General features: G+C 43.2%; 4 protein-coding genes and 2 long non-coding RNA genes across 11 annotated transcripts in view; 5 read left to right on the top strand and 1 right to left on the bottom strand.

The window, feature by feature from the left end:
- LOC127335409 (uncharacterized) overlaps positions 1-2,660 on the bottom strand; it is a 3,858-nt gene extending 1,198 nt beyond the window's left edge. The window contains exons 1-10 of the mRNA XM_051362069.1: positions 2,443-2,660; positions 2,027-2,341; positions 1,781-1,933; positions 1,583-1,669; positions 1,405-1,451; positions 1,236-1,277; positions 1,021-1,083; positions 421-501; positions 153-194; positions 1-15 (exon numbers count right to left, since the gene is read on the bottom strand). The exon at positions 1-15 is cut by the window's left edge and continues 51 nt beyond it. Of these exons, the coding sequence (XP_051218029.1) occupies positions 1-15; positions 153-194; positions 421-501; positions 1,021-1,083; positions 1,236-1,277; positions 1,405-1,451; positions 1,583-1,669; positions 1,781-1,933; positions 2,027-2,341; positions 2,443-2,618 (1,021 nt within the window). The 5' untranslated portion in view covers positions 2,619-2,660. The remainder of the gene's footprint in view (positions 16-152; positions 195-420; positions 502-1,020; positions 1,084-1,235; positions 1,278-1,404; positions 1,452-1,582; positions 1,670-1,780; positions 1,934-2,026; positions 2,342-2,442) is intronic.
- Positions 2,661-54,829: 52,169 nt separating this feature from the next.
- Positions 54,830-60,754, top strand: LOC127335406 (uncharacterized). Of its 5 annotated transcripts, none has more exons than XR_007872733.2 (5): positions 54,830-55,231; positions 55,736-55,959; positions 56,175-56,506; positions 57,445-57,738; positions 58,668-60,754. It is a non-coding gene; the product is annotated as an uncharacterized lncRNA (long non-coding RNA). The 5 variants fall into 5 exon arrangements; XR_007872731.2 differs by having other exon boundaries at positions 54,830-55,959; positions 58,668-58,777; positions 60,111-60,754; XR_007872732.2 differs by having other exon boundaries at positions 54,830-55,959; positions 58,668-60,295; positions 60,442-60,754.
- Positions 60,755-61,469: 715 nt separating this feature from the next.
- On the top strand, positions 61,470-65,022 carry LOC127335405 (6,7-dimethyl-8-ribityllumazine synthase, chloroplastic). Its single transcript, XM_051362067.2, has 8 exons — positions 61,470-61,671; positions 61,756-61,880; positions 62,060-62,155; positions 62,836-62,931; positions 63,516-63,594; positions 64,021-64,067; positions 64,548-64,607; positions 64,689-65,022. The coding sequence occupies exons 1-8, from the start codon at positions 61,542-61,544 to the stop codon at positions 64,725-64,727; spliced, it is 672 nt and encodes a 223-aa protein (XP_051218027.1). The 5' UTR covers positions 61,470-61,541; the 3' UTR covers positions 64,728-65,022.
- Positions 65,023-65,700: 678 nt separating this feature from the next.
- LOC127335404 (ubiquitin-like-conjugating enzyme ATG10) lies at positions 65,701-117,247 on the top strand. 2 transcript variants are annotated; one of them, XM_051362064.2, is made up of 6 exons: positions 65,701-66,171; positions 67,062-67,097; positions 115,832-115,888; positions 116,399-116,498; positions 116,581-116,678; positions 116,814-117,247. In XM_051362064.2, exons 1-6 carry the CDS (start codon positions 66,016-66,018, stop codon positions 116,997-116,999), a joined length of 633 nt encoding a protein of 210 aa, XP_051218024.1. In that variant the 5' UTR covers positions 65,701-66,015; the 3' UTR covers positions 117,000-117,247. The 2 variants fall into 2 exon arrangements, with proteins under 2 accessions (XP_051218024.1, XP_051218025.1); XM_051362065.2 differs by lacking the exons at positions 65,701-66,171; positions 67,062-67,097 and adding exons at positions 115,056-115,540; positions 115,675-115,710.
- A 1,478-nt stretch (positions 117,248-118,725) lies between these two features.
- LOC127330540 (uncharacterized) lies at positions 118,726-120,362 on the top strand. The gene is made up of 2 exons (XR_011751089.1): positions 118,726-118,995; positions 119,092-120,362. It is a non-coding gene; the product is annotated as an uncharacterized lncRNA (long non-coding RNA).
- A 6,862-nt stretch (positions 120,363-127,224) lies between these two features.
- Positions 127,225-128,975, top strand: LOC127335403 (desmethyl-deoxy-podophyllotoxin synthase-like). Its single transcript, XM_051362063.1, has one exon. It carries the CDS (start codon positions 127,225-127,227, stop codon positions 128,743-128,745), a length of 1,521 nt encoding a protein of 506 aa, XP_051218023.1. The 3' UTR covers positions 128,746-128,975.
- The last annotated feature ends 15,204 nt before the right edge of the window (positions 128,976-144,179 follow it).

Here is a 144,179-nt window from a genome sequence, read left to right as displayed (position 1 = left end):
CTTCCAGACGATCCTCTGCGTATACATAAGCTCATTACTTGCTAAAGTGAAATGCCACCAATTATTAGTCAACAAGTTCGGCATCATGGTGCATGCATGAATGAACTGGAAACTACATAAATGAAAGACTGCATGGTTCGAGTCTAGTTTACCAGTAAGATACAGTAACCATTCCTTTGCCTCTCTTAATAGAACTGCCATTGCAAAAAAAAGAGATTGCGTCGATTCAAAGAAAGAGTATATATTATTGACAACAATATATACAGGATTACAGGACAGGGAGAGTAAATATCAAATATAAGCACTTGACTTGGACATATGGTGATCTCTAACTAGAATGACATCATGGATTATGTGAGTGGATAAGGGTCAACAGTCAACACTGGTTCAGAGACAATTGAAGGTGTACAACTAATTTACCAAGATCAGTCAATAGTCTAGTGCGAGATTTTCCACCCAGCCTTGGGACGGTACAAGAAGTAGTCTGCGGGCCAGGAGCGCCTGCAATGAGTTCAGAAGTGAGAAATGCCAGCAAGTAGGAAGAAATGTGCAAAGAACAACATCAAACATGATGAGGCTGGTGTACTGTACATCTATGCAGTTGTGAATTAATCTGCACATCAAGCATGTATGTAAACTGCCAAGTAACTACGAGACATGTTCAGATATAGATGGGACAACTTTCTGTAAAGAAGGGCAAACAAAAGGCAGAGTCGCCAAACAATAGTGGGCACAGTAGAATGCAGTGTGATAATGTATTAAAAGAAGCAATAAGAAAAACAAGATGGTAAAAGCCAAAAAAAAAAAGTTCTTTAACATAATGCAACGCATGATGGAAGTATCAATATTGATTTGAGTTAGTTCATTCTAATTTTGTAGGGAAATAAGCAACAGTGCTAAAAGTGTGGCTTGAAAAATAATTATGCATGATTAGCCCACAAGTATTTCAAAAACAATTTACTGCCAATAGAGATCTTTTGAAATGGGACCAAGGCTGAAGGTTTAGTGGATGAAACTTACCTTGGGTACATGCTGATCGAACTGGATCCCTTAGACGAGGCTTACCGGCTTCCACACTTTTATCTGAAGATCATGTAAGTTAATCAATTGCCATTATGAAGATCCTAATCTACAAGAAGTTGAGCACATACAATTGCTGACATATATATGAATGAAGTACTGAAAAGTAAAATTAACAAATAGAGCTAGAGCAGGATAGGAGAGTAGTTGTATACCAACGAGGTCCACCAACCATTCCTTGGCTCTAACTAAGGCTTCTGGCATCGAGATACAAGGGAGGGAAAAAATAGTCATGTTAGTTCACAAGCAGAGTACAATACATAATAGTTACTGGGCAGAAAAGGGCAGTCAAGTCATGAGATGTTTGTGACGATGATATGGTACCACGAGTAAACCCATGAGAGTGATCACTTGAAGGCGAAGAAGGCAGCCTGCAGAAACAAAGCAAGGAACATATATCTACTTGATTAGTGTGAGTACCATCAAGTCCCAGGAAGAGAGAAAAAAAACAGAACTGCAGAGCATTTCAGGTTGTGCCAAGAAAAGTGTATGATGTACATACATCTTCTTCTTCTGAAGATAAATCCCTGCAACCACAGACGCCGGGACCTGGCCGCCCTGTTTCTTGGCGTGGCGCCTCGGACGGAAACTAGAAGAAGAAGAAGATGAAAATGCAGCGTATATCAGACTGACAGTCAGTCACTCGCTAGCTACTAAGGAATCAAGCCAATAGGTCCGGAGGGATTAGCTAATAGCATGCCTAGCATGTCCAAATCCGAGGGGAAGTACGTTCTGAGGATTCGTTGACCCGTGGCACGGGCGCATATAGTCTTTAAGCTCTGGAGTCCGATAAACCAATTCATGTATAACCAAGGACGCCTCGCGCCTCACACTGACCAGGTCGACGGAATCCCTGCTTTTATACCGGCCAACAACACAGTATATGTAAGAAGTTTGAGGCTCAATGACAGAAACAATATCGATGAGTTGATTGGGATGATGATACCTGGGTGTCTTGGACTCGATTAGGGAGGAGAAGATGGCGCGGAGCTTGGTGAGGGCTGGGTTGCTTGTCACGAAGCGGTCCGAGCACATAGTGACGGCCGCGACCACGGAGAGGGACTCCCTTGCCCCGGCGACGATGTCATCGATGGCCTTGTGCACGCGGAGGAAATGAAGGAGCGCGCGGCCGTGGACGCCGAGCGGACGGTCGGACGGCAGGAAGCGAGAGAGGTACTCGACGGCGTCGCTCCACTGGCCGTGGGACACCAGATGTTGCAGATGCATCACGTTCATGAGTACGGCCGTCTCACCCACGAATCTGCATGCATGCATGTCCGAATCAGGCAAGTCAGCCGCAACTATGCAGGCATTAGAAGAAGGAAATCAAATCAATGGAGGAATCAAGCGGAGGGCACGTACGCTTTGTGGGTTTGGACGAAATCGTGGCTAATGAGGAAGAGGAGGAGGCGTCGCTGCCGAAGGCGCGAAACGCAGGGGTACTCCGCCAAACGCTTGCGCTTGCGGTCGCCGGCGACGGAGAACCCGAACCCACCGGCTGCCTTTCCCCCGCCGAGACTTTTACTGTGAGATGTCATCGCGCCGATGGGAGGGAGGGAGGGAGGAAGGGAGGGGATATTTAGAGAATCTCCGCTAGCGAGCCCCAAAGCTCCCTCCCTCCCCAGCCGCGTCCCCCAAACGCCGCCCCAAATATTAAAAAATATTTTTTTAACTTTTTTAACACACAATCATTTATCAAATATAACATAGGAATAAATATATTTGCGGAGATAGTTTTCAAAATTAAAATACAACAAACAATAAAACAACGCAATGAACAGCGGCCAATCGCGCCTGCCTGGCAAGTCGTCGAGCACGTTGTGTGCGCGGAGGTGAGGCGGATTTGACGTCGCGTTCTGGGACGCGATGGTGAAGCAGCGGAACGACCGGTGGGAGCGCTAACCGCGGCGACGGTCCCGACTCTCAGAAGAGATCAGACGCCCAAACGGCCGGCAAATCTAGCGGCGGCGGAGGGGTGGGAGGTGCGGGAAGGAAGGAGCGACGAGAAAAAAAAGGCGCGAATCAACGGTTTATGCAAATACTCACCGACATGTGGGAGCCCGCCTCGCGTTGTGTCCGGCGTGCCCGGTGCGTCCCCTGTGGGACGGGGACGGCCTCGGGGCGCCGGACACCGTATCGGGGCACGTCGGACAAAAAACGGGTTTGGGGGACGCAGCTGGAAGCGTTTTCTTGTCCGGCGCGCCCCAAATAGCTTTGGGGGACGCAACTGGAGATGCTCTTAGGGATTTGGATTGGAAGCGGAGGAGAGGAAAAATGGGCAACATATTACAAACCTGGCCGATGCTACGTGGGACCCAGCTGCAGGTGGGTGCGTGCGTCGGATCTAATAAATTTTCAAAATTTAAACATTTTCAAAATTTGAACATATTTGAACATTTTAAAATCTAAACATTTTTAAAATTTGAACACTTTTTAATAAATTTTTCAAATTTGAACGTTTTTAAGTTTTGAATATTTTCAAATCTAAACTTTTTCAAATTTTGAACTTTTTAAAAATCTGAACAATATTGCGGACCTCGTCGGAGATGGGGACGAAAACGCGGCTAGCCGCGACGTCACCAGAGGCGAGGAACGGACTGAGGGCTTCGAGTGTGGGGGGTCTTAGGGTTCGGGTGCGGGGGCTCGTCGGCATTGGTACTTGGGGTTTCGGGTAGAGGACGATCACTAGATACAGGGAGGTGGGGGAGTTTAGATGGAGGCTCGGGGCGGCGGAGGAGGTGGCACGAGCAGGGCGGGGCGGGAGCGTGGCCAGCCATTCTAATGACTCTTACTTAACCATAACTTGCATTGGTATACTTCTTCCAATAGGATAACTTCCTTATGGTTGTATCCTTTCTTTGACTACCATGTATTGTATACCAATTGTTGTCTACTACCACCCATTATCTTAAACTCCATTGGTGTTCTAATAATTTGGAATGAAGCAAGATAACTAATCAACTATACTCAGGAAAGATAGATAAGAAAGATTGACTCATGTGTGTCAGGATTCTTATCAAGTGAATATCCATTTCAAGTCAAAAGAATAGTTGGTTTAGCTAAGACAACTTCCTATAGACACTACCAAATCTATAGGTCTCCTTTAAAGATTTTAATTCTAGGGTCAAAGCATTTTACTCTGATACTGTTCGCACACGAACACGTCACCGTGTACCTCTGGCGTCGAGCGCGATACGCAAGACATGTCGCCGGAGGAGGCTCGCCGGAAGCGCGATACGCAGGACAATCCGGTGGGCTCTTTTGAGAACCCGAAACCCCACACGCCCGGGAGAGACCCCGTCTGGGCGCACGGCAGTGATGGGCTGCCCTAGGTCGGTTCACCCGCCCCTAGGACCTCGTAGATCGAAGCTCTCCAACACGAAGAACACCGACGAACGAAGAGCAGAAAACAAGAACGAGAGAGAAAAAGTAAAGGTTTGTAGATTGGTTTTGCGATTGTGTGTTGTTGTTCAATCGGCTGTCACCCTTCATGTATATAAAGGGCGGCTGGACTTTCCGTGCAAGTAAATTAGGCTTGGATTCACGTCCAAAACCCTAGTTTGGGTCCAACTCGAACAGTTTGGTCCGAACTTTCCAAAACAGTTCGGTCAAAAACATATATGTATCTTGCGGGTCCTTTTTGAAGCAGTAAACGACCTTGGATCAAAATTATGTAAACAGAAAAGTTGTTCGCCTCGAAAAAACGAAGAACTTTCATGTTGACCACTTCTTCATCCGAGTTGATCTTGACCTCTAAAAATCGTCCGAACGTAAAACTGTTTGTCCAGTTCGCAGATTTGTATTTGAATGATTTTCCTTACGCTTCGGACCAGACATCGGAGTCTTTCGTGTCTGATATATTGCGTTCGTTCCACAGGTCACATACTATCTCAGATCAAGATGACACAAAAAACAAAGTTGCTTGTTTTGACGAGACGTACAACTTTCGTTTCTATCATTTTTTCCATTTGAGGTCATCTTGAAATTTTCACTTTTTAAGGCAAAAACGGCTGTCAACACATGCCCCCCTGTTTTTCGGCAAAACTTGTATGCCGAAAAATAACTTGCACTATATTTTGTCTAAGGACGATGTCAGCACTCCATCGGCCATTGATTCTTAGGACGATAATGCTGTATCGGCCATATATGCTAAGGGCGATAATTATATATCGGCCATATGTGTGTTCAAGCTTCTTGCCACACACTCGGGTAGAAATTTTTCAGATATCTTCCATTGAGAGCTCGAGGTAGTAAATTTCCCTCTATAGATTCCACCAAGTATGAGTTTCCAGGAACTACTTTCACGACCTTAAAAGGACCTTCCCAGCTAGGAGACCACTTGCCAAATTTTCTGTCCTTCGAACCAACTGGTAGGATTACTTTCCACACTAATTCACCAACTTGGAAGCTCTTCAACTTCACCTTTTTGTTATAAGCTCTTGCTACCCGTAATTTATCCTTCTCTATGTCTCTCAGAGCAGTTAACCTTTTATCAGCAACCTCATCAATGTTGTCCATCATCAAGTTGTGAAAATCCACTGCCGATAAATCATTCTGCTTAGCGAACCTCAAAGCAGCCAGATTCACCTCTACCAGTAAAACGGCTTCTTGTCCATACACAAGTTCATATGGAGTTACCTTTGTAGCGCCATGCCTAGAGATCCTATGTGCCCACAAAGCTTCGGACAACACTTCATGCCATCTCCTCGGATAATCTTCAATCTTCTTCTTGATGAGCTTGATCAAAATCTTATTACTTGATTCAGCTTGTCCATTAGCTTGTGCATAATATGGAGATGAATTGAGCATCTTTATCTTATAAGATTCGGCAAACTCTTTAACTTCTTTTGCTATAAATGATGAACCTTGATCTGTAGTCAATGTCTGAGGAATGCCGATTCTATGTATGATATGCTCAGTTATGAATTTGATCACCTCCTTATGGGTCATATTTCTGAGAGGTATCGCTTCAGACCACTTGGTAAAATAATCAGTAGCTACCAGCACGAACCGATGCCCTTTTGAAGAAGAAGGATGAATCATACCAATGAAATCCAATCCCCAACCTCTAAATGGCCACGGCTTGATAATAGGATTCAACATAGCAGCAGGAGCCAACTGAATGTCACCAAACTTTTGATAGGCCTCACATCCTTTATAATACCTGAAGCAATCATTGATCATCGTCGGCCAATAAAAACCTGCACGTCGCAATAACCACTTCATCTTCTGTGCCGATTGATGAGTACCACATATGCCTTCATGTACCTCTCCCATAGCAACCCTTGCTTGATCTTCATCCAAACACTTCAAAAGAATACCGTCAACTGTTCGGCGATAGAGATCATCATCTATCAATGCATACTTAAAAGCCATCCGCCGAACAGCCCTGTCTGTTCTCTTGCTAGGATCCTGCAAATATTCGATAATAGGTCTTCTGCAATCTTGTTGTTCACCTGCACTAGATCCTTCATTAGTGACCGAATCAATGGGCTTTAATTCGGCCGTACCTATGTCAGCGAGAGCAAACATCGGCTCATGTGATATATGAAAAACACCACGATGAACATGGTAGCCGGATGCTTGTTGTGCTAACTCATTTGCATTCCAATTATCTTGCCTAGATATATGAGCAATACTAAAGTAATCCAAGGTAGCAATCATATCTAGACATTTATCAAGATACATATTAAGTGATTCGTCGAAACATTGAAAAACCTTGGATATTTGTTGTACTACTAGCAACGAATCACCAAAAGCCTCAATATGTGTAGCACCTACAGCAACTAAAAGTTCCAGCCCGGATAATAAAGCTTCATATTCGGCTTGATTGTTTGTGCAAAAGTATTCTAAGCGGCATGAGGCTTCAAAAACAGCACCATGAGGAGATATATAAACAACACCAACACCCTGGCCATTGCTACAAACTGAACCATCAAAGTATAACCTCCATGGTACTAAAGTTACAAGGTTAGTATCAATATCATGCTCATCATCAATCCGATGTTCAACAATGAAGTTAGCAACGATTTGGCCTTTCATAGATTTCAAAGATTCATAAGCCAAATCATACTCAATTAAAGTATAAGCCCATTTACCAATCCTACCGCTAAGAATTGGTCTATGCAACATATATTTAATGACATCGGTTTGACAAGCAACAATGCATATGCTAGACAATAAATAATGCCTCAGCTTAGTGCAAGCATAATATAAGCATAAGCATAATTTCTCAATAAAAGTATACCTTGTCTCAGCATCCAGTAAACGCCGTCTTAAATAAGTGATAACATGCTCTTTTTCTTCGGTCTCTTGAGTTAAAACAGCACCAACGACACCTTCCTCCGCTGCAATATAGAGCCTAAAAAGCTCTCCATGTTTAGGCGCCCTTAATACGGAAGGAGTAGACAAACAAAGCTTAATCTTCTCAAATGCTTCTTGCTGTTTTGCCCCCCAGGTAAAATTGTCATCATTCTTTAACCGAAGAATAGGAGTGAATGCATCAACCTTCCCTGACAAGTTCACTATGAAACGCCTCAAATAATTAACCTTGCCAAGGAATTTCTGCATATCCTTTTTGCATGTCGGGGCTTGCACTTTCTGGATGGCTTGTATCTTCCCGGGATCAATCTCTATGCCATGCTGATGTATAATAAAACCCAAGAATTTTCCAGCCGATACACCGAAAGCACATTTCAAAGGATTCATCTTGAGCCCATATTTTCTCATTCTCTCAAAAGCTAAACGCAAATCGGCTAAATGAGATTCATTAGCATTTGATTTAACAACAATATCATCAATATAGACTTCAAGTATGACCCCAAGTAAATCATGAAAGATTAAATTCATAGCCCTCTGATATGTCGCGCCAACATTCTTCAAACCAAAAGTCATTACTATCCACTCAAATAAACCAACAAACCCGGGACACCGAAAAGCTGTTTTGAATGCATCCTCTTCGGCCATGAAAATTTGGTTGTACCCCGCATTGCCATCAAGAAACGGATAACTTTATGACTAGAGGCATCATTAATAAGCATATCGGCTATTGGCATGGGATACTCATCTTTGGGTGTAGCTCTATTCAAATCTCTGAAATCAATGCACAACCTCAATTTGTTGGATCCCTTCTTACCTACAGGCACAATATTAGAAATCCAATCCGCGTACCTGCAAGGCTTAATAAAATTAGCTTTAAGTAAACGACCGATCTCTTCCTTGATCCGGTCATACATCTTGGGATTGAATTTACGAGCCGGTTGTTTATAAGGCCTAAAACCAGCTTTGATAGGCAGCCGATGCTCAACTAGCTCCCTGCTCAAACCAGGCATCTCATGATATTCCCATGCAAAGCAATCGACATATTCTTCTAACAGCCTGATCAATACACTTTCCTGACCGGCTTCCAAATTTTTGTTAACAAACGTCGACCTAGGAATTGAACCATCTCCTATGTCTACTTCTTCCAATGGATCTGCCGATGCAAAACCTTGCCCCAACTTGTCCATATCATCTAGTTCCTCTATGGACTCATACATATCATTCTCACTAGACCGATATTCAACAAGCCGCTTCTGCAACCACTCTTCTTTGGGATCCATTTAAATCACATATTTGGGAGCCGATTATTATAAATCGGCTTTAAAGAGACGGGCACAAAGCCATTCTTCGTGGCACTAAGAAAATCAAAATCTGAGAGGTCGCGCCCTGTCAAACAAGTAGCATTGGGATGTTGCCAATCCACCGGTGAATCGGCCAAAGCGATACAAGTTGAATTATCCGCATGGACAACCTCAACCTCATCATCAACCCACTGTATCAAAAACTGATGCAAAGTAGATGGCACACATTGGTTTGCATGGAGCCAATCGCGGCCTAATATAACATTGTAATTACCTTGCACTTCAGCAATAAAGAAGGCGGTGGCCAAGGATTTACTCCCCACTCTGAGCTCCACACTCATGACACCTTTGGCCTCTGTTTTCTCTTTGCCTTCAAAACCATTGAGCACCATGTTGGTCTTCATTAAATCATTCTCATCAAGGCTCAATTTTTTCAAGACTGAATATGGCATAAGATTCACCACTGCACCACCATCAACAAGCATTCTAGCAACCGGTGATCCGTTAATGTGCCCCTTGACATATAGCGGTTTCAAATGCTTCACCGGTTCTTTTGGTTTCTCAAAGATGGCGTTCTTGGGACCAGAGTCTAATTGCGCTACCTCCCCTTCTTCATCTACTGCACGAAACTCAGAGGGTAAGTAATAAACCATATTCATATCCATACCTTCCCTAGTTGGTGAATTCTCAAAATCCACCAATTCTTCATCATCTTCTGATATAGGTACCGAATCAGGAGTGGTAGGAAGTGGTGTGGTCAATTCATCAATGTTCACGTCCTTCTCTTCGGATGACGTGGTAGTTGTTGCGACCGTCATGGGAACCACAGCACCTTCCACTTTCTTGAGCACCCACTTCTTATATGGTACAGGGTGAGTCTTATCGAAAACCTCATCCCTTCGCTTTTCAGTTGTATGCTCCAGCTTCTCTTGGTTCCTCATGCGCTGCAGTCTCCTCTTCTTGGTTTTTGTTAGTCCCAGAGGACACCACTTCGGTTGAGTATATTTAGGATCTCTCGGCTTGGCCTTGCTTGTGCTAGCTTCATGATCGTTAGCCGAAGATCTTGGTGGAATAGTCAGTATAACTTTTTTAGAGTTAGCCGGTTCATCAACAACAACCGGCTCCTTGAGTTTCAGCTCTTGTGTACCTATTATGACCGAGCTAACATTAGTATTATTCTCTTGCTGCTTGCTACTCTCTGGAATTTCAGCACATGGAGATTTAGGACGCCACTTCATTTCATCATCTCTTGTAGATTTCTGCGATGACCGATTAGTATTGTAGCTCAAACGGTCTCGAACAGGCCTGGTAATCCTATCATGCACAGATTTTCTAGGTGTTGCCCACCCTGGATGAAAAGCACAAGGTGCCATTGGGGGCTGCATCCATCCTCCATTGAAATAATATGGTGCGTATGGGGGCGGCGCCATCCATGGTCCTGGTGCCCACTGCCCATACGGCCTCGCGTGTCATGGAGACCTCTCTCTTGGAGGTGATCTTGGGCGCTTCACATGTGATGACCGGTTTGTGTTGGAACCGGCCGCTTGGTTTGCATATTTAGACAACAACATATCGAAGGTTGGCTTTATTCGCTTGTGCTGCACCTTAACCTCATTAGTTTTCCACTTGCCAACTTCTGGACTCTTGGGCTTGATAAACTTGGCACGAACACCCTTTTGCACTTGTGATTGCCCCCCGAGTGCAGGATTTTTTATGGTGATCTTCAGCGTCTCCTTGCCATTGGGCTGCTTGGCAAGAACAATCTCTCTTCCCAAGTCCTTGTTGCCATCCCTGCTGTTCCTGGGCTCACCAACAACAACATTACTTTTGTTAGCGGATCCGGCCGCCTCTGGCCGAATTAAGACTTTCTTCCCCTGCAGCTCCAAAGTGTTCATTGGGAATGGCTGCTTGTCAATTTGCATGTCAGCAAAGCTTAATCGTCCATCATTGATAGCCGATTGTATCTATCGTCGAAACACATTGCAATCATTAGTAGCATGAGAAAAAGAATTATGATATTTGCAATAAGCACGCCGTTTTAACTCTTCAAACGGCGGTAAAGTGTGAGACAATCGAATGTATTTGTCTTTTCACATAGCATCAAATATCCTATCACATTTGGCTACATCAAAACTGAATGTCATCTCACCTTCACGATTCTTGCGAATCGGCTTAAGAGCATCACAAGTATAAGGTTTGGCCTTTGAGGGCCAAACAAATTCAGCAGCATAAATATCCGCTTCATCGTCTGAATTGTCACTATTGTATTCAACTGTGTTTATGTGAGGACGATCAGACTTAGACCTATGCAAATCTTTGGTTTCTTTGCTTCGGCTTTCTTGAGCCAAAGCTTTTTGTAAAACTTGGCTAATACTTAGATACTCATAACCTTCAATTCTTTCTTTAATATGAGTTCTTAAACCATTAAGAACCAAGTCTGCCATGTCCCTTTCGGTAACCACCAAACTATAACATCGGTTTTTAGTATCTCTAAATCTCTTGATGTAATCGGTGACCGATTCATCATGTTTTTGTCTAACCGATGTAAGATGCGACAATTTAAGCTCATTATCACCACTATAAAAATGTTCATGGAATTTCTTTTCTAGATGATACCAAGTATTGATAGAACCATAAGGTAAAGCAGAAAACCATGAAAAAGCAGTACCGGTTAAAGACAAGGGAAATAAACGCACTTTTAAAGGATCAGTATTGCCAGCTTCTCCCAATTGTGCTAGATATTGACTAACATGTTCCCAAGTTGTCTTATTGTCTACCCCATTAAATTTAGCAAAATCAGGCACCTTGTAGCCTTGGGGGTACGGTAAAGCATCGAAATATTCCGGATAAGGTTTTTGATACATCCGACTTACAGGCTTCGGCTCAATTCCGAAGTTATCATAGAACATCTTTTGCAATTCTGACCTAAGTGTGGCCATGTTTTCATCTATGGCAGAAGAATTTACTTGTGGTAATTGCACAGGAACAACAACATTATTAGCCATGGGATTTACTCGCGCTGCTGGTACCGAATTGAAATTCGGCGCCATGTTCGTGGCTACTGGGCGTGGGACTTGATTCGGTGGCATCACCGAATAAGGCACACTCCTAATAGGACTAGGGCATGTTGGCGCAGTCATGATCTGACTATCTTGGCTAAAGTAAGGATTCATCGGTGTCTCACGAAGAACTGCCGATGAAGTAGGTAATGTTGGATTAGGGTTTCCTACAACAGCGCTTGTACCAACATTAATAGAAGCATCATGAGGCGTGTTTTTACTGGCTTTCAAGTATTCTACCATGGCATCATAGGCTTGACGACTAGACTCAGTAGCATAATGATTAATTGCAGCCAATTGATCAGCAGAAAACAAGCTAGTACTTACAGAGGGCTCGGCTGGATCGCCGAGCAATGGTGGAAGCTTGACCTCCCCCAGCGAAGTGGCACCGCCTTGGCGGTCCTTCTTGAAGCTTGCAAGGAACGTCTCTCTGTCTTCCTCCTCTTGCCTCTTCTTCAAAGCCTCGAACTCCTCCTTGCGCTGCTTTTCCAGCGCCTCAAGTTGCTCTTGACGCTTCGTCTTGAGCGCCTCATAGGCTTCGAGTTGTTCCGCCGAAAGATCATCGAAGCTAGGCTTGATGATGTTTTCAGCGCTGATCTCAGCAGGCTGGGGTAGCTTGCCGTCTGACATGATGATCATCCCCAGCGGAGTCGCCAAAAAGTGTGTTCGCACACGAACACGTCACCGTGTACCTCCGGCGTCGAGCGCGATATGCAAGACACGTCGCCGGAGGAGGCTCGCCGGAAGCGCGATACGCAGGACAATCCGGCGGGCTCTTTTGAGAACCCGAAACCCCACACGCCCGGGACAGACCCCGTCTGGGCGCACGGCAGTGATGGGCTGCCCTAGGTCGGTTCGCCCGCCCCTAGGACCTCGTAGATCGAAGCTCTCCAACACGAAGAACACCGACGAACGAAGAGCAGAAAACAAGAACGAGAGAGAAAAAGTAAAGGTTTGTAGATTGGTTTTGCGATTGTGTGTTGTTGTTCAATCGGCCGTCACCCTTCATGTATATAAAGGGCGGCTGGACTTTCCGTGCAAGTATTAGGATTGGATTCACGTCCAAAACCCTAGTTTGGGTCCAACTCGAACAGTTTGGTCCGAACTTTCCAAAACAGTTCGGTCAAAAACATATATGTATCTTGCGGGTCCTTTTTTAAGCAGTAAACGACCTTGGATCAAAATTATGTAAACAGAAAAGTTGTTCGCCTCGAAAAAACGAAGAACTTTCATGTTGACCACTTCTTCATCCGAGTTGATCTTGACCTCTAAAAATCGTCCGAACGTAAAACTGTTCATCCAGTTCGCAGATTCGTATTTGAATGATTTTCCTTACGCTTCGGACCAGACATCGGAGTCTTTCGTGTCTGATATATTGCGTTCGTTTCACAGGTCACATACTATCTCGGATCAAGATGACACAAAAAACAAAGTTGCTTGTTTTGACGAGACGTACAACTTTCGTTTCTATCATTTTTCCATTTGAGGTCATCTTGAAATTTTCACTTTTTAAGGCAAAAACGGCTGTCAACAGATACCAGCTGCGGTGACCCAGCATACCACTGCATGGTGTAGTACGCAGGTCGTTGACATAACACAAGTGAAACACCATTCCACTCATATTACATCCCTCAGAGTGGTACAACAGAAACATATGCGAGTCCAAGGCATGTCTATAGAAGGATTTTGTGTTCCAACTAATGTTAATATCGCAATCCAGGCGAAACCTTGTTTTCAATTATGTAGTTCAGGAAAACTTAATTTATGGAGGACCCGAGGAAATTTATGAGCTAATTGCAACAAAATAAAGACATTTCCTTTAAAAACCAAATCAAACCTGCCAAAGCAGAAGGTTTAGCGGGCATCCGTATGGGAGGGGCTGACCGTACCGCCTGCCCGTACTGCGCGCCGCCACCTTCCCCATATCAAGGCAAACCTTTTTCGTAAAGGGAAGAACATCAGAAACGCAACACATCAGCCACCCTTCACCCCATAACAAAAAAGATCATATCTGAAGAAGGAGAAGACCATCCTCGACTCCACCGAAGATCAATCTCATCAAGATCACCACCTCATCCATCACACCCCACTTATACTGAGAGAGAGAGAGAGATTCATACTTGTAATATTAGGGATTGAAACCTCTATTCCATCTTGGTTTGTATTTGATTTGATCTTCAACTATTGTGGATTTCTACGGTAATATCGATATGAACTCCATTTACTTTGCTATGATATCATTATGTTATTATCCTCTCATGTGTGAGTAGGTCCCAATTGCGTGGGAGATGTAGGGGATTGGTGAGATGTGATGTGCCAACTCTATTCCATCTATTTGTGAATTTATGATTAAGATGATTGTATATGAGTATGAATGTTTATGTGCACCTAATGTTGTTATCTAATTTAAGGGCCGAGATAGCATGATCTCAAGAACGCATAAACAGGAACTTGTGTGCTAGTGAATCAGCGACCCCCGAGTGACATGGCCGATATCAAAGAGTGAAAGGATCGTATGCCGCACCTAGAGGGGGTGTGAATAGGTGCTATCCAATTTTTAGTTCTTTTTCAATTTAGGCTTGACACAAAGGTAAATTCTCTAGATATGCAACTATGTGAATTTCCCTAGATAACAAGGTATACAACTAAACAAGATATAGCTAGGCAAGATATAATAATGCAATCAAGGATAGAGATAACCGAGAGTGGAGCACGCGGAGACACAAGGGATGATTCCCGTAGTTCGTTCCTTTTAAGGGGAAATACGTCTACGTTGGAGGGGTGTGGTCGCCACAATTGCCTAACCAACGCCACGAAGGCCTCACCCTATTCTCCGGTGAGCAACGCCACAAAGGCCTAGCTCACTTGTCCACTAAGGGATTTCCTCGAGGCGGAAACTGAGCCTTTACAAGGTTCTCGTGGCACACATCCGCAACCGAATTTGAGGCTCCCAATAGCTGTAACAACAACACAACATCAAGATCAAATCAACCACAAAGAACTAGGGTTTCCAAAAGGAACACTAGCAAAGGTTGCCCTCAAGCAAATGAGGGGGAAATGTAAATCACTTCGGTGAAGATGTAGATTGGGGTCTTCTCCTTCGATTCTCCAAAGATCAAGAGCTTTGGATGGTTGGAGGAGGAGATCAAGTGAACCTTGTGTTTCTTGTGGCTCAACAATGGTGGATGAACTTTGAGGGCGTGAGCCACTTGAGCTTGGGGAAGAAGGGGGTATTAATACCCCAACACACACACACAAAATTGAGCCGTTGCAGAAAATTGAGGCCGAGTAATCCGGCCTAAGTAAGGGTCGGATATTCTGCCCCCCCCCCCCCCCGCATTATCCGGGACAGATGAAAATATCCGGCCAACATCCAGTAGCCTCGGACCTTAAGTCCTTAGCCGTTTTTCAGGGGCCGAATATTTGCAAATATCTGGCCCCGGATTATCCGGCTGGAGCCATTTTTCTCCTCTCTTTTTCTTGCTTCTCAACATGAATTCGTGTTGGAGATATGCCCAAGAGGCAATAATAAAAGTGGTTATTATATATCTTTATGTTTATGATAAAAGTTTATATACCATGCTATAATTGTATTAATCGAAATATTGATACATGTGTGTTATGTAAACAACAATGAGTCCCTAGTAAGCCTCTTAACTAGCTTGTTGATTAATAGATGATTAGTTTCATAATCATGAACATTGGATATTATTAATAACAAGGTTATATCATTATATGAATGATGTAATGGACACACCCAATTAAGCATAGCATAAGATCACGTCATTAAGTTATTTTCTATAAGCTTTCGATACATAGTTACCTAGTCCTTTTGACCATGAGATCATGTAAATCACTTATACCGGAAAGGTACTTTGATTACATCAAACGCCACTGCGTAAATGGGTGGTTATAAAGGTGGGATTAAGTATCCGGAAAGTATGAGTTGAGGCATATGGATCAACAGTGGGATTTGTCCATCCCGATGACGGATAGATATACTCTGGGCCCTCTCGGTGGAATGTCATCTAATTAGCTTGCAAGCATATGAATAAGTTCATAAGAGACTACATACCACGGTACGAGTAAAGAGTACTTGTCAGGAGACGAGGTTGAACAAGGTATAGAGAGATACCGATGATCAAACCTCGGACAAGTAAAATATCGCGTGACAAAGGGAATTGGTATCGTATGTGAATGGTTCATTTGATCACTAAGTCATCGTTGAATATGTGGGAGCCATTATGGATCTCCAGATCCCGCTATTGGTTATTGGTCGGAGAGAAGTCTCAACCATGTCTACATAGTTCGCGAACCGTAGGGTGACACACTTAAGGTTTGATGTCGTTTAAGTAGATATGGAAATATGGAATGGAGTTCGAAGTTTTGTTCGGAGTCTCGGATGGGATCTAGGACATCACGAGGAGGTCCGGAATGGTCCGGAGAATAAGATTCATATATAGGAAGTCATTTTCTAGGTTTGAAAATGATCCGGTATTTTCTCTGGAAGGTTCTAGAAGGTTCTAGAAGAGTCCGGAAGAAATAAGCATGGAAGGTAGGACTCCACCCACCTTGGCCGGCCAGCCTAAGGGAGGAGGAGTCCCAAGTGGACTCCTCCCCATGGTGGCCGGCCACCCCACCAAAGGAAAGGGGGGAGTCCCACTCCCCCTAGGTTTGGTCATATGGAAGGTTTTATGTTGGGGTCTTATTCGGAGACTTTTGACCTAATCCTTGGGGCTTCCACCTATATAAAGAGGGGAGGGGAGGGGCTGGCCGGCCACACCAAGACCACCATGGCCGCACCCCCCAAGAGCCCCCTCTCCCAGAAACCCTAGCGGTTCCCTCCTCCCTCTCTTTCTTCCACATAGCTTAGGCGAAGCTCTGTCGGAGATCTCCACCACCACCGCCACCACGCCGTCGTGCTGCCGGGATTCCGAGGAGGATCTACTACTTCCGCTGCCCGCTGGAACGGGGAGAAGGACGTCGTCTTCATCAACACCGAACGTGTGACCGAGTACGGAGGTGCTGCCCGATTGTGGCACCGTCAAGATCTTCTACGCGCTTTTGAAAGCGGCAAGTGATCGTCTACCGCAGCAACGAGAGACTCCTCTTGTAGGCTTTGGAAATCTTCAAGGGTTAGTCTCGTTCATCCCCTCGTTGCTCCCATCTTCTAGATTGCATCTTGGCTTGGATTGCGTTCTCGCGGTAGGAAATTTTTTGTTTTCTATGCTACGAATCCCTACAGTGGTATCAGAGCCAGGTCTATGCATAGATGGTTGCATGAGTAGAACACAATTGTTTTGTGGGCGTTGATGCTTTGTTGTCTTTAGTTTGAGTACTTTGCATCTTTGTGGCATGGTGGGATGAAGCGGCTCGGGCTAACTTTACATGACCGCGTTCATGAGACTTGCTCCACGTTCGACATGCAACTTGTATTGCATAAGTGGCTTTGCGGGTGTCTGTCTCTCCCACCATAGTGAAGATTCAATTTACTCTTTCTATTGACAACACTAGTATCACCGTTGTGGTTCATGTTCGTAGGTAGATTAGATCTCACTCGAAAACCCTAAACCACGTAAAATATGCAAACCAAATTAGAGACGTCTAACTTGTTTTTGCAGGGTTTGGTGATGTGATATGGCCATGATGTGATGATGAATATGTATGAGATGATCATTATTGTATTGTGGCAACCGGCAGGAGCCTTATGGTTGTCTTTAAATTTCATGTTGAGTAGTATTTCAAAGTAGTTGTAATAGTTGCTACATGAGGTGAACAACCATGAAGACGGCGCCATGGACCTTGACGCTACGCCGACGATGATGGAGATCATGCCCGTTGATGATGGAGATCATGTCCGTGCTTTGGAGATGAAGATCGAAGGCACACAGACTAAAGGGCCATATCATATCACATATGAATTGCATGTGATGTTAATCCTTTATGCATCTTATTTTGCTTAGAACGCGACGGTAGCATTATAAGATGATCCCTCACATTAATATCAAGATAATAAAGTGTTCTCCCCTCGTATGCACCGTTGCACAGTTCGTCGTTTCGAAGCATCTCATGATGATCGGATGTGATAGACTCAACGTTCACATACAACGGGTGTAAGCCATGTTGCACACGCAGAATACTTGGGTTTGCTTGAAGAGCCTAGCATGTACAGACATGGCCTCGGGGCAACGGAAACCGAAAGGTTGAACACGAGTCATATGGATGATATGATCAACATGTTGATGTTCACGATTGAAGCTACATCATCTCACGTGATGATCGGTTTTGGTGTAGTGGATGTGGATCGTGTACCACTTAACAACTATGAGGGATGTTGTATTAAGTGGGAGTTCATTAGTAATTAGATTAAAACATGAACTAATTATCATAAACATAGTCTGAGTAATATTTTGAATTAATTTTGTAGTATTGGCATCCGTATTCTACCATGCGCTAGTCTTGTAATTGAGATAGAAATACTGTTAAAATCTGACAAGAAACTTTACGGACTGGTACCGTATTGTTAAAGAATCAAGAAATGATTAAGTCCTATTGCAAACTTTTAGTAAACCTCACATTGTTGATTCAAAGAGCTATTGTTTCAATTAGTACCTAAAGTTATCTTGTCTCTGTGAAACTTGAAGTTCAAATCTGTTTGAAAAGTAAGGAGCTGAAATTTTTTGTTTTCAGAAATAATCAAGGTATGAGATATATGTGATATCTAAGACCTTATTGCAAGATGATAGAATATAATTTGGTGAGACTACATAAACTCATAAGTTTTATGGGAATGTACGAAGGTTGAAGACGCAAGGCGTCCTAATCCTCCAACTATTGGGGCACTAACGATATTCGCATATCCATGAAGTGATCATCCTTAGTATGCACCGTTGCTAAGACTCGTCGTTTCGAAGCATCACGTGATGATCGGGTGTTATAGATTCTACGTGTGCATACAACGGGTGCAAGCCAGATTTGCACATGCGAATACTGAGGTTAAACTTTACGAGCCTAGCATGTACTGATATGGTCTCGGAAAAGTCGTCATGATATGATGGATAAAATTATGAGTGAAATTGTTCATCATATTAAAAAGTTACTAATAGCGAAATCTGAAACACTTGTCATATGATGATCAACTTCAAAGTAACAACCTCAAGGTTATTGGTATTTGACCAACAAACCTAGAAGTTATTGAAGGTGAAGTGTTTTCTGAATAATGAGGAAAGCTAAAAGAGAAACTACAAAAGATATTTTGGCAGAAAGAAAAGAAAAGACTAGAAAGTCTAGCTTTGGTGTATATACATGATATACATGTTATGGTTGTATTCCTAGTTTGGTCACACAATGAAATTCTTGGGTATTAGTACCACATTGGTTGGTATGAAGTGCCATACAAAACAACGCAATACAAGAATACAATAGCCTAAGTGACTAATAAGGAATATGGTAATAATGCACATCTGGAACATAATAAAGTGTTATTATGCTTGTCATTGGCATTCTACCTAGCCCTTATAATTTATAATAAAGAACTTAATAATTGTTATTTTGCTCTGGTCAAATAAAAACAATGAGTTGTTCAAATTATGACATTAATCCATGTACGATGGATAAGTTATTATAAATCTTAATGGTGAAACACACATACATAACACTGACGCTAAAATGCCATAAGGCAAATGATTTGAATTCCACTTATTTGTGGAACCGCCATTTAGGTCATGTTAGAAAGGAACGCATGAAGGAACTCCATGCAAATGGATTTTTGGAGTCATCTGATTTTTTGAATCGTTTGGCGCTTGCAAATCTTTTCTAAAAGAGAATGACTAAAATACCGTTCATAGGCCAAGAGTTGAATGGGCAACTAACTTAGTGGAAATATACATGATGATGTATGTGGTTCACTGGGCATAGTTGTGTGCGGGAGATTCTTCTACTTCATGAAAACTTCCAACAATAAATTGAGTATATAAATGTGGATATATTCGATAAGGAAGAAGTTTGAAACATTTGAATGGATTCAAATAAAATTCAGCATGAAGTGGAAATCATCGTAATAGAAAAGTCAAATATCTATGATTGGATCATGGTGGAAAATATTTGAATTACGAGTTTTAGCGAACATCTAAGAGAGTTATGAAATTGTTCTACAACTCACGTTTCTTGGAGTATCATAATGATGATGGAGTATCCGAGAGATGTATCCAAACCTTGTTGGATCAATGATGAGATAAAATATTTATGCCATTATATTTTTTGTGAATTATGCTTTAGAGACTACCGCTTTTACACTAAATAGAGCATCATCATGATCCGTTGAAATGACACCATACAAGCTATGGCATGGGTATAAACCATAATAGTCCTTTCTTTAAATTTTGGTCTAAGAGTTTACAACCAAAATCGGATGAATGTCTTTGTTGGTTATCCCAAAGAATTGATTGGGAATTCTTTTCACTATGAAGTAAAAGACAAAAGTGTTTGTTAATGTTACTTGCTTATTTCCAAGAAAGTGTTTTCTAGCAAAGTATTTGAGTGGGAGGACAATAGAACTTGATAAGGTTTATGAACCTGAGCATAATGATCAGAGTAGCGCAGCATCGGAAATTGATTCCGGAAGCGGCCACGACGATCATAGCTTCCATGACTATAAAGTGTTTTAGCCATGGAGATCGAAGTACTTATTGAACCTTGTAGGTATGGTTTACTTTGTGATCAAATAAATGATTTGTGGACAAAGGATTGATTTTGAACAATGATAAACCAACTACAAACAAAGAAGTTATGATGGGCCCTGACTCCGTTAAAATGGTTGTACGCCATGAAATCCAAGATAGATGAATACTTTTTGAAAGTAAATGGATCTATAAAATTGATGGACTTGGATGGAATATCATTGAAGAAGCTCGACTTGTCGAAAAGTAAGTTTACGACAAAGTTCAAAGAATTGACTATGATAAGATTAGATCTTCCGTAGCGATGCTTATAGTCTATGTGGATTATTCTAGTAATCGCTACATATTTCTTTTTTGAGATATGATAGTAGGATGGCAACATACATTACTTAACAGAAGTGTGTATTAAAGGTGTATACAAGATACAACCAAGAGTTTTGCTAGTCCGTGGAATACTAGATAGGAATACAAACTTCAATTGAATGAAGTAAGTATCGCGGAGTTGGAATCTTCACCGGATGAAATGATCAAAGAGTTATGATTTCATCAGAGACGATGAAGAGGCTTGCATTTGCAAGAAATTAAGTGGGAGCGCTGAGACATATTTATAATACTTTATGTAGATGACATATAGTTGGTTATAAATGTTGTAATTATATACTTGATTATAAAAGGTTTCATTAAGAATTAACTTCAATGAAAGAATATGGACAGAAACATATTTAGTGTCAAGATCTATGAAGATAGATTAAAACACATAATAAGTTTAAGTCAAAGTACATAGAATGGATATTGAAGTAGTTCAATATAGAAATATTAAGAAGGTGTTCTTTTCATGTGAAGTTTTAACAAGACTTGAGTGTATCTGACACTCAATGAGTAAAAACACATGAGTGATTATGGATCACGAATAATATGTACACAATCAGATGTCCTGTGCTCTAAAATGTTAGGAGCATATACCAGAATGATTCATGTGATGATCATTGGATAAACAGTAAGAATATCCCTGAGTGCTTTAGAAGAACCAAGGATATATAGTTTTGTATGAGTAATGACAAACAAATTGATGTAAGGTGTTGCACCGATATTAGTTTGGTCACATATAAAAATAAAAATTTCAATCTCAAATTAGACTAAGTGTTGTTTAAAAGGTAGCACAATGAGCTAGAAGTTGTCTATGCTAGATTTAGATAAGTTCTAAATGTTGTGACAGATTCTACAAACGAAGGCAGAATATGTCATTGTTTTGACAATGACTGAGGATGTTAAGTCAAGAGGTTCTTTGAGAACTTGGTGTAGTTCCGATAGTGTCAGAACTTTGAAGCTGTATTGTGTATGACAATATTAGTGACATATTTCAGACCGCGGAATTAAGGTTCCACCAGAAGACCAAACATATTTAATGCTGACTCATTTGGAAAATGAGTGATGCGTGAAGACGCAAATGAATTGCAAAATACATACGTTTCTGAGTGTGTCAGAACCGTTGACTAAAGCTCTCCCTAGGGCAAAGTATGACCAACACCAGAATGCCATGGGTGTTAGGTACCTTACAATGTAATCTAGATTATTGACTCTAGTGCAAGTGGGAGACTGTTGGAGATATGCCCAAGAGGCAATAATAAAAGTGGTTATTATATATCTTTATGTTTATGATAAAAGTTTATATACCATGCTATAATTGTATTAATCGAAATATTGATACATGTGTGTTATGTAAACAACAATGAGTCCCTAGTAAGCCTCTTAACTAGCTTGTTGATTAATAGATGATTAGTTTCATAATCATGAACATTGGATGTTATTAATAACAAGGTTATATCATTATATGAATGATGTAATGGACACACCCAATTAAGCATAGCATAAGATCACGTCATTAAGTTATTTTCTATAAGCTTTCGATACATAGTTACCTAGTCCTTTTGACCATGAGATCATGTAAATCACTTATACCGGAAAGGTACTTTGATTACATCAAACGCCACTGCGTAAATGGGTGGTTATAAAGGTGGGATTAAGTATCCGGAAAGTATGAGTTGAGGCATATGGATCAACAGTGGGATTTGTCCATCCCGATGACGGATAGATATACTCTGGGCCCTCTCGGTGGAATGTCGTCTAATTAGCTTGCAAGCATATGAATAAGTTCATAAGAGACTACATACCACGGTACGAGTAAAGAGTACTTGTCAGGAGACGAGGTTGAACAAGGTATAGAGAGATACCGATGATCAAACCTCGGACAAGTAAAATATCGCGTGACAAAGGGAATTGGTATCGTATGTGAATGGTTCATTCGATCACTAAGTCATCGTTGAATATGTGGGAGCCATTATGGATCTCCAGATCCCACTATTGGTTATTGGTCGGAGAGAAGTCTCAACCATGTCTACATAGTTCGCGAACCGTAGGGTGACACACTTAAGGTTTGATGTCGTTTAAGTAGATATGGAAATATGGAATGGAGTTCGAAGTTTTGTTCGGAGTCTCGGATGGGATCCAGGACATCACGAGGAGGTCCGGAATGGTCCGGAGAATAAGATTCATATATAGGAAGTCATTTTCTAGGTTTGAAAATGATCCGGTATTTTCTCTGGAAGGTTCTAGAAGGTTCTAGAAGAGTCTAGAAGAAATAAGCATGGAAGGTGGAGTCCCAGAGGGACTCCACCCACCTTGGCCGGCCAGCCTAAGGGAGGAGGAGTCCCAAGTGGACTCCTCCCCATGGTGGCTGGCCACCCCACCAAAGGAAAGGGGGGAGTCCCACTCCCCCTAGGTTTGGTCATATGGAAGGTTTTATGTTGGGGTCTTATTCGGAGACTTTTGACCTAATCCTTGGGGCTTCCACCTATATAAAGAGGGGAGGGGAGGGGCTGGCCGGCCACACCAAGACCACCATGGCCGCACCCCCCAAGAGCCCCCTCTCCCAGAAACCCTAGCGGTTCCCTCCTCCCTCTCTTTCTCCCACATAGCTTAGGCGAAGCTCTGTCGGAGATCTCCACCACCACCGCCACCACGCCGTCGTGCTGCCGGGATTCCGAGGAGGATCTACTACTTCCGCTGCCCGCTGGAACGGGGAGAAGGACGTCGTCTTCATCAACACCGAACGTGTGACCGAGTACGGAGGTGCTGCTTGATTGTGGCACCGTCAAGATCTTCTACGCGCTTTTGAAAGCGGCAAGTGATCGTCTACCGCAGCAACAAGAGCCTCCTCTTGTAGGCTTTGGAAATCTTCAAGGGTTAGTCTCGTTCATCCCCTCGTTGCTCCCATCTTCTAGATTGCATCTTGGCTTGGATTGCGTTCTCGCGGTAGGAATTTTTTTGTTTTCTATGCTACGAATCCCTACAATTCGATCACGATTAATCTCTGCACCATTTCAACTCACATCAATGTATAACACATGTTGTCATCAAACACACAAAACTATGAAGTTAGAGAGATGTTCTTTCAATCTCCCCCTTTTTGGTGTTTGATGACAACATACAGATTTACAATAAAATCACTAGTATGAACCATCATGTTGACAAAGGATAGAGGCACCCCCCCTACATGTGTGCATATAAGTAATTTGAATTTGAATACAAATGCACCACACATAGGTCTGAGAGGCCTCGAAACATAATCTATGCAACATGAACAATAACATGAGACATAATCACATATAGTCGAGACAATGAGATAGAGATCATACCAATATGGTCATATAGAATGCCCAATTCCACAAGTCACACACCATATAATAATACATAGTCTCAACATATAGAGTATAGGATACCGAAATCCATAGTCTCTACATATAGAATACCGAAATCCATGTCTCACAAACCAAACTACAAGCCCATAAAATAGTTCAACATCACGAACATAAAGAAACACAAATGTTCAACAAATAAAAGGAGCACAAGATCTCAAAGAATGGTAAACGCATATGCTTGTGCCCACCAATGCGAATCCCGGAGAGTCCCTAAATAGAACTACTTCTCCCCCTTTTGCATCGAAACGCCAAAAAGGGAAAAGAGCGATGCTACACGCCCCAAGAGAATCACTCCGAGCCCGTCTCAGAATCATACTCGTCTACACTGTCCTTTGCGGCTGGTCGAGAGGCGCGGGAGATGCTTCTACTCATAAGACTCTGCTCAAGCTCGGACCAGTGAATCTGAGAGGAGTGCCAGCTGCCGTAGGTAGGGTGGACAGGAGGCTGAGGAGGAGGACCTTGATCACCACTGAGCTTATGAAGAATGATCGCCTGTGTATGCTGGATGTCGGCGCGCTGACGACTGGCATGGAAGTTCTCCTTGTGGATCTCAATGTTCATGCACAAAAATTCCTCTGGAACCAGTTCAGCTTCTTCACCTCCCTCTGAACGAGAGGAGAAGCAACCGAACGACCGGGAGCGATGCCACTAGAACGAGCATCTTCCATAAACAAACCAGTAGTAGGGGCAGTAGGGGCAGCTTTCTTCCTCTTCACATATGCCTTCTTTACCTTATGTTACACATAAGGAAACTGACTCAGATCCTCAGCCACAGCAGTGTCATCAATAAGAAGTTGAATGTATGGAGCATATGGCATAGAACTCCGGGATACCATGGGATCAAAGATCTCATGAAAGATATAGTCCATGACTTCAACAGTGAAATCGCTAGTATCATCACCATCATGTGCACACTCAAAATATAGACGAAGAAGGTCCACTAGTGTACCGCGAAGAGCATCATTGTTCCCACTACTTGGAGCAATGGGAGGCCCTGAAGAAGCGAAGGATCTGATCATATATAGGAAGTAGTCTAGTGATAGTGCCAACAGCTCCATCCTCTGTGAAGAGATCATAAAGCACGTCCTTATTTGTGCGGTGAGGACCATGGAGACGGCGACCACCACTGAAAGGATATCCAAGAAGATGAGCAAACTTGTGGAAAGAGGCCTGACATGGAGAAGAGCCAGACATCCACTACATGGTGCGGTCATCATCCTTCTTGATAGCCAGAGTGGCATAGAATTTTTGTATGAGGGGAATGTTGTAGTTGCACTGGATCTTCATGAGCTTGTGCAACCCCATCCTCTTGGTCACCCAAACTGCATCTGCGAAGTGGTCGTTGTCTGAGAGCTGATCTATATCAATAGACTGCATTGGCCTCACTTTTGTCTTTGATTCATAGATGTCCTTGAATATGAAGAGCTACTCCCTGCACCAAAAACGGGGGTCCTCAATGTCCAATTCCCGCTCTACATCCTCATACCAGTTCTTATGTCTGATAGTAGCATATACAACTGAGTCTATATCCTTGTTATTGGGCCTTGTCTCTGGTACGTCTCAAACGTATCTATAATTTTTGATGCTCCATGCTTGTTTTACACCAATTTATATATGTTTTGCTCATACTTCGTTGCATTTTTATACATTTTTTGGCACTAACCTATTAACAAGATGCCACAGTGCCAGTTCTCTCTTTTCTGTTGTTTTGTATTTCAGAAAAGTTGTACAAAAAATATTCTCGGAATTGGACGAAACAAAATCCTAAGTCAATATTTTTTCGTAACGAAGACATAGTCCAGAGGGGGGACGAAGAGGAGGCGCAGGGCGGCCAAACCATGCCTTGGCGCGGCCAGGCATGGGCCCACGCCAAGGGGTGGTGTGGGCCACCCTGGCCTCCACCGACCTCGCCCCTCTGCCTATTTATTCACGATCTCGGGAAAAAACCTAAACACCCGAGCCACCATCCACGAAAAGTTCCGCCGCGGCCGCCATCGCAGACCCTAGCTCGGGAGGGTTTTGAAGCTCTTCCCGGCACCCTGCCGGAGGGGGAGATCATCACCGGAGGCCTCTACGTTGCCATGCCTGCCTCCGAAGTGATGCGTGAGTAGTTCATCCCTGGACTATGGGTCCATAGCAGTAGCTAGATGGTTGTCTTCTCCAATTTGTGCCTCATGTTTAGATCTTGTGAGCTGCCTATCATGATCAAGATCATCCTTATGTAATGCTACATGTTGTGTTTGCTGGGATCCGATGAATATTAAATACTATGTTGAGATCGATTATATATTCTTGTCAAATGTTATTTGTGATCTTGCATGCTCTCCGTTGCTAGTAGTTGCTCTGGCCAAGTAAATGCTTGTGACTCCAAGAGGGGGTATTTATGCTCGATAGTTGGTTCATGTCTCTAGTTTTCTGGAAGAGTGACAATAACTTATAAGATTGTAGATGTGTTGTTGCTACTAGGGAGAAAACAACAATGTTTTATCCAAGGGTAATTCTATTGTTTACTTTATACACATTGCTTAATGCGATAATCTATTGCTTGCAACTTAATACTGGAAGGGGTTCGGACGATAACCGGAATATGGATTATTAGTCATAGACGCAGTTGGATTATGGTCTATGTATTATGTTGTAATACCCAAACAAATCTCATGGTAATCATGTTGTCATGTATGGTCGGTATTTTGTCAATTACCCAACTGTAATTTGTTCACCCAGCATGTTATTTATCTTTATGGAGAGACACCTATAGTGTAATGTGGACCCCGGTCCTATCTTTTACACTGATAAATTCATCTACTACAATCATGTTCAGTTTACTTTTTGCAAGCACCGTTCTCTTTAATTAATGCAAAAAACCTCTTTCCACTCGATACGTTTAATACTTCGTGTTTAGCAAAACCGATGAGATTGACAACCTCACTGTAAAATTGGGGCAAAGTATTTTGGTTGCGCTGTGTGCAGGTTCCACATTATTGTTGACGCTAGTAGTGTGCCCTGCCACAAGTCAGCTAGCAACACCTTCAGAAGTCACGCCTTTCTCCTACTGGTCGATTAAACCTTGGTTTCTTACTGAGGGAAAACTTGCTGCTATGCTCATCACATCTTCCTCTTGGGGTTCCCCAACGAGATTGCCAACTTCCACGGTAGCGCCATCAAGATTTTCTGGCGCCGTTGCTGGGGAACAATCAAGACACTCCATCAAACCCCTCAACCGCCAGCAAGATTTTCTGGCGCCGTTGCCGGGGAGAAAGAGGATTTCTGCAAGGAGAAGCTCACAACTTATTATTTGTCATCTGTCCACGTTAAAATGTGTTGGCTGTTGCTATGCGCCATGCATTCTTAATTTGCTTATTGGTAGTCTATATTAGCCCCATACCGGTAGACTATCTGTGCGCATTACAATGATCTTGTTATAACGAGAAAATGGTGAGTTCTAAATTCTTTGGCAAACAACATTGTAGTGTCTTTGCCTTTCCATTGTTGTTGTCTTAACTTGTAATGTCTTTGTTTCAGATATAGGATGTGCCCGGACAACATAAAAGATTGCCGAATCCTTTCATTGTATTGCCAGGTTTAATTTCCATTCAATTTCTTTGGGTTTTGTAATATTTTTTCAAAGCCTTGCAGCTGATGTAATATTTAGTTAGTTTCTATGGTTCTTTCGCGCATTCTTTCTATGCTGCTTGTGGTAAGAGAGGCTATTCGACTGAAATCATGTGCTGCATAAATATTTTTAGTATCTTTCTATGTGCTGCGCAATCTAAATCTCAAATTCTCATCCCTTCAACGATCCAATTAAGCGAAATCGCATGGGCCGACCCAATAAGTAAAAACGGTCTTCACGCACGTCGGCCCAACAAGACAATTGGGCCATACTAGGCCCACATATATTATGTAGTGGACCGAACCACCAACTAAACGGGCCGGCCCACTTACTTACTGGGCCAGCCCAATTGCTTTTGAGGTGGACCCCACCTACTAACTGGGCCGGCCCGGTAATAGGAAAGTGGGCCCCACGTGCTTATTGGGCCAGCCCACTTGATTTAAGGTGGACCCCACTTACTAACTCGGCCGGTCCGGTAATAGGATAGTGGGCCCCACTTTTGGTTTTGGGCTGGCCCACTAACTTATTGGGCCAGCCTAATTGCTTTATGGTGGACCCCACTTACTAACTGGGCCAACCCGATAACAGGAAAGTGGGACCCACAGGCTTATTGGGCCGGCCCACCAACTTATTGGGCCAGCCCACTTGCTCTATGGTGGACCCCACTTACTAAATGGGCCGGCCCGATAACAGGAAAGTGGGACCCACATGCTTATTGGGTCAGCCCGCTAACTTATTTGGCTAGCCCACTTGCTTTATGGTAGCCCCCACTTACTAAATGGGCCGGCCCGATAACAGGAAAGTGGGCCCCGCGTGCTTAGTGGGCCGACCCACTAACTTATTGGGCCAGCTCACTTGCTTTATGGTGATCCCCGCTTTCTAAATGGGCCGACCCGATTACAGGAAAGTGGGGCCCACATGCTTAGTGGCCCAGCCCGTTTGCCTGTTGACTGGTCAAACAAAGGCATTCGGCTTGACCCACGTGCTTAGTGGGCCGGCCCATTTAAGTTTTGACCAGTCAACCTTAGAGGTTAGGCCCGGTCCACGTACCTAATAGACCAGCCCAGTTATATAGTTGACCGGTCAAACTAAGTCAGCTGGCCCGGCCCGCAAACTAAATTGGCTGGCTCGCTTAAGGCGTGGCATGCCTTGTGTGGGCCTACCATCTACCATGGGGTTTCAGCCGGTTAACGGCGTTAAGTGACAGTTAACGGCGTCTACCACGTGTCAGTTTTCATGACGTCAGCAGTCAACGGCCTCCCGAAAACACTTCTGCAACGGTCCGATTTTCCGTGGCGGAAGGGCGCCCAAACACGACGAACCGGAAAAAACGTGGTAGGACTTTGCCTGACGCACTTTGGACCATAGAACCCATATCGTCGGGTTAGGCCCATAGGCGACGAAAAAGGGCCATAGTTGACGAGAATTGGACGTTGAGTATCAGAACTTTTCTTGTAGTGGCAAGATCTAAAAGTGATAGGAGAGCTCACACTGATGTTACCTCTCCAAGCTTTGGTGAGACCCGGTGCCAGAAATGTCTTCAGGCGCCAGAAAATACTATGTGGTGTAACTCTTCTCAGTTCCCCGACAACGACGCTAGAAAATGTCTTGATGAAGTTGGGACTCCAAGTGCAGAGTGTTGCGTCAGCGAAGTATTTTCCCCATAAGGGTGGCTCGAGGGTTTATATAAAACTCTCGGGGAACTGGATGGAAAAGTATTCTCTTCTCTCTTCTTCAATCAATCCTGCAAGTAAAATAAATGCCTTGTGTCCCCGACTCCACCGTATGGTTGTCAAGCACAAGGTTTCGCGTAAGTAAATAACTCAAGTAGTAAAACAAGTAGTAAACTAAACTAGATAAAGCAACTAAGTAAAAACTGTAAAGAGGTTGATTTTTTGGGTGTTTTGGATGCAAACAAGAAAGATAAATATTTTTGTATTTTCAGAATAAAATAGTGCAGCAAATAGAAAACAATGTAAATGCAATATAAAGGTGTTTCTTATGATAAAAAGTGGACCGCGGTTCATGGGTTCACTTGACTATTCTCTCGTAAAGTTGTGGTGGACAAAAAGCAATTCATCAATGAGATATGAAGATATATATAATATTATATGTAAGATAAGAATTAATATGGGCATCACGTCCTAACACAGAGATGCCGCAACACACCTCTCTTATGCTCCACAAGAATGAAACTTCATCAATCTTGTATTAAGAATTAAAAGAGCATAGCAATAAGTACTTTAATATGAAGTTTGAATATCAAATATGCTACATTGAACAAACAAGATCATCATTGCTGTCACATGATGAAAATAACACATGCATTCACTTAATCCCTAGTGAGGTAGCAAAAGAAAGGCAAAACCATAATAACTCTTGAACATATTGTCACTATCCAATCACTAAAACCCTGCTACTCCATCTAACACACACATCACCCCACACACGCTCTTGCATAGATGTTGGATCAGAACATAAACTTAAGAACATGATACATAATATGCATCTATCAATACATCTCACAAATATAATAAGATCAGATCTCATATAATAATATCATAAAACAAGAATCCACCACATAGGTATTACAAATATGACCATAATCATGATAGGCAGCTCATATGGCACTAAGTACTATGAAGAACATGAGAGAAATAGATCAAGGTACTGCCACAAACCCGTAGTCCAGAGGTGTACTACTCCCTCTTGATCATGGTGATGATGAAGACGTTGGAGAAGGTGGAGATCCCTCCGGCGATGATCCCAGCGGAGTTTCCCCCTCCAACCTTCTCTGCAGCAGCCTCCATTTTTGTGTTTCTGTCTTTCTGAGGCGCTCTCCTCCCGAGAACTCTTGTAGGCCATATATATAGTGATTTTTAGGAAAAAATACGCCGATTCGTGAAAGAATTAGGGCAAACGGACGCTCGAGGGCCGAACAGACGTGGGCGGCGCGGCCCAGAAATCTGGCTGCGCCATCTAGCCTCGTTTTGTCCTGGGGCCTCTCCAGGTGTGCTCCAAAGTCCATTGTGTTCTTCCCGGTGAAAAAATGATGTTCCAAAAATTCCAGATCAATTTGACTCCGTATAGGTCTCTGAAAGTGAAAGATACGCGAAATAGGGTTTTCATGTTCTACATGTTTATAAACCAAATAAAGGGGATCATTGGTAAATCCCCATAAATCAATGTAAAACATGGTATTATAATCATAGATGTTGCAAATATGTGGGAATTCAATATGATAAAGGACAAAGTTCATGTATGCATTTTACATGCATCAACATCATCAAAAAAGCAGTCTGCGTACCTTCACTCTCCCTGATGATCCCCGCAAACCTCTATATTACAGGTGTGATTCCACGAGATCTCTCGCCCATCAATGCTTGTGGGTACCAATCTAAAGGGATTCTTTGATCTGGGGCAAGTACCGATCTGGTTGATGCGAAACGATGGAATTTCCTTTGTTATGTGTTGATGCGAGTTCCCTGAAATGATGGGCTTCTCTGATCTGGGGCAAGCACCGAAACAATTGATGCAAAATCTTGTAGTTTCCTTTGTTTTGTGCTGGGGCAAGATCCCTGAAATTATGTGGAGATTCCTTTCGTGTTGCCCTGAAATTATGGTGCGGTGGTGATGGTGTGTAACTTCCTTTCCTATAGCCATTTTATGACGGTGCGGTGATAGTTTTCCTTTTCTGTTGCCTGATGGTGCGGTGAATTGTTTGATGGTGCGGTAGGAGGGAAAAATGTTCAGATGGAAAATATGTAGGACGAAAGCTCCGACCGGAGAAGACGTAGGAAGTTCTTCCTTTTTAGATATAGTAGACGATGCTCGTGGCAAAAATTATTTTAGTACATGATTAGATTCACATGTATTCGACCCTGGGTAACATTGGTTTGGAATGCAAGATGATATCCAAAATAAAGAAACTCAATTGATTAGTCATACTACTTTTATTTAATTAGTCATACCACTTTTTTTTGGTTGATCTGATGCATGGTCATATGGGAAAAAACTCTCCATGATGATCTTGCAAGCCTAGAAACTGCTATGTTCCAGTTCACGCTGGAATCGAATCCATGCGATCCAGGTGTGTGGTGGAGCAATCATAAAATGCATATTTGTTTAGTAAAACATTGTCATTTGTTCAAACAATGATAGTCAAACAAGTGGGATTACGTACCTTTACTCTCCTTGATGATCCCAACACAAGTTGTGAACTCTCCCTGACAAGAAATACTACGAGGAAAGGTATTTCTGGACAACATGAAAAAAGCAGTTTGCGTACCTTCACTCTCCCTGATGATCCACGTAGGTGTGATTCCAGGAGATCTCTCACCCATCAATGCTTGAGGGTACCCTTTATATGCTTGCACCAGAAATTGCCCAGCCATGCTTGAGGGTACCAATCTAAAGGAATTCTCTGATCTGGGGCAAGTACCGATCTGGTTGATGCGAAATGATTTCCTTTGTTATGTGTTGATGCGAGATCCCTGAAATGATGGGCTTCTCTGACCTGGGGCAAGTACCGAAAGAATTGATGGGAAATCTTGTAGTTTCCTTTGTTTTGTGTTGGAGCAAGATCCGTGAAATTATGTGGAGTTTCCTTTTGTGTTGCCTTGAAATTATGGTGCTGTGATGATGGTGTGTAACTTCCTTTCCTATAGCCCTTTTATGATGGTGCGGTTATAGTTTTATTTTCTTGTTGCCTGATGGTGCGGTGAATTGTTTGATGGTGTGGTGGGAGGGCAAAATGGTCATACGGAAAATATGAAGGACAAAAGATTCAACCAGAGAAAATAGAGGAAGTTCTTCCTTTTTAGATAGTAGAGATTCCTTTCATGTAGCCTTTTATGATGTTGCAGTGATAGTTTTCTTTTCCTATTGTATGATGGTGCGGTGAATTGTTTGATGGTGCGGTGTGATCGGAGGGCAAAATGGTCATATGGAAAATATGTAGGACAAAAGCTTCAACCGGAGGAAATAGAGGAAGTTCTTCCTTTTCAGATAGTAGAGATAGGGATATAGATAGAGAAACCGGATTGCTAGCTCCCGGTTAGCTGGGAACTAAGTTAGAGCCCGATCAACTTGACGACCATTAGATTTGCATCGTGATTCGTGCATACGAGAATTACACATGGATGTGTAATTGCATATATATATATATGTGCAATTACATATCCTTTTGCCCTAGTTGCACGTAAATTGCACATGAAACTAAGTTGACCGAGAATTAAGCTTACTTCCACTAGCAACCGAAAGATACATGAGCACTGATGTCTACGGGTGCTTCTATTCTTGTAGACAGTGTTGGGCTTCCAAGAGCAGAGGTTTGTAGAACAGCAGCAGTTTTCCCTTAAGTGGATCACCCAAGGTTTATCGAACTCAGGGAGGAAGAGGACAAAGATATCCCTCTCATGCAACCCTGCAACCACAAAGCAAGAAGTCTCTTGTGTCCCCAACACACCTAATAGGTGCACTAGTTCGGCGAAGAGATAGTGAAATACAAGTGGTATGAATGAATGTGAGCAGTAGCAATGGCACCAGAAAAGTGCTTGCTGGCGTGCAGTTGATGGTAGTAATATTGCAGGAAGTAAAGATGCAGTAAAACAGTAAACAAGCAGCGATAGCAGTATTTAGGAACAAGGCCTAGGGATCATACTTTCACTAGTGGACACTCTCAACATTGATCACATAACAGAATAAATAAATAGATGCTAGACTCTACACCCTCTTGTTGGATGATGAACACCACTAACTGTGTAGGATTACACGAACCCTCAATGCCGGAGTTAACAAGCTCCACAATATTCAATATTCATATTTAAATAACCTTAGAGTGCATAACAGATCAACATAACCAAACCAAGTACTAACATAGCATGCACACTGTCACCTTCACACTACGAAAGGAGGAATAGATCACATCAATACTATCATAGCAATAGTTAACTTCATAATCTACAAGAGATCACAATCATAGCCTACGCTAAGTACTACACGATGCACACACTGTCACCATTACACCGTGCAGGAGGAATAAACTACTTTAATAACATCACTAGAGTAGCACACAGATATATTGTGATACAAAACACATTGCAATCATAAAGAGATATAAATAAGCACTTCACTATGCCATTCATAACAGTGAATAAGTATTCTGTGAAATATAGCCTAAGAGACCCACACGGTGCACACACTGTCACCTTTACACACGTGGGACAAGGAGTCTCCGAAGATCACATAAGTAAAATCTTCTTGACTAGAACAATGACATCTAGATTACAAGCATCATCATATGAATCTCAATCATGTAAGGCAGCTCATGAGATTATTGTATTGAAGCACATAGGAGAGAGATTAACCACATAGCTACCGGTACAGCCCCGAGCCTCGATGGAGAACTACTCCCTCCTCATGGGAGACAACAGCGTTGATGGAGATGGCGGTGGTGTCGATGGAGAAGCCTTCCGGGGGCACTTCCCCGTCCCGGCGGCGTGCCGGAACAGAGACTCCTGTCCCCCAGATCTTGGCTTCGCGATGGCGGCGGCTCTGGAAGGTTTTTCTCTGGTTTCGTCCAACGTGTCGTGGTTTTTAGGTCAGGGACCTTTATATAGGCGAAGAGGCGGAGTCGGGGGGTCGACGAGGCGACGACACACTAGGGGGGCGCGGCCAAGGCCTGGGCCGCGCCACCCTATCGTCTGGGGCCCACAGGGCCCTCCTCTGGCGGTTCTCGGGTGTTGTGGAAGCTCCCGGGGATTCTAAGATCTTCGGTGTTGATTTCGTCCGATTCCGAGAATATTTCCTTACTAGGATTTCTGGAACCAAAAACAGCAGAAAACAGGAACTGGCCCTTCGGCATCTCGTCAATAGGTTAGTTCCGGAAAACGCATAATAATGACATAAAGTATGCATAAAACATGTAGATATCATCAATAATGTGGCATGGAACATAAGAAATTATCGATACGTCGGAGACGTATCAGCATCCCCAAGCTTAGTTCCTGCTCGTCCCGAGCAGGTAAACGATAACAAAGATAATTTCTGGAGTGACATGCCATCATAACCTTGATCATACTATTGTAAGCATATGTAATGAATGCAGCGATCAAAACAATGGTAATGACATGAGTAAACAACTGAATCATAAAGCAAATACTTTTCATGAATAATACTTCAAGACAAGCATCAATAAGTCTTGCATAAGAGTTAACTCATAAAGCAATAAATCAAAGTAAAGGTATTGAAGCAACACAAAGGAAGATTAAGTTTCAGCGGTTGCTTTCAACTTATAACATGTATATCTCATGGATATTGTCAATGTAAAGTAATATAACAAGTGCAATATGCAAGTATGTAGGAATCAATGCACAGTTCACACAAGTGTTTGCTTCTTGAGGTGGAGAGGAATAGGTGAACTGACTCAACATAAAAGTAAAAGAAAGGTCCTTCAAAGAGGAAAGCATCGATTGCTATATTTGTGCTAGAGCTTTGGTTTTGAAAACATGAACAATTTTGTCAACGGTAGTAATAAAGCATATGTATCATGTAAATTATATCTTACAAGTTGCAAGCCTCATGCATAGTATACTAATAGTGCCCGCACCTTGTCCTAATTAGCTCGGATTACCAGGATTATCATCGCAATACACATGTTTTAACCAAGTGTCACAAAGGGGTACCTCTATGCCGCCTGTACAAAGGTCTAAGGAGAAAGCTCGCATTTGGATTTCTCGCTTTTGATTATTCTCAACTTAGACATCCATACCGGGACAACATAGACAACAGATAATGGACTCCTCTTTAATGCATAAGCATGTAGCAACAATTAATGTTCTCATATGAGATTGAGGATATATGTCCAAAACTGAAACTTCCACCATGGATCATGGCTTTAGTTAGCGGCCCAATGTTCTTCTCTAACATTATGCATGCTCTAACCATTAAATGAGTGGTAAATCTCCCTTACTTCAGACAAGACGGACATGCATAGCAACTCACATGATATTCAACAAAGAGTTGATGGCGTCCCCAGGAGCATGGTTATCGCACAACAAGCAACTTAATAAGGGATAAAGTGCATAAGTACATATTCAATACCACAATAGTTTTTAAGGCTATTTTGTCCCATGAGCTATATATTGCAAAGGCGAATGATGGAAATTTAGAGGTAGCACTCAAGCAATTTACTTTGGAATGGCGGAGAAATACCATGTAGTAGGTAGGTATGGTGGACACAAATGGCATAGTGGTTGACTCAAGGATTTTGGATGCATGAGAAGTATTCCCTCTCGATACAAGGTTTAGGCTAGCAAGGTTATTTGAAACAAACACAAGGATGAACCGGTGCAGCAAAACTCACATAAAAGACATATTATAAACATTATAAGACTCTACACCGTCTTCCTTGTTGTTCAAACTCTTTACTAGAAATTATCTAGACCTTAGAGAGACCAAATATGCAAACCAAATTTTAGCAAGCTCTATGTATTTCTTCATTAATGGGTGCAAAGTATATGATGCAAGAGCTTAAACATGAGCACAACAATTGCCAAGTATCAAATTATTCAAGACATTTTAGAATTACTACATGTAGCATTTCCCGATTCCAACCATATAACAATGAACGAAGCAGTTTCAACCTTCGCCATGAACATTAGAAGCTAAGAACACATGTGTTCATATGAACCAGCGGAGCGTGTCTCTCTCCCACACAAGCATTTATTCAAACAAAAACAAAAACAAAAACAAACAGACGCTCCAAGTAAAGTACGTATGATGTGACCGAATAAAAATATAGTTTCAAGGGAGGAACCTGATAAATTTGTCGATGAAGAAGGGGATGCCTTGGGCATCCCCAAGCTTAGATGCTTGAGTCTTCTTGAAATATGCAGGGATGAACCATGGGGGCATCCCCAAGCTTAGACTTTTCACTCTTCTTGATCATAGTATATCATCCTCCTCTCTTGACCCTTGAAAACTTCCTACACACCAAACTCGAAACAAACTCATTAGAGGGTTAGTGCATAATAAAAATTCACATGTTCAGAGGTGACACAATCATTCTTAACACTTCTGTACATTGCACAAAGCTACTGGACGTTAATGGAACAAAAAAATCCATCCAACACAGCAAAAGAGGCAATGCGAAATAAAAGGCAGAATCTGTCAAAACAGAACAGTCCGTAAAGACGAATTTTAAAATGGCACCAGACTTGCTCAGATGAAAATGCCCAAATTGAATGAAAGTTGCGTACATATCTGAGGATCACGCACGTAAATTGTCAGATTTTTCTGAGTTACCTACAGAGAGGCAGGTCAAAATTCGTGACAGCAAGAAATCTGTTTCTGCGCAGTAATCCAAATCTAGTATCAACCTTTCTATCAAAGACTTTACTTGGCACAACAATGCAATAAAATAAAGATAAGGAGAGGTTGCTACAGTAGTAACAACTTCCAAGACACAAATATAAAATAGAGGTACTGTAGCAAAATAAACACATGGGTTATCTCCCAAGAAGTTCTTTCTTTATAGCCATTAAGATGGGCTCAGCAGTTTTAATGATGCACTCGCAAGAAATAGTAGTTGAAGCAAAAGAGAGCATCAAGAGGCAAATTCAAAACAAATTTAAGTCTAACATGCTTCCTATGCATAGGAGTTTTGTAAATAAACAAGTTCATGAAGAAAAAGGTAACAAGCATAGGAAGATAGAACAAGTGTAGCTTCAAAAATTTCAGCACATAGAGAGGTGTTTTAGTAACATGAAAATTTCTACAACCATATTTTCCTCTCTCATAATAACTTTCAGTAGCAACATGAGCAAACTCAACAATATAACTATCACAGAAAGCATTCTTGTCATGAGTCTCATGCATAAAATTATTACTCTCCACATAAGCATAATCAATTTTACTAGTTGTAGTGGGAGCAAATTCAACAAAGTAGCTATCATTATTATTCTCATCATCAAATATAGGAGGTATAGTATCATCATAATAAACTTTATCCTCCATAGTAGGCGGCACCAAAAGACCACTATCATTATAATCATCATAAATGGTAGGCATATCATAATCAACATAAACTTTCTCCTCAATACCCGGAGGGCTAAAGAGATCATTTTCATCAAAATCGTCCTCCCCAAGCTTAGAATTTTCCATAGCATTAGCAACAATAGTGTTCAAAGCATTCATATTAATAACATTCCCATTAGCATGCATATAAAGTTCCATGGGTTTTTTAATTCTCTCTTCAAACACATCATGTCCTAATTCAAGATAAAGTTCATAAAGATCTCTCATATTTTTGTTGTTTTCCATTATGCCTTACTAGTGTAAACAAGAAACAAAAAGATGCAATTGCAGGATCTAAAGGAAATAGCTTCGAGCACACACACAACGGCAACAGAAAAGTACTTTACCTGGGACCGGAGTATAAGAGCCTTTTACCTTTCCTCCCCGGCAACGGCGCCGGAAAATAGCTTGTTGCCGGGGTTCGGTGTGTGAATGCCGTTTACCTTTCCTCCCCGGCAACGGCGCCAGAAAATAGCTTGATCTCTACGGGTGCTTCTATTCTTGTAGACAGTGTTGGGCCTCCAAGAGCAGAGGTTTGTAGAACAGCAGCAGTTTTCCCTTAAGTGGATCACCCAAGGTTTATCGAACTCAGGGAGGAAGAGGACAAAGATATCCCTCTCATGCAACCCTGCAACCACAAAGCAAGAAGTCTCTTGTGTCCCCAACACACCTAATAGGTGCACTAGTTCGGCGAAGAGATAGTGAAATACAAGTGGTATGAATGAATGTGAGCAGTAGCAATGGCACCAGAAAAGTGCTTGCTGGCGTGCAGTTGATGGTAGTAATATTGCAGGAAGTAAAGATGCAGTAAAACGATGAAACAAGCAGCGATAGCGATATTTAGGAACAAGGCCTAGGGATCATACTTTCACTAGTGGACACTCTCAACATTGATCACATAACAGAATAAATAAATAGATGCTAGACTCTACACCCTCTTGTTGGATGATGAACACCACTAACTGTGTAGGATTACACGAACCCTCAATGCCGGAGTTAACAAGCTCCACAATATTCAATGTTCATATTTAAATAACCTTAGAGTGCATAACAGATCAACATAACCAAACCAAGTACTAACATAGCATGCACACTTTCACCTTCACACTACGAAAGGAGGAATAGATCACATCAATACTATCATAGCAATAGTTAACTTCATAATCTACAAGAGATCACAATCATAGCCTACGCCAAGTACTACACGATGCACACACTGTCACCATTACACCGTGCAGGAGGAATAAACTACTTTAATAACATCACTAGAGTAGCACGCAGATATATTGTGATACAAAACACATTGCAATCATAAAGAGATATAAATAAGCACTTCACTATGCCATTCATAACAGTGAATAAGTATTCTGTGAAATATAGCCTAAGAGACCCACACGGTGCACACACTGTCACCTTTACACACGTGGGACAAGGAGTCTCCGGAGATCACATAAGTAAAATCCACTTGACTAGCACAATGACATCTAGATTACAAGCATCATCATATGAATCTCAATCATGTAAGGCAGCTCATGAGATTATTGTATTGAAGCACATAGGAGAGAGATTAACCACATAGCTACCGGTACAGCTCCGAGCCTCGATGGAGAACTACTCCCTCCTCATGGGAGACAGCAGCGTTGATGGAGATGGCGGTGGTGTCGATGGAGAAGCCTTCCGGGGGCACTTCCCCGTCCCGGCGGCGTGCCGGAACAGAGACTCCTGTCCCCCAGATCTTGGCTTCGCGATGGCGGCGGCTCTGGAAGGTTTTTCTCTGGTTTCGTCCAACGTGTCGTGGTTTTTAGGTTAGGGACCTTTATATAGGCGAAGAGGCGGAGTCGGGGGGTCGACGAGGCGACGACACACTAGGGGGGCGCGGCCAAGGCCTGGGCCGCGCCACCCTGTCGTCTGGGCCCCACAGGGCCCTCCTCTGGCGGTTCTCGGGTGTTCTGGAAGCTCCCGGGGATTCTAAGATCTTCGGTGTTGATTTCGTCCGATTCCGAGAATATTTCCTTACTAGGATTTCTGGAACCAAAAACAGCAGAAAACAGGAACTGGCCCTTCGGCATCTCGTCAATAGGTTAGTTCCGGAAAACGCATAATAATGACATAAAGTATGCATAAAACATGTAGATGTCATCAATAATGTGGCATGGAACATAAGAAATTATCGATACGTCGGAGACGTATCAAGCACTCATGTTGAATTTATCAATATCTACATGAAGAGGCAAGATGATGAACCATTCTTTTTGTACTCTTACTATACGATGATTTTTTAAATATGTATATCAAGCTTGTTGAGCTAATTTGAATATTTATCGAGTCAAGACAAGATGCGATCTTAAGCTTTCATATTAACGAGCCGAGTCATGTAAACTGACGAGCATCTGTGAGTTGAGTCGAGCGGCTTGATATCCACAACCAAACAACAACACTATTTCCTCGTTGTAGAGGAAAAAAATGCACGGGAAAAGACAGCCGCTGACAAGGTATCAACTTGTCAATGCCTATGGATTGTAGGCTAGGGTTTAGTTGGAAGTAGAGGGCAAGTAGATCTCGAAGGTTTCAGCCGAAAAGTACTCGACGATTATGAAAACTAGGGTTTGTAAACAATAATTCGATGATCTCTGCGTCCCTCGACTCCCCCTTATATAGGAGGCGGAGCCGAGGGATTAAATGTTTGTACAAGTTACAAAGTCCGGGAAGGTTTCTAACTCATCCCGTAAGATTACAAATAAGACTTTCTATTACAACTCTAGCTTTCCTTAATAATATCTTGGGCTTCCGAATCTTCTTATTCTTCGGGTAATGGGCCTTCAGTAAACCCCGGGTACTATCTTCGGCAGGCCCATTTGGGATGCCTATGTCAGTAGCCCCCGAGATTTTGCTTGAATCGTAGGGTCAAGGAAAATCTCTACTGTTTATTTTTATTCGACAGCTTCGACTTTTTCTATATTTCTTCTCATAAACATCTATATTGTATAGGGATGATGGTAGTTGGGGCTAGTTCATCTGACGGATCAGGTACTAGTTAACTGCTCTAGTGGCAATCCGCAAAAACCTACTTCAAGATCACGTCCCTGGACATGACATCGGGATACTGGTGTAAACTTCGACAGGTGCCGCTTAAGGTCTTACCATTCTGTCGAGTCCCAGTAAAATTTATCGGGTACCTAACGCGTCCGTTAGGATTTTTCTTCGTATCTGTTGATACGGATAAAAGTAGCAGAGCGCAGTCTTTGGCGATGCCACGCCCAGCAGAACGGATCTAGGGTCTTACCTTCGCAAATTTGCGGCATTCAGAAATTGATCGCAACTTCGGCGTTCTGAGAATATATTGTCGAGTGCTTTTTCGGCTGTTGGAATGGCACATTTTATCGAGTCAAAAATGACTTATATTGCCCTCCCGATGGGAGTGTATGTAGAGTTAATTATAACTCGAAATATACTTTTTTGCTCTTCTATCTTTCTTTTTCTCTTTCTTTCTTTCTTTTTTATAATTTCATCGGGCACGCGAGCAGCGTTCCCGATGGGAGTAGCCCCCGAGGCTACAGCCAAGGACTTGTACTTGGGTGTAGGCTCCACGCCTTATGCCGCTATATCTTCTTTTATCTCCCGAAGTTTTATAATTTCTCGGGTGCGTGAACAGCGCTCCCGATGGGAGTAGCCCCCGAGGCTATGAACAAATATTTGTATTTGGTCATAGGCTCACGCCATTTCTATCTTGTCATTCTGGATCTTTTCCTTTTTTCCAAAGTAGCCCCCGAGCATTTGATCAAAAACTTGTATTTGATCAAAGGCTCAGCATTATTTTGCCGTGTCGCCTTTTATGAAGCTGTTCAGTCGAATTTTTTCTTCTGCCAAGGTGACGTTATTGCTGACTGTAAGGGTATTTCACCCTTATCCATTATTTTGGTAACGATGACACCGTGCTAAAGTATTTGGCCTAATATGTTTATAAGTACAATCTCAGGTATTAGGCAATGAGGCGTAAATGGTGTATCAAAGGAACAAGAAGGCTAAAGGTGACCCCCCATTTCAACAACAATCAAAAAGGGGTTACAGGAGAAATCCGGTCACCTGCCCGGTCCAACCGCCAAGAACCGGCCATCCGGCGTGGTGGCCGGTCAACCGGCGGCAACCGGGCTCCAAAGGAGGAGCCAGCAGATCCGGTTTGCGCCGGTCAACCGGGCTCTCGACCGGCGGGTCCGGTGCTCCGTCCGGTCCACCGGCGGCAACCGGCGCCAACCGGCCGCCAACCGGAGGAGCTCCAGACCAGCAAAAGGCGTCCGGTCACTGGCCCGGTCGACCGGCCTCACCACGGCTGTCCGGTCGTGGCCGGTCGACCGGGTTTGTCGAGGAAAAGCTGAGGTGGCAAGTGGCAACGGCCATATTTCGAAGAACACTATAAATAGCCCTTCTCCTACCTCTAGACAGTTAGGCACTACACTACAAGCTGTTCTTGAGCTCTCTCTCTCTTACTCCATTGCTAGAAACACCAAAAGCCTCAGATCTCCCTCCTCCTCCACCCAAACTCAAATCCCTCCGGGGAATCACTAGAGGAGGACCCGATCTACCGTTCTACCAAGCCAAATCTCATTCCCCCTTGTATTCATTGAGAAGCTTGCTTCCTAGGGTTCCTTGGAAACCCTAGGTAGGCAAGAGGAGTCCGGAAGCATCCGGCTGTGGATTTGCTCCGGGCAAGATTGTGAAGGTTTGGAGGCTACCTCAAAGTCTACCACAAGTGAGTGAGCTATTCCTTCGTGGGATAGGCTCCGGAGAATAGGGTGAGCCTTCGTGGCGCGGGGAATCCTTCGTCGGACCTCCACTCCTCCAAACGTGACGTACCTTGTTGCAAAGCAAGGGAACACGGGAATACATCCTCGTCTCCGCGTGCTATCGGTTATCTCTAACCGAACTCCTTACTTGTGATTTAACTGCCTGTGAGAGCCTTCGTGCTCGAGTTAGTTGTATCCTCATATAGGTTGCTTCACCTAGTTTGCATTAGGATCATCTTTATATTCCGCAAAGCCTAATATTGCAAAGAAAGAATTAAAATTTGTAGAAACCTATTCACCCCCCCTCTAGGTTTACCATCTCTATACTTTCAATTGGTATCAGAGCCTGGACTCTTATTAAGGGCTTCACCGCCTTAAGAGTGAGATGGATAAACTCTTCGAGGGTCTAGATGACGACTCTAACCTTTCGGTTAAAGAGATGAAATCTAGATTCTTGGCATATGATGTCGAGAAGAAGAAAAAGGAGGATGAGCTACAAAACCAAATGACTGAAATGACTGCCATGCTTAAGAACCTAACTGCGGGTGGAACTTCTAGTGGGGCTTCGGCCTCTAAGGAAACCTACCATGATGTTTACCATGACTATCCCAGAAACACTTCACCCATGCCTCATATAAACCATAGTGGGACCGTTCCCCATTACGATGGAACTCACTTTCCACATTGGAAATCTGCTATGGAATCTCATATTCGCAGCTGCAGTGTGGAGCTATGGGAGCTCATTGTTCATGGACATCGGGAGCCACAAGATCCTACTCGGTTGACCTCCACCGAGTTCTACAACCATCAACTCAATGCATCCGCACGTGACAAGATTAGAAGTGGCATCAACCGCAAGCTTCTTGATCAAGTCGATGACATTGTCTCCGCTAAAGAGTTGTGGGATCGGATCGTAGTACTCCAAGAGGGAACCGATTTGATCCAATCAGCTCTCTATGAGACCGCAAAGCAAGAGGCCTACCAGTTCATGATTCGAGATGGAGAATCCGTATTCGATGCCTATGCTAGGCTTGGTGCTCTGAAAGTAAGGGTCAAGGGACTTGGTGCTGAGAAGTACAATGACGGATTCGAGATGAACGAAGCCTTCATAAAATCCAAGGTCATTGCTATGATTGCCGTCAAACAAGAAGACACCAACCTTGGACTCAACTTGCAAATCATGACCAAGAGTGCCGATCTCAACTCCGATGATCTAGTCTCCTATGTGGCCGCCAATGAAAGCATGGCCAAAGCCGGAAAGAGGCTCAAGGCAATGAACCGTGTTGATGAAGCCTCACACAACCATGAAGCGTCACACAACCTTGCTCTCAAAGCTAGAGCCGACCATGAAAGCAACGAAGATCATGAAATTGAAGAAGATGAAGAGATGACTTCAACTAGTGACATTGCTACCGACTTTGCTTTCTTTGCCAAGAAGTACAAGGTCAAGTTCCCAATGCTCCTCAATGACAAGAAGAAGAAGAGAACTTGCTACAATTGTGATGAAGATAACCACTTTGCAAATGAGTGCCCTTATGAGAAAAGGGTAGACAAGCCAAAGTTCATCAAAGGGGTCAAGCCAAGATTGAAGCCGAACCCAATCAACGATCGGTACAAGAAGAACAAGGGAAGAGCTTTTGTTGGGGCCGAGTACTTGTCCGATGAAGAAGAGGAAGATGAGGAGAAGGAGGCCGGAGTGGCCGGTTTAGCCTACTCTAAGCCCGGGTCACTCTTCACATATGACTACTCCAAAGATTACTCCACGGAGAATGATGTTGGCTCTTCCTTCATGGCAAGAACAACTCAAGATGATGACTCCGATGACTCTCCCTCCTCTCCAATCATTGGCTCTTGTCTTATGGCAAGGGAAACCAAGGTAATGGAACCTCCACCTTCCCTATCTAGTGTTCTTGATGATGAAAACGAAGATCAAGAAGAATTAATTATGCTTAAGGAACTCTATGATGTTAGATGCACCCTTCGTGGTGAAGCTCTTGTCAAGTTTGATTTCTTGATGGACTCACTCAAAGAAAAGGATGAGTCCATTGAGGAATTAGAATATCAATTGAATGAGAAGGAACGGAGATTCAATCTCCTAAGACAAGAGCTAAACACCGAAAGGTGCATATCTCAAGGCCTTAAGCAACAAATTGAAACTTATGAACTTGATAAAGTTAAGGACCTAGAAACTATTGATAGGGCTCAATTATTGACCCAAGAGCTCAATGCCTCAAAGGAGGAACTTGAAGTTGCTCATGCTTCTCTCACTAGGGATCTTGACCACCTTGAAAGAGCTAACAAGCTTGTCAAGGATGAGCTCAAGAAACTTGGAGAGAATCATGATCTACTTCAAGAATCCTACAAAAGGGCTCTTGGATCAATTAAGGATCCCAATGATGTTGAAAAGCTTGCTTGTTCCTCCATTTCCTTTACTAGTGAGCATGCTAAACTTGTTGAGGAACATGTTCGTTTACAAGAGGAACTTTCTTTGCATGTTGAGACCAATGCTTATCTTGAATCCTTGGTGACCAAATATGGTCTTGACTATCATCCTAATGAATCTTCTTGTGAGCAAGCATCTATTCTTGAGGAAAATGTTAGGCTAACAAAGGAACTTGCAAAGTTCACCACCGCCAAGAACAAGATGGGATTGGATGACCTCTTGAGTAAGCAAAGGTCAAACAATCAAAAGTATGGACTTGGATATACTCCCAAGTCCCACAAGAAGAACAACTACAAGAAGGAGAAACCCGCTCAAGATAAGAACAAGAAGGTCACTAACAATGGCAAAACCTCAAAGGGCAAAGCCACTAGTGGTGACCGCACGGGGTCAAACGATCACTATGCATTATTTGTTGATTATTATGGTGATGTCTATGCTAACTATGTTGGCCCTCCTAATGGCTATGCTTATAGAGAGTACTCAATTTGGGTACCAAAAGATATTGTTGCCATTGCAAAGGAACCCATTAATCGATGGGTTCCTAAATCCTCTACTTGATTTTGTAGGGGTATTCCTCCGGTGGTCCAAAATGGGTGTTTGATAGTGGATGCACCAATCATATGACCGGAGGAAAAGGTGTGCTTGATCAATTCATTGAAGATATCAACAAGAAGTCAAGCATTACCTTTGGTGACAACTCAAAGGGAAAGGTACTTGGGTATGGCAAGGTAGCAATCTCTAAGGACTTGTGCCTTGAGACGGTTATGCTTGTTGAACACCTTGGCTATAACTTACTTTCTATATATCATCTTGCCGATGCCGGGTACAATTCATATTTCACTAAATATTATGTGCAAGTCTTTAGGAGTGACAATCTCAAATTGGTCCTTGTTGGATATGTGGAGAACAACCTTTATGTGGTTGACCTCTCGAAAGAGAGCCCCTCCTTCTCCACATGTCTAATGGCGGCTAAGCATGACGAAGGATGGTTGTGGCATCGCCGCCTTGGTCATGTTAACATGAGGAATCTTAAACAACTCCTAAAGGGTGAGCATATTGTGGGACTAACCGGTGTTTCTTTTGAGAAAGATCGTGTTTGTAGTGCATGTGTAGCCGGAAAGCAACTCAAGAAGAAGCATCCCATCAAGAGTATTGTTACCACATCTAGGCCTTTGGAGCTCCTTCATTTGGACCTCTTTGGGCCATCACACTATGATACTCTTGGTGGAAGCAAGTATGGACTTGTCATTGTTGATGATTACTCAAGGTACTCTTGGGTCTTTCTCCTTAAGTCTAAGGACGAGACCCATAGAGAGTTCATCACCTTCGCCAAGAAAGCTCAACGTATGTATGAATCCGAGATCAAGGCAATTAGGACCGACAATGGCACCGAGTTCAAGAACTACACTATGCAAGAGTTTGTGGATGATGAGGGCATCAAGCATGAGTTTTCGGCACCATACACCCCTCAACAAAACGGTGTTGTTGAAAGGAAGAACCGGACTATCATTGAGATGGCAAGAACCATGTTGAGTGAATTCAACTCACCCCACAACTTTTGGGGAGAAGCCATCTCTACGGCCGTCCACTACTCCAACCGGCTCTTCCTCTGTCCCCTCCACAACAAAACTCCATACGAGCTCCTTACCGGTAACAAGCCTAATGTCATGTATATTCGTGTCTTTGGATGCAAATGCCTTGTTAAGAACAACAAAGGAAAGCTCGGTAAATTTGAAACTAGAACCATAGAGGGTATATTTGTTGGATATGCGGAGAACTCTCACGCCTATAGATACTACAACCGGTCCTCCGGGACTATTGAAGTATCTTGTGATGTGGTGTTCTTGGAGGATAATGGCTCCCAAGTGGAGCAAGTTGTTCCATGTGTTGCAGGTAATGATGATGATCCATCTAGTGCCATCAAGCATATGGGCATTGGACACATCCGGCCCATGGAAGTTCATAATGATGATCAAGATGATGGAGTAGATGTCTCAAGCACGCCACAAGTGGAGCCTAGCTCAACTCAAGCCGAACCATCAAGTGCAACTCAAGAACCATCCTCTACTCAAGATGAGTCTCAATTCGAAGAACAAGAAGAAGATCCTCATTCCATGGAGCAAGATCATGATGACGATCAAGAAACATCCTCAACTCATGATCAAGCTCAAGTTGTCCCTCATGATCAAGTACTAGCAAGAGATGAATTCATTGATCATGAAGGAACCGTTCGGAAGATCAAGGCCGCTACAAGGGCAAGTGACATGAAAGTGGATCAAGTCCTTGGTAGCATCTCAAGAGGAGTGGTAACTCGTAGACACCATGCATTACTTATCACTTATTGTCAACATCATGCTTTTGTGTCTAGTTTTGAATCACTTAAGGTACATGAAGCCTTGGTCGATCCGGATTGGGTAATTGCCATGCAAGAAGAATTGGAGTGTTTCACTCGTAATGAAGTATGGTCTCTAGTTGAGAGACCCAAGGATCATCGCATCAATGTCATTGGGACCAAATGGGTATTCAAGAACAAGCAAGATGAGAATGGCATTGTTATACGAAACAAAGCAAGGTTAGTGGCGCAAGGGTTTGCCCAAATAGAAGGTATGGACTTTGAGGATACCTTTGCGCCGGTAGTCTGCCTTGAAGCTATTCGTCTTTTGCTTGCATTTGCATCTTTCCACAATTTCAAATTATATCAAATGGATGTGAAAAGTGCATTTTTGAATGGTCCCCTAAAAGAAACCGCATATGTGGCTCAACCCCCGGGTTTCGAAAACCCATGCCGACCCAACCACGTGTATTTACTCCATAAGGCACTCTACGGTCTCAAGCAAGCTCCACGTGCTTGGTATGAGTTCCTTAGGGATTTCTTACTACATGATGGGTTTTTCATGGGTACGGTCGATTCCACCCTTTTCACCAAGCGGGTTAAAGGGGGTGGCCTCTTTATATGTCAAATATATGTTGATGATATTATTTTTGGTGGAACTAACCCCAATCATAACAAAGCTTTTGAGCTATTGATGACTAGGAAATTTGAGATGTCCATGATGGGAGAGTTGAAGTTCTTTCTAGGCTTCCAAGTGAGGCAACTTGCAAAAGGCACCTTCATCTCTCAAGAAAAGTATGTGAAGGACATGCTCAAGAAATTCAACATGACCAATGCAAGTCCAATGAAGACACCCATGCCCGTAAAGGGGCAACTTGGTTCATGTGACGGTGAGAAGGATGTGGACATAAAGGTATACCGCTCCATGATAGGATCCTTGCTCTACCTTTGTGCCTCTAGGCCGGATATCATGCTAAGTGTAGGGATGTGTGCTCGTTTTCAATCCGCTCCCAAGGAGAGCCATTTAGTGGCGGTCAAACGGATACTAAGATACCTTGTTCTCACTCCTACTCTCGGGCTATGGTATCCAAAGGGGTCAACCTTTGAACTCATTGGCTATTCGGATTCCGATTGGGCCGGTGATAAGGTTGATCGGAAGTCTACCTCCGGGGCTTGCCAATTTATTGGCCGGTCATTGGTGAGTTGGTCATCCAAGAAACAAAACTCCATCGCCCTATCCACCGCCGAAGCCGAATACATATCCGCGGCATCTTGTTGCACTCAATTGTTATGGATGAAGCAAACCTTGAAAGACTATGGTGTGTCTCTTGGTACGGTGCCTCTTCTTTGTGACAATGAAAGTGCAATAAAGATCGCCAACAACCCGGTTCAACATTGTCGCACCAAACATATTGACATTCGCCATCACTTCCTACGTGATCATGTTGCCAATAAGGATATTGATCTCACTCATGTGGGAACAACCTACCAATTGGCGGATATTTTCACTAAGCCTTTGGATGAAGCCCGCTTTGTTAACTTGAGAGGAGAACTTGGTATTCTTGATCCTAAAAACTTGGATTGATTAACTTCTTGCACTATATTCTTGCATTTATCTTGCTATCTAGCTTAGAGGTATAGCACATATGGGGATAGTCATCTTACCATGTCTTGGTATGATGCATACCTATGTGTGCAACATAAATAGACCCAATGTCATTATATGGACCCAAGCATGTCTCTTCGCGGTCACATGACATTTGCGCTTTCACATAGGGGGAGTACTCCCCCGCCCCTCATTGAGCCTTCATTACAAATTGATTTGACTATATAAGGCCCAATGATCTTAGTGCGAGCATCATTTCCAAAATAACTTATGATTCTTGATATACACTTCGAATCATGCCCATTGTTGCTATTCACATCTTGTTTGGATTTTCTCTCCAATGGGTATGCCTAGAGAACTTTGTGTTTCCAACCCCATGTCTATGCTCATCTCATCATCATCTATCTATCTATATGTACATGTCATCATTTAAGCACTCACACACATTTACACACAGCATAGGGGCAAAAACGAGGCAAAATTAGACAATTCTGGGCTGGCCGGTCCCTAGCCCGGTCGGACCGGGTCCCTGACCGGATGGTCCGGTGGACCGGGCGGCAACCGGGAAGTCCGGGCCGGGTCAGCCGGTCACCAGCCCGGTCGACCGGATACCGACCTGGTCGCAGCCTACTATATATATTGGGAAGAGATACCCCTTGGGGTCATCTTCCCCCATTGTTTCCCAATCCCCAACCTCCATGGCCGGCGCCCTCAACACCTCCACCAAGATCTAGGCACTTCCCACCACAAGAACTTCCCCAAACTTCACCACACCATAGATCGGGGCCATTGGAACATCTCCACCGAAGGATTTGGTCCCTCTCCAACTAGCTTGGGAATTTTTGGAGTTCTTGGTTTTCAAGCCCTACCTTGTGTTCTTCTTGTTCCCTTGATCAAGGAGGACAATGTCTTCGGGTAATGTACTCTCCTTCCCTCCCTAAGTTCTAGTCCTCCTCACACATTGCAAGTTCTTGCCAAAATTTGAGGAAATCTTAGGGTTAGGTTTAGGGTTTGCAAGTCCTCATGCCTTTAGAGTGTCTCTCAACACAAAGCACATTCTCCACTCTATTGCTATAGCATGTACTCAAGTTTCTCGAGTTTTTGCATGAATTTGTGGTAGAAATCTGGGCACAACATCACAAATCGACAGACCCGGTCACCAGCCCGGTCGACCGGCCGCTCAACCGGCCGGCCCGGCGTGTGGCCCGGTCAACCGGCCGCAAACCGGATCGTCCGGTCTGCTGCCCGGTGTGACCGGCCTGTGCGCCGGGTTGCCCAGTTTTCGCACAATCTCATCACTACACTTGGATATATGCTATGCTTTTTGGATTCCCTCTTATTGATGACATGTACACTTACCCCACTGCTATCCTTGCTATATTTTCTCATTCACAGGAAGTTGGAGTGGTGAGCCACCACGTGGCAATGTTGCCAAGCGAGGTAGGACGGCTGATCCTCCCCGCCGTTCTAGTAGCCGTGCACCCCCTCAAGCTCATCAAGGTACTGACACTGGCAGCTCAGCTCGGGGTAGAACCAAGTCTGTTGCTACCAAGCACAAGGATAAGAATGTTGTCCAAGAGGATGATGAGGTAGTACCAACCATCAATGTTGGGGCTGCAAACCGTCTTGAGTGGCAGGAATGGAGGACAGTGAATCCGTATCGCTTTGAGAAGCCAACTTACACTCGTGCGGACAAGGCATTCTGGACCAACACACAAGCAGCCCTCTGGGAGGGTTTCTATGATTCTCATGAGTATATGAAGCATGGTAACATTGTATCACCCAAGGCCATCAATCCTGACGAACTTGCCTTGCATGAAGCCACAAAGTATCGTTTTGTGGTTCAAACCTTGAGGGGCCTGGGATTGTATGACCTTGTGTGCCTCAAGCCTGATGATACCCAAGATGATCCTACCTTTTGTCCCCTCCTTGTCCGTCAGTTTCACTGCACTGTCTTCTTCCATGATGATGAAGACCGCACCCTCACCTGGATGACCGGCAAGACAAAGTACTCATGCTCCTACTCTCAGTTTCGTGCAGCCATGGGTTGTGGTGATGACAGTAATCCAGGGTACAAGATTCATTCACGGTCCAGGTGCACTAGGGGTGACATCTCTTTCTGCTATCCTGCGAACCCTACGCCTGGACCTCCCACTATCTCTGGGATGTACTACTCCTATTTGGTACTTGCCAAGCTGTTCCGGGAGAACCTCATCAGCAAGTCTGGAGACCACGGTGAAGTCCGGAACGATCACCTCAACTTGATGTACTATTGTCATCCTGACAGGGTGAGGAAGATTGATGGCTGTGATCTTATCTACTGTGAACTGAAGAGAGCAATTATGGACCGCATGACTCCCAACTACGCCCAGTATGTTCAGCGGCTCATCAACTACATTGTTCCCGCTCCTCGGAACGCTATTGGTGAGAAAGTCATCATGGATCCATTCAGGTTCCCCATTCAGGAGGCCACTCGTTCAGACGTTCCCTCCATGACGACCACCACTGAGCGCCGTTCCAAGGCACACCATGATCATGATGCTAGCTCCAGTCACTCTCGGCGCTCCCAGCATGGGGCCGCTCGATTCTTCACATGCATGTTCCAAATGTGCAAGAACAGCAATGATGTTGCCCATCAGACCCTTACTATGACCCAGGAGACACGGAGGCGCCAGAATGAATTCATGGCCTCAAGGAACCACCCTGTTCCTCCTCCTGGACCTGAGATGGAGCCTGTGATAGCACCTCAGTGGGAGATGCCTCTTCTTACCGATGAGATGCTCCAGAACTTCGACTTCTCCGTGTACGCTCATGGTGCTCTTCCTACTAGGCCTGCTCGTGCTTCCACTCCTACTGCTGGTGATGCTGATGATGATGCTGATGATGATGCGGGTGATGATGATGCGGGTGATGATGATGCACGCGAGAGCTCCTCCTCGCTTGGTTTTGGGCACTACTGATGGGTGCGATAGCATCTCTCCTCTTTTCTTCGCCTTTTTGGTGTTCCGATGCCAAAGGGGGAGAAGAGAGTAGAGTCTAGGACCACGGGGTTCTTTGATTGCCACAAGCCATGGGAGTTGCTTTATTTGGATTTTATATGGCTTGTGCTTGTTTACTTTGAGTTTTTCAAGAACCATTTGCTATTTCCAATTATTCGTGTATGGATGTGTATGGACGACTATTATGTGTGCTACTCTATGTTAGGATGATTATGCTATGCTTATATATCTTGATATGCACATCTCCATACCATGCTTGTTTCCTAAAGATATTGGGGGAGCTTCTCATGTTTCACAAATGGTGTACTTTGCATTCAAACGCAAATTCTCCAAGTGCACACATTATGGGGGAGCTTTCGTAATATCTTATATGGAATCAAGGTTTAGAGCTTATCATAATATCTATTTGTGACTCTAGCTCGGTTTGTCATCGTATACCAAAAAGGGGGAGATTGTAAGGGTATTTCACCCTTATCCATTATTTTGGTAACGATGACACCGTGCTAAAGTATTTGGCCTAATATGTTTATAAGTACAATCTCAGGTATTAGGCAATGAGGCGTAAATGGTGTATCAAAGGATCAAGAAGGCTAAAGGTGACCCCCCATTTCAACAACAATCAAAAAGGGGTTACAGGAGAAATCCGGTCACCTGCCCGGTCCAACAACCGGCCAAGAACTCCGATCCGGCGTGGTGGCCGATCAAGCCTGGGCAACCGGCTCCAAAGGAGGAGCCGGCAGATCCGGTTTGCGCCGGTCAACCGGCTCTCGACCGGCGGGTCCGGTGCTCCGTCCGGTCCACCGGCGGCAACCGGCGCCAACCGGCCGCCAACCGGAGGAGCTCCAGGACCAGCAAAAGGCGTCCGGTCACGGCCCGGTCGACCGGCCTCACCACGGCTGTCCTGGCTCAGGTCTTGGCCGACTGGGTTTGTCGAGGAAAAGCTGAGGTGGCAAGTGGCAACGGCCATATTTCGAAGAACACTATAAATAGCCCTTCTCCTACCTCTAGACAGTTAGGCACTACACTACAAGCTGTTCTTGAGCTCTCTCTCTCTCTTACTCCATTGCTAGAAACACCAAAAGCCTCAGATCTCCCTCCTCCTCCACCCAAACTCAAATCCCTCCGGGGAATCACTAGAGGAGGACCCGATCTACCGTTCTACCAAGCCAAATCTCATTCCCCCTTGTATTCATTGAGAAGCTTGCTTCCTAGGGTTCCTTGGAAACCCTAGGTAGGCAAGAGGAGTCCGGAAGCATCCGGGCTGTGGATTTGCTCCGGGCAAGATTGTGAAGGTTTGGAGGCTACCTCAAAGTCTACCACAAGTGAGTGAGCTATTCCTTCGTGGGATAGGCTCCGGAGAATAGGGTGAGCCTTCGTGGCGCGGGGAATCCTTCGTGGGACCTCCACTCCTCCAAACGTGACGTACCTTGTTGCAAAGCAAGGGAACACGGGAATACATCCTCGTCTCCGCGTGCTATCGGTTATCTCTAACCGAACTCCTTACTTGTGATTTAACTGCCTGTGAGAGCCTTCGTGCTCGAGTTAGTTGTATCCTCATATAGGTTGCTTCATCTAGTTTGCATTAGGCTCATCTTTATATTCCGCAAAGCCTAATATTGCAAAGAAAGAATTAAAATTTGTAGAAACCTATTCACCCCCCCCTCTAGGTTTACCATCTCTATACTTTCACTGACGATAGCCACGATTGCTAGGCCTATGTCAGCCGCCGCCTCTCCAAAACCCTAGCCGCCTCCACTTCAGCCTCCTGCATACATCGGTCCCCCTCTTCCGGTTGGCTTCGTTGGCGTCGGGAGGAGTGGGGAACCCGATCCATGCGTGGAGTTTTCAATAAAAGTAGTGTTTTCAGTTGATTATGTAAGGTTTTTGGTAGCCGCCTTCTTGTTCGTTTCCCCTCAATGGAGATAACATCGTCTGCAATAAGTGATCTTCGGGATTTCGCTCGACGACGAGATCTCCTTCCCGACGTCAGTGGTGGTGTTGAAAGATTACAATTCTCCAGGTATGGGCCTTTAGATATTGCTTCGCCAGATCGATTTTAGATCTTTTGTCGTTGTTGCCGCAAGGAGGATTATCCTCGCAGTTTTTGTCCCGGCCGCTACGTCCTTGACAATGGTGATTCGTACTCTAGGCTCTCCATCGACAACGACAAAACTAGTCGGTTGGTATTCCCTCACATACTGGTGTTGGTACTCTTGCCGATGTTGAATGACTGCTTTGATGGTTGCGTGCGTGCACGCAGCCTTGGCACCGCGGCTAAAAAATTATGGAGAAATTTCATCGTTATTTATAGGTCTATGGTTCGTTATGTGTCTTTGACTGTCTTCAGAAGAGTACAAGATCAAAGCATTTGAAGACCTCGAAGATTTGTTATTATCTTTTAGACTTTATTTTTTAGACTTTATTTTGTAATCGTTGGAGTCAGTTCATATATCTCTATTTGTTACTATGAATATATGTGGTAATGTGGTATTGATTTTTTTTAAAAAAACAAGGGCACTATATTTTTTTCTTTACGCTGAAAGAGCACCTATCTGCACAGTTTTTTTTTTTTTGAATTCCCCCTATCTGCACAGGTGAAAAGACACATCTAAAGGTGTATATGATGCCCCCCATAGGGGGCTTCACAGCGATTTGGATTTTGGGCCATCAGATCGAGCTGATGTGGCACGATCTCGGCCGGCCGTTCGTCCAGGGCGCTGAGGCCCTCCCGCAGACCCACTTTTTATCCATGGTCCTGTAAAGCCCTCTCGGCCCAGCCTCTCGCGTCGCGCGTGCCTGCGAGCAGAGGGAAAAGGGCACCAAACCCTATCCTCGTCTCCCGCAGCCGCCTCTGGCCATCTCCCCTCCCCTCGAGCCTCCCGCAACCGCCGCCTCCCCAGCTCCCGCAGCCGCTGCCTCGCTCCCCGCCGTCGCCTCCCCAGCCGCAGCCGTTGCCTCGCTCCCCGCCGCTCCGCCTCCCTAGCCGCCACCCGCCCTTCTCCTCCTCCAAGGTCCCATCCCCATCTCGTCGGTTGGCCTCCTCCATGGAGCTCGATGTTTCTTGGTGCTCTGATGGCCGCCGTCGACGAGATCGAGATGGAGCAGGGATGTCGCCCGTGTGATTCTCCTCTCGGTTGTTGAAGGGAAATAGGGAAGAGTGGAAGCCATCTCCGTGCTTAGCAGGTAGGGGACGGGCCGCTGATCAAGCTGCTGCTACTCTCTGCCTTTTATTCTTCGCGGGAGGTGAGAGGAGCAGCAACGGGCTGTACGGCCGGCCGGATGAGCTGCTGGTGGTGGTGGAGAGCACATCTCCAAAGGCACTTGCTGCGAGGGAGTTCTCTAGCGCCCCTGCCACGCTAGCATTCCATCTCCCATACCATGCCCCTCCTCTAGCTGGCTGAGAGGAAGAACGGCAAGAGCTGCAGAACCACACCTCCATCTTATGCCAAGAAGTGAGAGATCAGATGAGTGTTGGCCATGGCGGAGGATATGGACGAAGCCTTGCATTCTACATTTCTATAATTATCACTACTGCCTTGTTGGTGTACCTGTATTTCAGTTGAATTTTTCAGTTATAATTATGTACAATTTGTGGTTCAAGTGGATGATTCCTTAGTCTTGGTAATTAGAAAATCATAAGAAGTTGACCACTGATCCTGATGGAAAATAATTGGTGTTGAATTACAGTTGTTTTCCAGACGATGAGATGGAGGGGATGAAGCCAACATTCGGCGATTCTTCCAATTACCTTCAGAGACGAAGAACTCGGCGTTCCAAGTAGCGAGTGCAGTTGGAAGATTATGGCCAATGATTTGTTGTCTCGGAAGATCGGAAGCTTTACTGGGATGACATCCTTTACCAATACACAGTCGGCCACCTAAGTTCTGGCCTAACCAGTTTTCTAATTTCAGGTCTGAATCTGATTGCTCACTGCCTGTCGACTGTACTTCTATCATTACTGTGCAACTTAATTATAGTAAAATGTGTTTCTATTACTTGCTAGGAAAAATTAATTATAAATATCATTTCTGGTCTCGGTATCACTATCGCCTCCTAATCTTTAGTTGTAAGTGTTGCCATTACATTCTTAGATGGAACATCATGTGTCTGACTGAATTTCATTCAGATCAACACTGCATAAATATTCTACCGCTGTGAAGCACATACTGGATTCTCTTTTGGTCACAGTGGCGAGGAATCTGGGACTGGAACCAGCAACGATCGCTGAGAAATGTGCCAGCGGGATACAATCATTCAGGATGAACTACTGTCCCTGTCTCCTGTGCATGCGGCAGCCCGACAAAGTCGTCAGCTTCTCTCCACACTCCAATTCTGATCTGCTCTCTCGTGCTCCAAGTAAATAATGTGCAAGGCGTGCAGATCAAGAGGAATGACATCTGGTTTCCTGTCAGTCCAGTCGAGGGCTTGTTCATTGTCAACATCGGAGATAATTTCGAGGTAAGCGTGAAGATCTGAACATCAACTCAATCTCGTTTTCATGCAATAGGATTGGTTTCTTGGTGAGTGCTGAGTTCTCAGGTCAACTGAATAGGATCCAGTAGATATACGTATTCTGATCCCCTTATTGGTTTCGTTTTGCTAAATGCCATTCTTGATGCAGTTGGTTTTGTAATACATGCAATGGTGAAAGTTAATGCATTACACCGTTAGTGAAAAAAAAAACTATCGGCTCACAGAGAGGCTCACTTACTATCTGCTATGCTAAGCTGTAAAGCATAAAAATGGAGCACAAAAGGACATTACAAGGAGCACTGCATAAAAATATTCTTATGTGCAATTTTAGTGTGTAGGGCTGTTGAAAATAATTTACAGGGATGTTGTACACTTGTGGTTCTACAAGCTCGAAATGCAATCCAATATAAAAAAACCATATAAGACTATAAGAACGAAACACTTCAGGTGGACTTTTCAGTACGCAATTTGTGTACACTCGGTATTAAGTAATGATGTTGAAATTATATTATACTATAGTGAAAAGAAAATTTATTAATTCAGTTGTGCTCACTCTCACATGGAACCTTATCACTCTGACATGCTGGTATGGTGTTTGTAAATAATTAGGAGAAAAAACTAGCAAGGTTCCATTGTTAGGTATCTCATATGTGTGTTTTGTGCACTTCACGCTCCCAAGTTTCTTGTTTTTGAATTGTGAAAGTACATCATGGTCTCCAAATTCACGAAGTTCTAGAATTATGTGCTACCTGCTCTGGATGACTACTTGAGAAGGTGAACTGAAACCTGTGCATAAATGCTAAACTTTTTTACTGAAACCTTCCATACTAAGTTGTATTTTTTTGTTGAATTATCATTCAGGTTATTGTAGAATGTGTTCTTTAGTGCGCTAATTGATTGTATTGTCTTTATTTGGATCGTAGGATGATGGACACCTTTGGTCAAAATTGTAGAAAGAATCGGACCTTGTACAGCAAGAGCCTGTACTTGGTGCTGAAATCTGTGGTGGGATGGTGGCTGTGGGTGGTCGTGGTGGCTTCGGTCATGTTGGTGGTGGTTGTAGAGGGCGTGGGCAAGGTGGATCGTTGGGTGTTCAAGGTGGTTGTCTTGCTGGTGGAATCGGTAGTGTTCATGGTTGTGCGCAGGGGCTCTGCCCATGGCCGTGATCCTGTTGGTCGAAGGTGTTTTGTGCATGACTTGGCCCCGGGTGTAGTCTGGTGAGGCGTTTTAGCTCTAGCTCATTCAGGTTTTCATTGGTCGTGTTTGGATTTCTCCAATGTTGCAGTTGTTTGTTTAGTGTAATTTTTAGGGTACTACTAATTTAGATAATCAAATTTTGTTTGCGATGCCAAAATATGAGGGGATTTTGCATGTAATCTCATGGTGAAAATTAAATTGATGTTCATTATGATATTTGTTATGCATGTTGCTTAACCTTCTGTCTGAATATTTTGTTAAGGCGCCAACAGTAGCAGCTGCAGCCTACCTGAGACTAGCACGAAAGCTTGCTATCCTTCCTTCAAATAACCTTTCGTATTTAGAAAATTTCTTGTATATGCCGAACTCTTTGTAAGTCACATTTATTGGAAGCTCTTTCTATCTATTTTCAAGCTCAGTTGAGGAAGTTGATTGTGAGTATTTTGATTAATAGAAGAATTCTGAACTCTAATACTAATATCTCTCTCTTAAGTGGCACGTGAATATAAGATATCTTACTTTGAATACATATAGCACCGAGAAGGTCAGCATAGCTCTTTATCTGAGTTCCTCCTTTCACAATTGTAAACAATGTTATATATGAATGTACAGAGAAATGAATTTGCATATGCATGATAACATTATAAGAAAGCACATATTGGATCATCAGTTCACTTGCATAGGACATGATACCGTACTCATAGTTGATAATTTCCCATCGAACCTTCACAGTCCATCAATATGTGCAAGAGAAGGTATTTCCCGTTGTGTGGTTTGGCCTTGTTTTTTCTCTTGGCTTTGGTCATGTGGTTCTTTAGCTGGATCGCTAGATATTTTCCCCTGTGGTTTGGACTTTCATTTATTTATTTCTCTTGCCTTTGGTCATGTGATTTCTTCGTCTAGACTGCTATGTGAAATTATATTTACTATATACATATTTATTTGGCAGGTCTCCTTTGTGAAGTTCGAATCTAAGTTGGCCATGGATCTAACTTGCTGCCTCTTTTTGACAAAGTTTCCACCTGAATTGAAGACATCTTGGTTATCTAATATTTCTAGGTAGAGTGGGTAGCAAAACCGTTAATATTTGAACTCAATTGACAATTGGCTGTGTTCAATTCTTGTAATGACCTTCACTCTTACCACCAATTCCCAGAAATACAGATGTAAGTTTAGTTTTTGAATTTGCTCTCCTTTGTATGAACTCTCAACATCCCATAGTTAAAAGGCATCGCTCCCTTCCCCCTTCCATGTTAGTCACTTATTTGTATACAACACATTAATGCCACTTTGACTATGAATAATCATATCGGTTCTTTGGGTCTGGTGGACATAAATAATTAGCCTTCACTTTTATTTTGAGTTCAGAATGAGAGAAACCAGTAGAGGATTAATTCCATGCTTTCTAAATCTAAGCACACACAGTGAAATCATTGTTGATGTTGGATAATGTGTCAATCTTTTTTGATCGTTTACTTTAGTTTGTTGCTTAGTTAGCTTGATGAACTTCCTATCTAATCAAGTAATATGAGGTTTGTTGGGTTGCTTGGTTACTGCAACTAGATAGTGTACCAAGTTCCGTGGCTCCAACCGATTTTGTTTAATTTTTTTATATTTTCAGAGTTTAAGTGTAGAATCTAGGGGTGGGTTATGGCGAGCTTGCTCATATGGTCGCATGGATATTGATTATTTGTACGGACATGGCATCAGCCGCACCATGGGATGGGCATGTGTGCCAAGCAAAAATGTTTTGACTGATCTGTGTATTTCACATGTGTATCTTGATGTAGCATCCCACTTTGCAATATAAGTGACGGTATACGGTTGTGCCAGCCAAAGTGACAGATTGGTCAAAGGAAGCATTCCATGCTGCATACTGATCAACAACCTTTAGCACCTATCAATTGGTTCCCTCCAGCCCAAGTGTTTTTATACTACACAACATGAATATATTTTATCATGAAATTGTAGTACATCGCATTATCACTAAAATAGTTTGTTTATGGCCTATGTATGCACTTCTTCTTTTCATGTTCAGTTTAGAGCAATTGATTTATCATATGCATGATGGTAAAGCGGGTTGTGTTATTTGGAGCATGGCATCACATATTGCAAAATCTAACTTCGCCCGCCCATTGATAGCCAGGTGCTCAAGGCAAACCTTTTTTTCATTTGCTACTTTTTCTACTCGAATATGCAGATTACAAGTATCTGTATTTTTGTCCTCTGTACTCACGTAGGGGGTTTGTATTTACTTCCGGCTTATTACAAACATATTTGATCTTTTATATTTGTGTAAGTCTATACAAAAATGGTTGCTTTGCAGTATTGAATTTTGTACTGTGATCTTAATACTTATGTATGCATTGGTCATGACTAGGGAAACTATTAGCTTGCAGGATTCAATGCGTGTTGGACGTCTATATATAGTGCAGATTTCTACTGATTAATTATTATCTTCCATATTCTTGGTAAACTTTAACCTCTGATTATTCAGTTGGGTGGAGTTTGCTCATAACCCGGCAACAGAGAAGGTTCAGCTCTTTTATTGATATTTCAGGCTATGGTATTTCTAATGTGAGAATGTCTTTAAAGGTTATTATTTTGAGTTTCTTTATATCTTTCTCTCGCATGGCTTTTTTTAATATTGTAGATTGCTCTTTCAAATTTTGTTCTCATATATGTGCTTTCATTCTCATACGATCCACACCTGTATGATGCAGGTTGTTGAGGTTTTAACCATTCTCATGCTTGAGGCGATGGTATTATTTGTATGATCACGGTGGTTAAAAAAGACTACTTCGGTTTGTGGAAAGTGATCTGTTGTAGCCACCTTTGTTTGTACTCTGGTCAAACAATAATGGTTAGAATTGCAGCCAAGGAATTCTTAGAAACATTTCCATTTGTTGTTTAGAAATCGTAGGGTTTTGAGCAGGGTTGCTGCATTTCGTTTGTATGTAAATGAAGATCTGCCTGGGATCAACGTGGCACATATACCATTTGTGAACTAGATTAATCTCACAATTCTTTGATGTATGCAATTGAGAGTCTGCTTCAAAGGCTTGTATCTTTGTATTGTGTTTCTACATAGAATTCGCAGCAAATCTTAAAAGGATAATGACATCTTTTAGTTTAATCATATGTACGATTTGTATAAATGTTCAGTATAGTGTTTTCCAAACCACCAATGCTAAAGACCGTGGATGCGCACACCCCTAATTTTATTGTCTTATTTTATTGGGGCCGACTAATTTGGACCCAACACAAAATCTCTTGTGAATTGATCAACTTTAATTGCTAGCATGTAATTGTTTGGAGAAAATGATGATTCATATTCCTAAACTTTGCAAGGGTTATGCACTCATGTAGTGTTAGGTTGTTTATAGCCTCTTCAGTTTATCAATTTTATTGCTTTTGACTCTGTTGTCACACTTGTGTGGTAGGTTAATTAAATTGATATCTTTGAAATTCTGTATGGTTTCAGTAAGTGTGTTTCTGATGTTCTCTTCATTTTATATCTTATTATATACGTATTACAAAAACGTTCCTTCCTTACTTCTTTACTTCTGTTGCTCTTAGAGCCAATGTGTTCACAATTTCGTGTGCTTTTTACCCTCATTCCATCATAGAAAGTTTGTTTTGTAAAACCTAAAATATGTATTACCATTTTCACCTTATTTTCACGGTTGTTATACCAAATATAAATCATAGTGAATTTCACGGGGTCGTGCGCCAAGGCGCACATACCCACACGACCGCCCTCGAGTAGCAGGCTAGCATCAGACAGATCTTCCTCCACACCTACCCACTGGCGGCGACGGCGATGGCGATGGCGGCTTCACCAGCAACATCATCCGCGGTCTCGAGAGCCGCCTCCCACGCGCGTCTATCCAACGCGCCCCTTCGCGCGCCGAGAGCCGCCGCCGCCGTCTCGTTCCCTTCGGCCCGCTCCGGTACGCCCCCGCCCGTTACCATCTGGACCGCTGCTGCTCTTTCCGTCGCATGCTGCTGCTTCTGATTTGCTTTGATTCGTGTAGTTCGTCCGGCCGCGCTGGTCGCGGATGCTCGGGCTTCTCGGCTCCCCGTCGTGGCCGCGGCCGCTCCGGGGCACCAGCGGCTGATGGGGTCACTGACCAACACCGAGGGGCTCAGATTCGGCGTGGTGAGTCATTGTCCCTTCTGTCGCCGCTCCTTTGGCTTGTGTCTCGTAGTGTTAGTCAACAAACAGTCGCTACTGGCCCCCTATTAGATACTTAATTGTTGCAGATAAAGTGTTACACCAGTAGCAGTGCTAATTTGCCTTTCGATTTTCTAACTCTCTAGTTTCTTATCAACATGCAGGTTGTGGCACGGTTCAACGAGATAGTGACCAACTTGCTTCTGCAAGGGGCTCTAGAGGCATTCGAGCGATACTCCGTCAAAGGAGAAAATATAACAGTGCGTGTCATCATTCATCTTTTGTCATTTTGGGCCATGCGCACAAGTCACAACTATTATTGAACCTCATTAAGAACCCATCCTGTGGCCGGTTGTTGAAGTGGTGATGTTGTTCCCTGGCCCAAATGAATCCGGCTCCTAGGGTTCACTTTGTTGCGGTCAATTTTCAGAAGATTTTTTTTAAGCCCATTGCTCACAACCACTATGATATCTAATGTGCCTTTGGAAGAATATCGTTTCGTTGCCTTCGTAGTTGATCTTGGGCTAAAACACTTGTTTCATGAACTATTGCACATAAAGGACCAATTCGTCATGCAAACACTCTTGTTGTATGGCTTAACTACTTGACTGGGTCAATATGTTGGTTAGAACTAGTAATTAGTTTCTTGATTTATGTGTTCGATCACTATTCTGATCTCTTGTTTGACATGTGGGCTGTATAATTGTACAGGGTCACTAATATAATTTCACTTAACCAAATCTTTGGCGTGACATGTGTGTATAAAGGAATGCTTTCCATGTAAAATTGTTCTTTACATATCTCAAATGTAAATGAATTTACACCACACAATACGTAGTGAATGACACCGCATGCTGCACAGTGATTAAAAATAACCGTAATCCTAATTAAGTTTCGCAACCAATTTTCCATGCAACATTCTAATTGAACTTCTTTTTAGGTTGTTAGTGTTCCTGGCAGTTTTGAAATTCCTGTTGCAGCACAGAAGCTTGGGAAGTCTGGAAAGTATGATGCAATTTTGTGCATTGGGGCTGTGGTAAGTTTTCTTTGTATAACCACCATATTAGATATATATCTACATTATTCTCCATGTTCCTTTTGGTTCTTCGCCAAATATGACACATATAGGTATAGTCCATCCAGTTCAATACCACACAGCCCAGTGAACAGTGTTGAGTGAGTAATTCTCAGAAGTTCAAGAGACCTGCATGCTTTTTGTATATAATGTTCTTAAATCAGTAAATGCAGGCCTTTTTTTTTCTTCCACTGTCAGTGCAGTCGATGCTTTCACATCTATCTGTTATTTAGAAATCAGAAAATCCCAAAGCAAATCTGGATAAGATCTATGCTCTGTTGAAAACATGTTTATTTACATGTATATATGTCTTTACGAGTGACGGCTTTCACATATCTTAACCATGATTCTGTAACTAGAGGAAAGTTATCTATTAAACAATGTAAGGTTACCTTATGCCAAGGCTGCTAAGCATTTCCCTCTTACCTGATGGTGGTGCTGTTGTTGTCATAGTATGCTTCACAACCCATTATGATGCTGTTGCAAACTCTGCTATCAAGCTATGCTATTTGATTTTGAAGATCTTTTTCGAAATTAATTTGCAGATTAGAGGTGACACAACCCATTATGATGCTGTTGCAAACTCTGCTGCATCAGGTGTACTCTCTGCTGGATTGTCTTCTGGTATGTTGCTTTCATCTTGTAGCCTCCTTGTATCCAGACAGTTGGATTGTAGAGAACTTATTCTCTAACTCCACTTCTGTTTCAGTTGGTGTATTTCTTATTAATAATACTACTAATGTTACTAAACGGTAAATATAGACATGGGTTCATATTTAATTTTCCAGCTGTTCATAATAACTAGATGGGAACATTTTGATAAAATTCGATGCTCAATGAACAAACAAAGCTAAGCAGTCACAGATATTCAGGCATCTCTCAATAACTTATATAATTATATTTCCAGTGACCACTGAGATTAAAGATTGTTGGGCTCGAAATTGTGACATCCAATGAAAGTTGCTCGTGTTCTCTTTTTGTCTGGTGATAACAGTTTATAGCTAACTAAAATTCAGAATCTGACTGATTTTTTTTTAAATGTTACCACAGGTGTCCCCTGCATATTTGGTGTTCTTACCTGCGATGACATGGACCAGGTAATTGATGGTTCAGTAACATATAGTATGTCTTTTCAAATGTTCAATAGGAGCATAATTCTGTATCTTGTTTGGTTACTGTTTTCACCCATTTCTCTAGTCTAGCTAGCTTTTCTGTGCCATGAATTCTAGTACCATCAGAAGAATAACGTTTTTGGAGGATGCAGCTTGAATGTTATTGTTCATGTTCCTAAGACATTTGCCAACTCAAACTAAAGATGCCCTCTCCCCTTGCACATGTTGATAAGCGAAGCAATTCTGTGCTATGCCCGTCAAGTAATCTCAAGTGAATGTTATTGTTCATGTTATCAACGCCTGCGTTTGTTTAGTGGTGATGCATGCTGAAGTGCCAATTGTCATACATGCTTGATGACAGAATTGTCGTGCACATCATGTGATCATTTGCTTATGTCTGCTTCAAGCCTTAACCAATCTTATCTTTCCTGCTGTAAAAGTAATTGCGAACTCACGCCCATGCAGGCTCTAAATCGTGCTGGTGGCAAGGCTGGGAACAAGGGCGCTGAAACCGCTATAACTGCTGTAAGTACCAGTTTTTTTCCCAAGTGAAATTAACCTGGATCAACCTTTACAGTTTACCTGACGAAACCCGTTCTCTTGTAGATTGAGATGGCCTCTCTCTGTCGGCATCACCTAGGCTGACACCAGTCTTTGAGACAGCAAGATTTCTCTTTTCTCCAATCCACGGCTACCAGAGTTTTTTTTTTCATGATTGTTTCAAACTTTTTTTATTGCTGCAGGCTAGTGTTTGATCTGTCGTTCCAAATTATTTGTGTCTGTATTACTCTGATTGCTTGTCAAGAGACTTTTGAAGTCTAGAGAATGAATGAATAAGTTTCCTCCATTAGGTTTACATGGACGAGTATTTTCACGGCATTTTTTGTTTCATGATCTGGGTCCATAAAATGGAGAGACACAAGGACAGGAATTCGTTTCTCGTCCATTGGAGAAGTGATAAAAGGTTGTGCCTGCGCATGGTTGTTGACTGTGCTTGTGTTCATGCTTCATGCCTGAGAGGTTCTGTGGTGGCGGGCCTCCGGCAATGCCGCCTCTGCTTCTGTCCGTGCGTCCCGGGCGTTGTGGTCATGTACTCGCTGTGGCATTGTGGAGGAGAGCTTGGTGCCGCGGGACATTGAATGGAATGCCATGGCTCTGTAGCTGCAGAGGCCTTGGGGACTACTAGGGGACTACTAGCTATTCGGGATTACAAGATCAAGAAAGTTCATAACTCATCTTATTAGTTACTCATGCATCGATATTTTCACATAAATAAGAGAAGAAAGAGAAAAGAAAATGCAAATGAGAGAGAAAATTAATTGGGAGAGAGAACAATAAATCAGATTTTTTTTGAGCTACTAACAACCGGGCCTGCCTTATAATTCTGAAGATAGGGAGCACGAGGTATTTTTTTACAAATAAATATACTTCATCTGATCCATATTACTTGATGCTAAAATAGATGTATCTACAATTAAAATGTATCTAGATTGATCTATATTACAGTGTCAAGTAATATGTGGCTAAAATAGAGTACAAGATACTTGAATGGCCGTTTGGTAAACCTTCACCTCCCTATGCCAGTAATATCTAATCTGTTAGGGTCTCTTTTAGATATGTGCAACACATAGACCTCCGCACCGCACTTTCCCCCGTCGGAGTCACGTCGCCGGCGAGCCTCGTCTCGCCGCCGCACCATCCGCGCGCGGGTCCAGTCCCGCAACGCCCCTCCTCCCCTGTCCGCCCCTCAGTCCACTTCCACTAGCTCAATTCCAAAAGGGGCCGGTTGTTTCCGAGCAACACCGCACCCCCCGTGGGACTCCGGATCGGGTTAATCCGCTGGAATAAGTACGCCTCCTCCGTCCAGAGATCTCCGTCCAGATAGAACCAGAGAGGAATTGTTTGCCCTGTCGATACGGTGCTTGAATCTGCAATGGCGGGCTCCTCCGTGTGGGACGGGACTCTGTCTCTCGACGAGTTCAGCGCCTCGGCGAAGGCTCTGGTCAGCAAGTGGGGGCAGATCGAAGTCGACGACTCGCTTCCCGACTGGGCGTGGAGACCTTGCTGCAGAATGGGGGTGCCATCTGAGGTTGTGCGCAATGGGCCTGACCTTCTCCTATCTCTGTGTGTTTATTACCCCAGTTAGGCCTTGTTCGGTTAGTCCCATCCCCGCCGGGATTTGGCCTCAATACATGTGGGTTAGCCGGGATCAGTTTAGACGGGAATCAATACCGAACGATGCAAAAAAACATGTTCGGTTAACCCCGCCGAGATCCCACCCCGGCCAAAATCTCCCCAATCCCGTCCAAATCGCAGGGATTAAAAATATCTTGTCCCACCCCGTGGAACTATTCCACGCCTGGTCGCCCCGAATCGGTACACGTCGAAAAAAAGCCACAACGCTCCTTCCTCGCGGCGGCGCTTAAGGCGACAAAACGACGGCGAGATGGAGTGAGCGGCGGCGCTGACGGAGATGGAAGGACGACGGCGGCGACGGAGATTGAAGGACAGCGGCGGCGCTGACAATCAGAGGAGGTGGGCGCTCCCTAACCTCGCACAGATGCTGCTGCGGAGCCCGTCCCGATCCGTAGCCTACGCAAGGTCCCATCACCCCCGCCGCTTCGCCGGAGAAGATGAACCAGCGATCCCCAAAATTGGTCTATTTTTCTCATCGCTGCTACGTGGGCATGATTGGTGGCGTTACCATGCCGGTGCCTTAATTAGCTGCTATTTCCCTGGGACTCCGGGAGTAACCGAATAAGCAAATTCTGCAAGGATCAGGGGATTTAATTAGGGGATGGGATTAATGGGGGTCTGGGTGACACGAGCGGGTCCACCCAATTCCCCGGGTGGGTTGGTCCACGCGTGAATCAGTTCCCCATGAACCGAACGAGGCCTTATGTTTTTTTCCTTTTGTCACATTACAGTTAAGATTGTGAATTTCTGATAACCTATGATTTGGCTTCATCTTTTTCGCAGACGGAAGGGTTCCTAGCTCTGGAAGGAGTGTACAAGGTGGGTGGATAGTATGTTTTTTTGCTTGTCGGGTTGCAATATTTTAGGTGAACTCTTTTCAACCTAGTGAGCGAGAGGGGCAACCCAAGATATCGCATAGGGAAGCAAGTGAGCCTAGCGGGGAACGGTTGTAGCACGTCTTGGAGATCAATGTGGTTGCACATGATGGGTGCAACTTGGCTTTTGGCACAATTTGTAACTAGACCGGTGACTTCTCCAAACCGATCCAAAGTAGTAGCCAAGAAAATGATATCCTCCTTGTGGGGGGCCATGAAAATGGCCGCATCGTCGGCATAAAGAGAAGTCCGTATGGTGGGAACTCTTCCCCTTAGGAGGTGTAGATGCCCTTGTTGAGTAGCTTTGCGGAGGATGTAGTAAAGCGGGTCGATGGAGAGCACAAATAGAAGTGGTGATAGCGGGTCTCCTTGGCGTAGACCCCTCCCGTGTTTAATAGGGTCGCCGGCAAGCCCATTGAGGAGAACCCTCGAGGAGCCCGTAGCAAGGAGGGCGAAAACCCAATCTCTAAAGGTTGATGGGAAGCCAAGGTGCTCTAGAAGGTCCATGAGATAGTCCCACCGGACGGAGTCAAAGGCCTTCTTTATGTCAAGTTTGAAGAGGAGCGTGGGCGTTTTGGACTTGTGGAGTCTTCTAGCCAAGCTCCTCACATACAAGAAATTGTCGTGAATACTTTTTTTTTGATGAAGGCGCTTTGGGCGTTGGAGACGAGTTTGTTCATATGAGGAGCAAGGCGGGTGGCCATCTGATACGTCTCCGACGTATCGATAATTTCTTATGTTCCATGCCACATTATTGATAATATCTACATGTTTTATGCATACTTTATGTCATATTTATGCATTTTCCGGCACTAACCTATTAACGAGATGCCGAAGAGCCGATTCTTTGTTTCTGCTGTTTTTGGTTTCAGAAATCCTAGTAAGGAAATATTCTCGGAATTGGACGAAATCAACGCCCAGGGGCCTATTTTTCCACGAAGCTTCCAGAAGACCGAAGGAGAGACGAAGTGGGGCCACGGGGCGCCGCCACACTAGGGCGGCGCGGCCCAGGGGGGCCCGCGTGGCCCTAGCGTGTGGGGCCCCCGTGACGCCTCCTGACCTGCCCTTCCGCCTACATATAGTCTTCGTCGCGAAACCCCCAGTACCGAGAGCCACGATACGGAAAACCTTCCAGAGACGCCGCCGCCGCCAATCCCATCTCGGGGGATTCAGGAGATCGCCTCCGGCACCCTGCCGGAGAGGGGAATCATCTCCCGGAGGAGTCTTCACCGCCATGGTCGCCTCCGGAGTGATGAGTGAGTAGTTCACCCCTGGACTATGGGTCCATAGCAGTAGCTAGATGGTTGTCTTCTCCTAATTGTGCTTCATTGTCGGGTCTTGTGAGCTGCCTAACATGATCAAGATCATCTATCTGTAATGCTATATGTTGTGTTTGTTGGGATCCGATGGATAGAGAATACTATGTTATGTTGATTATCAATTTATATCTATGTGTCGTTTATGATCTTGCATGCTCTCCGTTATTAGTAGAGGCTCTGGCCAAGTTTTTACTCTTAACTCCAAGAGGGAGTATTTATGCTCGATAGTGGGTTCATGCCTCCATTAAATGCAGGACGATGTGAGAAAGTTCTAAGGTTGTGGATGTCTTTGCTGCCACTAGGGATAAAACATCGATGCTATGTTTGAGGATGTAGTTATTGATTACATTACGCACCATACTTAATGCAATTGTCTGTTGTTTGCAACTTAATGTTGGAAGGGTTTGGATGATAACTTTGAAGGTGGACTTTTTAGGCATAGATGCATGCTGGATAGCGGTCTATGTACTTTGTCGTAATGCCCAATTAAATCTCACTATACTCATCATATCATGTATGTGCATTGTCATGCCCTCTCTATTTGTCAATTGCCCAACTGTAATTTGTTCACCCAACATGCTATTTATTCTTATGTGAGAGACACCTCTAGTGAACTGTGGACCCCGGTCCATTCTTTTAATCAAATACAATCTACTGCAATACTTGTTCTACTGTTTTCTGCAAACAATCATCATCCACACTATACATCTAATCCTTTGTTACAGCAAGTCGGTGAGATTGACAACCTCACTGTTTCGTTGGGGCAAAGTACTTTGGTTGTGTTGTGCAGGTTCCACGTTGGCGCCGGAATCCCTGGTGTTGCGTGATACGCGTACAGCACGCGTCCGTTGGGAACCCCAAGAGGAAGGTGTGATGCGTACAGCGGCAAGTTTTCCCTCAGTATGAAACCAAGGTTTATCGAACCAGTAGGAGCCAAGAAGCACGTTGAAGGTTGATGGCGGCGGGATGTAGTGCGGCGCAACACCAGGGATTCCGGCGCCAACGTGGAACCTGCACAAAACAACCAAAGTACTTTGCCCCAACGAAACAGCGAGGTTGTCAATCTCCACGGCTTTGCTGTAACAAAGGTTTAGATGTATAGTGTGGATGATGATTGTTTGCGAAAACAGAACGATATTGATAGATTGTATTTCAGTATAGAGAATTGGACCGGGGTCCACAGTTCACTAGAGGTGTCTCTCCCATAAGATAAACAGCATGTTGGGTGAACAAATTACAGTTGGGCAATTGACAAATAAAGAGGGCATGACCATGCACATACATATTATGATGAGTATTGTGAGATTTAATTGGGCATTACGACAAAGTACATAGACCGCTATCCAGCATGCATCTATGCCTAAAAAGTCCACCTTCAGGTTATCATCCGAACCCCGTCCAGTATTAAGTTGCTAACAACAGACAATTGCATTAAGTATTGCGCGTAATGTAATCAGTAACTACATCCTTGAACATAGTACCAATGTTTTATCCCTAGTGGCAACAAAGACATCCATAATCTTAGAGATTTCTGTCACTTCCCAATTCACGGAGACATGAACCCACTATCGAGCATAAATACTCCCTCTTGGAGTTACAAGCATCTACTTGGCCGGGCATCTACTAGTAACGGAGAGCATGCAAGATCATAAACAACACATAGACATAACTTTGATAATCAACATAACAAGTATTCTCTATTCATCGGATCCCAACAAACGCAACATATAGAATTACAGATAGATGATCTTGATCATGTTAGGCAGCTCACAAGATCCGACAATTAAGCACAATGGGGAGAAGACAACCATCTAGCTACTGCTATGGACCCATAGTCCAGGGGTAGACTACTCACACATCACTCCGGAGGCGACCATGGCGGCGTAGAGTCCTCCTGGAGATGATTCCCCTCTCCGGCAGGGTGCCGGAGGCGATCTCCTGAATCCCCCGAGATGGGATTGGCGGCGGGCGTCTCGATGAAGGTTTTCCGTATCGTGGCTCTCGATGCTGGGGTTTCGCGACGGAGGCTTTAAGTAGGCGGAAGGGCAGGTCGGAGGCGACACGAGGGCCCACACCATAGGGCCGCGCGGCCGGGGCAGGGGGCGCCGCCCTAGGGTTTGGCCGCCTCGTGGCCCCACTTCGTCTCCTCTTCGGTCTTCGGAAGCTTCGTGGCAAAATAGGACCCCAGGCGTTGATTTCGTCCAATTCCGAGAATATTTTGTTACTAGGATTTACGAAACCAAAAACAAGCAGAAAACAAAGAATCGGCACTTCGGCATCTTGTTAATAGGTTAGTTCCGAGAAAATGCACGAATATGACATAAAGTGTGCATAAAACATGTAGATATCATCAATAATGTGGCATGGAACACAAGAAATTATCGATACGTCGGAGACGTATCAGCATCCCCAAGCTTAGTTACGCTCGTCCCGAGCGGGTAAAACGATAACAAAGATAATTTCTGGAGTGACATGCCATCATAACCTTGATCATACTATTTGTAAAGCATATGTAGTGAATGCAGCGATCAAAACAATGTATATGACTTGAGTAAACAAGTGAATCATATAGCAAAGACTTTTCATGAATAGTACTTCAAGACAAGCATCAATAAGTCTTGCATAAGAGTTAACTCATAAAGCAATAATTCATAGTAAAAGCATTGAAGCAACACAAAGGAAGATTAAGTTTCAGCGGTTGCTTTCAACTTGTAACATGTATATCTCATGGATATTGTCAACATGGAGTAATATAATAAGTGCAATATGCAAGTATGTAGGAATCAATGCACAGTTCACACAAGTGTTTGCTTCTTGAGGTGGAGAGAAATAGGTGAACTGACTCAACAATGAAAGTAAAAGAATGGTCCTCCATAGAGGAAAAGCATCGATTGCTATATTTGTGCTAGAGCTTTGATTTTGAAAACATGAAACAATTTTGTCAACGGTAGTAATAAAGCATATGTATCATGTAAATTATATCTTACAAGTTGCAAGCCTCATGCATAGTATACTAATAGTGCCCGCACCTTGTCCTAATTAGCTTGGACTACTGGATCATCGCAATGCACATGTTTTAACCAAGTGTCACAAAGGGGTACCTCTATGCCGCCTGTACAAAGGTCTAAGGAGAAAGCTCGCATTGGATTTCTCGCTATTGATTATTCTCAACTTAGACATCCATACCGGGACAACATAGACAACAGATAATGGACTCCTCTTTTATGCATAAGCATGTAACAACAATTAATAATTTTCTCATATGAGATTGAGGATATATGTCCAAAACTGAAACTTCCACCATGAATCATGACTTTAGTTAGCGGCCCAATGTTCTTCTCTAACAATATGCATGCTTAACCATAAGGTGGTAGATCTCTCTTACTTCAGACAGGACGAACATGCATAGCAACTCACATGATGTTCAACAAAGAATAGTTGATGGCGTCCCCAGAAACATGGTTATCGCACAACAAGCAACTTAATAAGAAATAAAGTGCATAAGTACATATTCAATACCACAATAGTTATTAAGCTATTTGTCCCATGAGCTATATATTGTAAAGGTGAAGAGTGGAAATTTAAAGGTAGCACTCAAGCAATATACTTTGGAATGGCGGAGAAATACCATGTAGTAGGTAGGTATGGTGGACACAAATGGCATAGTGGTTGGCTCAAGGATTTTGGATGCATGAGAAGTATTCCCTCTCGATACAAGGTTTAGGCTAGCAAGGCTATTTGAAACAAACACAAGGATGAACCGGTGCAGCAAAACTCACATAAAAGACATATTGTAAACATTATAAGACTCTACACCGTCTTCCTTGTTGTTCAAACTCAATACTAGAAATTATCTAGACCTTAGAGAGACCAAATATGCAAACCAAATTTTAGCATGCTCTATGTATTTCTTCATTAATGGGTGCAAAGTATATGATGCAAGAGCTTAAACATGAGCACAACAATTGCCAAGTATCAAATTATCCAAGACATTTATAGCAATTACTACATGTATCATTTTCCAATTCCAACCATATAACAATTTAACGAAGAAGAAACTTCGCCATGAATACTATGAGTAGAGCCTAAGGACATACTTGTCCATATGCTACAGCGGAGCGTGTCTCTCTCCCATACAGTGAATGCTAGGATCCATTTTATTCAAACAAAACAAAAAACAAAAACAAACCGACGCTCCAAGAAAAGCACATAAGATGTGATGGAATAAAAATATAGTTTCAGGGAGGAACCCTGATATGTTGTCGATGAAGAAGGGGATGCCTTGGGCATCCCCAAGCTTAGACGCTTGAGTCTTCTTATAATATGCAGGGGTGAACCACCGGGGCATCCCCAAGCTTAGAGCTTTCACTCTCCTTGATCATGTTGCATCATACTCCTCTCTTGATCCTTGAAAACTTCCTCCACACCAAACTTAGAACAACTCATTAGAGGATTAGTGGACAATAAAAATTAACATGTTCAGAGGTGACATAATCATTCTTAACACTTCTGGACATTGCATAAAGCTACTGGACATTAATGGATCAAAGAAATTCATCCAACATAGCAAAAGAGGCAATGTGAAATAAAAGGTAGAATCTGTCAAAACAGAACAGTTTGTATTGACGAATTTTATCGAGGCACCAGACTTGCTCAAATGAAAATTCTCAAATTGAATGAAAGTTGCGTACATATCTGAGGATCACTCACGTAAATTGGCATAATTTTCTGAGTTACCTACAGAGAAAACAGCCCAGATTCGTGACAGCAAAGAAATCTGTTTCTGCGCAGTAATCCAAATCTAGTATGAACTTTTCTATCAACGACTTTACTTGGCACAATAAAACACTAAACTAAGATAAGGAGAGGTTGCTACAGTAGTAAACAACTTCCAAGACACAAAATAAAAACAAAGTACTGTAGTAAAAACCATGGGTTGTCTCCCATAAGCGCTTTTCTTTAACGCCTTTCAGCTAGGCGCAGAAAGTGTGTATCAAGTATTATCAAGAGATGGTGTGTCAACCTTACCTTGGGCTTTACCCTTACCTTTCTTATTGTTTTTCTTTCCCTTTGATTTAGGAAATATATGATTTCCCCCCGGTGTAGAGGTGAATTCGAGGGTGCCTTCTCCCACATCAATGACTGCTCCCAATAGTTTCAGCAGGGATCTTCCGAGTGTGATTTTTCCTGTCCCTACACATTCAATAACAAGATAATCAATGGATATTGTTCTTCCAAGAATGGTTGTATGCACACCTGCGGCTATTCCCTTAGGAATTATAACAGAGTTATCAATGAGAGTTATTTCTTCTCCTCCTTCATCGACTCCCCAAAGTTTCAAAGATTTATAAATGCTCTCAGGTATAAGGCAAAATTCAGACATAATATCACAGTTGGCACGAAGAGTTCGATCACCGATAACAATTTTAACAGTAGGATCCCATAATGAAAGTTTAGAGTTCACTAAAACTTGTTCAAGACGATTACGAACATGGTGATAGTTGTCATCCAAGCGGGATGTACTCATCTCGAGATTGTTTAATCTATTATAAATGCTAGTAAGGGCTGAATCAAAGTTATTAGCTGAATCATGTGATGCAACCAACTTCTTTATGGCATTAAAAGCTTGATCCCCATTGCAATGAAGTAAATCTCCTCCCACTAAAGCATCCAAAGCATATCTATAGCGAATCATAAGACCAAAATAAAAATTACTAAGGAGCAAACTTAGAGTCATTTGAGGTTCAGTTTTACGATAAGAAGTAAAAATTCTAGACCAAGCATCCTTAAAACTCTCCTCATCCCCTTGTTTAAAAGTGAAGACTAATTCTTCAGGCGAAGAAGTAACAGGTTCAGAGCTAGACATGGTAACAAAAGTAACTAATTTTTTTGTATTTTTAATATAGAGTGCAAGACAGTAAATAAAGCAAACTAGATAAGGTAAATGCAAGTAACTAATTTTTTTTGTGTGTTTTTGTTATAGCAAACAAGATAGCAAATAAAGTAAAACTAGCAACTAATTTTTTTTGTGTTTTGATTTAGTGCAGCAAACAAGGTAGTAAATAAAACTAAGCAAGACAAAAACAAAGTAAAGAGATTGGGAAGTGGAGACTCCCCTTGCAGCGTGTCTTGATCTCCCCGGCAACGGCGCCAGAAAAAGAGCTTGATACGCGTACAGCACGCGTCCGTTGGGAACCCCAAGAGGAAGGTGTGATGCGTACAGCGGCAAGTTTTCCCTCAGTATGAAACCAAGGTTTATCGAACCAGTAGGAGCCAAGAAGCACGTTGAAGGTTGATGGCGGCGGGATGTAGTGCGGCGCAACACCAGGGATTCCGGCGCCAACGTGGAACCTGCACAACACAACCAAAGTACTTTGCCCCAACGAAACAGCGAGGTTGTCAATCTCCACCGGCTTGCTGTAACAAAGGATTAGATGTATAGTGTGGATGATGATTGTTTGCAGAAAACAGTAGAACAGTATTGCAGTAGATTGTATTTCAGTATAGAGAATTGGACCGGGGTCCACAGTTCACTAGAGGTGTCTCTCCCATAAGATAAACAGCATGTTGGGTGAACAAATTACAGTTGGGCAATTGACAAATAAAGAGGGCATGACCATGCACATACATATTATGATGAGTATTGTGAGATTTAATTGGGCATTACGACAAAGTACATAGACCGCTATCCAGCATGCATCTATGCCTAAAAAGTCCACCTTCAGGTTATCATCCGAACCCCGTCCAGTATTAAGTTGCTAACAACAGACAATTGCATTAAGTATTGCGCGTAATGTAATCAGTAACTACATCCTTGAACATAGTACCAATGTTTTATCCCTAGTGGCAACAGCACATCCATAATCTTAGAGATTTCTGTCACTTCCCCAGATTCACGGAGACATGAACCCACTATCGAGCATAAATACTCCCTCTTGGAGTTACAAGCATCTACTTGGCCAGAGCATCTACTAGTAACGGAGAGCATGCAAGATCATAAACAACACATAGACATAACTTTGATAATCAACATAACAAGTATTCTCTATTCATCGGATCCCAACAAACGCAACATATAGAATTACAGATAGATGATCTTGATCATGTTAGGCAGCTCACAAGATCCGACAATTAAGCACAATGGGGAGAAGACAACCATCTAGCTACTGCTATGGACCCATAGTCCAGGGGTAGACTACTCACACATCACTCCGGAGGCGACCATGGCGGCGTAGAGTCCTCCGGGAGATGATTCCCCTCTCCGGCAGGGTACCGGAGGCGATCTCCTGAATCCCCCGAGATGGGATTGGCGGCGGCGGCGTCTCAGTAAGGTTTTCCGTATCGTGGCTCTCGGTACTGGGGGTTTCGCGACGGAGGCTTTAAGTAGGCGAAAGGGCAGGTCAGGAGGCGGCACGAGGGGCCCACACCATAGGGCCGCGCGGCCAGGGCAGGGGCCGCGCCGCCCTAGGGTTTGGCCGCCTCGTGGCCCCACTTCGTCTCCTCTTCGGTCTTCTGGAAGCTTCGTGGCAAAATAGGACCCTGGGCGTTGATTTCGTCCAATTCCGAGAATATTTCGTTACTAGGATTTCTGAAACCAAAAACAAACTTGACAAGCGGTACTTCGGCATCTTGTTAATAGGTTAGTTCCAGAAAATGCACGAATATGACATAAAGTGTGCATAAAACATGTAGATATCATCAATAATGTGGCATGGAACACAAGAAATTATCGATACGTCGGAGACGTATCATTGCGCCGCACTACATCTCGCCGCCATCAACTTTCAACGTGCTTCTTGGCTCCTACTGGTTCGATAAACCTTGGTTTCTTACTGAGGGAAAACTTGCCGCTGTACGCATCACACCTTCCTCTTGGGGTTCCCAACGGACGCGTGATGTACGCGTATCAAGCTCTTTTTCTGGCGCCGTTGCCGGGGAGATCAAGACACGCTGCAAGGGGAGTCTCCACAATCCAATCTCTTTACTTTGTTTTTGTCTTGCTTTATTTTATTTACTACTTTGTTTGCTGCACTAAATCAAAATACAAAAAATTAGTTGCTAGCTTTACTTTATTTACTGTCTTGTTTGCACTCTACATTAAAAACACAAAAAAATTAGTTACTTGCATTTGCTTAACTTATTTCATCATGTTTCCTCCTAAGTTTATTCTTAAGGATGTACCAGTAGGCCGAGGATCCATCCTCGGGAAAGATAATATAGAAGATTTTTTCACTCATATTAGTACGGTTGAAGATTTTGAAGATAGACACCTGGTAGAACTTGCTCCTACTTATGAAATTGCTGCTGCTTCTTTAGTACACATGTTAGAAGCTAGATTTGTTAACCTCAACCCCGTAATGCAGCATATGCTCCTTGCACTAAGTGATATGGAAGAAGGAGAGAAGAAAGATTTTGTCCTAGAAACTCTTCTTAAAGAATTTGGTGATGTAGCAAGAGAAGCTAGAAAGGTCTTTACTAAATATAATATGCTTGGCTCTTATACAAACTTTGCTAGCACCCTTGAAAAGATGGAAAAAGATAGACAAAAGTACACTAATAAAGTTAATTATGAGGGGGATATTAAAACATCAATACCTTGCAAGCTCTTGGGAATGTGCGAGGCACTAGAAAAGAATTTTGATTGGATTGTTCCTGAAGATTTGTTTGATGAAAGTAGCAAGCCTAAGGGTAATGAAAAGGGGGCCTCTGAAACTTACATAGATAAGATACAATGCATAGTTGAGAAAACTCCAAACCCCGTTGTAGATGCATCACCTCTTGATAACACTTGATACACACTTTCTGCGCCTAGCTGAAAGGCGTTAAAGAAAAGCGCTTATGGGAGACAACCCATGTTTTTACTACTGCACTTTTATTTTATATTTGAGTCTTGGAAGTTGTTACTACTGTAGCAACCTCTCCTTATCTTAGTTTTGTGCATTGTTGTGCCAAGTAAAGTCGTTGATAGTAAGGTTCATACTAGATTTGGATTACTGCGCAGAAACAGATTTCTTTGCTGTCACGAATCTGAGCCTAATTCTCTGTAGGTAACTCAGAAAATTATGCCAATTTACGTGAGTGATCCTCAGATACGTACGCAACTTTCATTCAATTTGAGCATTTTCATTTGAGCAAGTATGGTGCCTCAATAAAATTCGTCTTTACGAACTGTTCTGTTTTGATAGATTCTGCCTTTTATTTCGCATTGCCTGTTTTGCTATGCTTGATGGATTTTTCGATTCCATTGACTTTCAGTAGCTTTGTGCAATGTCCAGAAGTGTTAAGAATGATTATTTCACCTCTGAACATGTAAATTTTAATTGTGCACTAACCCTCTAATGAGTTGTTTTGAGTTTGGTGTGGAGGAAGTTTTCAAGGATCAAGAGAGGAGGATGATACAATATGATCAAGGAGAGTGAAAGCTCTAAGCTTGGGGATGCCCCGGTGGTTCACCCCTGTATATTTCAAGAAGACTCAAGCGTCTAAGCTTGGGGATGCCCAAGGCATCCCCTTCTTCATCGACAACATTATCAGGTTCCTCTAGTGAAACTATATTTTTATTCCGTCACATCTTATGCACTTTGCTTGGAGCGTCGGTTTGTTTTTGTTTTTGTTTTTGTTTGAATAAAATGGATCCTAGCATTCATTGTGTGGGAGAGAGACACGCTCCGCTGTTGCATATGGACAAATATGTCCTTAGGCTTTACTCATAGTATTCATGGCGAAGGTTGAATCTTCTTCGTTAATTTGTTATATGGTTGGAATCGGAAAATGCTACATGTATTAATTGCTAAAATGTCTTGAATAATTTGATACTTGGCAATTGTTGTGCTCATGTTTAAGCTGTTGCATCATGTACTTTGCACCTATTAATGAAGAAATACATAGAGCTTGCTAAAATTTGGTTTGCATAATTGGTCTCTCTAAGGTCTAGATAATTTTTAGTATTGGGTTGAACAACAAGGAAGACGGTGCAGAGTCTTATAATGTTTACAATATGTCTTTTATGTGAGTTTTGCTGCACCGGTTCATCCTTGTGTTTGTTTCAAATAACCTTGCTAGCCTAAACCTTGTATCGAGAGGGAATACTTCTCATGCATCCAAAATCCTTGAGCCAACCACTATGCCATTTGTGTCCACCATACCTACCTACTACATGGTATTTCTCCGCCATTCCAAAGTAAATTGCTTGAGTGCTACCTTTAAATTTCAATCCTCTACCTTTGCAATATATAGCTCATGGGACAAATAGCCTATAAACTATTGTGGTATTTAATATGTAATTATGCACTTTATCTCTTATTAAGTTGCTTGTTGTGCGATAACCATGTTCCTGGGGACGCCATCAACTACTCTTTGTTGAATATCATGTGAGTTGCTATGCATGTCCGTCTTGTCTGAAGTAAGGGAGATTTACCGCTAGAATGGTTAGAGCATGCATAATGTTAGAGAAGAACATTGGGCCGCTAACTAAAGCCATGATCCATGGTGGAAGTTTCAGTTTTGGACAAATATCCTCAATCTCATATGAGAAAATTAATTGTTGTTGAATGCTTATGCATAAAAGAGGAGTCCATTATCTGTTGTCTATGTTGTCCCGGTATGGATGTCTAAGTTGAGAATAATCAATAGCGAGAAATCCGATGCGAGCTTTCTCCTTAGACCTTTGTACAGGAGGCATAGAGGTACCCCTTTGTGACACTTGGTTAAAACATATGTATTGCAATGATAATCCAGGTAATCCGAGCTAATTAGGACAAGGTGCGGGCACTATTAGTATACTATGCATGAGGCTTGCAACTTGTAGGATATAATTTACATAACACATATGCTTTATTACTACCGTTGACAAAATTGTTTCTTGTTTTTAAAACCAAAGCTCTAGCACAAATATAGCAATCAATGCTTCCCTCTGCGAAGGGCCTTTCTTCTACTTTTATGTTGAGTCAGTTCACCTATTTCTCTCCACCTCAAGAAGCAAACACTTGTGTGAACTGTGCATTGATTCCTACATACTTGCATATTGCACTTGTTATATTACTTTACATTGACAATATCCATGAGATATACATGTTACAAGTTGAAAGCAACCGCTGAAACTTAATCTTCCTTTGTGTTGCTTCGATACCTCTACTTTGAATTATTGCTTTATGAGTTAACTCTTATGCAAGACTTATTGATGCTTGTCTTGAAAGTACTATTCATGAAAAGTCTTTGCTATATGGTTCATTTGTTTACTCATGTCATTTACCATTGTTTTGATCGCTGCATTCATTACATATGCTTACAATAGTATGATCAAGGTTATGATGGCATGTCACTCCAGAAATTATCTTTGTTATCGTTTACCTGCTCGGGACGAGCATAAACTAAGCTTGGGGATGCTGATACGTCTCCGACGTATCGATAATTTCTTATGTTCCATGCCACATTATTGATAATATCTACATGTTTTATGTATACTTTATGTCATATTTATGCATTTTCCAGCACTAACCTATTAACGAGATGCCGAAGAGCCAGTTGCTGTTTTCTGCTGTTTTTGGTTTCAGAAATCCTAGTAAGGAAATATTCTCGGAATTGGACGAAATCAACGCCCAGGGGCCTATTTTGCCACGAAGCTTCCAGAAGACCGAAGGAGAGACCATGGGGCCCCAGGGGGCGCCGCCACACTCGGGCGGCGCGGCCCAGGGGGGCCCGCGCGGCCCTAGCGTGTGGGGCCCCCGTGACGCCTCCTGACCTGCCCTTCCGCCTACATATAGTCTTCGTCGCGAAACCCCCAGTACCGAGAGCCACGATACGGAAAACCTTCCAGAGACGCCGCCGCCGCCAATCCCATCTCGGGGGATTCAGGAGATCTCCTTCGGCACCCTGCCGGAGAGGGGAATCATCTCCCGGAGGAGTCTTCACCGCCATGGTCGCCTCCGGAGTGATGAGTGAGTAGTTCACCCCTGGACTATGGGTCCATAGCAGTAGCTAGATGGTTGTCTTCTCCTAATTGTGCTTCATTGTCGGGTCTTGTGAGCTGCCTAACATGATCAAGATCATCTATCTGTAATGCTATATGTTGTGTTTGTTGGGATCCGATGGATAGAGAATACTATGTTATGTTGATTATCAATTTATATCTATGTGTTGTTTATGATCTTGCATGCTCTCCGTTATTAGTAGATGCTCTGGCCAAGTTTTTACTCTTAACTCCAAGAGGGAGTATTTATGCTCGATAGTGGGTTCATGCCTCCATTAAATGCAGGACGGTGATGTAAAGTTCTAAGGTTGTGGATGTGCTGTTGCCACTAGGGATAAAACATCGATGCTATGTTCGAGGATGTAGTTATTGATTACATTACGCACCATACTTAATGCAATTGTCTGTTGTTTGCAACTTAATACTGGAAGGGGTTCGGATGATAACCTGAAGGTGGACTTTTTAGGCATAGATGCATGCTGGATAGCGGTCTATGTACTTTGTCGTAATGCCCAATTAAATCTCACTATACTCATCATATCATGTATGTGCATTGTCATGCCCTCTCTATTTGTCAATTGCCCAACTGTAATTTATTCACCCAACATGCTATTTATTCTTATGGGAGAGACACCTCTAGTGAACTGTGGACCCCGGTCCATTCTTTTAATCAAATACAATCTACTGCAATACTTGTTCTACTGTTTTCTGCAAACAATCATCATCCACACTATACATCTAATCCTTTGTTACAGCAAGCCGGTGAGATTGACAACCTCACTGTTTCGTTGGGGCAAAGTACTTTGGTTGTGTTGTGCAGGTTTCACGTTGGCGCCGGAATCCCTGGTGTTGCGCCGCACTACATCTCGCCGCCATCAACCTTCAACGTGCTTCTTGGCTCCTACTGGTTCGATAAACCTTGGTTTCTTACTGAGGGAAAACTTGCCGCTGTACGCATCACACCTTCCTCTTGGGGTTCCCAACGGACGCGTGCTGTGCGCGTATCACCATCATCTTGGCAATGATCTTGGCCATGGCATGTATGAGGCTAATAGGCCTAAAATCGGAAATGTCCTCGGCACCCTCCTTCTTGGGGATAAGAACAATGTTTGCGGAGTTGAGCCAATGTAGATTGTTGGTGCGCAAATTTGAGAAGTCGTTGACGACGGCCAAGAGGTCATGCTTAATGATGCTCCAAAATGATTTGAAGAAGGCCCCGGTGAAACCATCCGGCCCCGGCGCCTTATGGCTATGTATCCTTAACTTCATCCTCGGTGAATGGGTCGCCCATGTCGGAAAGATCACAAGGCGGGATTGGGATGTTACTCCAATTAAAATCCATGTTCCGAGGAGGGGCCTTCTTGGTCACTTTTTTGAAGTGGTCGTGGATGATGATCCTCTTTTGGTTGTGTTCCGTCACCCAACCATTTCCATTCTTGAGACGGTGAATGAGATTTTTGCGGCGACGCCCATTGATGCGAAGGTGGAAGAACCTAGTGTTGGCGTCCCCTTCCTTGAGGTTCCTCACACACGAGGATTGGTGTTTTCTTGATCTCTCCAAAACGGCCAAGCCAAGGATTCTTCTTTTCAATCTAGCCCTTAAGTCCCGCTCTTGAGGACTAAGGGCACTAAGAAGCAAATCCCTTTTCTCTAAAGCAAAGGTCGAACTCACCATTAATTACTTATGCATCAATAATTTTACATAAATACTCCGTAAGAGAAGAAAGATAAAAAATAAAATGCATTGGAAAAAAGAGAACAATAAATGAGAGAGAAAATGCATTGAGAGAGAGAACAATAAATTTGTGGTGACCCGGCATACCACTGCATGGTGTAGTATGCAAGTCTGATATAATACCAATGAAACACAGTTCCACGGGTATTATATCGCTCAGAGTGGTACAACAGAAACATATACGGGTCCAAGGCATGTCTATAGAATTACAACATTGACTCTGTTACATAATATCAGCACAGCCTCCTACTTTACAATGAGGTAACTCTGCAAATAAACTCCAGAAGAACGACTCGTAGTCTAATCCTAACACAAACTCTATTTGTAGAGTATTTAACTAGCTATAGAGGCTAAGACTAGATTCTAGCTAAATAGGAGCTAGGTTTAGGAAGCTAGTTCCCTTCTATGGCTAAACTAGGTTTTCTCCCTTGTTGGATGTGGTATCTGACTCATCTGACAGGGTCCTGTCTCTTGAAGTAGTTGTTGACTCCTCGGTCTTCGAGTTGTACTGTAGATCCTCCTTTGTGGCCTCCATATCTAAGCAGGGGATTTAAGAGTGGGATGAGTACGAGCGTACTCAACAAGTTCATTATAGGAAAGAGGTGTTTAATGCACTAGCTACAGCATTAGACCAGAAAGTCTAATACCAATGCAGGTTTTCATAACCATTTCTTCAAAAGGTTGCTTTTATTCAGAAGAACTATGTCCGTCAGCCTTCACCGGTTTACTAGAACTTCATGGAGCTCCTTTCCGGCAGCGTTCGCAGTTCCAAATCCCGGAACAGGGAGTGACAGGTCACGATTCATTACACTCTGCAGAGGGGTGTTGCTTTACCCATAAGAGATCTTAACCTTGTTGCCAACCGAGCTGCAGGCTCGTCCACACTTCCTTTGGTGTGAGGCCAGGAGTAAGGTCATAGCCAATCATATTCCTCCGCTACCTCGCACACCCACCCTTTGTTGCAAACCCCGACCCTGGGTCCTCGCCGGTCCCATTATTCCCGTAATTTCAGGGTGGACCCCGATGATGGCGTGTAACTCACACGTTCGTTGGGAACCCCAAGAGGAAGGTATGATGCGCACAGCAGCAAGTTTTCCCTCAGAAAGAAACCAAGGTTTATCGAACCAGGAGGAGCCAAGAAGCACGTTGAAGGTTGATGGCGGCGGGATGTAGTGCGGCGCAACACCAGGGATTCCGGCGCCAACGTGGAACCTGCACAACACAACCAAAGTACTTTGCCCCAACGAAACAGTGAGGTTGTCAATCTCACCGGCTTGCTGTAACAAAGGATTAACCGTATTGTGTGGAAGATGATTGTTTGCAGAAAACAGTAGAAACGATGTGCATTAGATTGTATTTCAGTAAAGAGAATTGGACCGGGGTCCACAGTTCACTAGAGGTGTCTCTCCCATAAGACAAACAGCATGTTGGGTGAACAAATTACAGTTGGGCAATTGACAAATAAAGAGAGCATGACCATGCACATACATATCATGATGAGTATAGTGAGATTTAATTGGGCATTACGACAAAGTACATAGACCGCCATCCAACTGCATCTATGCCTAAAAAGTCCACCTTCAGGTTATCATCCGAACCCCCTCCAGTATTAAGTTGCAAAGCAACAGACAATTGCATTAAGTATGGTGCGTAATGTAATCAACAACTACATCCTTAGACATAGCATCAATGTTTTATCCCTAGTGGCAACAGCACAACACAACCTTAGAACTTTCTCACATTGTCCCGGTGTCAATGCAGGCATGAACCCACTATCGAGCATAAGTACTCCCTCTTGGAGTTACAAGCATCTACTTGGCCAGAGCACCTACTAGTAACGGAAAGCATGCAAGATCATAAACAACACGTAGATATAACTTTGATAATCAGCATAACAAGTATTCTCTATTCATCGGATCCCAACAAACGCAACATATAGAATTACAGATATATGATCTTGATCATGTTAGGCAGCTCACAAGATCCGACAATGATAGCACAATGGGGAGAAGACAACCATCTAGCTACTGCTATGGACCCATAGTCCAGGGGTAGACTACTCACACATCACACCGGAGGCGACCATGGCGGCGTAGAGTCCTCCGGGAGATGATTCCCCTCTCCGGCAGAGTGCCGGAGGCGATCTCCTGGATCCCCCGAGATGGGATCGGCGTTGGCGGCGTCTCTGGACGGGTTTCCGTCTCGTGGCTCGCGGGACTGGGGATTTCGTCACGGCGGCGAGTTGTAGGCGGACGGGCCGGTCACGCGGCGGCACGGGGGCCCCACACCATAGGGCCGCGCGGCCAAGGGGGGGCCGTGCCGCCCTAGGGTGTGGCCCCCTCGTGGCCCCTCTTCGTCTCTCCTTCGGACTTCTGGAAGCTTCGTGGAAAAATAGGCCCCTGGGCTTTGATTTCGTCCAATTCCGAGAATATTTCCTTACTAGGATTTCTGAAACCAAAAACAGCAACTGGCACTTCGGCATCTTGTTAATAGGTTAGTTCCAGAAAATGCACGAATATGACATAAAGTGTGCATAAAACATGTAGATAACATCAATAATGTGGCATGGACCATAAGAAATTATCGATACGTCGGAGACGTATCAGCATCCCCAAGCTTAGTTCTGCTCGTCGAGCGGGTAAAGCGATAACACGTATAATTTCGGAGTGACATGCCATCATAATCTTGATCATACTATTTGTAAAGCATATGTAGTGAATGCAGCGATCAAAACAATGTATATGACATGAGTAAACAAGTGAATCATAAAGCAAAGACTTTTCATGAATAGCACTTCAAGACAAGCATCAATAAGTCTTGCATAAGAGTTAACTCATAAAGCAATAATTCAAAGTAAAGGTATTGAAGCAACACAAAAGAAGATTAAGTTTCAGCGGTTGCTTTCAACTTGTAACATGTATATCTCATGGATATTGTCAACATAGAGTAATATAATAAGTGCAATAAGCAAGTATGTAGGAATCAATGCACAGTTCACACAAGTGTTTGCTTCTTGAGGTGGAGAGAAATAGGTGAACTGACTCAACATTGAAAGTAAAAGAATGGTCCTCCATAGAGGAAAAGCATCGATTGCTATATTTGTGCTAGAGCTTTGATTTTGAAAACATGAAACAATTTTGTCAACGGTAGTAATAAAGCATATGCATCATGTAAATTATATCTTATAAGTTGCAAGCCTCATGCATAGTGTACTAATAGTGCCCGCACCTTGTCCTAATTAGCTTGGACTACCGGATCATCACAATGCACTGTTTTAACCAAGTGTCACAAAGGGGTACCTCTATGCCGCCTGTACAAAGGTCTAAGGAGAAAGCTCGCATTGGATTTCTCGCTATTGATTATTCTTCAACTTAGACATCCATACCGGGACAACATAGACAACAGATAATGGACTCCTCTTTTATGCATAAGCATATAACAACAATTAATAATTTTCTCATTTGAGATTGAGGATATATGTCCAAAACTGAAACTTCCACCATGGATCATGGCTTTAGTTAGCGGCCCAATGTTCTTCTCTAACATATGCATGCTTAACCATAAGGTGGTAGATCTCTCTTACTTCAGACAAGACGGACATGCATAGCAACTCACATGAAATTCAACAATGAATAATTGATGGCGTCCCTAGTGAACATGGTTATCGCACAACAAGCAACTTAATAAGAGATAAAGTGCATAATTACATATTCAATATCACAATAGTTTTTAAGCTATTTGTCCCATGAGCTATATATTGCAAAGGTGAATGATGGAATTTTAAAGGTAGCACTCAAGCAATTTACTTTGGAATGGCGGAAAATACCATGTAGTAGGTAGGAATGGTGGACACAAATGGCATAGTGGTTGGCTCAAGTATTTTGGATGCATGAGAAGTATTCCCTCTCGATACAAGGTTTAGGCTAGCAAGGCTTATTTGAAACAAACACAAGGATGAACCGGTGCAGCAAAACTCACATAAAAGACATATTGAAAACATTATAAGACTCTACACCGTCTTCCTTGTTGTTCAAACTCAATACTAGAAATTATCTAGACCTTAGAGAAACCAAATATGCAAACCAAATTATAGCATGCTCTATGTATTTCTTCATTAATGGGTGCAAAGCATATGATGCAAGAGCTTAATCATGAGCACAACAATTGCCAAGTATCACATTACCCAAGACATTTATAGCAATTACTACATGTATCATTTTCCAATTCCAACCATATAACAATTTAACGAAGGAGAAACTTCGCCATGAATACTATGAGTAGAAACCAAGGACATACTTGTCCATATGCTACAGCGGAGCGTGTCTCTCTCCCATAAAGTGAACGCTAGGATCCATTTTATTCAAACAAAACAAAAACAAAAACAAACCGACGCTCCAAGCAAAGCACATAAGATGTGATGGAATAAAAATATAGTTTCAGGGGAGGAACCTGATAGTGTTGTCGATGAAGAAGGGGATGCCTTGGGCATCCCCAAGCTTAGACGCTTGAGTCTTCTTGATATATGCAGGGGTGAACCACCGGGGAATCCCCAAGCTTAGAGCTTTCACTCTCCTTGATCATGTTGCATCATACTCCTCTCTTGATCCTTGAAAACTTCCTCCACACCAAACTCGAAACAACTCATTAGAGGGTTAGTGCACAATAAAAATTAACACATTCAGAGGTGACACAATCATTCTTAACACTTCTGGACATTGCATAATGCTACTGGACATTAGTGGATCAAAGAAATTCATCCAACATAGCAAAAGAGGCAATGCGAAATAAAAGGCAGAATCTGTCAAAACAGAACAGTTCGTATTGACGAATTTTAAAATGGCACCAGACTTGCTCAAATGAAAATGCTCAAATTGAATGAAAGTTGTATACATATCTGAGGATCATGCACGTAAATTGGCTTAATTTTCTGAGCTATCTACAGGGAGGTGGACCCAGATTCGTGACAGCAAAGAAATCTGGAACTGCGCAGTAATCCAAATCTAGTACTTACTTTTCTATCAACGGCTTAACTTGGCACAACAAAACACAAAACTAAGATAAGGAGAGGTTGCTACAGTAGTAAACAACTTCCAAGACACAAAATAAAAACAAAGTACTGTAGGTAAAAACATGGGTTGTCTCCCATAAGCGCTTTTCTTTAACGCCTTTCAGCTAGGCGCAGAAAGTATGTATCAAGTATTATCGAGAGACGAAGTGTCAACATCATAATTTGTTCTCATAATAGAATCAAAAGGTAACTTCATTCTCTTTCTAGGGAAGTGTTCCATACCTTTCTTGAGAGGAAATTGATATTTTATATTCCCTTCCTTCATATCAATAATAGCACCAACAGTTCGAAGAAAAGGTCTTCCCAATATAATGGGACAAGATGCATTGCATTCAATATCCAAGACAACAAAATCAACGGGGACAAGGTTATTGTTAACGGTAATGCGAACATTATCAACCTTACCCAAAGGTTTCTTTGTAGAATGATCAGCAACATTAACATCCAAATAACAATTTTTCAGCGGTGGCAAGTCAAGCATATTATAAATTTTCTTAGGCATAACAGAAATACTTGCACCAAGATCACATAAAGCATTACAATCAAAATCTTTAATCTTCATCTTAATGATGGGCTCCCAACCATCCTCTAGCTTTTTAGGAATAGAGGCTTCACGCTCTAGTTTCTCTTCTCTAGCTTTTATGAGAGCATTTGTAATATGATGCGTGAAAGCCAAATTTATAGCACTAGCATTAGGACTTTTAGCAAGTTTTTGTAAGAACTTTATAACTTCAGAGATGTGGCAATCATCAAAATTCAAACCATTATTATCTAAAGCAATGGGATCATCATCCCCAATGTTGGAAAAAATTTCAGCAGCTTTATCACAGGCAATTTCAGCAGTTTTAGCAGTTTCAGGCAGTTTCTCGAGCTTTGCATTAGAAGTGGAAACATTGCTAACACCAATTCTTTTATTAGTATTAGTAGGAGGTGCAGCAACATGTGTAGCATTAGCATTATTAGTGGTGGTAATAGTCCAAACTTTAGCTATATTCTTCTCTTTAGCTAGTTTTTCATTTTCTTCTCTATCCCACCTAGCACGCAGTTCAGCCATTAATCTTATATTCTCATTAATTCTAACTTGGATGGCATTTGCTGTAGTAACAATTTTATTATGATGATTCTCATTAGGCATAACTTTCGATTTCAAAAGATCAACATCAGCAGCAAGACTATCGACTTTAGAAGCAAGTATATCAATTTTCCCAAGCTTTTCTTCAACAGATTTGTTAAAAGCAGTTTGTGTACTAATAAATTCTTTAAGCATGGCTTCAAGTCCAGGGGTGAATTCCTATTATTGTTGTAAGAATTCCCATAAGAATTACCATAGCCGTTGCCATTATTATAAGGATATGGCCTATAGTTGTTACTAGAATTGTTCCGGTAAGCATTGTTGTTGAAATTATTATTTTTAATGAAGTTCACATCAACATGTTCTTCTTGTGCAACCAATGAAGCTAATGGAACATTATTAGGATCAATATTAGTCCTATCATTCACAAGCATAGACATAATAGCATCAATCTTATCACTCAAGGAAGAGGTTTCTTCGACAGAATTTACCTTCTTACCTTGTGGAGCTCTTTCCGTGTGCCATTCAGAGTAGTTGATCATCATATTATCAAGAAGCTTTGTTGCTTCACCAAGAGTGATGGACATAATGGTACCTCCAGCAGCTGAATCCAATAAATTCCGTGACGAAAAATTTAGTCATGCATAGAAGGTTTGGATGATCATCCAAGTAGTCAGTCCATGGGTTGGGCAATTTTTAACCAGAGATTTCATTCTTTCCCAAGCTTGAGCAACATGTTCAGTATCTAATTGTTTAAAATTCATTATGCTACTCCTCAAAGATATAATTTTAGCAGGGGGATAATATCTACCAATAAAAGCATCCTTGCATTTAGTCCATGAATCAATACTATTCTTAGGCAGAGATAGCAACCAATCTTTAGCTCTTCCTCTTAATGAGAAAGGGAACAATTTTAATTTTATAATGTCACCATCTACATCTTTATATTTTTGCATTTCACATAGTTCAACAAAATTATTAAGATGGGCAGCAGCATCATCAGAACTAACACCAGAAAATTGCTCTCGCATAACAAGATTCAGTAAAGCAGGTTTAATTTCAAAGAATTCTGCTGTAGTAGCAGGTGGAGCAGTAGGTGTGCATAAGAAATCATTATTATTTGTGGTTGTGAAGTCACACAACTTAGTATTTTCAGCGTTGGCCATTTTAGCAACAGTAAATAAAGCAAACTAGATAAAGTAAATGCAAGTAAACTAATTTTTTTGTGTTTTAGATATAGCAAACAAGATAGCAAATAAAGTAAAACTAGCAACTAATTTTTTTGTATTTTGATTTAGTGCAGCAAACAAAGTAGTAAATAAAACTAAGCAAGACAAAAACAAAGTAAAGAGATTGAGAAGTGGAGACTCCCCTTGCAGCGTGTCTTGATCTCCCGACAGCAGGCGCCAGAAAATATGCTTGATGGCGTGTAACTCACACGTTCGTTGGGAACCCCAAGAGGAAGGTATGATGCAAACAGCAGCAAGTTTTCCCTCAGAAAGAAACCAAGGTTTATCGAACCAGGAGGAGCCAAGAAGCACGTTGAAGGTTGATGGCGGCGGGATGTAGTGCGGCGCAACACCAGGGATTCCGGCGCCAACGTGGAACCTGCACAACACAACCAAAGTACTTTGCCCCAACGAAGCAGTGAGGTTGTCAATCTCACCGGCTTGCTGTAACAAAGGATTAACCGTATTGTGTGGAAGATGATTGTTTGCAGAAAACAGTAGAACAGTATTGCAGTAGATTGTATTTCAGTAAAGAGAATTGGACCGGGGTCCACAGTTCACTAGAGGTGTCTCTCCCATAAGACAAACGGCATGTTGGGTGAACAAATTACAGTTGGGCAATTGACAAATAAAGAGAGCATGACCATGCACATACATATCATGATGAGTATAGTGAGATTTAATTGGGCATTACGACAAAGTACATAGACCGCCATCCAACTGCATCTATGCCTAAAAAGTCCACCTTCGAGGTTATCATCCGAACCCCTCCGGTATTAAGTTGCAAAGCAACGAGACAATTGCATTAAGTATGGTGCGTAATGTAATCAACAACTACATCCTTAGACATAGCATTAATGTTTTATCCCTAGTGGCAACAGCACAACACAACCTTAGAACTTTACATCAATGTCCCGGTGTCAATGCGAGGCATGAACCCACTATCGAGCATAAGTACTCCCTCTTGGAGTTACAAGCATCTACTTGGCCAGAGCACCTACTAGTAACGGAAAGCATGCAAGATCATAAACAACACGTAGATATAACTTTGATAATCAGCATAACAAGTATTCTCTATTCATCGGATCCCAACAAACGCAACATATAGAATTACAGATAGATGATCTTGATCATGTTAGGCAGCTCACAAGATCCGACAATGATAGCACAATGGGGAGAAGACAACCATCTAGCTACTGCTATGGACCCATAGTCCAGGGGTAGACTACTCACACATCACACCGGAGGCGACCATGGCGGCGTAGAGTCCTCCGGGAGATGATTCCCCTCTCCGGCAGGGTGCCGGAGGCGATCTCCTGGATCCCCCGAGATGGGATCGGCGTTGGCGGCGTCTCTGGAAGGTTTTCCGTATCGGGGCTCTCGGTACTGGGGGTTTCGTCACGGAGGCTATTTGTAGGCGGAAGGGCAGGTCAAGAGGCGGCACGGGGGCCCCACACCATAGGGCCGCGCGGCCAAGGGGGGGCCGCGCCGCCCTAGGGTGTGGCCCCCTCGTGGCCCCTCTTCGTCTCTCCTTCGGACTTCTGGAAGCTTCGTGGAAAAATAGGCCCCTGGGCTTTGATTTCGTCCAATTCCGAGAATATTTCCTTACTAGGATTTACGAAACCAAAAACAGCGAGAAAACAGAATCGGCACTTCGGCATCTTGTTAATAGGTTAGTTCCAGAAAATGCACGAATATGACATAAAGTGTGCATAAAACATGTAGATAACATCAATAATGTGGCATGGAACATAAGAAATTATCGATACGTCGGAGACGTATCACCCGACCACGACAACAGTTCTGGGCTCTACCATAAACTCCTTCGCCGGCAGCTGCAACCCATCATAGACCGCATTACCGTGGGGAATTAGAGTGGGATCCCCACCCTCCGGTTGTTCCGCAAGACACAACTGCTACGGTAAGCATTGCATTACCGTGGGGAATTAGAGTGGGATCCCCACCCTCCGGTTGTTCCGCCAGACACAACTGCTACGGTAAGCGCATCCGTTGATGTACGAGAGGTGGAAATACAATTGACTAGTCCGTCCCATTCCAGATCTTATGGTTAACACGGGTATTACGGCACAAGAATCACTGGCGACATTTGTTGTTTAATCCTAGATGGATATAAACCCTTGCAATGGAACCTCCACCATATCAACACAATCCATGGTTCCATTGCCCACCACATAGTCATATTCATAGTTATGAAAGTAGTGGTTTTGATTTTTATGCAATAGTGATAACCATAATACTTTGCAAGTAATTTGATAGAAATACTCAAATGACATGAGCAAGTGATGAACTTGCCTTTCTTGACTGCAAGATTATGCAGGCAAGGTCTTCGATACGCAATAACTCCAAATTCTGAAATAGCATCATCGTCCGTGGGACGATGTTTAAAAGATTGGCAAGGATGCAATAATGCATAAGTATGAGATGCAATCGCTCTAAGCGTGTCCTAACCCCGATGATTTAGGATTAGTGAGTGGTAAGGATTGGTTTAGGGTGTGTTGTACTTTTAGAGTGATTCATACACAAGGTTCTTATTCAGGTGTGATTACTTGGTATTATAAACAGGTAGATAATAAAGCATAGTAATTAATTGAGCACACAGAGAATGATAATTGGCATAATGTTAACAAGTAAAGAACAGTGGTTAGTTTTATTACTATATGGCATGGTTAATGATTGATTATCATATACTTCAAAAGAATAACTTTTGAAGAACATGTTCTTTGATAAAGAACAAGTATGATAATTAGGTTGGTGAGGTTCTATGGTTTTCTATGGTTCTATTGTTGTCTGGAGTAAGTAGTAGATGGATCACAACAATGTTGGATTCATCAATACCTAGGGCTGGTAAGGCTGAGTTAAGCCTAGGCATCCTAAGCAAGTATTAATACATGGTTGCTATTAAGGTTGATTCATCTGGCTGGTGATTGCTAGCTAGGGTTTTTAGGTTCTTATAAGCAGGGTTGATGATGATTCTTTATTTACTTCAAAAGAATAACTTTTGAAGAACATACTTCTTAAGTATTAAGAAGTATATCAGTTAGGGTTGAGGTTGTCTAGGTTTTGCTACTGGATCCACTAAGTAAGGAATGATTGACTCCTAAATAGGATGGTTCATAATTATGAAGTATTTGTAGGGTTCAGTGGACTATGGTTATGTAATGATAAATATTGGGCCTAGATGCTATTGGGGTTCATCACAATGATGTGATGCTAAGCATGGATGAATAAGGATGATGGTTTTGACAGTAGAAGCTAGGGTTTAAACTTGGTTGATCCTACTTGATCAACTAGGTTTAGTGGTATGCATACATGGAATACTAAATTGCTAGTGGTAGGGTTCTACATTTTATGTGGACATAGGTATGTCTTTTAGTTGCTAATGATGGCTCTATGATTTGAAATAAAGTACCATGATCACCTGTTCTAACCTTGGGTTTAGGTTAGAAGCAAATTAGGGTTCACATGTAATAATGGAACTAGGGTTCCTAATTAATTTAGGGTTTTAGGAGTCACATGAAATGATAGGGTTATAATATCATTCCATGTGGAATTTAGGGTTTGCTATTAACAATTTAATTCTATGATTAATAACTTCATGTTAAAGTTGAAGTTATTAATAACTTTGAAATAAAATTAATATTCACTTTGGCTTTTTATTATTTTTAAATAATTTACTAATTAGGGTTTAAATTTCCCTAATAATGATTTAATAGGATTGCAAATAAAGAAAATTAGTTTTCATGTTTTCTTTATTTGCTTACTGGTTTTATTTAATTTATAAATGGTTTCTTAATTTCTCAATTTTTTAATGGTATTTAGAATTTAAAATTAAAGGCTTAAATAATAAGTATTAAATAAGTGAATTTTTATTAAAAATAAAATTTTCATTTTATATTTTTATTGGATAGAGTTTTCTTTTCTAAGAATTTTGATATCTTATATTTATTTTTCTGAGTTTTTATGAATTTTCTATAATTAAATGAAGTTGCAGTAATTGTTGGATTTAAATTAAAATGAGAAAAAACTAAACCTACTCAGCTAGTTTACCCACGCAGTCACTGACTGGTGGGGCTAGACCACGTCAGCTGCCACGGTGGCGACTACGTGGCACATCTCACGGTGGCCGACGGTCAGATGGTGATGGTCGCCGGAGTTGTAGGGTTTCCGCGGGGTTGTGAGTGGGTGCGTTGGAAAGAGGACGACAAGGCGGTCCTAGTGGTGGTGGCGCCGCTCCGGTATGGTCGCCGGAGCGTGCCCGGCGGCGAGGAATGGCGGCAGTGCTCACGGGTTGGCCGACGCGGTGGAGCTACGGCGCCTAATCGAGCAGGACGAGCACACCAGGAGGTTGAGGAGCTCACCAGGAGCATGTAGAGCTCGTCGGCGAGGCTTAGGGTGGTCCAATTCAACGGCGACGACGGTGGCCAGCATCGGAGAAGACGAGCTCAGCGCAGGTGCTGTGGACCTCCCCAGCTCGATTCCTCTCTTGGGTTGAGCAAGTAGAGGACGGCGATGCTGCTGGTGGTCACGGCTTGGCACGGGGACGTCCCAGTCGACGGCGATGGTCGCCGACCGGCTCGGTTAGGGTTTCGGTTTGGGGGGAATTAAGCGGAGGAGGAAGAAAACCGAGGCTAGGGCTCATCCCGGGGCTTTTATACGGCGTCGGAGGGTGCCTCGTCACGTCGTCGAGGAAGGAGAGGCCGCCATCGAGAGAGGAGAAGAGGAGCACGGTGAGCTGCTGTCGTCCATGCGCGTTGAGAGGATGAGGATGAACTCCTCATCGTTATTTTTACGAAGGGGTATGTGGGCTGCTTAGTGGGCTGCTCCTGGGTGGTGGTTTGGGCTGCGTTGGTGGACTCCTGCTGGGCTGCTGCTGGGCTGCGTCGGCTGGTAAGTGATGTCTACGGGAGCTTCTATTCTTGTAGACAGTGTTGGGCCTCCAAGAGCAGAGGTTTGTAGAACAGCAGCAAGTTTCCCTTAAGTGGATCACCCAAGGTTTATCGATCTCAGGGAGGAAGAGGTCAAAGATATCCCTCTCATGCAACCCTGCAACCACAAAGCAAGAAGTCTCTTGTGTCCCCAACACACCAAATAGGTGCACTAGTTCGGCGAAGAGATAATAAAATACAGGTGGTATGAATAAGTATGAGCAGTAGTAGCGGCGCCAGAAAAGTGCTTGCTGGCGTGTAGTCGATGGTGGTAATATTGCGGGCAGTAGAAACGCAGTAAAACAGTAAACAAGCAGCGATAGCAGTATTGGAAACAAGGCCTAGGGATCATACTTTCACTAGTGGACACTCTCAACATTGATCACATAACAGAATAAATAAATAGATGCTAGACTCTACACTCTCTTGTTGGATGATGAACACCACTAACTGTGTAGGATTACACGAACCCTCAATGCCGGAGTTAACAAGCTCCACAATATTCGATGTTCATATTTAAATAACCTTAGAGTGCATGACAGATCAACATAACCAAACCAAGTACTAACATAGCATGCACACTGTCACCTTCACACTACGAAAGGAGGCATAGATCACATCAATACTATCATAGCAATAGTTAACTTCATAATCTACAAGAGATCACAATCATAGCCTACGCCAAGTACTACACGATGCACACACTGTCACCATTACACCGTGTAGGAGGAATAAACTACTTTAATAACATCACTAGAGTAGCACACAGATATATTGTGATACAAAACACATTGCAATCATAAAGGGGTATAAATAAGCACTTCACTATGCCATTCATAACAGTGAATAAGTATTCTATGAAATATAGCCAAAGAGACCCACACGGTGCACACACTGTCACCTTTACACACGTGGGACAAGGAGTCTCCGGAGATCACATAAGTAAAATCCACTTGACTAGCATAATGACATCTAGATTACAAGCATCATCATATGAATCTCAATCATGTAAGGCAGCTCATGAGATTATTGTATTGAAGTACATAGGAGAGAGATTAACCACATAGCTACAGGTACAGCCCTTAGCCTCGATGGAGAACTACTCCCTCCTCATGGGAGACAGCAGCGGTGATGAAGATGGCGGTGGTGTCGATGGAGGAGCCTTCCGGGGGCACTTCCCTGTCCCGGCGGCGTGCCGGAACAGAGACTCCTGTCCCCCAGATCTTGGCTTCGCGATGGCGGCGGCTCTGGAAGGTTTCTCGTACCGTGGCTTTTCCGTCTCGAGGTTTTAGGTCGAGGACCTTTATATAGGCGAAGAGGCGGAGTCGGAGGGTCGAAGAGGCGGCGAGAGGGTAAGGCGTCGCGGCCAGGGCCTGGGCCGCGCCGGCCTACCTCCTGGGCCCACCAGGGCTCCCCTCTGGCGACTCTCGGGTGTTCTGGAAGCTTCGTGGAAAAATAGGATGCTGGGCGTTGATTTCGTCCGATTCTGAGAATATTTCCTTACTAGGATTTCTGAAACCAAAAACAGCAGAAAACAGCAACTGGCCCGTCGGCATCTCGTCAATAGGTTAGTTCCGGAAAACGCATAAATATGACATAAAGTATGCATAAAACATGTAGATATCATCAATAATGTGGCATGGAACATAAGAAATTATCGATACGTCGGAAACGTATCAGTAAGGTCCAGGTAAGTCTCCTCTCCTCTATCTCTTTTATTTATTTTCTGTTTTATTTCTTGTTTTGAATTCTGGTTTTAATTCAAATTTGAATTCTTGTCTGTTTTGCAGCTGTTTCACAACTTGGTTTTCATGAGGTCTATTACAAGGATCATTGTATCATTGCATTATTTTTGATTAAACCTTAACTATATGTGAGCCTTGTTGCAATTTTTATTTAGACATGAATTTAGGTAATCCTTTTAATTCCTTTTCTCATTTGTAATATAACACCATATTGGATAATTAGAGTTGATTTTTCTTAGTCAAAATGTTTTAGAAGTTATTATGAGGACTTGACTACATATCTAAGAGGTTGGTCAATTACATATGATTTTATGTGAGCACCAATGGATTAGGGTTTTTATAATTTCCATCATAACCCCCCTTTAAGGTTAATATTATCATTACCTTTGAAAGTATCTAAGTAGGTATGATTTCCATTATGGTTGATCTTGGTTACAAAGATAAATGGTTGATCACTTCACATATGGTTTTAATCATAAAATGTAACACAAGGTTTTCTTATATATGTTCATGAATTGAAGCATAAGATATCAATGAGGATGCAATTCTGGTTATAGAGATGAGATGACACCATATTGCATTGCTAGGGTTTAATCTCCCCTAACCATGGTAATATAGTTATTTGCCCCATATCTTATGTGCTTCTCTAATTACTAAGGATTTGAGAATTGGTTTTATATTATACAAATAGATTTCTATTTTATCCTTAATCTATTGTTATAGTAACTAAAGTTGTTATAGTTCTTTTTATAGTTAACTTTGGTCATATGTATGGATGGCTTCTCACCATATTAAGTATGGAGTTTTACTCTATGATTTTCTTGTGTTCTGTAATTTTTGAAATATATATATGGTAGGATTCTACTTATGATCACCAAGTGATTCATAAGTAAAGGTTGGGATATAAGCCTAGGTTTGATTACTAGTGATCTCCCTATAATTTCATGTGGAAATGAGATCTACTTATCCTAGTAGGGTTTAACTTATCCTCACATACATCAAGAGCATGATCATGGATTAGGCATGATCAACTTGTTCTTAATATCTCTACCTCAAGTTCTTAGGGTTTATGATCATCACTCAATTTATACTGATCAAGGTTTGGCTTCCTAAGGTATCTCTCATTAATTAGGTTTCTTAGTTCCATGATCAAGCATTGTCTTGATCAACTAGGGTATAGTACTTCTAATTTACCTTCTTGAATGGAACTACTATGATTGCCTCTAAAGTTTATATCCCAGGAGATTCCCTGAGATATTTACTTAGAGTTCTTCTCATGAATGATGATATAATCATCTGGGTATATGGATAGTTCTCTCCCTCAAATCTAAGTGTTGCCTCAACTACTTGAGTGTAACACCATAGCTTGGGCTCTCTTTTAAAGGAATGGTTATTCTAGGGTTTATGGTGTACTCACAATATCTCAATAGGTATTTAGTCTAACACTCCACTTGGCTATCTTGGTTGAATTAATCTCCTCCTTTCCTTATCAATCCATGGATATGGTCTTATTCCATGTGATATTAGGTTGTCTCACCACTCCAAGATGAAATGGTTAATCTCCTAATACTTTAGTTCAAGTGTTGTCCTTAATTCTTAATTAGGTAAAGCTAAGATTGGTATGAGTGGTCTCTCTCATTTGGGAAGGAATTCAATGATAACCTAAGGTTAGGCTCCCTAGAGGTTGATGTGATCATCAATATCTAGGTTTAACATAATTAGGTTCTCTCTCTAGAAATTGTCTTGAATAATATCCTAGTGTTCCTCTTAAAGATGATGATTTGAATACTTGGATGTATATCCAAGGTTTAACTCAAGGTTTGTTAAATGCTCCTCTAATAATTATAATAGAACTCTCACCTCTCTAGGTTTGATGCTTAATAATATGGAATGGAGAAGGATATATATTGCTAGAGTTTAGCTCCTTGTCTTGTTTCCAAGAATGAAGTGAAATGGTTACCATGAGGTTTAAGGTAGGATCAAGAATTAGTTTAAGGCATGGAGAAGATAAGTGAAGAATAGTTTCTTCATTTATTGTTACTTGATTTCCAACTAAATGGATGTTCATATGTTATGACAAGGATTACCATATTATAATATTTTATAAGATCAAGCAATTGATCATTGAGTAAAGTGTTGTTGTGTTGATTATTAGTTCTATTTGATCTAACCCCTTAGATCAAATCATCTCTACCCAAAACAAGGTTTTTTTTTTCAAAGTCACATTGAGGTTTATAGCGCTTGACTTGATGAGTTACTTCAATTCCACCAAGGTCAAGTGAAACTTCAGTTACTGTGACTGTTTTATTTTAAAGCGCGAAAATTCCCCAGATTTTCTATGCATGAATGCAATGCACACATCTGTTTCCTCTATTTTTTGTAACCCCATTACCTGGGATATTACAGTCTCTACCCCTTAAACTAAACTTCGTCCTCGAAGTTTGAACTCTCTCACGTTTCCGAAGTGTGGATCTGACTTGTGCAGACTACGACTTTTCTCGAACTCCGTATGGATCTCACTAGATATAATTGAATATATCCCTTGTCCAGATTCTTCCTGGAATCCATTAGAGTTTGTCTCTGAACCATGGTTCTTACTTTGATTCCTTGATTTCTTCCAACACTATAGGCTTATTTCCTTTCTCATTGAAGATTCAATGATTGAGACTTCTTCTTGTCTTGATAGTCTTAACTGAGGACTAGTTTGATAATAAACTCCTAATTGATAAATAGGTCTTTGTTTTCCCTTACTACCAAAACTGCAATAATGGTACTAAGTAAGGTACTTAACATGGAATGGTTGTGATGGTTTATTTTCCTAAGAATAGATTAGACTCATTTAGTCCATCCAATCATGGTTTATAGTTGATACCTATACTATTTTGGGTTATTTAGGTTCCATGAAAGGAATCATTCAACTAGACTTTAGTTTTGGTATGGTCAATCTACTTCAGTCTTTGGCCTCCTTGAGTTGTATTTGGTCTATGGTATTTTCTTCATCCAACTTCTTTATGCTTGACTTACTTGAGCTTTCGTACTTCTGAGTAAATACTACTCACTTTCTCAAATTAAAGTTCACTTCTTACTTCCTCGAGGTATGAACCTCGGCTTCTGGTCTGACATCTTTCTGAAAGTAGTGTTCAATAATCTTATGAAAATAAGATCGATCTTCCTCTCAGTTCAGACCTTCATCATCTATCTTGCTCAAAATATTGAGTTTTTGTACCTCCAACTCAATCTTTACTCTACCCCTTAGAGTTTTCTTATGGTCTTCAAATCCTTTGTTTCCCACTATTGAACTTATGATTAGAATATTGGTCTAAGTTCTAGCTTATGGTTTGTACTTCTTCTAAGGTCTTGCGAAGAATATCTGTGGTGCATCCACTCAATTGTGGATATCCAATGTGAATACTTCGACTAAATGATTATAGATCATAATTATTTGGCTAACAAAATTTTATTTGTTCACAATTTCTTGGTATGAAGAATCCAGTTATGGACTAGTTGATATCAATTGTGGCTATTTGTTATCTAAAAATGTATTCTATTATAGGTTCTAATTAACTGGACGAGACATCTGATACGTCTCCGACGTATCGATAATTTCTTATGTTCCATGCCACATTATTGATGATATCTACATGTTATATGCACATTTTATGTCATATTTATGCGTTTTCTGGAACTAACCTATTGACGAGATGCCGAAGGGCAGATTCTTTGTTTTCTGCTGTTTTTGGTTTCAGAAATCCTAGTAAGGAAATATTCTCGGAATCGGACGAAATCAACGCCCAGCATCTTAGAATCACCGGAAGCATCCAGAACACCCGAGAGTCGCCAGAGGGGGGCCACAGGGGCCCCAGATGATAGGCCGGCGCGGCCCAGGCCCTGGCCGCGCCGCCTTATGGTGGCGTCGCCCCTTTGACCTTCTGACGCCGCCTCTTCGCCTATATAAAGCCCCTCGACCTAAAACCTCGATACGAAAAGCCACGGTACGAGAAATCTTCCAGAGCCGCCGCCATCGCGAAGCCAAGATCTGGGGGACAGGAGTCTCTGTTCCGGCACGCCGTCGGGACGGGGAAGTGCCCCCGGAAGGCTCCTCCATCGACACCACCGCCATCTCCATCACCGCTGCTATCTCCCATGAGGAGGGAGTAGTTCTCCATCGAGGCTCGGGGCTGTACCGGTAGCTATGTGGTTCATCTCTCTCCTATGTACTTCAATACAATAATCTCATGAGCTGCCTTACATGATTGAGATTCATATGATGATGCTTGTAATCTAGATGTCGTTATGCTAGTCAAGTGAATTTTACTTATGTGATCTCCGGAGACTCCTTGTCCCACGTGTGTAAAGGTGACAGTGTGTGCACCGTGTGGGTCTCTTAGGCTATATTTCACAAAATACTTATTCACTGTTATGAATGGCATAGTGAAGTGCTTATTTATATCTCTTTATGATTGCAATGTGTTTTGTATCACAATTTATCTATGTGCTACTCTAGTGATGTTATTAAAGTAGTTTATTCCTCCTGCACGGTGTAATGGTGACAGTGTGTGCATCCGTGTTAGTACTTGGCGTAGGCTATGATTGTGATCTCTTGTAGATTATGAAGTTAACTATTGCTATGATGGTATTGATGTGATCTATTCCTCCTACATAGTGTGAATGTGACAGTGTGCATGCTATGTTAGTACTTGGTTTAGTCGTGTTGATCTTTCATGCACTCTAAGGTTATTTAAATATGAACATTGAATTGTGGAGCTTGTTAACTCCGGCATTGAGGGTTCGTGTAATCCTACGCAATGGTGTTCATCATCCAACAAGAGTGTAGAGTATGCATTTATCTATTCTGTTATGTGATCAATGTTGAGAGTGTCCACTAGTGAAAGTCTGATCCCTAGGCCTTGTTCCTAAATACTGCTATCGCTGCTTGTTTACTGTTTTACTGTGTTACTACTGCTGCGTTGCTACTGCTTATTTACACCACCTGTATTTCACTATCTCTTCGCCGAACTAGTGCACCTATTAGGTGTGTTGGGGACACAAGAGACTTCTTGCTTTGTGGTTGCAGGGTTGCATGAGAGGGATATCTTTGACCTCTTCCTCCTTGAGTTCGATAAACCTTGGGTGATCCACTTAAGGGAAAACTTGCTGCTGTTCTACAAACCTCTGCTCTTGGAGGCCCAACACTGTCTACAGGAAAAGGAGGGGGGCGTAGACATCAAGCTATTTTCTGGCGCCGTTGCCGGGGAGGAAAGGTAAAAGGTACTCACACTCCGGATCTCGGCTACTAAGCTATTTTCCGGCGCCGTTGTAAGTACTCGAAGCTATTTCCTTTAGATCCCGCAATTGCATCTTTTTGTTTCTTGTTTACACTAGTTAGGCATAATGGAAAACAACAAAAATATGAGAGATCTTTATGAACTTTATCTTGAATTAGGACATGATGTGTTTGAAGAGAGAATTAAAAAACCCATGGAACTTTATATGCATGCTAATGGGAATGTTATTAATATGAATGCTTTGAACACTATTGTTGCTAATGCTATGGAAAATTCTAAGCTTGGGGAAGCTGGCTTTGATGAGCATGATCTTTTTAGTCCCCCAAGAATGGAGGAGAAAATTTTCTTTGATGATACTTTGCCTCCTATTTATGATGATTATAATGATAGTAGCCTTTTGGTGCCACCTATTATGGAGGATAAATTTGATTATGATTACAATATGCCTCCTATATTTGATGATAGCTACTTTGTTGAATTTGCTCCCACTACAACTAATAAAATTGATTATGCTTATGTGGAGAGTAATAATTTTATGCATGAGACTCATGATAAGAATGCTTTATGTGATAGTTATATTGTTGAGTTTTCTCATGACACTACTGAAAGTTATTATGAGAGAGGAAAATATGGTTGTAAAAATTTTCATGTTACTAAAACACCTCTCTATGTGCTGAAATTTTTCAAGCTACACTTGTTTTATCTTTCTATGCTTGTTGCATTATGCTTCTTGAACTTGTTTATTTACAAGATTCCTTTTCATAGGAAGCATGTTAGACTTAAATATGTTTTGAATTTGCCTCTTGATGCTCTCTTTTGCTTCAAATACTATTTCCTGCGAGTGCATCATTAAAACTGCTGAGCCCATCTTAATGGCTATAAAGAAAGAACTTCTTGGGAGATAACCCATGTGTTTATTTTGCTACAGTACTTTATTTTATATTTGTGTCTTGGAAGTTGTTTACTACTGTAGCAACCTCTCCTTATCTTAGTTTTGTGTTTTGTTGTGCCAAGTAAAGTCTTTGATAGCAAGGTTCATACTAGATTTGGATTACTGCGCAGAAACAGATTTCTTTGCTGTCACGAATCTGGGCAAAATTCTCTGTAGGTAACTCAGAAAATTATGCCAATTTACGTGAGTGATCCTCAGATATGTACGCAACTTTCATTCAATTTGAGCAAGTCTGGTGCCTCAATAAAATTCGTCTTTACGGACTGTTCTGTTTTGACAGATTCTGCCTTTTATTTCGCATTGCCTCTTTTGCTATGTGGGATGGATTTCTTTGTTCCATTGACTTCCAGTAGCTTTAAGCAATGTCCAGAAGTGTTAAGAATGATTGTGTCACCTCTGAACATGTGAGTTTTTGATTATGCACTAACCCTCTAATGAGTTTGTTTCGAGTTTGGTGTGGAGGAAGTTTTCAAGGATCAAGAGAGGAGTATGATGCAATATGATCAAGGAGAGTGAAAGCTCTAAGCTTGGGGATGCCCCGGTGGTTCACCCCTGCATATATCAAGAAGACTCAAGCGTCTAAGCTTGGGGATGCCCAAGGCATCCCCTTCTTCATCGACAACATTATCAGGTTCCTCCCCTGAAACTATATTTTTATTCCATCACATCTTATGTACTTTACTTGGAGCGTCTGTTTGTTTTTGTTTTTGTTTTGTTTGAATAAAATGGATCCTAGCATTCATTGTATGGGAGAGAGACACGCTCCGCTGTAGCATATGGACAAGTATGTCCTTTGGCTCTACTCATAGTATTCATGGCGAAGTTCTTCTTCGTTAAATTGTTATATGGTTGGAATTGGAAAATGATACATGTAGTAATTGCTATAATGTCTTGGATAATGTGATACTTGGCAATTGTTGTGCTCATGTTTAAGCTCTTGCATCATATAATGAAGAAATACATAGAGCATGCTAAAATTTGGTTTGCATATTTGGTCTCTCTAAAGTCTAGATAATTTCTAGTATTGAGTTTTGAACAACAAGGAAGACGGTGTAGAGTCTTATAATGTTTACAATATGTCTTTTATGTGAGTTTTGCTGCACCGGTTCATCCTTGTGTTTGTTTCAAATAACCTTGCTAGCCTAAACCTTGTATCGAGAGGGAATACTTCTCATGCATCCAAAATACTTGAGCCAACCACTATGCCATTTGTGTCCACCATACCTACCTACTGCATGGTATTTCTCCGCCATTCCAAAGTAAATTGCTTGAGTGCTACCTTTAAATTTCCATTCTCCACCTTTACAATATATAGCTCATGGGACAAATAGCTTAAAAACTATTGTGGTATTGAATATGTACTTATGCACTTTATCTCTTATTAAGTTGCTTGTTGTGCGATAACCATGTTCACTGGGGACGCCATCAACTATTCTTTGTTGAATATCATGTGAGATGCTATGCATGTTCGTCTTGTCTGAAGTAAGAGCGATCTACCACCTTATGGTTAGAGCATGCATATTGTTAGAGAAGAACATTGGGCCGCTAACTAAAGCCATGATCCATGGTGGAAGTTTCAGTTTTGGACAATATCCTCAATCTCATATGAGAAAATTAATTGTTGTTACATGCTTATGCATAAAAGAGGAGTCCATTATCTGTTGTCTATGTTGTCCCGGTATGGATGTCTAAGTTGAGAATAATCAATAGCGTGAAATCCAATGCGAGCTTTCTCCTTAGACCTTTGTACAGGCGGCATAGAGGTACCCCTTTGTGACACTTGGTTAAAACATGTGCATTGCGATGATCCCGGTAGTCCAAGCTAATTAGGACAAGGTGCGGGCACTATTAGTATACTATGCATGAGGCTTGCAACTTGTAAGATATAATTTACATGATACATATGCTTTATTACTACCGTTGACAAAATTGTTTCTTGTTTTCAAAATCAAAGCTCTAGCACAAATATAGCAATCGATGCTTTCCTCTTTGAAGGGCCATTCTTTTACTTTCATGTTGAGTCAGTTCACCTATTTCTCTCCACCTCAAGAAGCAAACACTTGTGTGAACTGTGCATTGATTCCTACATACTTGCATATTGCACTTGTTATATTACTCTATGTTGACAATATCTATGAGATATACATGTTACAAGTTGAAAGCAACCGCGGAAACTTAATCTTCCTTTGTGTTGCTTCAATGCCTTTACTATGAATTATTGCTTTATGAGTTAACTCTTATGCAAGACTTATTGATGCTTGTCTTGAAGTACTATTCATGAAAAGTCTTTGCTTTATGATTCATTTGTTTACTCATGTCATTTACATTGTTTTGATCGCTGCATTCACTACATATGCTTACAAATAGTATGATCAAGGTTATGATGGCATGTCACTCCAGAAATTATCTTTGTTATCGTTTACCTGCTCGGGACGAGCAGAAACTAAGCTTGGGGATGCTGATACGTCTCCGACGTATCGATAATTTCTTATGTTCCATGCCACATTATTGATGATATCTACATGTTATATGCACATTTTATGTCATATTTATGCGTTTTCTGGAACTAACCTATTGACGAGATGCCGAAGGGCCAGTTGCTGTTTTCCGCTGTTTTTGGTTTCAGAAATCCTAGTAAGGAAATATTCTCGGAATCGGACGAAATCAACGCCCAGCATCTTAGAATCCCCGGAAGCATCCAGAACACCCGAGAGTCGCCAGAGGGGGGCCACAGGGGCCCCAGATGATAGGCCGGCACGGCCCAGGCCCTGGCCGCGCCGCCTTATGGTGTCGTCGCCCCTTCTACCTTCTGAAGCCGCCTCTTCGCCTATATAAAGCCCCTCGACCTAAAACCTCGATACGAAAAGCCACGGTACGAGAAATCTTCCAGAGCCGCCACCATCGCGAAGCCAAGATCTGGGGGACAGGAGTCTCTATTCCGGCACGCCGCCGGGACGGGGAAGTGCCCCCGGAAGGCTCCTCCATCGACACCACCGCCATCTCCATCACCGCTGCTATCTCCCATGAGGAGGGAGTAGTTCTCCATCGAGGCTCGGGGCTGTACCGGTAGCTATGTGGTTCATCTCTCTCCTATGTACTTCAATACAATAATCTCATGAGCTGCCTTACATGATTGAGATTCATATGATGATGCTTGTAATCTAGATGTCGTTATGCTAGTCAAGTGAATTTTACTTATGTGATCTCCGGAGACTCCTTGTCCCACGTGTGTAAAGGTGACAGTGTGTGCACCGTGTGGGTCTCTTAGGCTATATTTCACAGAATACTTATTCACTGTTATGAATGGCATAGTGAAGTGCTTATTTATATCTCTTTATGATTGCAATGTGTTTTGTATCACAATTTATCTATGTGCTACTCTAGTGATGTTATTAAAGTAGTTTATTCCTCCTGCACGGTGTAATGGTGACAGTGTGTGCATCCGTGTTAGTACTTGGCGTAGGCTATGATTGTGATCTCTTGTAGATTATGAAGTTAACTATTGCTATGATGGTATTGATGTGATCTATTCCTCCTACATAGTGTGAAGGTGACAGTGTGCATGCTATGTTAGTACTTGGTTTAGTCGTGTTGATCTTTCATGCACTCTAAGGTTATTTAAATATGAACATTGAATTGTGGAGCTTGTTAACTCCGGCATTGAGGGTTCGTGTAATCCTACGCAATGGTGTTCATCATCCAACAAGAGTGTAGAGTATGCATTTATCTATTCTGTTATGTGATCAATGTTGAGAGTGTCCACTAGTGAAAGTCTGATCCCTAGGCCTTGTTCCTAAATACTGCTATCGCTGCTTGTTTCTTTGTTTTTTGTGTTACTACTGCTGCGTTGCTACTGCTTATTTACACCACCTGTATTTCACTATCTCTTCGCCGAACTAGTGCACCTATTAGGTGTGTTGGGGACACAAGAGACTTCTTGCTTTGTGGTTGCAGGGTTGCATGAGAGGGATATCTTTGACCTCTTCCTCCCTGAGTTCGATAAACCTTGGGTGATCCACTTAAGGGAAAACTTGCTGCTGTTCTACAAACCTCTGCTCTTGGAGGCCCAACACTGTCTACAGGAAAAGGAGGGGGGCGTAGACATCAACATCTTCTACTTTATCTCGCAGTATTGATCCTATATCAACTATGGTCTTCTGATATCAACTATGGTCTTCTTATATCTGCTATGATTTCATATATCATCTTCCTTCATTCAGGGTTTATTTTGCAGAAAAACCACTAGCTGACACTATGAATATAGTATCTTAAGTGATATCCCATGCATTCCCTCTTTGATGTTGACTATGGATCTGCTTGAGCTTCACCATAATCACCAGATTTCTCACCTTCATGCTTCTTATGTACTAAAGTACTCCTCTCTTGAGGTAAAGCATGAGTTTTGATTAGTACTTCCTTCTGAATATTGTGGTTGCTTCCCACAACTTTGTTTCCTTTATCTGGTGAACCTTCATCTTGTCTTCAGAATCTCGAGAATTCGTCACTTCCTCACACGAATACCATTATCCTCTAGATCTATAGCATCAAGTAAAGACTTGATATTGCAACATGCATTTGCATATCAAAGTCAAACTTCATGTATGGATCTAGTCAAACAATGAAAATCCGATAAAATCCAAGAAGATTCATCTTTGTGCATATAATACACACCATCATAAGCCTGAATATTATAGTTGAGTAAGACATCTCTAAACATCAGGCTGAGATGTGTAGTATATAACACCACATAAGATAGGTTTATATCATGATACTTAGCACGAGTAGATGGGATTCTACTATTTGTCTCAACTTTTACCTTAATTGCACATTTACAATGAGATAATCTTGAAACAAAGTGGTCTAGGATAGCTAAGGTTAACCTAGTTTTGTTTGGAAGTACTACTTAACTTTCATTTTATTGAGGACTATCTCACATGATATGTCTAGGTGCTAACGTTGCTACTCTAAACACACAACTATGGAAATATAGCTCATATACTTCCACATGTTCTTACCATAAAACTAGGGTTCTGATGTACTTGACCCAGTTCCCATGGTTTTGGAACACAAATCTTACTCTATTGTTGAACAACTGGCTTCTTACTGTACTTCTCCTAAATTTTTATGATGCTCTAGTTCATCACATAATGATTCTCAGATGAATCTTATATGATTACTATCCCTACCATGTATGTAGACATATTTTATTCCTATCTCTCTTCCTTACCTCCCATGATTGACTCATCATGGTCTATACTACCTCATATAACTCAGAGTTATCACTTACTATCAATTGTTTCACATGTCTAGATAATTTTAATTACTCATTACTTAACTTGGTCTACATCTTCTATTAGGATTTCTTAATTATCTTCATCACTTGATTTACTCCTATTACATGTCTGAATAACTCTTACTTAATCATAACATATGTTGGTACACATCTTCCAATAGGATAGCTTCCTTATGGTTGTATCCTCTCTTTGGACTATCATGTGTTGTATACCAACTGTGATCTACTCATCTATTGTTTTAAGGACTTAATTGTGTACTACATGTTTGGGATTAGCTGACTAACTTTACTTTATCTTGGTAAGTTAGGTAAGAAATGTTGACTCAAGTGTGTCAGGATTATTCTCAAGTGAATATCCATCTCAAGTCATAAGAAGTATTTGGTTTACCTAGGACAACTTCCTATAGACACTACCAATCCTATAGGTCTCCTTTAAAGGGTTTTAATCCTAGGTCAAAGCATTTGCTCTGATACCAACTGTGGTGACCCGGCATACCACTGCATGGTGTAGTATGCAAGTCTGATATAATACCAATGAAACACAGTTCCACGGGTATTATATCGCTCAGAGTGGTACAACAGAAACATATGCGGGTCCAAGGCATGTCTATAGAATTACAACATTGACTCTGTTACATAATATCAGCACAGCCTCCTACTTTACAATGAGGTAACTCTGCAAATAAACTCCAGAAGAACGACTCGTAGTCTAATCCTAACACGAACTCTATTTGTAGAGTATTTAACTAGCTATAGAGGCTAAGACTAGATTCTAGCTAAATAGGAGCTAGGTTTAGGAAGCTAGTTCCCTTCTATGGCTAAACTAGGTTTTCTCCCTTGTTGGATGTGGTATCTGACTCATCTGACAGGGTCCTGTCTCTTGAAGTAGTTGTTGACTCCTCGGTCTTCGAGTTGTACTGTAGATCCTCCTTTGTGGCCTCCATATCTAAGCAGGGGATTTAAGAGTGGGATGAGTACGAGCGTACTCAACAAGTTCATTATAGGAAAGAGGTGTTTAATGCACTAGCTACAGCATTAGACCAGAAAGTCTAATACCAATGCAGATTTTCATAACCATTTCTTCAAAAGGTTGCTTTTATTCAGAAGAACTATGTCCGTCAGCCTTCACCGGTTTACTAGAACTTCATGGAGCTCCTTTCCGACAGCGTTCGCGGTTCCAAATCCCGGAACAGGGAGTGACAGGTCACGATTCATTACACTCTGCAGAGGGGTGTTGCTTTACCCATAAGAGATCTTAACCTTGTTGCCAACCGAGCTGCAGGCTCGTCCACACTTCCTTTGGTGTGAGGCCAGGAGTAAGGTCATAGCCAATCATATTCCTCCTCTACCTCGCACACCCACCCTTTGTTGCAAACCCCGACCCTGGGTCCTCGCCGGTCCAATTATTCCCGTAATTTCAGGGTGGACCCCGACCATGACAACAGTTCTGGGCTCTACCATAAACTCCTTCGCCGGCAGCTGCAACCCATCACAGACCGCATTACCGTGGGGAATTAGAGTGGGATCCCCACCCTCCGGTTGTTCCGCAAGACACAACTGCTACGGTAAGCATTGCATTACCGTGGGGAATTAGAGTGGGATCCCCACCCTCCGGTTGTTCCGCCAGACACAACTGCTACGGTAAGCGCATCCGTTGATGTACGAGAGGTGGAAATACAATTGACTAGTCCGTCCCATTCCAAATCTTATGGTTAACACGGGTATTACGGCACAAGAATCACTGGCGACATTTGTTGTTTAATCCTAGATGGATATAAACCCTTGCAATGGAACCTCCACCATATCAACACAATCCATGGTTCCATTGCCCACCACATAGTCATATTCATAGTTATGAAAGTAGTGGTTTTGATTTTTATGCAATAGTGATAACCATAATACTTTGCAAGTAATTTGATAGAAATACTCAAATGACATGAGCAAGTGATGAACTTGCCTTTCTTGACTGCAAGATTATGCAGGCAAGGTCTTCGATACGCAATAACTCCAAATTCTGAAATAGCATCATCGTCCGGTAAGGACGATGTTTAAAAGATTGGCAAGGATGCAATAATGCATAAGTATGAGATGCAATCGCTCTAAGCGTGTCCTAACCCCGATGATTTAGGATTAGTGAGTGGTAAGGATTGGTTTAGGGTGTGTTGTACTTTTAGAGTGATTCATACACAAGGTTCTTATTCAGGTGTGATTACTTGGTATTATAAACAGGTAGATAATAAAGCATAGTAATTAATTGAGCACACAGAGAATGATAATTGGCATAATGTTAACAAGTAAAGAACAGTGGTTAGTTTTATTACTATATGGCATGGTTAATGATTGATTATCATATACTTCAAAAGAATAACTTTTGAAGAACATGTTCTTTGATAAAGAACAAGTATGATAATTAGGTTGGTGAGGTTCTATGGTTTTCTATGGTTCTATTGTTGTCTGGAGTAAGTAGTAGATGGATCACAACAATGTTGGATTCATCAATACCTAGGGCTGGTAAGGCTGAGTTAAGCCTAGGCATCCTAAGCAAGTATTAATACATGGTTGCTATTAAGGTTGATTCATCTGGCTGGTGATTGCTAGCTAGGGTTTTTAGGTTCTTATAAGCAGGGTTGATGATGATTCTTTATTTACTTCAAAAGAATAACTTTTGAAGAACATACTTCTTAAGTATTAAGAAGTATATCAGTTAGGGTTGAGGTTGTCTAGGTTTTGCTACTGGATCCACTAAGTAAGGAATGATTGACTCCTAAATAGGATGGTTCATAATTATGAAGTATTTGTAGGGTTCAGTGGACTATGGTTATGTAATGATAAATATTGGGCCTAGATGCTATTGGGGTTCATCACAATGATGTGATGCTAAGCATGGATGAATAAGGATGATGGTTTTGACAGTAGAAGCTAGGGTTTAAACTTGGTTGATCCTACTTGATCAACTAGGTTTAGTGGTATGCATACATGGAATACTAAATTGCTAGTGGTAGGGTTCTACATTTTATGTGGACATAGGTATGTCTTTTAGTTGCTAATGATGGCTCTATGATTTGAAATAAAGTACCATGATCACCTGTTCTAACCTTGGGTTTAGGTTAGAAGCAAATTAGGGTTCACATGTAATAATGGAACTAGGGTTCCTAATTAATTTAGGGTTTTAGGAGTCACATGAAATGATAGGGTTATAATATCATTCCATGTGGAATTTAGGGTTTGCTATTAACAATTTAATTCTATGATTAATAACTTCATGTTAAAGTTGAAGTTATTAATAACTTTGAAATAAAATTAATATTCACTTTGGCTTTTTATTATTTTTAAATAATTTACTAATTAGGGTTTAAATTTCCCTAATAATGATTTAATAGGATTGCAAATAAAGAAAATTAGTTTTCATGTTTTCTTTATTTGCTTACTGGTTTTATTTAATTTATAAATGGTTTCTTAATTTCTGAATTTTTTAATGGTATTTAGAATTTAAAATTAAAGGCTTAAATAACAAGTATTAAATAAGTGATTTTTTATTAAAAATAAAAATTTCATTTTATATTTTTATTGGATAGAGTTTTCTTTTCTAAGAATTTTGATATCTTATATTTATTTTTCTGAGTTTTTATGAATTTTCTATAATTAAATGAAGTTGAAGTAATTGTTGGATTTAAATTAAAATGAGAAAAAATTAAACCTACTCAGCTAGTTTACCCACGCAGTCACTGACTGGTGGGGCTAGACCACGTCAGCTGCCACGGTGGCGACTACGTGGCACATCTCACGGTGGCCGACGGTCAGATGGTAATGGTCGCCGGAGTTGTAGGGTTCCCGCGGGGTTGTGAGTGGGTGCGTTGGAAAGAGGACGACAAGGCGGTCCTAGTGGTGGTGGCGCCGCTCCGGTATGGTCGCCGGAGCGTGCCCGGCGGCGAGGAATGGCGGTAGTGCTCACGGGTTGGCCGACGCGGTGGAGCTACGGCGCCTAATCGAGCAGGACGAGCACACCAGGAGGTTGAGGAGCTCACCAGGAGCATGTAGAGCTCGTCGGCGAGGCTTAGGGTGGTCCAATTCAACGGCGACGATGGTGGCCGGCATCGGAGAAGACGAGCTCGGCGCAGGTGGGACCTCCCCAGCTCGATTCCTCTCTTGGGTTGAGCAAGTAGAGGACGGCGATGCTGCGGCTTGGCACGGGGACGTCCCAGTCGACGGCGATGGTCACCGACCGGCTCAGTTAGGGTTTCAGTTTGGGGGGAATTAAGCGGAGGAGGAAGAAAACCGAGGCTAGGGCTCGTCCCGGGGCTTTTATACGGCGTCGGAGGGTGCCTCGTCACGTCGTCGAGGAAGGAGAGGCCGCCAGCGAGAGAGGAGAAGAGGAGCACGGCGAGCTGCTGTCGTCCATGCGCGTTGAGAGGATGAGGATGAACTCCTCATCGTTATTTTTACGAAGGGGTAGTGGGCTGCTTAGTGGGCTGCTCCTGGGTGGTGGTTTGGGCTGCGTTGGTGGACTCCTGCTGGGCTGCTGCTGGGCTGCGTCGGCTGGTAAGGTCCAGGTAAGTCTCCTCTCCTCTATCTCTTTTATTTATTTTCTGTTTTATTTCTTGTTTTGAATTCTGGTTTTAATTCAAATTTGAATTCTTGTCTGTTTTGCAGCTGTTTCACAACTTGGTTTTCATGAGGTCTATTACAAGGATCATTGTATCATTGCATTATTTTTGATTAAACCTTAACTATATGTGAGCCTTGTTGCAATTTTTATTTAGACATGAATTTAGGTATTCCTTTTAATTCCTTTTCTCATTTGTAATATAACACCATATTGGATAATTAGAGTTGATTTTTCTTAGTCCAAATGTTTTAGAAGTTATTATGAGGACTTGACTACATATCTAAGAGGTTGGTCAATTACATATGATTTTATGTGAGCACCAATGGATTAGGGTTTTTATAATTTCCATCATAATCCCCCTTTAAGGTTAATATTATCATTACCTTTGAAAGTATCTAAGTAGGTATGATTTCCATTATGGTTGATCTTGGTTACAAAGATAAATGGTTGATCACTTCACATATGGTTTTAATCATAAAATGTAACACAAGGTTTTCTTATATATGTTCATGAATTGAAGCATAAGATATCAATGAGGATGCAATTCTGGTTATAGAGATGAGATGACACCATATTGCATTGCTAGGGTTTAATCTCCCCTAACCATGGTAATATAGTTATTTGCCCCATATCTTATGTGCTTCTCTAATTACTAAGGATTTGAGAATTGGTTTTATATTATACAAATAGATTTCTATTTTATCCTTAATCTATTGTTATAGTAACTAAAGTTGTTATAGTTCTTTTTATAGTTAACTTTGGTCATATGTATGGATGACTTCTCACCATATTAAGTATGGAGTTTTACTCTATGATTTTCTTATGTTCTGTAATTTTTGAAATATATATATGGTAGGATTCTACTTATGATCACCAAGTGATTCATAAGTAAAGGTTGGGATATAAGCCTAGGTTTGATTACTAGTGATCTCCCTATAATTTCATGTGGAAATGAGATCTACTTATCCTAGTAGGGTTTAACTTATCCTCACATACATCAAGAGCATGATCATGGATTAGGCATGATCAACTTGTTCTTAATATCTCTACCTCAAGTTCTTAGGGTTTATGATCATCACTCAATTTATACTGATCAAGGTTTGGCTTCCTAAGGTATCTCTCATTAATTAGGTTTCTTAGTTCCATGATCAAGCATTGTCTTGATCAACTAGGGTATAGTACTTCTAATTTACCTTCTTGAATGGAACTACTATGATTGCCTCTAAAGTTTATATCCCAGGAGATTCCCTGAGATATTTACTTAGAGTTCGTCTCATGAATGATGATATAATCATCTGGGTATATGGATAGTTCTCTCCCTCAAATCTAAGTGTTGCCTCAACTACTTGAGTGTAACACCATAGCTTGGGCTCTCTTTTAAAGGAATGGTTATTCTAGGGTTTATGGTGTACTCACAATATCTCAATAGGTATTTAGTCTAACACTCCACTTGGCTATCTTGGTTGAATTAATCTCCTCCTTTCCTTATCAATCCATGGATATGGTCTTATTCCATGTGATATTAGGTTGTCTCACCACTCCAAGATGAAATGGTTAATCTCCTAATACTTTAGTTCAAGTGTTGTCCTTAATTCTTAATTAGGTAAAGCTAAGATTGGTATGAGTGGTCTCTCTCATTTGGGAAGGAATTCAATGATAACCTAAGGTTAGGCTCCCTAGAGGTTGATGTGATCATCAATATCTAGGTTTAACATAATTAGGTTCTCTCTCTAGAAATTGTCTTGAATAATATCCTAGTGTTCCTCTTAAAGATGATGATTTGAATACTTGGATGTATATCCAAGGTTTAACTCAAGGTTTGTTAAATGCTCCTCTAATAATTATAATAGAACTCTCACCTCTCTAGGTTTGATGCTTAATAATATGGAATGGAGAAGGATATATATTGCTAGAGTTTAGCTCCTTGTCTTGTTTCCAAGAATGAAGTGAAATGGTTACCATGAGGTTTGAGGTAGGATCAAGAATTAGTTTAAGGCATGGAGAAGATAAGTGAAGAATAGTTTCTTCATTTATTGTTACTTGATTTCCAACCAAATGGATGTTCATATGTTATGACAAGGATTACCATATTATAATATTTTATAAGATCAAGCAATTGATCATTGAGTAAAGTGTTGTTGTGTTGATTATTAGTTCTATTTGATCTAACCCCTTAGATCAAATCATCTCTACCTAAAACAAGGTTTTTTTTTCAAAGTCACATTGAGGTTTATAACGCTTGACTTGATGAGTTACTTCAATTCCACCAAGGTCAAGTGAAACTTCAGTTACTGTGGCTGTTTTATTTTAAAGCGCGAAAATTCCCCAGATTTTCTATACATGAATGCAATGCACACATCTGTTTCCTCTATTTTTTGTAACCCCATTACCTGGGATATTACAAAATCGGACTAATTCCTAACAACCGGGCTTTATAATTCTGAAGATAGGGAGTATGAGGTATTTTTTTTGCGAATAAATATGCTTCCTCTGATCCATATTATTTAATGCTAAAATAAATTTATATTAAAATATATCTAAATACATCTATATTAGTGTCAAGTAATATGTAACTAAAATGGAGTACAAAGGTACTTGAGCAGCCGTTTTGTAAACCTTCACCTCCCTATGCCGGTAATATCCAATCTGTTAGGGGCTCTATTGGATATGTTCAACACATAGACCTGCACTTTCCCCTGTCGGAGTCACGTCGTCGGCGAGCCAACGCAGCCGCACCTCTCGTCTTGTCGCAGCTGCCCCGCCGCACCATCCGCGCGCGAGTCCAGTCCCACAACGCGCCTCAGCCCACGTCCAGTAGCCCAATTCCAGAAGGGGCCGGTTGTTTCCGAGCACAACGCCGCAACCCCCTGTGGGATTCCGGATCGGCAACGGCATCTCGATTGCTCGACTGAGTGGGTAAAACCGCTGGAATCAGTACGCCGCCTCCACCCAGAGATCTCCGTTTAGAGCCAGAGGAATTGTTTGCCCTGTCGATACGGTGCTTGAATCTGCAATGGCGGGCTCCTCCGTGTGGGACGGGACTCTGTCTCTCGACGAGTTCAGCGCCTCGGCGAAGGCTCTGGTCAGCAAGTGGGGGCAGATCGAAGTCGACGACTCGCTTCCCGACTGGGCGTGGAGACCTTGCTGCAGAATGGGGGTGCCATCTGAGGTTGTGCGCAATGGGCCTGACCTTCTCCTATCTCTGTGTGTTTATTACCCCAGTTTTGTTTTTTCCTTTTGTCACATTACAGTTAAGATTGTGAATTTCTGATAACCTATGATTTGGCTTCATCTTTTTCGCAGACAGAAGGGTTCCTAGCTCTGGAAGGAGTGTACAAGGTGGGTGGATAGTATGTTTTTTTGCTTGTCGTATTGTAATATTTTTTAGTTGCTACTTTCTGATGGTATATTATAAAGTTGCAGATCAGTAATTTACTGATTTTTTTTCCTTCTGGGACAGATTGAGGAGAACAACAGCCTTGATAATGATGGGGGGATTGTAGAGCATGATACTTGGGTAAGTATAGTAGTGGGCACTCTTATTTGTGTGTTTCTGCTACCTGCATACTGGTACATTACCTTGCTCTGAACCCCTGGCGTTTCATTGTGTTTAGCGTATTTTATCCTATAAAAGATGTAAAAGTTCTGTCAAATAGCTTGCGGAGGAAGCAGTTTGAACTGATTATACCTCAGAAAGTCAGAGGCTTGTGTTGAAGGGACATATTAACTGTCGGAAATCTAGACGTCTAGTAGCATTAGGTAGTGATGGACGTCATGGATTTCCAAATTGAGTTCTTTCATTTATGCATGTATGTTCGTGGGTTATATAAAGCACAAACTTTAAAAGGATCGCCTTGTTTTCACTACTGCAATGTACATACCAGTTCTCAGTTTTTTCGACAAGAACAAAGATAACTATGATCCTTCTTCCGCGATGAACTTTTAGAAGTCTTTAAAAGGAAAAAAAAGAAAAATCTTCAGTTCTTAATTCACATTTGCGCCAGTCATGATCTCCATTTCTTTGCAGGTCCAGAGCTCTTGTGATAATGTTCATGTTTATGATTTCCATATCGCCTACAGCTTTTCTTATAAGGTTCCGGTGCTATATTTTCAAGGTCATGAGGCTGGTATGCAAGTTTCACAACATTATTGAATGTTTACTTCCGTTATTCTCCTTTTTGATAGCGAATGTCTGCCACTTGTCCTTAGGTGGGCAGCTACTAACTATAGATGAGATAAAAAAGGACCTTTCTTCTCAGTCACTTAAAACATTAAGTGAATCAAAGTGGACGTTTATTACACGAGAGGTAAGAATGGTTGGTTAACACACGATTCTTGAAAATGCTACTCCGTATGTAAAATACATGTATGCCCTCTGGTTCACTATATGTTGGAAAGCTTAGACTCACTCAAAACTATTGACTGCCTTTGCACCCCTGCAGGAGCATCCCCACCTAAGTTTGCCATGGTTCACCTTGCATCCCTGTGGAACCAGTGACTGGATGAAGTTACTTCTTGATAGTTTGGGAGATAAGGACCGATCTCTGCAGTACTTGTCAGCATGGTTATCTGTGGTTGGACAGGCAGTAGGATTGAAAATCCCGCTCAAGCTGTACTGCAGTTCATAGATTCACCCTTATTCAGTATATTGTATTACTGTCAAGTGGCTGTGCCTGTGACAATTATGGCGACTGAACTGGGGTTTGTCACCTCTTATTTGTATTTGTATAGGTTCAAACATTTCTCATATTGATCAGGGTTGATAATTTCACCATTATGTAATTGTAAATTACCTACTTTTATTTCCTCTATTAGAATGTCACAATTGCATGCACTGCATCTTAGTGGCAGCTTTGGCATGACGTTTTCATCTTAATTGATAATTAGTTTTATGGTTGTCCCAATTTTCTCAGAAGCTGGTATCACCAGAATTTAGTGAAATGACGAAACGGTGAACTCCTGCTGGAAGTTGCCCTCAGTTAATAATGCTCTTATTGGAAGCATCCCTGGAACCACGGCTCAGGTATGAATTTTGAAATGAAATAGGAACATAGTTGAAACATCAATGCTCAACTACTGCACCGAATGATTTTCTTAACTTTGGCATAAGTGCTGCAGAATAGTTTGAGCATCACATTCAAGCTCTTCCTTGGAGTTCTAAAAGACTCCTGAATTCGAAGCTCTCAAATCTCGATTTTTTTTTGAAGCTTCCGGCTTCCTTAACTTACTCTTCGCCCGGTGAAAATTTGAAAAAAAAACTTACTCTTCGCAGTTGCTTTACACCATTCTTTTACTTTTCAAGAGCATTGCCCGCCACCGTTTGAGGAGTTATGCCTGGTTACAGGAGATTCCAACAAATATTTAGGGCATCTTCTGTCTGCTGTAACACTGACATGAAACATGAGCACGTTGAGTTGAAATACTGACCTCATAAAACCTCTGTATCAGCAAAATAAACACCACAGCATACGGGAAAAAAAAGGAAATGATGTCGCCCATCCGTTGATTTACTTGGTCAAGATGTTTGCTGAATTGCTGGTTGGTCTTACATTGGGGCTCCCTCTGTTCAAGTACTACATTATGGAACAGAGGATGTATAGTTCTAGTAGATAGCATGTAGTAGCACGAGTAACGTTCTAAGTTCACTGCATATAAGATTTACTTGGGAGGATCCAACCTGAGCATCCCACAGCATCGACGAAGCTTACCAGACCTGAGACCTTCAGCTCTTCCTGCATTCTCTCCCGATTCCTGTAGAATTTATGTGCTCATTTTTTGTAAACCATCCAGAAACGTCACTGAGTCACTAAAAAAATCATGTGTTTTGAAATTACGTAGGATCCATATGATCTCCATCTCTTTTCTATTTACATGCTCTCTAACTCTGATACAGAGCAGTAGTACCTAAGAGGTCTGTAGTAGGATTCATATATTATTTTCAGTTTCTATCAACTGTAGAACCGAGCAGGAAAACATCACGAAAGCCTAGCGGGATTTTAAGCGTGAGTAATGTAGCAGCTGAAATTGTACTCCATCCGTCCCTATTTAGGTGACACGGGACATTTTTCAAGATCGAAATTCAACTATCAGTTTGATCGAACAAAACATGAATCCTATGTCATAATTTTTTTATGTATTTAGTTTATGTTAAAATAAAGTTTCTAATGGTATACTTTTTATGATAAGTGACACAACATATTATTTGTTAAATTTGTGCTGGAAGAAAAAACAGGCAAAACTAGAGCCCCACATGCATTGGGAGTTTGGGACATTGGGGCAGAGAGTAACATGCATTATCTTAGACTGACAGATGAGCCCACCGTCAGGATGAAAACTCAGTACTCATCGCACCATCAGCAATTCCCCATCGTTCGGCAGCGACATCTGCTCCTTGAACCCTAAACCCTCGTCGAACCCCTTTCCGGCGCTCTCCCCGCCGCGAGATTCGCCTCGATTCGGAGCTAATTTGCTCTGGAGCGGCTGATTCGGTTAGCCGTGCAGGTCTCGCGGCGGCCGGCGTGCGCGCGGGGCGGGGCTTCGCGGTAGCCGTCACGCCCTCGCCTACGGCGTCGGCACTACCACGCCCTTCTTCTCACCTGCCGCTACCTCGCTGCCTTGGCCACTGTGAGTACCCTCTCTGCTTAACAAGTGGCCATTTTGACCAGGAATGGCGGTCTCGCCTGCCGATGTTCTAACACGCTGTAAACTCTCATGAACTAGGCACCATCCGTGTTCATTTGGCCGCTAAAAGGAAGAATGGGAAATCCAAGTGGCCTCAGTCCTTCCTATCGCCCCTGCCACCATGGAGACGGAGTTTGCAGAGTGGTCCTCGCTCCCGGCCGACCTCATCAACCGCATTGCAGACTGCTTCCTGGCTACCAGTGATCTTGACTACTACATGGACTTCCGGGCTGCTGTCAAAGCTGGCGCTCGGCCACCGATGATCCCAAGAATAGCTCAGACCCTCGTTTCCGGCCCTGCTATAGTGCTATTGGGTCATCATCGACAAGGTCTACAAGAGTAAGACATACCTCTTGGTGAACACAATCACTGGCCGCTTCCTCCGCAAGGAACTCCCCGTGCTCCGCGACTATTATGTTCCCATTTCCACCCGGGATGGTCTCCTAATTTTGAGGGACACTAAATCCTACCATACTGTGAGCGTCCTCAATCCTTTCACAGGATACTTGATTCGTTTCATCGCACCCCTGCCTGACGATCACTTTGTGGAGTCTGCTACTCTTGTGTCCGGTTCACCGCCCACACTTGTATTGCTGTTATGCAACAAGTGGTACTTTGATAATGATCCTGAAGGCTCGCTACGCGATTCATCTCGTAAGGTCTACATGGGTGATCCTAGCAGCGAAAGTTTCGTTGTGTACGAGGACAAGAATGCTTGCCCTTTGATCAGGCTGGCTGCCAGAGGTATGTACACTAACGGTGAGTCAGGATCGTTGGCACCGTTTCCACTTGCTGTGGCCAAAGCTATCTTTGATCTGATGAGGCATTTCAATGCGGATCCTGCTGAGACGTCTGATGATGAAGATACCATAATGTCCGAAGATGAAGCTATATGGAATTTCTGGATAGGATATTACAGCCGTTGTTTCCTGCTGGAATCTGCTGGAGAAATATTGATCATCATCAAGCTAAAAGAAGGCATCGAGATATACAAGATGGACACAGACAGGTATATACTCGAGCATGTGAATGACATTGGAAATCGGGCCATCTTCCTAGGTGGGTACTGTAGGTGCATGTCTGTTAATACTGATATGTTCCCATCAGTTGACGCCAACTGCATCTATTACATAAAAGGCGAAGATTTCTCCAGAGGCATCAGCATGTACAACCTACTGCACCGGAGAGAAAAAAGAATCTCGAAAGGCATATCTTATGCTTCTCCCTACACAATTATCCAGCTCCTCTCTAGTAGCTTAACTGGATGTTAGGCTTCCATTGCTGATGATGGTTGTGTTTTTTTAGCTTGATGTTAATTTTGTAACCACTATGTAATGGTTTAAATATATTTAAGCTGAGCCCCCCCTCTTGCTCTATATAGCTGTCCTCTTTCAGGCACAGGTTCGATCTGAGGTCATAACACTTATGTGATCTGAAGTTTGTGTGTGTGCAGATTACTGGGAAGGTACTTGGTTAGGGAATAGACCATTCAAATTTTCAAGCTGTATAGCAGAACCTGGTAAAACAAAAACTTCGTTCTCAGAAATGTTTCTTCTGAAATCAGATTTTGGGTTTTGGCCCAGAAATCTCTGCAAAAGCGAAGGTTTTTTCTCTGTAGCTCCGTGGATTCATCTTTTACTCTGGTGCACTAATGCAATTATCCGTGATAATTTATGAAATTTTAAAGCGAACAAGAATCACACAGTTTAGACTTAGGAGTATAGTCCATGATCAGTTGTCTTGAAAGACCAGTCTTCATATGTACTGTCTAGGTTGCAAAATGTGTTTTATACATATTTGTGCTGCAAATGGGCGAAGGGCCTTCATTTTTGTTTAAAATGTGTTTTTCAAAAGGATTATTAGGTTGTTTCCGAGCATAACACCGCAGCCCTGTGGGACTCCCGATCGGCAACGTCATCTCTGTCCAAATAAAGCAGGTCGAATTGTTTGCCTTGTTGGTTGTTGATGCCTTGCTGTCTATCTTTGCGATGGGGGTTTCCTCCGTTTTGGATGGTACTGAGTGTCCTGATGAGTTCAACGCCTTGGTGAATGCGCTGGTTGACGACTCTCTTCGTGTCTGGGCATGGAAACCTTGCTGCAAAATGGTGATGCTGTCTGAGGTTGACTTGGCTTCCTCTCTCTCTGTGTTATCCCTGTTGCACTTTTCTTTTTTGTCACATACAAGATCCAAGATTGTGAATTTGCAGTAACCTATGGTTTTGCTTGATTTTTTGAAGACAGAGGGTTTCCTAGCTTTCTGAGGGAGTGTACCACACTGGAGCAGGAAGTCAGGTGGGTGGGTAGTTTCTTTCTTTGCTTGCTTGATTGTAATATGAAGTTGCAGATTAGTAGTTTACTGATATTTTCCTTCTGTGACAGGTTGAGGAGAGCGACGACTTCCGCAATGAAGACATTGTAGAGCATGATACTTGTGTAAGTTTTCAGTGGGCATTCTTAATCGTATGTTTCTGTTACCTGAATATTAGAACATCTCCTTGCTCTGAACCCCTGCTGTATCATATGCTCATAGTGGTTTTTGTATTACAAATACATGACAGTGTTGCCAAATAGTTTGTGCGAGGCAGCAATTTCAATTGATTATACCCCAGAGACCCAGAACTTATATTTGCTGCCAAGTCGTTGTGCCCATGAGAATTATGGCGTTTGAAATGGGGAGTGCTCATCTCTTATTTTGTTAAGTGTGGGTTCCAGATTTTTTTCATATTGGTTACGGTTTGATAATTTCAACATTTTTTTTTGTAATGTGTAAAGGACTCCTTTTATTTCATCCGTTAGAATGTCATAATTGCATGCACTGCAGCTTGGTGAACTCTTTAACATTAGTTTTTTTTTTAATATCTTGGGCATGCAATTGACTATTAGTTTTATTCTATTTTCCAAAAAAAAAATCTCAAAAGCCACTTGCTTGAAAGTTCATGCAAAATGGGCATAACCAGAATTTAGCTAAATGATGAGATGGTGGACACCTGCTGAAAGTAAATTATATCTTGTTGGGTGCTACCTGGACACAATAGCTCAGGTACGAATTTTAAAGGAAACAACAGTTCTACCTTATTGGCTATTGCACCTACTGATGCTCTTTGTCATTAGTGCTGCAGAATGGGTTGAGCTACCCATTCCAATTCTTTGTAGTTCTCAAGGCCTAGATAAGTCCTCTGGGTGTAAAGCTTTAGGCTTCCTTAGGTGAAAATTTTGTTGACGCTGATCCGTCGATGTACTTGGTCCTTGTTTGCTGGTTTGCCCTGCAAAGTTCATAAAATAAGTATTAATCATACAATTCTAATAAGTAGAAGAACAGCAGCATGTCTGCAGGTAGTATGAATAACGTCCTAATTAAGTTCACTGCATATTAGATTTGTGTGTACTCCCCTGCAATGTTTTTGATCTACATACATCATGGTGTCTTTTTGCTCTGAGAAAGAAACAAAAGGCCAAGATGTAGGTCTGTACTATAAACCACATGGAGATATGCCAATGTCTATCTGTATGACAAAGCGATGTAACATTGTTAACTTTTGAAAATGTATACCCGCGGTCTCCATCTGACTGTCGTATTCCTACATGAATCTATCAAATGATCTACTACAAGCAACAGAGATGGTAACAGTTTGGACCATCCCATTGGCGTTCTACCTGGAAGAGAGCCATCACCTACCCGTGGCATCCTGTTTGGAACTGTGACCATCGCCCCACACGCCTTCCAGCTGCTGCTGTTATCTAAGCAAGTGGTCTCTTGTGTTTGCTGTTATCTAAGCAGTACCGACTTAAACGATGCCACGTCCTTGACTATGTCTATCAACCATGTGTATTAGGTTGTGATAAGCTGATAAGAACTAGCAACCAATATGGGATCAACCAAACTGCGGCAGGGAATCGAATTTGGGGTGGACGGATGTAATCAACTTGCTGATATCATCATGTTACTTTTATCCGTTTTGAAGAGGATGATATTTTATTTGTGCAGTCTCATAGGATTATTTTCATCTAGATAACATTCTTTTTGTTGTCAACTCGTTACTAGTCCCTCCGTTCCATAATAAGTGTTGTAAATTTGTCTAGATACATGTGTTTTACTATGTAAAGTTGTAAACACATGCAAATCTAAACAAATTTGAGACACTTATTTTTGAACAAAGGTTGTAAAAGAGTATATATTTAAAATAGGGTCTGCTCTCTAAGAAATAGAGGATAGGAGGTTGAAACCATCTAGGTTTTCTCGTACCTCTTGTCGGTGACGTTGTCAGTCCGTCCCATCCGGCTGCCCTTGCGGTGTTGGAGGTGTGACGGAACACGGCCCCTTGCTGGTGGGCGGATTTTCGCTCTTTTTTTTAGATAGTTTCGGTTTCTTCTTCAAGATGGTGAGGCGACGGTAACATCCTGAAGTCGAATAAGGTCCTCCTGCCTATACTTGCTTCGCTTGTGCACACCTACCACCGACATAGGGTGCGTGGGGTTGTCCTTCCGGCGGATCTCCTGGGATCCATAGTTTTCGTGTTCGTTAGTATGGTTATAAGTTTGGCTCATTTGGTCTACAGTTCTCATCATTGATGATAATTGTTGCTCTGGTGCGTTGATCTTTTGAGGCCTTAACACAACGACATCCCACTTGTATACTACAACAAGCTCTACTTCGGCAAGCTTTCTTCCGTTCCGGTGATGGAAGAGCGAGAACGGTAGCACGCCTTCAGCTCGCTCCACTGCTCTTAGTGGTTGCTAGGTGGTCCAAGGACCTATTTGTAATTTTTTATTACTCTTTGTACCAATGATGATTATTAATAGATCAATGGTCTTTTTTGCAAAAAAATACAAAAAATAGGGTCCTGACTCAGTCGACTAAATTTTCACGGTCAGTCACGAATAAAACTTAAATGAATACAGCTGGATCTTAATTTCGCTATTCGCCAACGTTCAACTTAGGGATTACTGAAGGTGGAAATTTCATGAAGATTTAATTATATAATTTTATTATTAACCATCTAATAATAAAGAAAGTTCAGTGTAACCGTGCCTACGAATAAGATATGTATGCAAACTTATCTGTTTCCGATGCAACACACGGGAATATTACTAGTAAAACTAAAATGAATACAGCTGCATCTTATCCTATATAACTAAGAAGTTCATCCCCAGTAACCTATTTCTCTTGACATGCAGCCTATCCACATCAGCAGGTCCCACTTTGGTCCACAATTTTCCAGCCCATGCAGCTCCATGTCATCACTTTTTTTTCATTTGCTATTAGCAACAAATTAATTTTCAATGCATCCCACGTTATTTTGCTGTTTCGTCTCTGTTCTGCTGAACTTCTCCGGACTGTTCGGTTGGCACAAACCGTGACCCCTATGTTTCGTGAACGTTCTATCCCCGCACCTTCCACCTTCTCGAATGTCCCTTCATGAGAACGCCTGGCCTTCCATCTCCACTCCGGCCAACCTATGATTTCCCTATGTATGGTCATTTATCCGCCCAGCTGTAAACTGTGCTGAAGATCAACAGTCAGGACCAGATCGCCATGTTGAGGGAGAGCTGCTTGGCCTACCATCATGAACTCTCTGTGCAGAACTGCCGACTGCGTCCATAATGAGTCATCGCGTTTGAAAGCTTCCTTGCAGCGGCATGGACTGCAGAATGTGAACTGGTCATCCTCAGCTGTTTAATTTCTGTCAGGACTCTACATGCCAATCAGATTATCCCCATGCCTCATTCCTCCTCTTCGTGCCTGCAATGTACACCCAATCTCTTTTATTGAGGTACTAAAGTTCTTTCTGAAGGCGTCAATAACACGGATCAAAACTACAAGCAGATTTTTCTTGGTACGTTCTCCAATGCTTTTTTTTGTGTGCTTCTGTTCCTATCAATCCAGACCATCATGACCTCTATTGGTATCCTATTATTACTTTTTGGTTTGGACCTCAGGCCTCTTTGCTCCTTTTATCTTTCACTTTTGCTTAGCTAGAGTTTTCACATATTTAAGAAGTGCAGTTGCAGAGAAAGAAACAAGACAAAATTATTCCCAGTATTTTCCTAGCAAATCTCAGATTCGACAAGATGCTTTGCCTGTTGTTGCCTGAAATACATAAATTTCAACTAAAACTCCAAGGTGGGCTAGATGAAAAAAGGTAAGCTCTCTACTACCCGCGGCGTTTGTTCCGGTACAACCCCCTCCCCTAAACTCAAAGCAAACTTAAATACAAGGACGGCTGAGATCGCTTGATACCCCTTCGTTTAATATTAAACGGGTATACGTAGCCCTGTACAAAACCCATATGATCCAACTAAATTATATACCGCATACTTATGTATATAATTATGTATGTACGTGGATTATTGGTGGTGATTCGTCAGCGCGGTGTCGGTCGTTGCCGTCGGGCGGGAGGAGCAACAAGGTGGTGATGGGCAGCCACGAGGCACTGTGAGGCGAAGCTGGATGACACGAGTCTCGGCAATGTCTTGTAGGTACGTACCGGTATGGTTGGGGCGGCGTGCAGGCTAGACGGTGGCGTGACGACGCGACGAACGGCCGGATAGTCCGCCCCGGACAGTCCGGTGCAATTTGGCCGGACAGTCCGGTGCAATTTGGCCGGACAGTCCGGTGCAATTTGGCCGGACAGTCCATCGTGTTGGGAACGAGATTAACCGGACAGTCTTGCGGTGCTTGCGCTGGACTGTCTTGTGGCGCTGGACTGTCTTGTGGTGTTTACGCCGGACAATCTTGCGACGCGAACTGTCTTGCGGTGCCCGCCGGACTGTCTTGCGGCGACTGTATACCTATACGTGGGAATACTGAGTTTTGTATTTGGATGTGGGCCTAAATAATACCGGTTGGGCTTTGTTCTGCGGCACATACCTGCTCCGCTGCTTTCCTACATAAAGCATAGTTTTATTTTGTGAACTGGAACATAATAGAAATTGGCACGACAGTTTGGTGTCTCCTTTGTGGTTTTTTTGATGTTAAGTTAATTCAGATACTATACCTCCTGGTAATATCGGAGAAAGAAAATCATCAGCTATATAGGGTGCTGCTTTCCTACGTAAAACACATACCTTTTGACCGTTCACTTCAGCAGGTACCAAATCTGGTTCCCTCCTTTTATTTTTTTCTTTATTATGTATGTTGAATTATTGTTCTCCAAAATTAACGTGCAGAAGATCAAAACCAATAATTTACACTTAAAAGAGGTTCCTTTCCTTTTGCAATTATAATGGGGAAGGACATTTGTTTTGCATTTGCAGTGCAGCTGACCGAAGTTGATCCGAATTAGCAATAAGTTCTTCTTCTACCAGTCTAGCCAAGAAAGAACTTTGTTCTACCATTGTCTCTGCCATTGATCTTCTATATATGATTTATGTGTTTTTAAGTTAATATATAAACGTCAAGCAAAGTTGTTCTCTAGGATATAGTTTTGCTATGACGAGGTATCGCTGCACAAACTATGTTGTGCTCATATTTACACAACACTTGATGTCCAAACAGGTAACGAAGTAGAATAATGTGGTGCATGTAAATGATTAGCTAGCACTTACTTTATGTTGGTACATTTCTTATCGTTATCCATCGTTTTTGGGAGTAACTTCTCTATTAACGTTTCCATATTTTTAATAGTATGTTAAAAATATTTCATTGGGCATCCGCATGTTTTCCATATCACTTTATGAAATGTATTGCATATCATAACGTTTCCATATTTTTAATAGTATGAAATGTTTCTTCATCTAGTTAAATAAATAGTTGCACAATTCTAGATGTTAAAAATGCAGCGCGGAGCCAAATAAAAGAATAGACTGAAATTCAAAACCACAATCATACAATCTACTACAATACAATAACAAACAAGAAGCACTAGTGCAAATCATGTTGATTTTATTTGCAATTGAATTAAAAAAAGAACAAATTGATTGGTTTTACATAAAATTTCAGTCGACTGATTAAATAAACTGAGTCAACTGAGCTAAAGCCTATCCTGGAACGGATTCAGCAAACAATGTTATCAAATTTAGAAAAGAATGGCATCACATCTTTGTTTATCCTACACGCGAAAAACCATTCTAGCACAGCAGTGTGCAGTGACTGATAGTATATAGATTATATACTGCTCTAAGCTTGTTGGCGGCATATGCAGTCCATCTCAAGCCCTCGCCAATCGCCCAACCATGTACCTCCTCTTCGCCGGGATCCTACTACTGCTCCCTCTACTCTTCCTCGCTCGCAAAGCAAGGCCACGCAAGCACGGCTTGACGAACCCACCTCCGGGGCCATGGCAGCTGCCGATCATCGGCAGCCTCCATCACCTCGTCGGCGCGCTCCCGCACCGCGCCATGCGGGACCTCGCCCTCCGGCACGGCCCGCTTATGCTGCTCCGAATGGGTGAGCTCCCCGTCGTCGTGGCCTCGTCGGCCGAGGCCGCGAGGGAGGTCATGAAGACCCACGACATCGCGTTTGCCACCCGGCCCGGGACGCACACCTTCGCCACGCTCGCCAGCGACAGCCTCGGCATCGTCCTGGCGCCGCACGGCGAGCACTGGCGCCAGGTCCGCAAGCTCTGCGTCAACGAGCTGCTCAGCGCGCGGCGGGTCCGGTCCTTCCGGGGATCCCGCGAGGCGGAGGCTTCCAACCTCGTCGCGTCGCTGGCGTCGGCGTCACTGGCGTCGGAGGCGCCGGTGAACGTCAGCCCCCTAATCTCCACTTTCGTCGCCGACGCGGTGATGAGCGCCGTGGTGGGCGACCGGATCGGGAACCGTGATGCCTTCTTGGAGGGCCTGAACGAGGGCCTCAAGGTGGCCGTCGGGTTCAGCCTCCCCGACCTGTTCCCTTCGTCGTGCCTCGCACGCGCGCTCAGCGGGACGGCGCGCCGGGTGGACGCGGTGGTCCGCAAGATGGTCCGGCTCATGGACGGCGTCATCGAGGAGAAACGCGCGAGGTCGGCAGCCGGCGCCGGTGGTGGTGGTGAGGAGGACCAAGATCTCCTCAACGTGCTGCTGCGGATCCATGCGGACGGCGGGCCTCTGGACATGGGAACCATCCGTGCCGTGATCAGGGATCTTTTCGGGGCCGGGATCGAGTCCTCGTCGACGACGATCCAGTGGGCCATGGCAGAGCTCATGCGGAGCCCGGAGGCGCACCGGAGGGCGCAGGCCGAGGTGCGTGGCGTCCTCGCCGGGCAGAGCCGCGTCTCGGAGGACGCCCTGCCGGAGCTACGGTACGTGCAGCTGGTGATCAAGGAGACGCTCCGGCTGCACGCGCCACTGCCGCTGCTCCTCCCGCGGGAGTGCCGGGAGCCCTGCCGCGTCCTCGGCTACGACGTGCCACAGGGCGCCATGGTGCTCGTCAATGCGTGGGCGATCGGCCGTGACACCGCGACCTGGGGCCTCGACGCTGAGGAGTTCAGGCCGGAGAGGTTCGAGGAGGCCGCCGCGGTGGACTTCAGGGGCGCGGACTTCGAGTTCGTTCCGTTCGGGGCGGGCCGGAGAATGTGCCCCGGGATATCATTCGGGCTCGCCGTAATGGAGCTCGCGCTGGCGAGCCTCCTCTTCCACTTCGACTGGGAGCTTCCGGGAGGCGCCGGTGAGCTGGACATGGCGGAGGCGCTCGCGATCACCGCAGGCAGGAAGTCAGACTTGTGGCTGCGCGCCACCGTGCGCGTTCCTGCGGTTCCGCCACCTCATAAATGCTAGTCCAAGAGGTGGACTGATGGTGTTCGCTACAGTCTACAGATAGATACAAATGCATCGTACGTGGTGGTGTATGTAGTACGTACACATCTTCGAAAATGCTTGTTAAAGTATTATCTAGCGTGATATGCGCGCTCATGCGCGCAGGTGGCCAAGATTTTCTGAGCCTGATCTGTTGTCATAACAATATTGATGAATGATGATAGTCTATTCTAGAAAAATAGAATAGAGATTTGGTGCACTTTGGAGCGTATGGCCACCAATGATCTTGTTATTTTTGAAAAATGTAAAATTATATTTTAGAGTTTCACAAAATTCTTAAAAAATCTGCATGTAGTCAACGATTTATCCCACAAACGTGCATAATATCAATTTCAAATACTTTATATTCTAAGCTACAAAAAAATGACAAAAGTGTAGATCTGAGTAGCACACTTTCAAACCTCCAAAACATATCAGATTTTATTATTTTTGTTTAGTACAAAATAAAAATAATTTTGGGTTGAGATTTTGCATGATTGCGAGATGTATCAGTGGCAATCTCCAGAATTGCCTGGAGTTGCGAGATGCTCAGCAGTGACGGCCCCGGTCATGCAGGTCTTGCCTGAGCTCCAAAAGTTGTGTGATGTTGTGGTTATGCCTCCTTGTGCCAAGGAAGTGAGGAATAATTTGCACGAGATCTTAGTTGTGGCCTCTCCGCCGAGTCAGGCTCTTGGCTCTGAGAAGAGTGATGTTGTGGACGCTGCAGTTGACATGCTTGCAACCCCTTTTGGTGATGGGGTTGCTATGTCAGGGTTGCTGCCTACGGTGCCTGGTGCCATCGCTGCCAGAGAGGTTTGTGACTTTCTTGCCACGTTGGCTACTGCATACCCTGGATCCACAGTTGTTTGATGGCCCCCAATGTCACTGCCAGTCTTTGTTGGCGCAGTGCTGGAGTGTTGGGTAGTGAGTGTTTGTCAGGTCACATTGTGGTCTCTTGTGTTCGCTTGAGTGGGTGTCGTTGCCTATTCGACGGTACCTCGGAGGAGGGATCCTCACGAGGGGGAGAAGAAGTAGGGGCCATAGGGCGGAGTGCACTCGGGACGGTGGTACGCGATTTACCCAGCTTCGGAACACCTGCACGATGACAGGCCTACCGTCGCTTGTCTGGAATTATCTGGGCGCTTTCGCGTTGTTACAATGAGTTGTGGTTGTGCCTCTAGGGCTCCCAGGATCCGGCTTATATAGGCGCACGGATCTAGGGTTTACATGGAGAGTCCTAGCCGGAATACAAGTTACCTAACTACGGTACAATATCTTGCCGTGTACGTCAAGGATCCGCCTTCCTTCTAGGCCGTGCTGGATCCGGATACTTTATGGGCCTCCACGGATCCGGCCTCCTTCGTAGGTCGGTTAAGATCCGGCTCCTCGTTCTGGATCGGACTTCATCCTTCACGATCAACAGCAACTGGGCCGCCCGATGGGCCACATGCCACCATCACCGTCGGTGGGCCACCCGGGCTTGCCGGATCCAGGCCATGTCGTCGATATACCCATAAAGTATACCCACAACAGTAGCCCCCGAAGTTTTCCGAGATTCATCATTCCTCCGACTTCATTCAGCTTGGATCCGAAGAGAATCTTGGAGAGCTTCAAAAACCTTTACTTGTTTCCGGTATCATCTATTCGGAAATCTTCCTTTCTTCTGGACTGGTAATGAAACGGAAAGCCCACTTCTCCCGCGCACAACTTCCTTTTTTCCCGCGCTAAATTTTCGGAGATACAAATCTTCTAGCCGGAAATTTCGGGAGCGCATAGTTAAGTTACCTCCACGTCATTTTACCGTTATTTGACCTAAGACACGTGTCGATCATCCAACGGCGTGACTGTTCAGTTTCTACCGTTAGATCCGAAACACGAATCTCCGCGCGAGGTCTATATATAACCCTCGCCCGCGGTAACCCTTCATTCTTTCACCGCTCCTCATCACTTCATCTTCCTCCTCGCGCCGCGCCGCCCGACGGATCTCAACTCCGGCGAACTTTGCCACAGCGAGCTTCGCGCGCCGCCATCCCAAACCTCTCCTCGAACCAAGATTGCCACGGTTGACCAGGAAATCAACTCCGCCGCCGATTCGTGGTCATCGGAGGCTCGAAACTGCTAGCTCATCGACCTCTACCTCGCCGGAGCTTCGCCGGACCGTCGCGCCATTACCGGTACGTGCACCGGTCTCGTAGAAGAAAAAGTAGTTGTAGTGTAGATTCTCCGGTTACTCAACTTAGCTCGCATGGGTGCAGCCGGAAGCATGCCTCATGGTTCTCCACACTGCACTGGTAGTTCTCCGAGTAGCCCGGATCCCAGTGCCGTGGAACCAATTTGCTCGGATCCCATTGCGTATCTACCACCATATGTTTCCGACGTTAGGCTTGCTCAACCGTTCTCCACCTCTTCCAGTACTTTACTAGGCCGGATCCCAACAACCCAAGAACTCGAAGAGGAACTACAAGGCCAAGCTAGAATGGCAGCCAAGGTACAAGAGGTGGAAAACAAGAAAGCTTCCAAGGCCCGGAGCCGTGAAGGGGTGCGGGGTCAATGGTGGCCCTGCGAGACAACTGACGCGGAGCTCCGGGAGCTTCAAAACGAAGGCATGATCTCCGAGCATTGGAGTTTCACGCGCGACTCCGACGTTCCCAAACCCGACGCGGATGAACGCGTTATAACAAAGCCGTGGGTCGAGCGCGGATTATCACTCCCTTGCTCGGAGTTCTTCCTCTCCGTCCTCGACACGTACGGGCTCCAGCCCCACAACATCTGCCCCAACTCCTACCTCCTGCTCTCGAACTTCGCAACTCTTTGCGAGGGGCACCTCGGAATCCGACCCGACATCAAACTATGGCAATTCTTTTTCCGAGTGAAGAAAGAGACGAAGGACAAGGCTATGCTAAACTGCGGAAGTATGACGTTCATGCTCCGCTCTGGTCGGATGTATCCTCCTCACGACTCCCACGAATCCGTCCGGTACTGGAACGCCGGATGGTTTTATGTGAAGAACGCGTCAGTTCCGAGCGTCCACGATGGACTCCCGCCCTTCAGCAACACGCCTCCGGAAGAATTGGCGAGCTGGAGCTTCATCCCCACGCTTGCCCAATCACCCATACTGGAGAAGGCTGCGCGGAGGATTTCCTGGTTAGTTCATGATGGACTAACCGGGGCCCAGCTCACCCTCAGCTGGTTTACCCGGAGGATCCAACCCCTGCGCTACAACGCACGCCTGATGTGCGCTTACATCGGCGGACGATCTCCTCCGAGTCACTCGCCACGATCTTCCGGCCGACTCCCTCAAGAGAAGGTTCAAGACATTGGTGAAAATTGCTAGGGGCCAACAGGTCCCGGAACTGATTAAGGATATTAGCACACACGACAAATGTCCTCCGGTAAGCACTTAATCCTTCGCATTCCTTTATCCTTTCACAATTTTCTAAGTGTTTAACTTGTTCTGCTCACCCTTTTCGCAGCTTGACTCTCTGGCGGAGGAAAACCTACGCGCCATACTCCGAGTTCCCGTTAGCGGTGACTCGGTGGAAGAGGATCCGGAAGACCCTGAGGAGGAAGAAGAACGAGTGCCCCGAAAGGCTGCTCCTTGCCCTACAAAGCGTTCCCGCGCCAAAGTCTCTGGCTCTGACGTCGGAGGCAGCGGCGAGGCTTCCTCCAAGAAACCCAGGGTGATCAAACCACCTCCGCTTGACTCCAGGAAGGCGGAGCGCCAGCGCCTGAAGATGCTTTCGACAGCAGGGAAACCCTCACGTCCCAACATTCCGGGCGCATCGTAAGCTTCCGAGTAACATGCGTTGTTTATCTTGGTAAGCTGTGTTATGTATACTTTTCTTTTACTTGCTCACAGGAATCCGAACCCTACCACCGCGCGGACCAATGCTCAGGAGCATATCACTAAGTATATGCAGAAGAAATCTCCCGCCGTTGGCCCTTTGACGCCAGCTCCGCCGAGCGCTCCACAAGCCCCCCTGCAGCCTTCTCCTCCTCCCGCGGACCAGTCTCCAACTCCTGCCGCACCCACTCCACCGGAAGTAATTCCGGTTAGCAGCGACAGAGCGAGCGGAGATGGTTCCGGTGGCAAGGGTCCCATCAACGACGAAACTGAAGGACGAAACCAGGGGGAGGCAGAAGTTAATTCCTCTGGCAAAGCTGAAGTCACCACAGGTGATATGGTCGTTTTCCCCAAAAACTTTGGAGATCCGGCTGATCTTACTTCCACCCCGAAAGCCTATGCCACGAAGTTTTTTAACAAACTAACGGAGGCAGAGAAGTGGGAGCTGGAGCAAGATTTGCTCAATGCTATGCTAAACAATGCCTGGGACAAACCGGACGTTGAAACGTCGGAGATCCAGGACGTCAAGAAAAACATTGGCGAATTCTTCGACAAGCTTGTTTGCAAGCAAAAGGTAACTGATACGTCTCCGACGTATCGATAATTTCTTATGATCCATGCCACATTATTGATGTTATCTACATGTTTTATGCACACTTTATGTCATATTCGTGCATTTTCTGGAACTAACCTATTAACAAGATGCCGAAGTGCCATTCTTTTTCTGCTGTTTTTGGTTTCAGAAATCCTAGTAAGGAAATATTCTCGGAATTGGACGAAATCAAAGCCCAGGGGCCTATTTTTCCACGAAGCTTCCAGAAGTCCGAAGACGAAACGAAGTGGGGCCACGAGGCGCCCAGACTACAGGGCGGCGCGGCCTAGGGTTTGGCCGCGCGGCCCTGTCATCTGGGGCCCTCGTGTGGCCCCCTGACTTGCCCTTCCGCCTACTTAAAGCCTCCGTGACGAAACCCCCAGTACCGAGAGCCACGATACGGAAAACCTTCCCGTAGACGCCGCCAACGCCGATCCCATCTCGGGGGATCCAGAGATCGCCTCCGCACCTCGCCGGAGAGGGGAATCATCTCCCGGAGGACTCTACGCCGCCATGGTCGCCTCCGGTGTGATGTGTGAGTAGTCTACCCCTGGACTATGGGTCCATAGCAGTAGCTAGATGGTTGTCTTCTCCCCATTGTGCTATCATTGTCGGATCTTGTGAGCTGCCTAACATGATCAAGATCATCTATCTGTAATTCTATATGTTGCGTTTGTTGGGATCCGATGAATAGAGAATACTTGTTATGTTGATTATCAAAGCTATGTCTATGTGTTGTTTATGATCTTGCATGCTCTCCGTTATTAGTAGATGCTCTGGCCAAGTTGATGCTAGTAACTCCAAGAGGGAGTATTTATGCTCGATAGTGCGTTCATGTCTCCGTGAATCTGGAGGAGTGACAAGAACCACTAAGATTACGGATGTGCTGTTGCCACTAGGGATAAAACATTGGTGCTATGTTCAAGGATGTAGTCACTAGTTACATTACGCGCAATACTTAATGCAATTGTCTGTTGTTAGCAACTTAATACTGGAGGGGGTTCGGATGATAACCTGAAGGTGGACTTTTTAGGCATAGATGCATGCTGGATGGCGGTCTATGTACTTTGTCGTAATGCCCAATTAAATCTCACTATACTCATCATGATATGTATGTGCATGGTCATGCTCTCTTTATTTGTCAATTGCCCAACTGTAATTTGTTCACCCAACATGCTGTTTGTCTTATGGGAGAGACACCTCTAGTGAACTGTGGACCCCGGTCCAATTCTCTATACTGAAATACAATCTACTGCAATATTGTTTTACTGTTTTCTGCAAACAATCATCTTCCACACAATACGGTTAATCCTTTGTTACAGCAAGCCGGTGAGATTGACAACCTCACTGTTTCGTTGGGGCAAAGTACTTTGGTTGTGTTGTGCAGGTTCCACGTTGGCGCCGGAATCCCTGGTGTTGCGCCGCACTACATCCCGCCGCCATCAACCTTCAACGTGCTTCTTGGCTCCTCCTGGTTCGATAAACCTTGGTTTCTTTCTGAGGGAAAACTTGCTGCTGTGCGCATCATACCTTCCTCTTGGGGTTCCCAACGAACGTGTGAGTTACACGCCATCAAGCTCTTTTTCTGGCGCCGTTGCCGGGGAGATCAAGACACGCTGCAAGGGGAGTCTCCACATCCCAATCTCTTTACTTTGTTTTGTCTTGCTTAGTTTTATTTACTACTTTGTTTGCTGCACTAAATCAAAATACAAAAAAAATTAGTTGCTAGTTTTACTTTATTTGTTATCTTGTTTGCTATATCAAAAACACAAAAAAATTAGTTACTTGTTTTACTTTACTTAATATCATGCATGTTTTTATTTCACTAGTTAAGCATAATGGAAAACAACAAAAATATGAGAGATCTTTATGAACTTTATCTTGAATTAGGACATGATGTGTTTGAAGAGAGAATTAAAAAACCCATGGAACTTTATATGCATGCTAATGGGAATGCTATTACTATGAATGCTTTGAACACCATTGTTGCTAATGCTATGGAAAATTCTAAGCTTGGGGAAGCTGGCTCTGATGAGCATGATCTTTTTAGTCCCCCAAGCATTGAGGAGAAAATTTTCTTTTATGATTACAATATGCCTCCTATATATGATGATAGCCACTTTGTTGAATTTGCTCCCACTACAACTAATAAAATTGATTATGCTTATGTGGAGAGTAATAATTTTATGCATGAGACTCATGATAAGAATGCTTTATGTGATAGTTATATTGTTGAGTTTGCTCATGATGCTACTGAAAGTTATTATGAGAGAGGAAAATATGGTTGTAGAAATTTTCATGTTACTAAAACACCTCTCTATGTGCTGAAATTTTTGAAGCTACACTTGTTTTATCTTTCTACGCTTGTTGCATTATGCTTCTTGAACTTGTTTATTTACAAGATTCCTCTTCATAGGAAGCATGTTAGACTTAAATGTGTTTTGAATTTGCCCCTTGAAGCTCTCTTTTGCTTCAAATACTATTTCTTGCGAGTGCATCATCATAACTGCTGAGCCCATCTTAATGGCTATAAAGAAAGAACTTCTTGGGAGATAACCCATGTGTTATTTTACTACAGTACTTGGTTTTATTTTGTGTCTTGGAAGTTGTTTACTACTGTAGCAACCTCTACTTATCTTAGTTTAGTGTTTTGTTGTGCCAAGTAAAGTCGTTGATAGAAAAGTTCATACTAGATTTGGATTACTGCGCAGTTCCAGATTTCTTTGCTGTCACGAATCTGGGTCCACCTCCCTGTAGGTAGCTCAGAAAATTAAGCCAATTTACATGCATGATCCTCAGATATGTACGCAACTTTCATTCAATTTGAGCATTTCCATTTGAGCAAGTCTGGTGCCATTTTAAAATTCGTCAATACGAACTGTTCTGTTTTGACAGATTCTGCCTTTTATTTCGCATTGCCTCTTTTGCTATGTTGGATGAATTTCTTTGATCCACTAATGTCCAGTAGCATTATGCAATGTCCAGAAGTGTTAAGAATGATTGTGTCACCTCTGAATATGTTAATTTTTATTGTGCACTAACCCTCTAATGAGTTGTTTCGAGTTTGGTGTGGAGGAAGTTTTCAAGGATCAAGAGAGGAGTATGATGCAACATGATCAAGGAGAGTGAAAGCTCTAAGCTTGGGGATGCCCCGGTGGTTCACCCCTACATATATCAAGAAGACTCAAGCGTCTAAGCTTGGGGATGCCCAAGGCATCCCCTTCTTCATCAACAACATTATCAGGTTCCTCCCCTGAAACTATATTTTTATTCCATCACATCTTATGTGCTTTTCTTGGAGCGTCGGTTTGTTTTTGTTTTTTTTTTGTTTGTTTTGTTTGAATAAAATGGATCCTAGCATTCACTTTATGGGAGAGAGACACGCTCCGCTGTAGCATATGGACAAGTATGTCCTTGGTTTCTACTCATAGTATTCATGGCGAAGTTTCTCCTTCGTTAAATTGTTATATGGTTGGAATTGGAAAATGATACATGTAGTAATTGCTATAAATGTCTTGGGTAATGTGATACTTGGCAATTGTTGTGCTCATGATTAAGCTCTTGCATCATATGCTTTGCACCCATTAATGAAGAAATACATAGAGCATGCTAAAATTTGGTTTGCATATTTGGTTTCTCTAAGGTCTAGATAATTTCTAGTATTGAGTTTGAACAACAAGGAAGACGGTGTAGAGTTTTATAATGTTTTCAATATGTCTTTTATGTGAGTTTTGCTGCACCGGTTCATCCTTGTGTTTGTTTCAAATAAGCCTTGCTAGCCTAAACCTTGTATCGAGAGGGAATACTTCTCATGCATCCAAAATACTTGAGCCAACCACTATGCCATTTGTGTCCACCATACCTACCTACTACATGGTATTTTCCGCCATTCCAAAGTAAATTGCTTGAGTGCTACCTTTAAAATTCCATCATTCACCTTTGCAATATATAGCTCATGGGACAAATAGCTTAAAAACTATTGTGGTATTGAATATGTAATTATGCACTTTATCTCTTATTAAGTTGCTTGTTGTGCGATAACCATGTTCACTGGGGACGCCATCAACTATTCATTGTTGAATTTCATGTGAGTTGCTATGCATGTCCGTCTTGTCTGAAGTAAGAGCGATCTACCACCTTATGGTTAAGCATGCATATTGTTAGAGAAGAACATTGGGCCGCTAACTAAAGCCATGATCCATGGTGGAAATTTCAGTTTTGGACATATATCCTCAAATCTCAAATGAGAAAATTATTAATTGTTGTTACATGCTTATGCATAAAAGAGGAGTCCATTATCTGTTGTCTATGTTGTCCCGGTATGGATGTCTAAGTTGAAGAATAATCAATAGCGAGAAATCCAATGCGAGCTTTCTCCTTAGACCTTTGTACAAAGCGGCATAGAGGTACCCCTTTGTGACACTTGGTCAAAACATGTGCATTGTGATGATCCGGTAGTCCAAGCTAATTAGGACAAGGTGCGGGCACTATTAGTACACTATGCATGAGGCTTGCAACTTATAAGATATAATTTACATGATGCATATGCTTTATTACTACCGTTGACAAAATTGTTTCATGTTTTCAAAATCAAAGCTCTAGCACAAATATAGCAATCGATGCTTTTCCTCTATGGAGGACCATTCTTTTACTTTCAATGTTGAGTCAGTTCACCTATTTCTCTCCACCTCAAGAAGCAAACACTTGTGTGAACTGTGCATTGATTCCTACATACTTGCTTATTGCACTTATTATATTACTCTATGTTGACAATATCCATGAGATATACATGTTACAAGTTGAAAGCAACCGCTGAAACTTAATCTTCTTTTGTGTTGCTTCAATGCCTTTACTTTGAATTATTGCTTTATGAGTTAACTCTTATGCAAGACTTATTGATGCTTGTCTTAAAGTGCTATTCATGAAAAGTCTTTGCTTTATGATTCACTTGTTTACTCATGTCATATACATTGTTTTGATCGCTGCATTCACTACATATGCTTTACAAATAGTATGATCAAGATTATGATGGCATGTCACTCCGTAAATTATCTCGTGTTATCGTTTTACCTGCTCGGGACGAGCAGAACTAAGCTTGGGGATGCTGATACGTCTCCGACGTATCGATAATTTCTTATGATCCATGCCACATTATTGATGTTATCTACATGTTTTATGCACACTTTATGTCATATTCGTGCATTTTCTGGAACTAACCTATTAACAAGATGCCGAAGTGCCGATTGCTTTGTTCTCGCTGTTTTTGGTTTCAGAAATCCTAGTAAGGAAATATTCTCGGAATTGGACGAAATCAAAGCCCGGGGCCTATTTTTCCACGAAGCTTCCGTAAGTCCGAAGACGAACGAAGTGGGGCCACGAGGCGCCCGGACTACAGGCGGCGCGGCCTAGGGTTTGGCCGCGCGGCCTGTCATCCGGGGCCCTCGTGTGCCCCCCGACTTGCCCTTCCGCCTACTTAAAGCCTCCGTGACGAAACCCCCGCATCGAGAGCCACGATACGGAAAACCTTCCGTAGACGCCGCCAACGCCGATCCCATCTCGGGGGATCCAGAGATCGCCTCCGGCACCCTGCCGGAGAGGGGAATCATCTCCCGGAGGACTCTACGCCGCCATGGTCGCCTCCGGTGTGATGTGTGAGTATGGACTATGGGTCCATAGCAGTAGCTAGATGGTTGTCTTCTCCCCATTGTGCTATCATTGTCGGATCTTGTGAGCTGCCTAACATGATCAAGATCATCTATCTGTAATTCTATATGTTGCGTTTGTTGGGATCCGATGAATAGAGAATACTTGTTATGTTGATTATCAAAGCTATGTCTATGTGTTGTTTATGATCTTGCATGCTCTCCGTTATTAGTAGATGCTCTGGCCAAGTTGATGCTAGTAACTCCAAGAGGGAGTATTTATGCTCGATAGTGGGTTCATGTCTCCGTGAATCTGGAGGAGTGACAAGAACCACTAAGATTACGGATGTGCTGTTGCCACTAGGGATAAAACATTGGTGCTATGTTCAAGGATGTAGTCACTAGTTACATTACGCGCAATACTTAATGAAATTGTCTGTTGTTAGCAACTTAATACTGGAGGGGGTTCGGATGATAACCTGAAGGTGGACTTTTTAGGCATAGATGCATGCTGGATGGCGGTCTATGTACTTTGTCGTAATGCCCAATTAAATCTCACTATACTCATCATGATATGTATGTGCATGGTCATGCTCTCTTTATTTGTCAATTGCCCAACTGTAATTTGTTCACCCAACATGCTGTTTGTCTTATGGGAGAGACACCTCTAGTGAACTGTGGACCCCGGTCCAATTCTCTATACTGAAATACAATCTACTGCAATATTGTTTTACTGTTTTCTGCAAACAATCATCTTCCACACAATACGGTTAATCCTTTGTTACAGCAAGCCGGTGAGATTGACAACCTCACTGTTTCGTTGGGGCAAAGTACTTTGGTTGTGTTGTGCAGGTTCCACGTTGGCGCCGGAATCCCTGGTGTTGCGCCGCACTACATCCCGCCGCCATCAACCTTCAACGTGCTTCTTGGCTCCTCCTGGTTCGATAAACCTTGGTTTCTTTCTGAGGGAAAACTTGCTGCTGTGCGCATCATACCTTCCTCTTGGGGTTCCCAACGAACGTGTGAGTTACACGCCATCAGTAACTCCCCAGTAGCCCCCAAGTATTTAGGCGGAAACTCTATCAGTTAGCGTCTGAATACTTTTAGAGAACTCAATCTGAAAGGAAAGTTTTAAATGTCGTGGTAGCCCCCAAGCATGATGGCGGAAAGAATTTCCAGCGACAATGCTTTAGAAAGACTTAAACCATGATGGCGGAATTCACTCCGTTTCTGACTGTGTTTGCAGGAACAAAAAGCCCTGCATTACGAGTTGCACAAAAACATTGCGCTGCAGCGTCGTGTGACCATCAGCCAGGCGGAGAAAATCCAGTGCCTTCAGGCGGAGAATGCGGATCTGAAGAAACAACTTTCAGAAGCTCAAGGTTGGTTTCCGATCATCTGACGATTGTGGGTTATGTCCCGCACTTTCTGACCTTGATGCTTTATATAACTATGAGCAGGTGCCTCCTCTTCTCTCGCTGCAGCTTCCTCCGAGTTGGAGACTCTACGTGCTTCACAAAAGAATCTCGAAGCAAAACTCGCAGTGGCAGAACAGAAAATTTCTGAGAAGAACTCGGAGCTTGCTCGGAAAACTGGTGAGTTTGAGCTGAAAAGACAAACTGACAGCGACACCATCCAGAAGCAGCAAAGAGAAATTGGAGGTCTTCGCAAGTATATGGAAACAGCAGAGAGCTGCTGGGATCTGCTCAACTCCGACGTCATGGGTACGTCCTCGAAACTTATACGACAGCATATGTGTAACTTGTTGTATTTAACAAAATTTGCATCTTCCAGATCCACTCGGATATGACGAGGAACGTCGGAGCCAGTTCCCGCGCGATGACCTGCTTCAGCTGGCCGGAGAAGACTGCAAGGATCTCATCTCCGCCTCCAGGAAAATCTGTCACAACCTCAACATCAAGAAGAGCCGAACCTGCGATGTGCGCAAGCTCATCAAGAGGATGGATTTGCTTCCGGAGCTGGTTGTGGACCTGCAATCCTCTTCAGCACGGGGTGCAGCTGCCATGTCCTTGGCTATGTGCTTAGGGCATAATCCGAGTTTAAACCTGGACCGGGTGACTTCTGGCGTTCCTCCGGAATGTGATGTCAATGCGCTGCTTGACGCGGTTAGCGGCTATGATACACGCATTGCTCGGAGGATCCGCCATGATGAATTTTATGAGAAGGTGGTTCTTCCTGCTGACGAACCTCTCGAAGCTGAGCTTTTGGAGGATCGCGAAGCGGAAAACAAGCCCGCCCAATCCGGAAGCCAGTATACGTGGACAAGCTCAAAGAACCAAGGTGGCGCTGCTTCTCCGACTGCAGCTGGAGCGGAAGAAGATGAAGATGTCTCTTCGCCTGCCAAAGACGCAGAGAAGGAAGCTCCGACTGACGCAGGGGGAGCTGATGCCAACGTGGAAACTTCTCCGGTTAAGGAGAAGTAAAAACTTAGTCCTGCGGAAAAACAATGCATCATTTTGGCCCCAGCGAGGGTTTGTAATATAACTTTAATTCTTAAGTATCTAGGGATGAAACAATTATGCGTGGGCGGAAAACTTATCCTGCTATCCGTTAGAATTATTTGCATGTTTCGTTTGTTAAAAGCAAGTGCTGGTTTGTTAATTTTCCGGCTTGCCCGTTTGACCTTCCACGAGCCGGAAAACCTTTGGCCGGAAACGCTCGCCTGCGGTGACGAAACCCAATGGCGTCCGTCCATAACCGCGGAAACAAGCCCCCAGCCTAGGTGCCGGAAGTCGCTACCAGGAATCCACGAGTTCGCAACAAAAAAAATTTCCACCAGAAAACTTAGGCTTACGTCTTAAAGGACGATTTTGAAAATCACAACTTTCATACACGCCTAGGCGGAAACATCCAGCTCTGCGGTTTTAGTCGGAAAAACATACATGATCTAAAATGAACAAGTAAAGGAGGTAAAAGACTCAAAGAGTGAACCATAAGCTTTATTTCATTGATCATGTATAACTATTACAGAGTTTGTAACTCGGAAAAAATATGCTAAGTGTAGAAAGGACGTAGCTGTGCGATGTTCCAAGGGCGATCTGTCTCGTCGTAGATGTCATCCGGATTGTCGTGGGATCGTCACGGCATATGCCATAGGGTGGCTAATCGATGTGGTTCCTGAGGGATCTCACGGCGGTATCCGGATGCGGGTATGGGCACGAGCGACACGGCGACGTACCCAGGTTCGAGGCCCTCCGATGGAGGTAAAACCTCTACTCCTGCTATGAGTGTATATGATGATCACACAATACAATGGTGCTCCTAGAGCTGTGTCCGGCTGCTCCTGAGAGGCTAAGGAAGACTATGGTCTCTCTCACAGGGCAGCTCCGTAGGTGGGTCAAAGCAATAAATGATCGATCCCCTGCATGAGAGGGGGTAGTGCGGCTTATATAGGCACCGGCACTTTACATATAAGACCCTATAGTTTACTGGCCGGCTGGGCCGGCTTCGGCTTCCGCTCCTTCCCGAGGCGGTGACGTCAGGAGTGGTTGAGGCATCGTGGCCTGTCCCATCCGGCTGCCACGGTCAGCGGTATGGAGGAGGTGTCCCTGTCGCCGTCAGCCACTGTAGCCAGTACGGATCGTCGTAAGCCCTGACGGCCTGTCCAACGCGCGGCACTATTGCTCCACAGTGCCCCGCGCTTTACGGAAGATGGAGTCAGCGTGGACTTTAGGAACCCGGATCACCAACCCGGTTCCTTCCAGTGCAAGACTCGCCAGCCTCGAGTCGGTCTGAGGTACAAACCCCCGTCGGATATGGCTTGTAGAAGCCGGCCCAGCTACATCATTGGTTGCCGTAGCCAGGCCGACTAGGACCTAGAGCCAGCCGCCTTCCGGACCAGCCGGCCACGGCGCCAGCCGGCTGCTCCTCAGCCGGCCTTTGCCGCGAGCCGGCCAGCGGCCAGCCGGCTGCTCCGCGTCCATTGCCCTATCCGGTCTTCCCCGACATTAGCCCCCGGCTGGCAAGGTCCTGCGCCCGAAGGACCTAGGCAGGTTTTCCGGCTTCTCGAGTATATTTGACGGCACTTGGAGGGGCCGATCGAGAATTTCCATTCAGCCGGCTGCGCCCTCATCCGGCTCGTTCTCGCCGGCTGCTTCTAGCCGGCCGCTTTTACACTTGTGCAGCTTTTTGCTTTCTCGCAAGATCTGATGGCGCCTCCGCCTTGCTGACGAATTTTGGCTCGGGTGGAACTTTTGGTCCGGCTCCGGTTTGCGGCGCGCCGGAGTCTCCGCCGCCTCGGGCCCTGCGCCCGACTTGACTGGTCTGACGCCTGGCCTGGCGGTCGGTTCGTCTGGTCACATCAATGTCCCTCCGGATCCGGTGCGGTAGTGGGCGACGTGGTGTGGCCGTTTCCGATAACCGTTGTGGACGTGGGAGGAGTTACGGCGCAGTAAATCCGGGGAGTTACGGCCCACGACCGCCACTTGGAGGCCAACCGCCAGCGGCAGGAGGCTATAAATGCCGCGGGGGAGGCATCGAGGCGGCCACTTGCCATTCTCTTCCTCCTCGCGCTCCTGCTTCCATCGCTCTCTGCGCCGAGCCCGCTTCAAGCTCCGGCGAACTCCTTCCGGGCGAACTCCGGCGGGCGAATCTCCACCGATCCGCCGCCGCCACTCCGTCAATCCGGCGCCACGGGGCCGCGCATCTCGACGGAGCGTCCTCAGCCGCCGTTGTCGCCGCCGCGGTCGCAAGGTTCTTCCTCGCCGTTCAGCCTCTCCTGGTCATCTTCTTCCTCGTCCTCGTCAATGGCGTCCCCCAGCGGATCGTGGAGGGGCTCCTACATGCGGGAGGACGACGTCGAGCGATCGTGCGCCTCGGCGGATCCCGCAGTCGGTGATCACGCGGGTGCCCGGCGAGGAGGTGGAGCCCGAGCCGCGGCCCGGCGAGCGCGTCGTCTTCGGCGCGCATCTGGATCGCGGGCTAGGCCTGCCGGCTTCAATGTTCTTCCGGCAATTCCTCGACCACTTCGGTCTTCAGCCGCATCACTTGCCGGCCAACGCGTGCGTCCTCCTGAGCTGCTTCGTGGCGTTCATGGAGGCTTACGCCGGCTTGTGGCCCGACATCGACTTCGGAGCCGGCTCTTCTTCTTGAAGGCGCAGACCAACGACGGCCGCTGCGGGCTGCGGCGCCGCCTCGATCTACACCCGGCCTGGTACGCCTTTCCCCAAGATCCCCACCGTCGACTCGGTGAAGAACTGGCAAATGTCATTCTTCTACGTGCGCAACGAGGGGGAGCTCGTCGACCGGATCAACCTGCCGGAGTTCAACCCGGCTCCTCCAGTCGGCCGGATCAACTGGAGCCACAATGCCCGCTCGA

This window comes from Lolium perenne, chromosome 2 (assembly GCF_019359855.2).
Source record: "Lolium perenne isolate Kyuss_39 chromosome 2, Kyuss_2.0, whole genome shotgun sequence".
Taxonomy (NCBI): Eukaryota; Viridiplantae; Streptophyta; class Magnoliopsida; order Poales; family Poaceae; genus Lolium; species Lolium perenne.
Note: the sequence above shows the minus strand (reverse complement) of the source record. Positions and strands in the feature narration are given on the sequence as shown.

Bases quoted from the DNA above. Each gene is read 5' to 3' on its own strand.
- LOC127335405 (XM_051362067.2), top strand. From the start codon at position 61,542: ATGGCGATGGCGGCTTCACCAGCAACATCATCCGCGGTCTCGAGAGCC. The intron at 61,672-61,755 runs GTACGCCCCCGC...TGATTCGTGTAG, and splicing joins GTTCCCTTCGGCCCGCTCCG to TTCGTCCGGCCGCGCTGGTC. The intron at 64,608-64,688 runs GTAAGTACCAGT...GTTCTCTTGTAG, and splicing joins CTGAAACCGCTATAACTGCT to ATTGAGATGGCCTCTCTCTG.
- LOC127335404 (XM_051362064.2), top strand. From the start codon at position 66,016: ATGGCGGGCTCCTCCGTGTGGGACGGGACTCTGTCTCTCGACGAGTTC. The intron at 67,098-115,831 runs GTGGGTGGATAG...CTTCTGGGACAG, and splicing joins CTCTGGAAGGAGTGTACAAG to ATTGAGGAGAACAACAGCCT. The intron at 116,499-116,580 runs GTATGCAAGTTT...ACTTGTCCTTAG, and splicing joins TTTTCAAGGTCATGAGGCTG to GTGGGCAGCTACTAACTATA.
- LOC127335403 (XM_051362063.1), top strand. From the start codon at position 127,225: ATGTACCTCCTCTTCGCCGGGATCCTACTACTGCTCCCTCTACTCTTC.